The sequence below is a fragment of the Cynocephalus volans genome, chromosome 9 (assembly GCF_027409185.1).
Source record: "Cynocephalus volans isolate mCynVol1 chromosome 9, mCynVol1.pri, whole genome shotgun sequence".
Classification (NCBI taxonomy): Eukaryota; Metazoa; Chordata; class Mammalia; order Dermoptera; family Cynocephalidae; genus Cynocephalus; species Cynocephalus volans.
This window is the reverse complement of record NC_084468.1, coordinates 138,342,530-138,486,708: the sequence shown is the minus strand read 5'-3', so window position 1 is coordinate 138,486,708 and position 144,179 is coordinate 138,342,530. Positions and strand designations below refer to the sequence as shown.

At 35.1% G+C, this 144,179-nt stretch overlaps 1 pseudogene; it reads left to right on the top strand.

Moving 5' to 3' along the window:
* The first annotated feature begins 37,946 nt into the window (after positions 1-37,946).
* On the top strand, positions 37,947-38,056 carry LOC134386742 (U2 spliceosomal RNA; annotated as a pseudogene).
* Positions 38,057-144,179: the final 106,123 nt, after the last annotated feature.

Genomic DNA, 144,179 nt, shown 5'->3' with positions numbered 1-144,179 from the left:
TTTTATATATCTCTGCATTCTTCCCACTGTCATAAGGCTAAATTTTTTAATAAACATTTGTGTAATAAATGTATTAGTCATTTAACACAACCTATAGCTATAAATGTCAATTATGGTGACAAATCACATTGAGTAATTTTCTTTAATATTGATTTTATTATGAAAAGAATTAGAATATCTCTGCTTTACTAATGTTATTTACTTGGAAAGAATAAAATTAACTCTTTTAAGCCTCAGCTTCTGTAAAATAAGGAATGTTTGGAAAGATAAAATAAAATGAAAACTGTAAAATCACAGATAATATAATTTAATGACTTTTTTCTTCTTAGGTTTAGAATGATTTGAGAAATGTATGACTTTTATAAATGATCAATGATTGGAGAAATTAATTTCAGAACTTTTATTACATTGAGGTTTAAATGATTTAGTAAAGCTACAGTCAAATTAAAAAGAAGACAATTCTGTGAATGTTAGTATCTATTTTTACCTGAATTACATGCTTAGAATTACATGGAATTGGGGAAGCCATTTTTTCTAGCCCAGTGAGAATCAGATAATTCAGAGCTTCTTCACTGAGTCAGAATTCCCCTGAAATGAGTTGAAAAAGCACTTGGCCCAAGAATGAATGTTTGTCTCTTCAGTAGTTGAGCCATGGACTCCTAGTACAAATTTGCTTCCAACAATCCAGAAATAAAACATTCCACTCAATAATACCATTGAATGTGGGACATGATGCATCCTTCTAGCCTTGAGAGATCAGATGTGTGACTGAGCCTTATAATATTGTGTAACCTGTGCTAGAATGGAAAAATAACTGTTTTTACAGGTCAGTTAGAAATTCACTCAGTGTGGAGTGCTTTTTGTCAACATTTGAGTGCCTAATACACGTAGTGTTTGAGTTTCTGTGTGTAAAAAAGATGAAATAAAGTGCTATTTGGAATTAGTGACTGGCGAGAGTGCCCCTGAAAGCCAACTTAACCTATTTAAAAGTTTCAATTTGAATGAACATTTTTGTATATATTTCCTACTAATACATGCAGTTTCAATTTGATATTTAGTGAGAAGTTTGCTTTTGATCTTTATTAATTAGTTCTGAGAGTCACTTTAGAGATTTGTGGCCCCAATTCTGTAGATTTCTCAAAGGGAATCTGGACATATTTTTTACTAACTGGGAGAAAATTTCAATGCCTATAGGTAAATAATTTTTACTGAAGAGAGACATTCCTTAGTATGATTTACTTTAACTCTATTTAATTGTAACATTTAGAATACCATTCTTGGATTTTTGCTATACTGAATACTGTGATTCTATATTGCAGTGCCTCCATTGCCAGCAGTCTAATGGTTCCAAATGTAAATTTAATCATATAATCCTTTTTTTTCCCCCTTAAAATCTGGAAGAGTATCTCTCCTCTTAGAATATAAAATCTCAAACTTCCTAGGATATTGCATTAAAACCTTCTGTTGCTTTATGTTGCTTCACTCCCCTCTCCCCCTGGGTGATGGAGATGCAAAGGATTACTCAAAGCCCATCTCTTCTGAGCAGTGAGAGACCCCAAAGCGGTTAATCTTCTCGGTACCCTCCAGTGAGAAGCATCCCTTCCTTGGGAAAATTAACCCCGCATTGGGGTTCTCTTCCTGCATTTATTTTCCAGACCAGGAAGTTACAGGAAGAAAACATAGGTGGGATTATAGTTTAACAATAGAGGCTGGTAACTTTCAGTGAAACAAGCCAGATGACATTCTAGTACACAATTAAGTGATCTTACAGCAGTTTCTCAGTATCTTTACATAACAATCAGTAACCTGTCTGTCCTTGAGCCAGAAACCTTGCTGTGCCACAAATCTTTATCTTACACCAGAGACTTTATAGCCTGAGGAAAATTTCCAGTCCTCTGCAACGTCAATATTTGAAACTGCAAGACTTTGGAAAAACAGGCCCTGTGAAGTACATATGCTTTATAGTATATTCCACAACCTTCCTTATCTATCCCAATAACTTTGCATCTTGTTTTCTGCCATTATCCCAAGATGCAATCTTCACAGCCTTTCCAAGCTCCCTGCCAATCTCCAAAACCCTATTAAACATATTAGAACAGAAAAGCTTATGTGTTTATTACAAGCAAACACATAAATAAAATGTAATTTGTCCTTAAAATCTTCTCAATATAGTGAAATTGCTTTTTTCTATCTTTATTTTGTGAGAATTAAAAAAACAAAAAAAACAAAAAAACTGCAAATGTAACCACTACTTTGGTTGAATGCTTACTATTTTTCTGTACATACATTAACCCAATCCTTGTAATAACTCTGTGATGTTGGTAATTTCTAAATTATACCTATTTTGTAGATGAGGAAACAAGCTCAGAATCCTTAACTGACTTTTCCAAGGACATAGAATAAGAAACTAAGTTATAAGTCAAAACCAGAGAGTCTGATTTGAGAATCTATACATTTTTTCATTCCAAAAGAATATTGCAATATACTCCCTAGAAACATTTTGACTGGAAAACTATATTTTTAAAGAATAATATTAAAAAACTTACCTTTCAAAGATTATGCATTAAGTTAAAAAAATTAAAAGGTGAAATTTGATTAGTGAGATATCTTAATAACTAGGCTAATTTAATTTGATTTCAAATCCTACCACAGTACTGGATTCTAATAATGGACTTTTTAGGTGACTTATTCATTCTTTTAAAACTCCTTTATTTCCAAAATGATTAGAGAAAACTGACAGTAAAAAAGAGATGAAAATAATAGATATAGTACATTTTAATAGTAAAGAGAAAAGTAAGGAATTTGGACTAGTCTAACTCAAGATAAGGTAAACCACTAGGATGAGCAAGGTACTGCTTAGAATTTCCTAGAAAGCAAAGTAGAAGGAAGAAAATCCAATAAGCCTGTAAACAAGGGAGTCCCACTGCTCGCCACTGCCCCGGGAATCATCAATGAGCTCATTCATCCTTAGACACTGTTCTCATCAGTATGACTTTGGTGTTATGACCATGGAACCAACAATATGAGAAATGTGCAGAATCCAACCTGATGGCATTTAATGTCTATAAAAAGTGTGGCCTGACAGGGAAAATACGAAAAGAATACTGAATACAGAATTCTGCCCACCCAAACCAGGTAATAAATTTAACAGCCCATGAAAGAATGACATAAGTAAGTGTATGATAGATCCAGTGGAATGGCATTAAAACTGTTTTTAGAGCCAGACAGGAAAGCACTCAAATTTGCAGTATTCAAGCAAGCAGTAAAGCCCTTCGTTACCATCTCTGTGTGGCTACAGAATTCTTTAGTGGAAGAAAGAATGAGGCAGTCAGGTAAGAATAAGAATAATGTAAAGGTATTTCAAATCCTCTGAAGGTCACAGAGTTCCTCTTGTTATCGATTATGAACAGGGCCTCCATCTGTTGAGGCATGTTCCAAACTGAATCAAATCTGAGGTATTCAGTAAACATCTGCAGTAGCTGAGCAGCCTCAGAATAATTATTTTCTAGGTGAGTCTTCTAATACAATAAAAAGAAGTAAATCAGACTTTTAAAAAAAATTTCTGTGCTGATTTTGGAAATGATTTTTGCATAGTGCTATTTAATGTGATAAACTGTTTTAGAAAATTTGGCATATTTGAGTTGCTAACTCTAATTTCAATTTTAAGTAACATTCAGAATTTGAATAAAGACCCAAGTCAATATGTTAAAAGATTAAAAATAAATTTACTAATTTTATAAAAAACATTAAAATGTGTATATAACTTTATGTATATGTTTACTTTATTAGATTAATAGAAATAACTTGAATATTTGAAAAGGTTCTGTTTGGGAGTGAAATATAACTAAGCAGTAAATAGAATTATTAAGGGAGTTGGCCAATTATTAATTAAAGGCCCTGTTGAAAGTGATGATTTTATTTCTTAGATGTATAAAGTAGAAAAAACCCTCTATACTTGGATTTGACAATTTAGAATAACTATGTGTGAGGGGAACTGGATCTCCCCAAGCATCACACATCGCCCATTAAGAGATGTAAGGCTTCTGCCCAGTAATCAGGGTTGCCTATTAAATTGGTTGGTAAAAAGGAGAAAAACATTTTGGTTAACGACCTAGCTCTCAAGTTCTTGGAAAGAGATGGACTCCAGGATCATAGCAAATGGTCATTATAAGACCACTCTGAATTATTAAAAGGAGCATATAATTGTGGGGTAATACGCAGTATTTAAAATACTGTTTCATTTAAAACGTGTATTTCTCATCTACACTTACGTATATTTTACCTTTTTTCCTAATCAAAGTGAGGTATCCATCCACTTCACTGAGAGTTTTCATTGTTAAAACAGGAATGCAAAGAGAAAAAAAATAAGCTAATATTCAGCATCATCAAAACTGGATGAACATAGAAAAGATAAGCGTATCTTTTTTGGACATAATTTCAATACCAACTAACAAGTGCTCTAAGTTCCATGTGCTATGTCAAGAGGACATGCATCCTAATTATCTAAAAATCTTTATCTGATTATTCTAATAGGGAAGAGGAAGGAGAAGAGCAATGACATAGCCCTGTATTACACCACTTTGTACAGGAATTTGCTTTGCCAGAGGCTCAATTCCCAGCATTCTGATCCTAAAATAGTTCTGCGATAAGGTTGTGAATATGCATGAGAATTGATACCTCCATCAAGGTTACATTGCTTGTCCTGGACACAGCTATTGTCTAGGTGTAAATCCTTCAAGATGGATTGAAAAATGGTTGGCAAATCTTAAATCTTAAGCATTTTCTCAATTCAATGACGCATTATAGCAATGAGTAAGCATAGATCCATCATTTCTAATGTTGTTTTGCTCTTCAAAGCTGGTATTAGAATATTATTATTATTTAATTTATTAAAAAGTAAGCTAATAAAAAGCCATGAAAAACAATTACATTGTACAATGCTGAATATACTAATTATCCTGATTTGAGCAATACATATTGAGCACAGGTACTGATATCCAACACGGTACCCCACAAATAGGTACAATCAACCATGTTTCAATTTTTAAAAAATAATTAATTAAAATTTTAAAAAAAGAATAAGAAATACTTAAAGGAAATGGTTGTTCTGTCATTTGGGGTGTTGGGAGGTGCTTGCACAGAGGAATCCAAGACCAACGTTGGTATCACAGCTCTTTTTTGGTGTTACAGCTCTTTTTGGTGTTACAGCTCTTTTTGGTGTTATAGCGCTTTATTGCTTGTAAGCAAGGAGAACACGAGCATCAGGCTAGTGTCTCCCCAATGAAGGAAAGGGACAGCATTATATAGCCAAAACTTCCCACCCAAGTTCTCATTTAGGCCCTCTTATGCAAATGAGGGATGCAGGTTTGTTAATTCAGATTGGTTGGCTACAAGACAAAGCTCATTGGCCAGTTTTGGAGCCAAATTTGCATTCGGCCCTTAGGGTGGCACAAAACCGCTGTTACCTTTCCTTAGGGTGCAGGAAGCAAGCTAGGTTACAGAAGCCAAAGTTTGTGATTAAGACAGCCAAGCATAAAATTTGTAAAAAAGTTTCTCCAGCAGAAGGAGGCAGGTTTAACAATTAGAAAATGCTCAAGGTTCCCTGCTTCCGGGGAAGTGAAATGGATGCAGATACTTACTGAGGGAGCTACAGTTGATCCTTGAACAATGCAGGGGTTTTTAACTGCTTAACTATTACTCAAGTATTTTGCTGGCTTTTCCCATGGCCGTGCTTGGCAGGGGTGGGGTGGGAGTGGGGGTGGGGCTTATGACTTAAGTAGTAACTACTAGTAGGCCACTAATAGCCTACTGCATTTATAATATACCTAACCAAAAATTTTTGATCTATGTGTTGAAAAAAATCCACATATGAAGCTCAAATCCATGTTTGAGGATCAACTGTACATTGAAGCGCTAGAAAGCATACATGTCTGTGCCATGTCTGAGGTATCCCCCTACCCCAAACAGACATTAAGCAGTTTAGGTGACAGATCTTAACACATTCGTATTTTAAAAATTTCAGACTCTAAGAGATATGATTGCATTTCAGAAGGGCTCTTCTCGAAGTTGTCTAAAAAATAGTAAAAGAGTTTGGGGGAAAAAAAAGTCATCCCTATATCACTGAAAATTATATCTTTAAAATCCCTGTTACTTAGCCAGGACATAATTTTCAGTCTTGAATCTTAAGTAGTTAGTAAATGTTAAAAAAGAATTTATAATAACATAGGGCTTGCCTGTTAGCTCACTTGGCTGGAGTGTAGTGCAGATAACACCAGTCTTATGTTACAACATTAAAAGAAAACAATCCCAAGATTTATTAGTGAATATGTAGTATTACTGCAATGGTACAAAGCAGATAGACCAAAGAACTTTATAGTAATTTTTAAAAATCCCACGTAAACAATTAAGTGCTACCTTAATGTGTCTCATCTTCGTGGCACAGAAATATTCTTCATTTGATCTTTAGTTTTCTGTTTTCTGAAATTTTGGCAAATTTAAAGTTTTATAATTACCAAATAACTTCAGTCATTGAAATTAGAAATGAATATTTTGAAATGCAAATGTATCAGATTTTTTTCCTCCTGGTATGCTAAGCAATATTTAACAGCTGAGGGTGTTCTGGAGCAGAATGGTGAGCATTCTTCTGACACTGCCATCTCTCTTTTTTCTCACCTCTACCATTTCTTAAGTTTTATACTCAGTGTGATGCTCTGTCTCTTCAAATGGCCTCTAACTTGATTTGAATTCTCTACCATACGTCTCCCTTCACATCTGTCTGTCCTTGGTTGTGGTGCTTTATGCTTCAGAATAAATGCTTCTTTCCTCCTAAACATTAAAAGCCCTTCACTTTAAAAGTCTTCTCTTAGTTGTCTTGGTTATAGTGCTTAAGTTAAAGCACTGTAACTAAAAACATAAATATATTTTCTTAGGTGTAATTTTACATTGAAACATTATTTAGCATAGCCAATTCTGGGCTTTCGTAACTTTTTTTTTTTAAAGAGTATGTAAGAATGTGTGCATGTGTAAATTAGGACACTTCAAAAAGTTCACGGAAAGATTTGTATTATCTCTTAATTCTATTTTTCCATGAGCTTTTGAAGTACCCTTGCGTGTATGCATGTTTACATGTGTTGTGTGTTTAAGTTGAGTGTAGTTTATGCAGTTGGAAGAAATTCTGGACCTGAGAAGCCTCCTCCCTAACCTTCCCCCAGGCAGTTGCCCCTGCAGCCTATCAGCCCACTGATAGTGAAATTCATTGACCTAGTTGTTGGGCTAAAAAGAAAAGAATTTCCAAAAATGTGTGACATAGAAAATAATGTTTCCAAGGTTTGAAAGCAAATGATGGATATGTTGGAAGTAAAGAAAAAAAGACATTACATTCTACACACTAAGAACTTGAAGGACTCAAGAACTTGAAGGACTCAAGAACTTGAAGGACTCAAGTCTTAAATTTTCTATTGATATGAGAGAACACAGGAGATCCTTATCTGGGCAGCTGGGATAGAGAGATGATGGGAGAAGACATGACTGGATCCTGGTTACTAAGTGGTTCTGAGATGAGGTTTTAAGCCAAGTTCCAAAGTGGGAAATGATAGCAGTCCTCAGATGCAAGAGCTGAGACAGCTTGTGCCCCATTTCCTTTCTGAAACACTGGGATAAGCATTCTCATAGACCTACTGTGCCATAGTGTAGGAGCATCAAATTGTTAGTGGCAACATTGTCTGTTCATGAGAGAGCCTAGGAAAGCATCCTCCTTCCTGTGTCTGTGAGATTCCTTTGGTTATTGTTTCCACTACCTCACCCCTCACCCCTAATCATAGAAGTGGCCTTCAGTGGAAGGCCATGGAAGTGGTCTACGGGTCTCATGGAACTTGGCAGTCAGTACTAGTCAATCAAAGCCCCTGGCAGACCTCAGACATCAACAGAAACATCAGAGGAGAAAGAGGACAAAGAGACCTAATGGCAGGTGGAATCTTTCCATTTCAGTGGGTTCCAATGCTGAATTGTGGTTGACAAGGTGCCGGTTTTGAGACTGTGATGGCAGGTAAGCCCATCCTCTTTATGCATACCTAGAATTGAGATGCCATCCCGGGGAGAAGTGACAAATTATAGGAACTGATGATTTTGACTGAGTTTAAATCAGAAAGGACAGTTAAGGTACTAAATTAGCCTGCATTTACTTGGAAGTATTTAAATGATTTTTATTCTATCATTAAGCAGAAATAGGGGTCAAAATTATTTTATACATTAATTCACTCAATACTTTGAGCAAGTTCTATGAATCAGTGAATTTTCTAGGTACTGGGATCCAGTAGGAGAAAAAACACACATACAGTCATAGAACCAGTACACATAGATCTTTGAATCTAGGATAGGAAGAGATTCATTGAAAATACACAAAGAACATGTCAGGTGTTGTCACATGCTATGTGCAATATGAAATCAGGATAAGGAACAGACAGCAATGTAGGGCTATTTCAGACAGGCTAAAGAAGCAAGGCTTTTTATGGAGTTAGTATTTCAGCAGAGACCAGAAGGAAGTTAGGAGGAATGCCTTGTGGATATTTGAGAGGAGAACATTACCAATAATAGAACAATTAGTAAATAAGCCCAAATTAAGAGTTACATATTTGTTTATGACTTGAAAATCATAACACCTACATATATTTTAAGCATTTAAAAAAAAATAAGAATAATGATGAATCGAGTTTTGTTATATAATAAAATAAGGAATTTTAGAAAGGAGTTTGGTGATTACCTAAAGAATTTTGCTTAAGTATATATATATGGGCTAATTGCCAAATAAACAAACAAATAAACAAAAAACTCATGAATTCGGTGTGGACAAGTAACCAGAAAAGATTGGGGAAGAAGACAGAAGAACTCTGTACTCATATTGCTTAACAAGCAGCTGGTCATTCAATGAGAGGATATATACCCAAAAACACCTTGACAAATGGACAAGATTGTGAACTAATGAACATTTATGTATTAACTTAAAATATAATATTAAGGGCATGTATATTACATCTTTTATTATACTTTTATTAAGAGATTTAATTTTTTACAGATTGACAAAATACTGGTCATATACATAAAGAGAACTTAATCTAAGCAGGGAGAAGGCAAAGTTTTAATAATTCTTATTAGTTTTATACGTGCATACCTCAATAAAGAGTATAATATGCTTTCTCTCTAATTAGCCATTCTGCTTTGATGCAAAATTCCTCCGAGCTGATCCTAATGGTGAAAAAATGACTGGAGATAAGAAATAGTGACAAAACAGCAAATGCTACTTTATTTTTTCTTTTCTTTTTTTTTGAACTTCAAAATGAAATCTTTCAAGTACAAGAAAAAGAGAAAGAACCAAAACAACACGAAAAGAGAGTGAATGATATCCTAAATCTGTGGAAGTGTGAGAGTTAAAACTTTAAATTTCTAAATTCTTTTTGAGTCTGTTCAGCTATTATGTGTATGTTTGTGGGAGTAAGACAGACTTGTAACTATGAACAACACATTGTACAGACCATAGATTTTTCTGTTAAACTCACGTCTAAGAGAGAGAGAAAAAAAGAAGTTGTAGCAAAAGGAAATGAGATCAGCATTCTCAATGCTAATTATACAGGAATGAAGAATTATCACACTGGCTCAGACACAGTCTGTCAAGCCTACATTTTTTAGCCAAAAGCAACTTCATGGGACATGCTCTTGAAGTCCTGCTTATCCTGTCTGGAATTGGTTTTTAAGCTTAGACATATTCTAGTATATTTCAGAAGTTATTCAAGACTCTGTTATTCAAGAACCTGCTCAATCTTATTTTACATACTGTTATATTTTTTTACCAGTAGCAACCTCTTAGGTTTTCTTTTTATTGTTTATTTATCTCAAATATTTTGTTTAACCTAAGGGGCATTTTGTGATTTATGCAATGGATCTTTAGTTACTTCTGCCCACTATTTTTTTGCTCTTACAAATTTTTATCATTGTTTCTTGACCTTTACTTTTCAGCTGTAAAAGAAACTATTTTAAAATCTCTTTTTATATTTATCTCTCCTATCCCCCTTTCTTTTTATTTCCCTTTATGGGCTCTTATATAGTTTGTTTTAGGGGTGTGTGTGTATGTGTTTATGGTACAAAAAACACAATTTTACATAGAACACACTGGAATACTAAACAAATGGAGGAAAGTTGTCCTGGAGAATAATAAAAATCAAAATTAGATTGTTATAAATAAGCAATAAACAATCCCACTGCAATTTTTGGGAATGCTTTTTACACAGCATAACCTAGCATCTCCTGGCTCAGACATATTATTGTAAGGTAGATAATATCCTTCTCAGTCACAAGATTTGATAGCTTAAATACTATACATTACAATACATAATTATACTATACATAAATCAACTTAAGGACCATGGTTGAACTATACTCTCAAAAAGTGTAATTTAGACATTATTGAGATCTAAGATACAAATATATATTTGCTAAAATCACAGCCTTTGGAGAAAGTGAAATTATTTCAGACTCATTTTCCTTATGTGTACAATGAATATGTATTCCACAAGGTTGTTACAAGAATTACACAATATGTGTTGTCATAGTGTCTCTTCTATGTATATCAATGTATATCAATGTTAACAACAAAACAAACAAACAAACAAAAAAAAAAAAACTAAGTCATTAACCAAGTAAATATTTTAGGAGATTCCTCAGTTTTTATGATGGAAACATGTTCTTTAGTGGGTGAAAAAGAATCCATCCATACCATATATTCATTTCTTAAACTCTAGTAAAATAAATTATAATCAAATGAAACAGATTGCAATAAAGAAAATAGTTGTTTTTTTAAAAAAAATTCCAGAGTTCCAAAGTGTATAAAATTATAAACATGGCATTTCTTGGATCAAATATGGTACAGTTGGTAACCTAATGTGTTGTGTTTGAAAATATGTTCAACCTAACATTAAAGGCAAACTCAACAGCAGCTGGACCATTTTAAGTACTAATCCATGAGACCTTTTCAAATATATCTTCTGAAACTCCCTGTAGTTATGGCTTTGTAACATGTCATTTTTCTGTTTTATTAGGAACACAACAGTATAGTTAAGTTGCATATAATTTTTTTCTCTGAAACTGTTTTTAAAGTATGTTACTGTAAATGAATGCATGAAGAAGAAAAAATTCAACAATTTCCTGAAACAGAATAGTCAAGTGTATGTATGTGAGAATAGTCTTTATGTATGTGAGAAACAAAACATAGGACTTTCAAAATAGAGTATTTTAATATTTTTCCACCTTGACTTTCAAAAGTTTTTGTGTATATTCAAACTAACTAAACTTATACTGCATGCATCAATCTTCAGAATAATAATGGTTTTTGTTTTAGTCTTTCTTTCCTTATTTTTACATTTATGAAACATATCCTGGCAACATAACACAAAGTTCACAATACTTCAAAAATCTTTACTCTTGGGGAATACTTAATAATCAAAACCAAAAATGAAAAAGTGCATCTTTGTCGATATATAGTGCGAGAGCACAGAACATTGAGTTCTCTTGTAGCAAGCCTATTTTTATATATTTGTTACCTTTAAATTGGTAAAAAATAAAGGGGGGGTTGTTAAAATAATATAAGCAATAAAATGAATAATATAAGGATTTCATCCTATCTCACTTATGTTTATATTGAATGAAATGTATTGCTATTCATGAAAACATGAAAATATTCAGAACATTGTCATTGCATTAAGTTCCTATTGCTGCTGTACAAATGCATTGTCATTGCATTTGTTACAGCAGCAGCTGTAACAAATAACCATAGATCTAGTGACTTAATACAGCACATATTTATTTTTTATCTTATTGTTCTGGAGGTCAGAAGCCAAACAATGGATGTTATGGGCTAAAATCAAGGTGATGGCAGAGCTGCATTCTTCCCGGAGGGTCTAGGGGAGGTCATTTCCTTTCCTTTTCCAGCTTCTGGAGGCTGCCTGCATTCCTTAGCTTATGGCCCTATCCTTTGTCTTCAAAGCCAGCGGTGCAGAATCTTCCAGTTTCTTTCTCTGTAACTCTGCTTCCATCATCATATTACCTTTTCTGACTCTAACCCTACTGTCTTTCTCTTGTAAATACCCCTGTGAGTAGTACATGGAGTCCATTTCAGTAATTCAGGATTATCTCCCTACCTGAAGATGCTTCATTAAATCTCATTTATAAATTACCTGTAACATGTAAAGTAATACATTCACAGGTTCCAGGGGTAGGAGATTGAAATCTTTAGTAAGTTATTATTTCTTCTGCCATCTAGATGCTTGATTTTTCTGAAATACTTAGATATATGAAGAAGTAGGGCCTTTATCAAATAATTTTATTTTAAAACTAAAAAAAATCAAAATCAGTATGATTATACTTTAAAATTATTATTGCCGATTTATGAAAAAACTCCAAATAGGAAGGTGATATATATTTTTTTAGCTTAATAATTATGGAGTCTGCAACTTTTCCATTCTTTTCTGAGAAATTATACATTCTATTAATGGAAGTCCCTTTAGTCTCAGAGCTGTCCTGGTTAACTCACCCAAAAGTAATCAATCCATTAGAAGGTCAGCAGCTTGTACATTAACTTAAAAGGAAATTCTTTGTCCTAATTGAGAAAGTATAGGATAATATTATTCTTTTTCTTTAGACTATGCATGGACTAATATGGAGTGAATTAGGCAGCTTGTAATGACAAGAGAAATTAAAGCAAAGATAAGCTAGCCACAGAGAATGCAGAACAGCCAATTAAGTTTGAATTTCAGATAAAGAACACTAATTTCATAGTATATTATGCCCCAAATATCGCATGAGATGAAGTTATACTAAAAAATTATGTGTTATTTATCTGAACTTCAAATTTGATTGACTATCCTATGATTTTATTTGCTAAATTAAAAAACCCCATAGGAAAGTGAGAATGGGACTCAGTGGCCATGAACTGGCTGAAGTTACAAGAAAATTAAAAATTTCGAAAAAGCAGAAACTGTAAGATGGAGTACAGTTTGAGGGTAAACAGAGGTCCTTAACTCATTCTTATTAAACAAACAGGAAGATGATTTGCAAAATACATAAAGACTATTGCTCTTATAAAACTTTCAGAAAAAGTCAAACACTATAGTAACACTGGACAAATTATACAAATAGACAATTTATTAAAGAAGATATAAAGATAGCTAATAAACATGTGAAAATGTGTTCAATGCCTAATAATTGAAGAAATGTCAAAACAATGAGGTTTTTTTTATTAAGTTTTATAAGCCAAGATACAAAAAAGATTGGCAGTACTCAAAATTACCAAGAATGTGGGAAAATTGGAACTTCCATACATTTTTTGTGAAAGTCTAAATTGGCATAACAATTTTGGGGAGAATATGTGGTGATATATATATATATATATATATATAAACATATGCATGAGTAATTGAGAGACAGGATTAGATGTCAAGATATCTTTCACCCTCCTTGGGGTGATGATTGAAGGGATCAAAACCTTGAGCCAATTTATTTTATAGGACGGAGACTCACCAGCCATTATGGAGATGAAATCAAAGATCTATCCCCACATGAAATCTCCAGACAGAAATGAAATTTCTATATGCTTCAATCCATCTTCTTTTAACTTTTAACTCTTACTTCCTTAATCCAAGTTTCCATTTTCTATCTTATAACTAGTTTCTCTAGAACCATCTTTGTCTGCCAACATTTCTTTTGCATCCTAAACTCAGAATAATCTTCCTTAACGTGCAAATCTGACCCTGGAATAGTCACCTCTTTTCCTTCTCGCATCCTTGTTCTTGCTTAGAAACTTTCATCAGCTTCTTCTTTCTCTTAGGATAAAGATCAAAGATCAAAGACCAAAATTCATGACTTGGTTCACTGACGACTACCTCAGTCTTCTTGCAACACATTGTCTTCACTGTCTAAATACCGGTAACCTGAATTTCCTCAGTTCCTAGAGCTCACGATGCTGTCTTATCTACAGAGCTTCATACCTGATCTTTTTCTATTCCCTATCTGATCAATTAACTATTACTCATCAATCACACCCTAGCTCTTGCTCTGGCTTACTCAGAAAATCGTTCTGTGATCTCTATGACCAGGTAAAATTCCCGATTATATGAGCATTTGTAGCCATGTGGTATATTTCTCTTTATGTCTTTCGTGTGTGGTTTTTTGATTCATGTCTCTCACCCACCACAGACTAAGCTGCATGAGTCCAGAAGCGTGTCTAGTTTTCTCTCCATTGTGGTGACATAACTCAAAAAAGCTTGGTAATTGAATGAATAAAAGTTTGATCTGTTTTCTACACGTGATTGGCTGGGTATGTAATGTAAGTAGGCACGAGGTAGTGTCTGTCTCAAGTTTCTGATAGAGGCTTGTTTCCCCAAATTACTAGTGACTAAAGAAGGGAGATTCAAAGTGTCAGGCTAATGTTACCTCTTATTAACTCTAATCTGTCACTTTCTTTAATGATCACAGGGGTCATTCTAGTCCATTTTTACCTTATTTCCCCACAATGCTTAAAGCTACCCTTTTTTGGATGAATAAGTTGCACCTAATAAGAGAGAGGGCAAGTTGGGCTACTTGGTGCCAAGTTTAAATAGATTTGGGTATGACTGTAGGTTCAGAGTCGATATTAACTTTAGGCTTAAAAGGTTTGCAGATTCATCATAAATTAGCAATATCAGCCATGCATGGATTTTACTTGAGCCTTGAGTTGGTACAACAAAGTCTAATAGTTGGATCTAATAAATGGAAACAATTTTTAAAGGCAAAAATACTTTTGTAAATATACTAGCAGTCAACTTTCATGTTTTTTCTTATAACTCTCTCTGAATATAAGACAGCAGTACCTATTGTATATGGCTTTCACTATGTTCCAAAGGCAAGCAATGACTAATTCAATTCACTAAGGTTGGGATGACTCGAGAAATTTTAGTTTGGGTTCGTCATACTTTCATTTTAAACATAATTTAAAAGTTACGAAACATATGTAGGAAAATATCTAATGACATAGATTGCTGATCATAATAATTAAGTATTAAATTTTGCTAAGAGTTGGGAGCTTTTATTATATATTCAACATACTAAATATGATATGGTGCCTGGTATCTGCTGCCAGAGTATTGCTTCTAGCCAGACTAATCTGTACTCCTAGAATGACACCCTGTGGCTAGATATATCAATAGCAGAATGCTCGCTGGTCATTTTCCTCTGTCTTTTTGAAAAGATAGTCATTATAAAATGCAATTTATTTACAATTTACAGGCAAAATCATTTCAGTGTTTGAAATGGATGGATAGGGTTAGCTTGAATAAAGAAAATGTTTCAATATTTGAAGCTCAATCTATGAACTATGTCAATGTATATCATAACATACAGCAACAACTCACTACACAAGTAGGTAGAAATTTTACCCTTAAAAATAGTTCATAACACTTCATTGTATTTGCAACCTGAGACACAGATTCATCTTTATTGTCTTACCCTGGACAGCTAGAGCCTCAGGACACTACTGAGTAATCTCTAGTCATTGTGTTAGTATCTCTGTTACAATTATAGAAACTGAGGTTTAAAAAAATTTTCAAGTCCTTTGTCTAGTAAAAGGATTGCAATAAACTTTGCATTGAGGTTTTAGTGATTTAAAATCTATCGTTTTTTGGGGGGGACCCTGCTATAATAAAATAGACTAGAAATTACATATTCACGCATTGTAGATTTGGTTATTTAAAATATCTTCTCTGTTTTAAAACCTTTTTTTTTTGCTGCCAGAGATGGGACATTGCTTCCTAGCATTTTCTTCCCCTCCTGTCTCTACAAATCTTACCTCCCTTCAAAACTGGTAAACAGCTATCTCCTTTGTACCTTCATTCATTGCAAATGCCTGAGAGAATCTCTGACTCTCTGCATTAATTGAATTACTTTCTATGAGGTTTAGGTGTCAGTGAGTCATTGTGATGTCACACAATATTATGTTTTTCTTGAACCCACTTAAATATTTCTTGTCATTTAAATTTCCACCTGTTCATCTTCCCAGATGAACACTGAGAATGAGAATCATATTGTTTGCTTTTCCTGGTCTATACAGGGCTCAAAACAGGTTGTGAACAGTAGGTGTTTCTTTAATTTGGCCCTAAATTATCCAGAAAGGAGGACTGAAATAATTATAATACAGTTGTTTACACATGTTCTCACATTTAACATGTATATGTTTAACATACAAATTGTTTTTGATCCTGTGTATTTCCTTATAGTTTAAATGTATACTTACATTTCAATATTATAACAAGACAGAGTAAAATTTTTGTGTTATAAATGAATATAATGTATTTCACCCATGTTTTAAGCATGTTACAAAAAGAATGTACATGTAATTATACACATTTTAATATATTATACTAGAAAGAAGAAAATGTTTTAATTTAAAAGTCATTCTTTATGATCCCATTCTTTCTATCATGGCATTTAATTTGTTATAAGAAAACCCATATTTGCTTTTACTCCTCAAGGGTCCTGAGTGTTTACCTTGGGTCAGGGTGAAGCAGCATCTTGTACAAATAAGATATATATCTTTCTCTGCCCTGCTGTGCCTGTATCTGCTACTGTCAAGGAGGCATGAGAGAGCTGAGAGGAGCAGAGGACGTCAGACCACGAGGGAGTTGTATGCCTCCGAAACTTTATAAGAGAGCACTGTCTTCCTAATTAAGAGTTTCTTGTGCAATCAAAGCTGGAACTTCACCCTTTCTCCTATAAAACAAGCATTTTAAATCTAGCCCCTGGGTTATATTATCCAGATGTTAGAGACCTTGAAAAGTTATTCATATACTTGCTTTAAAATTAAACATATTTCGCTCTAATTACACTTTCAATGCAAACTAAGTGCCAGTCTAAAGGGCTTCCATAGATGGAGTGGGTTAAATGCTTAATTTTTACATCTGATATACTTTGTTCACAGTACCAATAAGGCTTTTGGAAAACAAAAGAAAACAAAACAAAACAAACAATAAAACTACCAAAAACTCAACAGCAACAAAAATCATTGTAAAGAAAGAGAGAAAGAAGATAATAGAATATGTGAGTTACGTGGCTACCCCAATTAGTGCTCATATTTCCACCAGGCATTTTGCTCTCTACTTTTAGTTCACAAAAGTAAAAAATGTAGTGAGATGGTCCATACTAAAACCATAAAAATAAATTCAGTCATGTTCAGTGATTCACAGAATTGTGGGTTTCAATCTGTACATCGAGGTCTTTAGTGTCAGTAAATTTACACAAATAATCTATCATCCAAGGTAGTCTCATAATCAATTAAAAAAATTTTCTAAATAAAAAGCCTAGCAACAGAAAACATGACCTTCTATAGTCTTCAATTTAAAACTGAAGGCTGCCAAGAGATGCACAAAGTAATGGGACTGGGAGTACGTACATGGCTGATCCCTGTGAGACAGGGGAGCCGGAACAAAGGTAGCAGCACCCACTGGAAGAGGGATTTTTAAAAACTTGATCATAGAAGCTGCTCACAGCCATTGGAGCTCAATTAGATTTGGAATTTCACTTTGAAATGGCTAGAGTTTAAATTGCCAGCCATTCCGGACTCAAGCTTTTACTCATTTTATAAATCTCAACTGTTGCCCAGTTGCTGTAGTGGGGAAAGCCATACATCTGATAGTAAAATAAAGTAAGAAATATGTTTCCTAACCATGGGGGGAAAAGTCTCATCAATCGCAAGATTTAATCACTGTAGCCTCATCATCTATAATATATGATGATATCCAGGCTCAGCTGCCAGCTACTGATATTAATTATTGAGACTTGATCGAGGTTAACTGCTTTTGCTTAAGATTTCAGAATTCTCTAATTTCAGCTGTCTAAATACTTATTAGAAATGATGGGATGTGCTAAATATGACACTGGAAGGACCCAAGGCATTTTGTTAGATAGGATCATCCTTTCCAGTTTATCTACATATGGAATTTCCTTAAATTGAAATTTGAAAAACTTTTTCTCATTTGTTTCCAATACATGTCTGTGCTTATGTAAAGGCAATAGGGTTTCTTTTCCTGTACTTTGGAAGCACGATATTATCTGAAATAGTCTAATAGCTTCCTATGCATTTTGATGGGTAGCCTAGATTTGATGACATTATTATTATTAAAAAGTCACTATGATGATAACATTTAATATAGTTCTTAAGTGTCATCACATAATAAATGTCTTAAATATTCATGAATGTAGTATAAATCAGTACATCTATTTTTTTCACAAACACTACACATCTGTACATATTTATGTACAGGAACAAATATGGTTCATAGTTTGTAATTAGTCAAATTGAGCTGGGTTCAGCGAATAGCAAAAATAAAAGATAAAAGTTATAAGCTACTTAATAAATATTACCCATTATGTAAAAAAGAATAGTATATTTTAAAGGTGTATTGTGTTGGTCTTTAAGTATGCATTTACATGCGTAACAAATCACACGTTAAAAACTAGAGGTGTTTCAATTTCATGACAAACTAATCTTATTTACAAGTAAATAGTCTTATTAAAGAGACATTAAAGACTGAGTTAATTCAAGTACAGTGTTTCCAATGAAAATCAAATTTTCAAAATGAATAGTACATTGACCCATTTTCACATTTCATAGACTTGTCTTCTAAATGTCTTTCAAAAATCTCAAAATGATGATAAAATGTATTTGACTTCAGTACATCAAACAAATAAAACAAATCCAGAGGGCATTAAGATAAACTATTCACACTATCATGGACATAAAGCATTTTTATGTCATAAAAAAAATTTTATTTATCAAAGATAACTAAATAACATATTTACTTTCTTTGAAAATAACATTGCTTTATTTAAAAATACTTAAGAGAAAGTTATTTTCCTTAGATGCTAAACTCCTTTAATTGATTTATATTTCTGTTCTCTATTGTTAAGTAAGCATGCTATGTGACATGTTTATTCCATAAATGGGTTAAAGATGGCCTATTATATATTGTCTTAAATTGTTTACTTCTTCACAACAAGCTGGAACCCATTAACTCAAAAGCCTGCTGGTGCCAAATTCAAATTTTATGCATGCAGTTGTTTTAAATGTAGCCTCACAAACATAATTTTAGCCATTTAGAGCCATTTAGATGCTTTGTGTACTCCATAAAACTGCCCCAGTATCTGCTAGCCACAGGTAAGATAAAGCCCAGCGCTATAAAACAACCTCTTAGAGCTCTCTAACTCCCAGAGTCTCCATTTTCCTTCTGAGCGACATCATCTAGACATCTAAACCCCATCTCTGATCCCCCCCTCTCTCCCAGGAGTCCTTTGCCCACTTCCCCTTCTGAGTGGTGACCTCTGAAGGGTCTCATGCTGTGAGGGACTTCTGCCACTTGCAAGCCTGTCAAAGCATGGTCCAAATAAAGGTTGTTGTGTGCTAGCGCCACCTGCTGGTCATATCTTTTTTCTTTGATCCGTCACAAAATCCCTCAAACTCACTGTGATACTTTCAGATGAGAAAGAGACCAACAGTTAATATTACTGAATATGAATTGAAAATCTCAGGACCTGTAAGATTTACTTGACTGTTCGTATTTCAATTATTTTCTTTTTGTTTTCCTGGTGTGTCCTGGAAGCAATAATTAGATAGGCCCCAGTGATCTGAAAATATATACTAGCATGTGTGTTTCCTCCATGGACCCAGGGATTTTTTTCCTAACCAATCTTTTCCTCAAAATTTTAAAGAGAAAGACAAGCATTTATTTTTCTCTGCATAATTCTTCCTTATTGGCTTTTAGTAATATCTCAGGAAATGTGTACTTGAATAGCAGGCAGAAGTAAAATAATTCAGGGAGCTATTTTGTTTCTTACTATAGCTAAAGGCATTTCATACAGAATTTCAAGTTTTATTCCAAAAGGCAAGTTTAGAAGTTCTTAAAATTATGGAAAAAAACATGAAATTTACCATCTTAATTTTTAAGTGTACAATAGTGTTAACTATATGAACACTCTTGTGTAACAGCTCTCTGGAATTTTCATCTTTTGTGACTGAAACTGCATGTATTGACCAAGTCCCCTTTTCCCCTTCCTCATGCCACTGGCAACCACCATTCTACTTTCTGTTTCTAAGAGTTTGACTACTTTAGATACCTCATAAGTGGCATCATGCAATATTTGTCTCTTTGTGATTGGCTTATTTCATTTAGCATAATGTCCATAAAGCTCATCAATGTTGTAGTGGATGACAGCGTTTCTTTTTTATTTAAGCTGAATAATATTCCATTGTGTGTACGGGTGCGTATACCACATTTTCTGTATCCATCCATCTGTTGATGCACATTTGGATTGCTTCTCCCTCACGGCAATTGTGAATAACGTTGTAATGAACATGGGCATGCAAATATCTCGCTGAGATTCTGATTCATTTCTTATGGATATATACGCAACAGTAGGACTGCTTGATCATACGGTGATTGCATATTAATATTTTGAGGAAACTTTGTACTGTTTTCAGTTGAGGCTGCACCATTTTACATTCCCATTAGCAGTGCACAAGGGTTTCAATTTCTCCACATTCTCGTCAATACTTGTTATTTTCTGTTCTTAAATTTTTTATAGTAACCATCATAATGGATGTAAGATAATATTGTGGTTTTAATTTTCAATTCCCTGATGAGTAATAATGTTGAGCATCTTTTCACAATGCTTGTGTATCTTCTTTATTCAAGCCCTTGGCCCATTTTTTAATCAGGGATTTTTTGGTCGTTAAGTTGAAGGAGGTTTTTTTATGTATAACGAATATTAATCTCTCATCAGGTATATGATTTACAAATATTTTCTCCCATTCTGTAAGTTACCTTTTCACTCTGTTGATTGTTTTCTTTGCTGTGCAGCAGTTTTTAAGTTTAATACTGTACCACTTAATTATTTTTGCTTTTGTTGTCTGTGATTGTGGTGTCATATTTAAGAAATCATGGCCAAATGTCATTGATGGAGTTTGGATGTGCTGTCCCCTCCAAAACTCATGTGGAAATTTGATCCCCAATGTGGCAGTGTTGGACACTGATTGAGTCATGGGGGCGGATCCCTCATGAATGGATTAATGCTCTCCCTGGGGGAGGGGGGAGTAATGAGTGAGTTCTCGCTCTATTAGTTCTCACGAGAGCTCGTTGCTTAAAAAGACCCAGGCACCTTCTCCCTCTCTCTTGCTTCCTCTCACCATGTGATCTGCTTGTACCCGCTGGCTCCCTGCCACTTTCCGCCATGAGTAGAAGCAGCCTAAGGCCCATGCCAGATGCAGCTGTCCCAGAAACGTAAGCCAAATAAACCTCTTTCTTTTATAAATTACCCAGTCGCAGGTTTTTCTGTTATAGCAACACAAAACAGGCTAAAACAGTCATGAAGCTTCCCCCCTGTTTTCTTCTAGGATTTTTATAGTCTCAGGTCCTACATTTAAGTCTTCAATCCATTTTGAGTTGATTTTGGTATACAGTGTAATGTAGGGTCCCACTTTATTCTTTTGTGTGTGGATATCCAGTGCTCTCAACACCACTTGAAGAGATCATACTGTCCCAACTGTGTAACCTTCACATCCTCATTGAAGATCATTTGACCATATACATGAAGTTTTATGTCTAGGCTTTCTATTTTGTTTCATTGGTCTATATATCTGTCTTTATGCTGGCACCATACTGTCTTAGTTACTGTAACTGTAATATTTTTTTGAAATCAGGGAGTATGAGGCCTTCATGTTTGTTTTTCTTTCTCAAGGTTATTTTGGCTAGTAGAGGTCCTTTGAGATTCCATATAAATTTTAGCACAATTTTTTTTTATTTATGCAAAAAATGCCTTGGGGATTTGATAGCAATTGCATTGACTTTGTAGATTGTTTTGGGTAGGATGGTCATTTTAATAATATTAAGTCTGCCAATCTATAAATTTTTCCTCCTTACCAGAGGTAAGAAAGGGGGTGAGAGGAGCAGGGTAAGGGAGGATTTGGTAAAGGGACCATGAAAATCGATTATATCCTATAATGTTGAAAATACTAATGACCCTGATTTGAGCATCACATATTGCTCACAGGTATTGATATTCAACATGATATCCCACAGATATGTGCAATCAGCAATGTTTCAATTTTTTTAAAAAAAGCAAAAAACTTTTGTCGCCTTGGTTGAGTTTATCTCTAAGTATTTTATTCTTTTTTCATACTATTCTAAATGGGATTCTTTTCTTCATTTCCTTTTTGTATTGTTCATTGTTAGTGTATAGAACACAACTGATTATTGTACATTGATCTTGCCTCCTGTAACTCTACTGAATTTGTTTGTAAGTTCTAACAGTTCTTTCATGGAATCTTTATGATTTTCTACATATAAGATCATGTCCTCTGTGAACAAGAATTTTACTTCTTCCTTTCTAATCTGGATGCCTTTTAATTCTTTTGCTTGTCTAATTGCTCTGGCTAGGACTTTTAGTTCAAGTTTAGAATTTTTAAGATTAGATAATTTTGTGGGGTTTTTTTTTGCTACAGAGTAATAAACTGCTTTAACATGTTGGTAGGTGTGAATTTTGAATTGCTTTTTCACTTTGAGGATTCATAGTCAATGATTAATGATAAACTAAACCTGATCCCTTTGGTGGTAATGATCATAATATTTATAATTTACTGGTTTTATTTTACAGACTACAACTACTTATGTAATTTCACTTTACTCTGTGACTTAACTTTTTAAAATAGAGGTATTATTATTGTCTGCATTCCTATAACGGACTGAAAATAATTGCCCCAAAGCAATTAATGAGGCTTTTGCTCTCATTAAAAATAAACAGTAAAATGTTGCAAAATATAAACCTTACTTATCTTTTGTGACAATAAAAAGAAAAAGCTATGAGATTCACTGCACTTGATCTCTGAGATTTGTTTATAAGAAATAGAATTTTGAAAAGATCATTTTTAGAGTCATACTTCAGTTTAACTATAAATACAAAATCCTTGACTATCCTACTACCCTCATATTTAATGTGCATTTGTCATTCAGTGATTAATCTTAGAATGACTTTGTTGAATGCTAGAATTAATTTTTTAGAAGGTCTAGAAAAGAGAAATTGAGTTTTTGTTCCTGGAAAGATGTCCCCTTTTTTATCATCATTCATCCGATCAGGCTTCACAGAAAATGGAATTTCTTGAAGGTCTGGACTTTTTTTCCATCATATAGACCTGTCTTCACTTAAGAAGGTTTAAAAATTGTCTACTTTGTGCATGATACCATACAAGACAAATCAAATTATTCCCGTTAATTATATTGGCATGTCTCATTTTTGACTATCTTTCAAGTGGTACTCTTGCTATTGATTTATTCATTCAAACTAGATTGAACACTTTGGATGGAGAGCATAGGAATAAGTACTGGGATGTAAAAAATGTGAATGCAAAGATCTCATAATCAAGTCAGGTAACAGACACATCAACCCTTGAGTAAAATACATTGTAAAGGTGTATGCAACGAGAGGCCTCAAGTCTTCATTTCCCATCACCGTCCTTGACTTCACACATCCTTTTTCAGCTCTCTGAAATGTTCTTTACCATTGTTTATCATTAGACTCATTCTAACTTATACTTTGCTGCTGCTAAGGCAGCTTTTATTCCTCTTTCCAAAGTCAGGATGGAAGACGGGGTGTGGGGAGAATACTCCTACCATTATTATGTGTTATCTTTCCACCTTTATTACATGTTAGTGATGGATTGTAACATTCCTCTGAGCATCCCCAACTGAGCACGACATAGAATGTGCTTAAAGATGATTAAGTGCCGAAATGAAGCATTAAGTCCAAGAGGGGGAGGAAATACGAAAGTGAAAACAGTTAATTCTGCTGCTGCTGGAGGTGGGGTAGGAAATAGTCAGGGAAGCTTCCTGGAAGTAATGACATTTGAGCTAGATCTTTCTGAAAAGGAAGTAAAAAGAAAAGGGGTATCTGGGAAAAAGAACATTTGGATTAATTACACAGATTGTAAACTAAAGAGTTTTAGAAATCTTTCTGCACTCTTTAGTAACAATGTTCTCTTATTTTAACTTCTGTCTGAAATCTTCTTTGCATTTTGGGCATATTTATTTATTGCATTTTCTAAATTCACTATGTAATTTGACTCATTTCTTTTCCTTTCTTTTCTCTCCCACTCACTGTATATTTTGCAGTGAGAGGAAGTTTGTAATAAGCTTGACAAGATAATTTGCTGCTATTTAAAATGGCCCAAATTGTTCAATGTTGGATATTAGGAGAATTTCATAGTGAAACACTTGGCATCCTCAGTGACTGAGCATGCATGTTAGTACCCTCTCTATGACCCCCCAAATTGGGCTATCATTGGCATAGACCTGCTACTTTAAAGAAAGACTACTTTGGCTTGGATTGTGCAGCATTCTACCAGTTGATACATGCATGGCATTCTTCAAAATTATTACCAAGCGTTATAACTATGAATACTTTCTCCCCTTTTTTTAGTGAAGTCTGTGTAGTTCCGGGAGAATATGGTCCTAGAATAGAATTGTTAGCGGGAATTTATTCAGAGATGTTTGCAAAGTGGAAGGAGTTTTGACGTGCTCAGTGCAGTTACAATGGTGGTGGGTCTCCGAGGAACCCTTTACTTTATATGGTATCTTGGCTACATAGATCTAGAATTTTTTCTAGTAGATTTTTGAACAGAAATATGGTCATGAATTGAGCTGCTACAGTTTGCACATATGTTTATTGTGTGGAACGTATAAAATAATAGGAAAAGAGTGATTGGAGAAACAAGTAAATTAGAAAAATATTAAAGTATGTCAGGAAATGTTTGTTTTCTTGGTGCTAAAGGGAAGTGCCGCCACTGACCCCAAAGGACTTGAGATGCTTTGCTCTCTGTATTTTTTCTCTTCTTTTATTTTACTAGTAAACTAAAGTACCACTTTTAATTTATTCATATTTTATGAGGTATTTAGTGAGAATACCTAAGTAAATGCTATTTACAAATTTTATATGATACTTCATTTAACATGTTAATGTTATAATTAATATTGACCAGCGTTGGAAGAGGGAAAATATTTGCATCTAGAATTTTTATGTGTATTAGAATAATAAGCTAGTGGTAAAGTAAATTACCTTGTAGTTTTTATATATTGAATGAAGTAATTTCCTTCTGGGTTAATTTTGCTGTTGTTTATTACTTATTATATGGGGATTACTGGAGGATTCTATTTAATAGGTGCTTTCCTTCATAATTTTGCTGAGGAGTAATTTTCCTATGTTTGGTATCACAGGATTTTGTGAGATAATAAATGTGATAAACACTTAATAAATTGTAAAGTGCTATAAAAATGTTATAATATCACATAAATTATAAGGCATGAATACTTTAAGAAAATGATTAATCAACTTTGTTTTGCTTTTGTTTTTAGCCTCACCAAAAAACTCATCCAAAAAACCTAAAGAAAAAGATACGTTATATAATGATATTGAGTTGACCTTCTGATTGGAATCGTGAGTACCCATATCTTATTTTGAGGAGTATTGATATCTTTGCAAAACAGATTTATCTCCAAAAACAAGATATATAATTGCAATTATTTATGTCTTATTTTATATTTTATGATAAAGTTCAAGGTAGTGTTTGTCATGTGAATTGGGTCCCCCCCAAATTATATGTTAAAGTGTCAACACATACTGTGACTGTATTTGGAAATAGGGCATTTAGGGAGGAAATTAAGATTAAATGAAGCCAGAGGGTGGGGCATTAATCTGATAGAACTGCTGTCCTTATAGGAAGAAGAAGAGAGACCAGAAATCTCTCTCTTTACTCTGTCTCTCCTTCCATGTGCACCCACCGACAGACTACAAGCCAGGAAGAGAGCCATCAGCAGAAACTGAACTGGCTAGAATCCTGATTTTGGACTTCTGGCTTCCAGAATTGTGAGAAGATAAATCTCTGTTGTTTAAGCCACACACTCTATGACATTTTGTTATGGTTGCTCAAGCCCACTAGTGTAGTGTTTTGAATTGGTTGTGTATTTCTTGTAAATTTCCTCTTCTTGTTTAATTCTCTCGGATATTTTTATTGTAAACAACTTACTGAACATTGTTAGAAAAGGGTGGTGATGATTCTTGTCCTAGGAATGTATTAAGTATTATTTCTGAAATAAGCTTAATATTGGCTATGATGATAGGAGGTGATTTTATTACTTCAGTGAAGTGATAAAGAATTTATCGAATGTATATGAGTCCTATTGCGTACATAGCCTGATGTAACAAGATCCATAATTTATAGCCCAATGAATCAAGATCTCAAACTTTACTCCTCTCCTTACTTTCAGATAACTTTAATAGAATTGACTTGCTATCTTCACTTGGATGTCTTATAAACAACTCAAATTCACTGTCTCTCAGGCATCTCAAAACCAACATGTCTACAACTTAGTGTGTCATCTTCCCCACTCCAACCCCTACTTTCAGCCTATATTACCTGTCTCAGCCAAATAACTTACCTAGTAGCCTAAATCTTCTGGAGATCATCTTTGACGACTCCTTCTCTTTCAAAACACATAATTTATTCCTACCTCCCCTAGATTCCCTCCCAAAAGTATCTGGAGGAGAGGCATAGAGCAGGGAGTGATTAGAGGTAACGTGAGTAACTGGCAAGCATTCCCTGGGAATTTTAGAAACATTAAGAGAAGAAAACCTAACAAAAGTCATGACTTTCTCATGGACAAAAAAGCAGGCTCAAGCTTAAGCTGGATATTAAAGACAGAGCTGAAGACTGAAGACCTTGTCCAGTACAGGTTACACATGCTTGTTGTCCCTGCGGCACGGTCCTCTTTCTGTTTCTCTCTCAACACTTCTCATTAAATCACCACAGTAGTGTAGTGGCCCACCGAGTCTAAAGTAGGCATAGGTGCGATGGTCATCAGTTACCTGTCTCAGTGTGAAACATCTTTCCTGCAGTCTCCTCTGAGGCACTAAATGATTTTGAATTGTGCTTCCGTCTGATTAACTAGATTCTTCTACTATGCGTTTGAAATCATTTGTAGGTTTCTGAGGATTTGGTTGGTTATCTTGACGTGTCAAACATATTTTATCATGTACATACATTTCTTCTTTAATCCTCTTTATATTTTCCTTGTTTCTATTAATTTTTGCCAAATATCACAAAAAATATTTTTTCTCTATTGTTCCTTTCATCTTTTTTCTCTTCCCTGACTGCCACTGTCTTTACTGTGTTCCCTCTTTTTATTCATATACTGTTTCATGCATGTGCTTATTTCATTTATTAACTAAAAAAATAGTATAATTAATAAGCATAAGAGTACTGATGGTTGATTATTTACTTGCATCAAAAATGGAAGCACGGGCCGGCCCCGTGGCGCAGTTGGGAGAGAGCGGCACTGGGAGTGCAGCAGTGCTCCCGCTGTGGGTTCGGATCCTATATAGGGATGGCCGGTGCGCTGAGTGGTTCGACCGTTCACAAAAAAGACAAAAAAATAATAATAATAAATAAATAAAATAAATAAATAGAATTAAAAAAAAAATGGAAGCACTACACTTTGAAAAGCAATTTGGATATTCACCTTAATGCACACACATACCGATTCATTAAGTTCTGATACTTTAGTGCTTACCCAGCTCTTTAACTAGATACTTCTTAAAAACAGTGAAGTGCTGGTTGACCAAAAGGATGCAGCTTCACGCGTAGTTGTTCTTGGTTGACTTCATCTCACTGCCACTGTATTCAAGCCCCTTGCTCTTCTTCTCTCATTCACATTTCCACAGATGACTTGATTTCTGCTCCGATCAGCCTAGCTACTCTTTGCTCATTATTGCTGTTCAGCCCTCACGTCATCTTCTCCACGAAGCCTTCTGCAAATTCTTTACTTCGTGTACTCCCCAGTTGAGTTAAATGCTCCTTTTCTGCACCCAGACACATTTATTTACCAAAGGATAAATTTATACATCTGTGTCCCACACTACACTATAAGAGACTTGAGGAGCCGGGGTTGTATCTTTCCTTGACATCGGTACTCTCAACACATTGAATAGACCCTGATATATAATATTAGTAATAGCTTATAATCATACAGTACTACCTCTGGGCCAGAACCTGTTCTAGTCACTTTATTTACTGACATGTTCAATTCTCATACAATTGTTATAAGATAGGTACTAATACTCATCTAACTTTACAAATGACCTGGGAAGTTTGCATAACCTACCCAAGGTCACATAGCTTGTAAGCAGCAGAACTAGGATTTCAGTCCTGGTGATCTGGCTCCAGAGCCTAGATCGTTATCCTCCGCTTTGCATTACCTCAGTATAGATGGATAGCGTGACTACCCTATGGATACCTTCGATGTTGTTAGACTTGAGGATACCAACCTGAGATAATAGTTATTTTTACTGACATAATAATATAGATGAATTATGACTACTTGAAGAATTTTTGCGGAGGTGTGGAAATCTAACCACCTTTTAAAATATTGTTATTATGAGAAACTGTTGAATTAACACAACAAATTTTTCTAATGGAGCTTATTTTATGCTGATGGCTCCAAAACCAGAAAATTAAAATGGCATGGTGTAATAATACTCTTGTACTGAATATAATTAAAAATAAATCCTGTAGTTTGGAATAAGCTGTCGTATAAGGATGTAAGGCCCATGGGTCAAGAGACTGGATACCAGTTAGCTAGGAATTCTATAGAAGGAATATTTTTGCTCAAGACAATACTTATTAATAATAGCAAGTAGAATTTATTGAATGCTTACTAAGTGCCATATTTGTTCTAAGCACTTTGTAATGGTATAATTTTGTCCATTTTACACTTAGGGAACTGAGGCTCAGGAGAATTTAAGGAACTTGCTCAAGATCACAGAACTTATTTCTTAAATAACGTTTCTTAAATGAATAAATGCCTTTGACAGTTGACAGACTACAAAACTTCGAAAATATTTACCAATTCTTAGATTCCACCTGTATTGATAATTATTATATTTGGTATAGCACATGATCTTTTGAGTAGCTTTTCTGTTATTAGGAAAGCTAATGCATAATGTAAATATGAGACTGATGCGCTACCTACTGCGCTAACGAGGCACCTGTGCATAATGTAAATAAAGACCCCTCAAATTAGAATGTACAACTCATTTTTTTATGTCTCATTCCAGTTAGTGGCATATTTTCCACTAATTTTGTACATATGAGATTCGGATTCTGAGATGAACAATGCAAGGGAAACAGTTTTGATGGCGCTTCCTTTTGGCTGGCACAGGGCAGCAGACATATTTGGATTCCAGGAGCAACAGGTCTAGCTTCTGATAAAGACGTGGTAATGGTTCTGGCAGTTGCAAAAAAGTCAAGGTCTTAGCATGGAGCACTCAGTGGCACCAGTGTCAGATCAGTCTTTGGCCTGGTTTGGGTATTGTTCCTGGAAGTAAACCTTAGTCCATCTCTGCACTCCTTCCCATGATTCTGTGAATTATTACATAATATGTTCCGCAAAATCCTTATTCTACTTAAAGGGGATTAGAAAGGCTTCTGTTGTTTCCAGCTGAGAATCTGCCCAGTACACATACATTTAAAAATAAACTCAATTCCTCTGAGCTAAGAGGGGTGTTAATATTTTTTTCATGTTGCAAGTGTTTTTTCCTAAGCAGATAAAATGGTTAGATTTTTCTTTACTTTTTTAGATTAAACTCACTATTATTTAAATCATTGTTGAGAAATAGCCCTGCCATTTCATTGATGATTCAACTTTTCCTTCTCTGGAAAAATTCTGATCTATATTCTCCATTTTGTAGATGCAGATGGACATGTCTAGTTCAGGGATATTAATGTCTGCTGGTACTTGCTTCTATTGCCAAATGCATTTTCAAGTGCATATTTGTTTATATACTTGTTTTTATAAAATAACTAAATATTTCTTCCAATTCCATGAAAAATAATAAACATTACTAACCCGAACACTCCAAAGAAAAGTTCTTAGGATGCAGAGTATAAAACCCTTAGAAGGAAATGTACTGACTGTCACTAAGCTGGTGACATAACTGGATAGCAACCCATCTTCTCCTACTTCCTTAAATATACTTTGGCAACATCACCAGTTGGGCAACTAGACTGGGCTCTACATTATGGAAGAAAGATGCCACAAAAATATGAAAATGAATTGAAGTGCTAGGACCTATTGGCAGATATAGATCTGTGATTTATTCTTTGGGTGCAAAAACAAACCATAGAGTCAAAAACTAAAATAATGGTAATAATAGTTATAATAAATTTTTCCAGGAAATTGTTCTTTTAACTTTGTTGGGAAGGCTTTTATAATGACAATAGCTTTCATATGTGATTTTTCAGTTAGTTTTATGAAAAATTAAAATTATTTTGTTCTGGGTAGGAAGAAATAGTAAAACATAGTGTCTTAGTCTATTATGTACTATAACAAAATACTTCAGATTGGGTAATTCATAAAGAATAGAGATTTATTTTTCATGGTTCTGGAGGCTGGGAAACTTAAGATTAAGGCACCAGAGTGGCTGCCCAAGCTGCACCCGGGCCCACTTGAACCACAGCTGGTGTCCAAGGAGCACTGCACCAGAATGCAGGGAGCTTAAGATGAGAATACAGAGACTTAAGATGGCAGTAGGTATCAAGCCCTGAAGTCCCACTGGTGCCCTGGTCCCCTCCCTTGAAACTGTTCCACCCTGAAGGCCCTGGCACTCTGGGCCTGTGATGAGACTGGCAACCTCGAGGATCTCAAAAATGCCTTCAAGGTCATTCTTCCGTTATGTTGATGAACAGCATCTGGCTTCCATCTATCCACACTAATCTCCCTATCAAATGGTTGCTCATCCATGCCCTTGATTTTCTCTCTTGAACATGTTTTTTATTTCTTAAATGGTCAGGCTGAGAATTTTCCAAATTTTTACATTCTGCTTCCCTTTAAATTATAAAGTCTGTTTTTAAATGATTTCTTTCTTACATTTTATGATAGGCAGTACAGAGAAGCCATGCAGCACCCTGAACACTTTGCTTAGAGATTTCTTCCATCAAATATCGTAATTCATTACTCAATTCTGTTTTTACAAAGCAGTAAGACATGGACACAATTTAGCCACGTTTTTCACCATTTTGTAACAAGAATGGCCTTTCCTCCAGTTTCCCATAAGATGTTCCTATTTCCATCTAAGACCTCACCAGAATGGTCTTACTCCCCATATTTCTATCAATGTCCTATTCACAACCACTTGGACAATCTCCAAGACTGAGGCTTTCTCTACAGCTCTTTTTTTCTTAGCCTTGACCAGAATTGCCCTTAACACTATGTTCATGGTGATACAGGCTTTTTTCAACAGTGTTCACTTCAAAAATGCTCCACCTATACCCCATTACCAAATTCCAAAGATGCCTCCATGTTTTTAGGTATTTGTTATAGCAAGACCCATTTCTCTGGTACCAATTTCTGTCTTAGTCCATTTGTGATGCTATAACAAAATACCACAGACTGGGTAATTTATAAATATAAACAATGGAGATTTATTTTTCATGTTTCTGGAGTTTGGGAAGTTGAAGATCAAGGTGCTGGCAGGAATGGTGTATGGTAAGGACCCAGTCCCAGCTTCCAAGATGGTACCTTGTTGCTCCATCTTCCAGAGGGGATGAGCACTGTGTCCTAACATAGTGGAAGGGACAAAAGGGCAAGACATTGGTTCCTTCAAACTCAAGACCTTTTATAAGTGTGCTAATCCCACTCTTGAGAGTGGAACCCTTATGATTTAATCACTTCCCAGTGACCACACCTCTTAATACTGTTGCACTGGGGATTAAGTTCAACATGAAATTTGGAGGAGATGCCATCTTTCAAACCATAGCACACAGCTAGTGAAGAAATAACTATTACAATTTCTTTTGCTTTTGGAAAAGTAAGTGGGTTTGATTAGAAAAAAGCTTACCTGATAAAATTTGTCACTTACCACCTTTTTCATGGTTCATTTGAAAGCTCTGGCAATGAGAAATAATTTTTTTGTTTTCCATAGGTCTATTGTAATGTCAGGAATAAAATAATTTTGTCTTTCTGATAGAGAACATTCTGTAAAAAATACATCTATAAATTATTTAAAAAACAAATACTAAAAATAAAGCAGTGAAGTAACTAGGGTGTCACTATTATATCTTAAACATAATAAAGAAAACAAAATATTGTGAGATGTATTTCTTACCTTAGTGAAAGAGTAAAATGAAATATATTAGGAATTATCACATAAATTGAAAATAATCATCCCAGAACAGATCTCTTGTTTTAAAATGTTTTTAAGAAACTACTAAGAGCAAATTATAAAACTCACTCATGAAAATGGAATATAGTGTACCTTGTCAAGTAGTTGCCAAAATTTTTGGTAAATAGCATTATAAGCTACTCTAATGCTTGAATGGATGGACTGAGGCTTTTTAATGGAAGGGACCAATATAGGTCTTCACATTTTTGAGACCCTGTATTAGTTTCCCAAGGCTGATGTAACAAAGTATCACAGACTGGGTAGCTTAAAATAGAAATTTTATTTTTTCATAGTTCCCAAGGCTAGAATTCCTCAGCCATGGTTCCAGCAGGGCCATGTTCCCTCTGAGACTCTGGGTAGCATCCTTCCTTAACTTTTCCCACCTTCTGGTGGTGACAGTGACTCCTTGGAATTCCTTGCCTTGTAGCAGCATCAACTCCAATCTCTACCTTTGTCTACAATGACTTTCTTACTGTGTACATTTGTCTTTACATGGTGCTTTCCTCTTCCTACAAGGACAGCAGTCATATTGAATTACATGGACACCCTGTCTTAACTTGATAAAATCTGCAAAGATCCTATTTCCACAGAAAGTCACATTCATAGGTACCAAGGGTTGGGACTTTAATATATTTTTGGTGGGGGGAACAATTCAGTCCATAAGAGACCCTAGAGCATCACAATATCACATCACACCACAAAATAGTCATTGGCTTACTGGAATATTAGCATATTAATGCTTGAAGAAACTTTATGAAATATCAATCCCAATTTCCACAATTTACAGAAGGAGAAATTCTGTGCCAGGGAGAAGAAATGACTGAGCCCATGTAACATGATGAATAAATGGCAGAGTGAGTCTCAATCTCATGTTTATGTTTATTTGGTCAGTTAATTCTACCTTGCAATGCAGATATTCTTAGGTTATTACACTCAGTGACTTATTTAAGGAGAAGGTAAATGCATACCAATGATAATTTAGAAATGTTTTCGTAAAAAGCAGTATTAAGTACATACTAGATGTGCTAAGTGTTTTAAATGTATTTTTCTCAAATCTTACAATGACCTGATAAAAGTAATTTTTATTCTATTTTAAAGGATAATAATGGAATTAAATGTCAAGATATTTAAGATACTTGCTTAAGGTCACATAGGTGGTGAATGACTAAATATCATAAGCCCCCTCTATATGCTGCTTAGAGCTCATGCTGTTTCAGTAAATGAGGCCACTTAATAAAATAAAAACTTAAAAAAGCATTTGGAACACTTAACACTATAAGCTTTAATTAGTGGACAATAAATTTAAATGGAGAATTTCTTTTCTCAGCAATGTTACTGTATTCTTTAAGTAGTTTCTTATTGCATCAATAAACTTATGTAGAAGAAACACAATTTCTGAAATATTTTTATTTATATAATACTAAAAATGTATTACTTATATTGTAATTCTCAAGGATATTTATTAATCTGGAATATCCCATTTCCTGCCTGTATTTATTTTTAAAAGTATTTTATTTTTAAGTCACTTCTTAAAATTATATAAAATATTACTATTCACATACCACATCCAGAAATTCCTTTAAAGGATAGTAGCCAATATCTAATCTGATGCACAAAACTTGTGTATGCACATGTGCATACAAACACACACACAAAAGAAACAATAAAAAGAAATCTTTAGTAAGTAAGTTAAAAATTATTACTGATTTTTCTCCTTATTTTTATGAGGTAGAAATTATCTACTAAGAAGTTTACAAAATATTTTCTCTACTTTTTTGATTGAATAATTAATCCAAATCTTGTTAGATATGCAGCCATTTACGTGTACAGAACTTTAGTATCTTAGGTTGGTCTGCATTATTAGTTCACTGAGTGAGAAGACTATTTTAATTATCTTTGAGTTCTTAAACTCCAATGGTGGTTTGGCACAAAAGCGGGTACTTGATATGTATTTGTTGAATGAATGAATGCATTAATGAATGAAAAGCATAAATTCTCCAAAGTTACAAGCCAGACATGCATATGAACAAAACATTTAAAAGACCAACATAAGGAACTCTCATACATTGTTGGTGGGACTGCAAAATGGTGCAGCCTCTATGGAAAATGGTATGGAGGTTCCTTAAACAATTGCAAATAGATCTACCATACGACCCAGCCATCCCACTGTTGGGAATATACCCAGAGGAATGGAAATCATCAAGTCGAAGGTATACCTGTTCCCCAATGTTCATCGCAGCACTCTTTACAATAGCCAAGAGTTGGAACCAGCCCAAATGCCCATCATCAGATGAGTGGATACGGAAAATGTGGTACATCTACACAATGGAATACTACTCAGCTATAAAAACGAATGAAATACTGCCATTTGCAACAACATGGATGGACCTTGAGAGAATTATATTAAGTGAAACAAGTCAGGCACAGAAAGAGAAATACCACATGTTCTCACTTATTGGAGGGAGCTAAACATTAATATATATAAATTCACACACACACATACACACACACACACACACAAATCGGCGGGGGGGAGGGAAGAAGATATAACAACCACAATTATTTGAAGTTGATACAACAAGCAAACAGAAAGGACATTGTTGGGGGGGAGGGGGGGAGGGAGAAGGGAGGGAGGTTTTGGTGATGGGGAGCATTAATCAGCTACAATGTATATCGACAAAATAAAATTTAAAAATAAATAAATAAATAAATAAAAATTAAAAAAAATAAAAAATAAAAGACCAACATAGTAATGTGAAGCACCAATATTTTGTTTTGGTTACTATTTATTTCCTTTTATTCATTTATGGCACTGGAAATTTGGGTGTGACAGTGATCTAGACAAATAAGATTCTTCACCTCATAAAGCTACATTTCCCTGGTAGAATCAAGCAATAAAAAAAAAAGCAAACAAACAAGCAAACAATAACACAAATAAAGAAGACATTACATGCATGCTAAGGACTACAGTGAAGAACATAGCCAGGGTAAAACGATAGAACGTTACTTGCAAATGGATCGGCAATGTTTGATAGGAAGACCCATGGAATATGTTGAAAAAGTGACAGCGAAGTTGAAAACCTGAATGACGAAAGGACCCAGCCATGTGAAAGTCAGAGTGCAGAGGAGAAAATGTGCAGGGTCGCTGAGGTGGGACCAAGCTCTTGAGGAAGCCAGGAAGCCAGCTTTAGCTAAAACAAGAGAGTTGAAGAAGAATCAAGTAAGACGAGACCAGTGTGGATATAACGTAAAGGCCATGTGAAGTGCTATAAGCTGAATGTTTGTGTCCCCCTCCTCCAATCACATGTTAAATCCTAGCCTCCAGTGTGATGGCATTTGAAGGTGGAGCCTTTGGGAGGTGATTGAGTCATGAGAGTGGAGCTTTCATGAGCGAGCTTAGTACCCCATAAAAGGAGCCACAGTGAACTCCTGTGCCCCTCACACCATGTGAGGACATGGTGAAGAAACAGATGCTTATGAACCAGGAAGCAGGCCCTCAGTAGACACCAAATATTCCAGAGCCTTGATCTTGGACTTCCCAGCTTCCAGAACTGTGGGAAATAAATCTTAGTGGTTTATAAACTATGTTGTTTATAGTATTTTGTTGTAGTAGCCTGAAGAGACTAAGATAGGAAAGCAGTATAATATAATATTAACTGTTAATTGGAAGTGATTGGTTGGCTTTAAATAATAGAGTGGACATACTTGAAATGTCTGTTAATTATCCAAGTATAGATGCCAAATAATCGTAATCATAATCATAGCCATAATGATTAACATTACTGATCACTACTACATGCCAGACAGTGTTCCAGGTTTTTCAAAGGTGAATTCTTTCCTTCACAATCATTCAGTGAGGTAAGTATGATTCATTAACTCTATAATACAGAAAAGCTAACAGGCATAGAGTTAAATCATTGGCTCAGGTTTACATTCTGAGAATATGCTAGAGACAGAATGAGTGCTCAGACACCTCCCAAGGCCTTATTACTGCAACACTAAGCGATCCTTCTCTGTTAAAGAAAAAAAAAAAAGTAAAATTTGATGTCTGAGTGGAATTCAGAAAAGAGACATGAAATGAATTTGAACTTATCAGAATATTGACAGAGTAAATAAAAAAGAGAAGATGTTCCATGACCGAATTCAGAACACCAAATACATAGAGGTCAATTAAAGGAGGAGAAACCAATAAAGAAGAGGCAGATGGAGCACGAGCAAGGTGGAGGGAAATGCGAGATTGTGATTCCAGAAGCTCCTGAGTCTACTTGATTGAATGCCATTGAGATGCTGAGACAGGTGGTAATAGACAGTGACCACTGGATTTGGCAGGATGAACGTTGCTGAAAACCTTTATAAGGGAAGTTTTAGTGCTGGGACCAAGAGCTTGATTGTAGCGAGATGAGAACAAAATGGGATGCGAGGATCTGGGGCAGTGGCAGCAGAAAAGTTTTGAAAAGTTTGTTTCTTTAGGGAAGTGGAGATGTGATGGTACCTGTTGGGAGTGGGGGACTGGGCATGTATGAGGCTTTTAGGTCTGCTGTAAGAAATTACCGCAAACTTTGCAGATTAAAATGAGAGAAAGTTATTTTCTCACACCTGGGATGCCAGAAATCTTAAGTTGTCTTCTGTGATCTTTCCAAGGGCAGAATCATAAAGGAGAATCCTTTCTTGCTTTTTCCAACTTCTGATGGCACCAGGCTTTCCTTGGCTTGTGGTTGCAGCACTCCAAAGTCTGCTTCCACCTCTACATGGACGCGTCTCTTCTACGTGGCTCTACGGCACAATAACCATATTTAATAATACTATCCTACATATCAGAAATTTGCTAAAAGAGTGGATTGCAAGTGCTCTCACCACACACAAAGATAAAGGTAATTATGTGAGGATTTGTTAGGGAAGTAAATATGATTATAAATTACAGCATGCATGATGTGTTGTAAAAATTCAACAGACATGGAGACTGTGCATGCACCCTACAGGGGCTCCAAACCTGAGATGAAATAGTAGCTGCAGGAATTAAAAATGGCAATTGGTTCAAGAAACAATTTGAGAAAAGAATCATCAAAATTTAGGTACAGGAATAGTGGCTTAAACGTTATGGTTTAAATTGGAAACAAAGACATTTGGTAAAGAATAAAGTTTACTCATAAGGAACATTTATAGGAGAGTCCAAGTGTTAACAGCACTAGTTTACCACATAAAAAATACAGCACACATATACTCACACACACAATGACCAAGGTTACTTATTATATTCTTGGTCAAAAAAAAGTGTTTTTTCAGATATCATATTCTCAAAGACGTTGACATATTTTTACATATCAACACTGTTGAAATCAGTGATAAAGTTATTTGTTGTGAGGGAGTCAATAACTTAAAGGAAATATTCAAGCTTTTATTTGTTTTAGGGACTAAAGCCAAACAGACTCTGTTTTTTGTTCTCTTGTTCATCTCATTTACACATGTGCATTATTTGTTGTGATAAGCGTGACTACCCAAAAGGCAAGCATAGCTGCATTTCCATAGATTTCAAACCAAATCCCGACAGTACAGGCTGTCAGCCCTTCTGAAATTTTTTCCATTGCCATAGTTTTTAAACGTAAGATTTGTTTGTGATCGCTTCTCAGCCTTTTGGCTAAGATCAAGTGTAGTATCTATTCTTATCAGTTTAGAAATAGAATTTGTTGCCGGCATTTAAATATAAGATTTAACAACAACAACTACAAATTGGCAGCTCTGGGCACACATACCCACATGGCAACAATAGGCTGATGCAGGCTCGGGAACAGTTACAGCCTTTAACGGGCTGTGTGCACCCAAACTGCCAGTCAATATTGCTTCTTGTGGTCTCCATCCAGTAGGCTTCCTGTTTCCTGCCTGGTGGTAGTAGGTATTTGAATTTGCAACTCTTGCTCCGACAGTCTCACACTAAGTGACCATTGATGACTAGCATAAATAAAGAAGTCAAGAGAGAAAGTCAGTTTGGATGCAATCATGAAATCCAATGAAATCCAATGAAAAATTTTCACTTTTCACTGCAAAGTGAAAGGAGAAAGGAAAGATGATGATATTTGTTCAAAGCCTGTTTATTTGAGGTCACAGTGTGTCAAGTATGAAGGAGAGAGAAGACAGCTGAAAATTGGGAAAAAGTTTAGGACTTGAGATATCATACCTGATTGGCATTCAAGTCGTGGGGGAAAAAAACTAATACAATTATCTGAGAAAGTTGTACAGAAAGAAGAGAAGAGGGTCTCAGATTAAACCTTGGAAATCATCATAGCTAGATATGGAGGGGGTGGCTAACTGGATATTATTGAGAGAAACAGGCAGAGAAAAAACGAGTGAATTTTCCATAAAAGGAAAGAAATGCATCATAAGTGTTCCATTTTTTCACTTTGCTGAAAGTATTCTCAAGTACTATTTGATGGTGAATTTTGAGAAAGCACTTTCACATATTTTAAATGATTTGCTGTTTTAAAAAGTCAAACTGGCTTTGTCTAAATGATAGATTATTTATAGATGTAAAATATTGCAGCTGCATGATTTGCTACTATAAGGTTGTGGTATAAGGTTGATCATTTTTTCACATATCTGTTGCCCACTTGTACGTATGTCTTCTTTTGAGAAATGTCTATTGAGATGATTGCTCATTTTTTAATCTGATTATTTATTTTTCTATTGTTCAGTTGTTTGACTTCTTTGTATATTACAGATATTAATCCCTTGTCAGACATAGAGCTTGAAAATATTTTCTCCCATTCCATGGGTTGTCTTTTCACTCTGTTGATTGTTTCCACTGCTGTGTAGAAACTTTGAAGTTTGATATAATCTCATGTTTATTTTTTTCTTTCATTGTGTGTTATTTTGAGATCTTAATCATAAAGTCTTTTCCAGTCCTACATCTTGAAGTGTTTCCCCTATGTTTACTTCTAGGATTTTATAGTTCCGGTCTTATATCTAATTTAATCCATTTTAAGTTGATTTTGGTATTGGCAAGAGGTACAGCTGTAGTTTCATTCTTCTGTGATGGATATCCAGTTTTCCCAACAACACTTATTGAAGAGTTTGTCCATTCCCCAATGTATGTTCTTGGTTCCTTTGTCAAAAAACAATTGGCTGTAAGAATGTGGATTGATTTCTGGGTTCTCTATTCTGAGCCATTGGTCTGTGTCTATATTTATGCTAGTACCATGCTGTTTTAGGTACTATTGTTTTGTAGTATAGTTTGAAGTCAGGTAGTGTAGTGCCTCCAGCTTTATTTTTTTAACTCAGGATTGCTCTGGCTATTGAAGGTCTTTCGCTGTTTTTCATGTGAATGTTAGAATTGTTTTTTTCTGTTTCTGTGAAGAATGTCATTGATATTTTGATGGGGATCAGATCGAATCTTTACATTGATTTGGGTAGTATAGACATTTTCTCAGTGTTCATTCTTCCAAACCATGAACATGGAAAGTCTTTCCATCTTTTTGTACCCTCTTTAATTTCTTTCAGCAGTGATTTGTAAGTGTCATTGTAGAGATCTTTCATCTCCTTGGTTAAACTGATTTCTAGGTATTTTATTCTTTTTTTGGTAGTTATTGCAAATGGGCTTGCTTTCTTTTTTCTGCTAGTTTGGTGTTGGAGCATAAAAATGCTACTAATTTTTGTATATTGATTTTGTATCTGGCAACTTTACTGAATTTATTTATCACCTCTAGGAGTTTTTTTGGTAATCTTTAAGTTTTTCTATATAGAGGATCATGTCATCTGCAAACAGGGACAGTTTGACTTCATCTTTTCCAATCTTGATACCCTTTATTTCTTTCTCTTGTCTGATTTCTCTGGCTAATACTTCCAATACTGTATTAAACAGGAATGGTAAAAGTGGGCATCCTTGTCTTGTTCCTGTTCTTAAAGGAAAATCTTTGAGCTTTTCCCCATTTAGACTGATACTTGTGGATTTGTCACAAAATGAATTCTTAATTTTATAGGAAATACATTATTCTCCATATTAAATAAATAAAACTTTACAAATAAGTATAAATGCCTCTTTGACCATAATCCTAATCCTGATTACCTCCCTTCTCCCAAGAGATAATCACTGTTATCAGTTTGTTGTATATCCTTCTAGAACCTTCTTTATTATATATCTATTTACTCATATTGAGGTCAATCTATATGTTCTAAAATGGAACAATATCCAAAACATATTATTGAGTAAAAAAAAAGATGCTTAGTATGACCTGTGTTGTAATATTATTTATATAAAAATAAACATACACATACCAAACAATACTACATATATTCTGCAAGTCCCTTTTGTCATTTCCTCTTCCTCTTTGCCGTCTCTTGTCCTCCTCCTCCTTCTTGCTTTCTTCTTAATTAACTTTGTAGTGCTAACCTCAGGTTTAGATCTTTCTTTTGCACTCCTGACCAACATTCCAGGTTATTTAATAGATATTTTAATCTAATGTTTCAAAGTATCTTAAATAAAATATAAAAGCTGAATTTATCATCTTTCATTTTTATCATCTACACCTTTTGCTTTGCCTATTGTGGTTAACATGCTCTTATTACCATCTGCATAGTCCTCCTAGATGACTCCCATTCTTGCAAGTATTTACTGTCTCATATCTCTACATCACTTACCCTTAATGTCTCTCATATCTACTTCTTTCTGTATATTCCTATTGCCAGTTGTCTTATTTCAAGCACTTGCAGTTTTCATTTGGATCATTGTAATATCTTTGTGTTACTCCTGCTGTTTCTATTCTAGTGGTTCATAACCTTTGTTGGGCACAAGAATTACCTGGGGAAAGTGTTCAAACTATAGATGCCCTCTCCATTTTTACGGCTGAGATAGCTAAGGTTTGGGAAGATAACTATCTTACTCAAAGTCACAATATGGAGTTAATTAAAAAGGTTTCATTCCGTCTATTCAAACCTCTCTCATATTAGAGCATATTAGTCCTGTGCATTTAGATCAGTTTAGTTTTTCTATTTTCTGAAATTAGAATTCTACCTGTGAGTTTTTAAACATTCCTTCCTTTGTGTTTCTCAAAAAGTCAGGTAATTTGCAGCCTGAGATTTCCATGAAAGCTAAATGTCTACATGCAATTTTCTCACTTAATGTGAAGCTTACTGTTATATTTTGTTTCTGATATATAAATCTTTTAATATTACATTATGACAAGGATAATTTCTTAATATTTAGCTTATCCATGGGGGAATTTATGATGAGGAATATGCCATTGCCAATATTGAAAGAAACTGATTATTGATGTGGAAAATTCATAAAAGATTTCAAGATTTATAACGATCTGTTAACGATTGTAATGATATGTGACTGTTCAGGAGCAAAGGCTTTTTCTAGAAGGCATACTTAAGCTAATTAAAGAGATGTATTTCTTAAATAAGATCACATTCAAAAAGGGTACTATCCCTGTTGAGAATTCTTGCTTAAAAAGTTCCTACTTTAAATATCTTCAGAGATTGTCCTTTAGTTGTAAATAAGATTGATCTGATTAGTTATACTAATAGCATACTTTCCTTGATCCTATTACTTTCTCCTGTTTTTTTTCCTACTCACATTTACTTGATTTGGTCCAGTTACTCAGCCTATACCATCCATTTCTTGGAATTTAATGGTATCTTAGGATCTTCGGAAATAACCTTTCTTGGTGGTGGGGGTTGAGTAGGCCCAGTAAAATGAAGAATTAAGAGGCCAATGCTGAGCTCAACAGGAGCAAACATTATTGGTTTAAGTCCCTGTAAGGGCTGCCTATGTGTTGTGGCTTTAGGGAGAATTTCTTTCTTCAGGAAACCTCAGTCTCTTCTTTGTCCTCTCCTCCCTTTTTCTCCCCCCTTTCTGATCTCCTTTTCTCTTTTCTTTCTCCCCTTATTCCTTCCTTCCCTTTTCCCTTCTCTTCCTTCCTTCCCTCCTTTCTCTGTTCATCATTTTCCTTCTTCTCTGATTTCTTTTTTAATTAATTCATTTGTCATTCATTTGCTCATTCGTTAACAAATGAATTGGGTACCTTCACTTCACACTATGGTTTATTTTCTTGAGCTAGCAAACCCAATGGTACAATTTTAAGTCATTAGAAAAAATCATTGTTGAGAGTGGTGGTTGAAAATTCTGAGTCTGAAATGTAGATTAAATCCACTGTTACCAACTAGTGGCCTAAAATTTTATTTTATTTATTTATTTATTTATTTTACTTTTTATTGAGTCATAATTGATTTTACATATTTTTGGAGTTCAACATTGACATATTTTGGTCAAATCAATATTACTAGCATATGTATTGATACAAATCATACTTATTCTTTATGCCCCTTGTCCAATCTCTCCCCATCCCCCTCTCCCTAGCCCTCCCCACCTAATTACCCCAGATTTCTTCTCTCCTTCTGAAAGAGTAATGATTACTCTGTTGATTTGTTGTCTAGATGATCTGTCCAATGCTGAGACGTATAATCAGGTCGCCCAATACTATCATAGAGCAGATGCTTCTTCTGTCACTCTGCAGTAGGCTTTGTGGAGAGAGACATCCTCTTCTTTTCTTTGGTCTTTGCTGGTGACTCTCCTTGTGTCGATGCACTCCAGTGGCTGGTGGACCATCTGAGTGGTGGTTGTGGCATCTAGCTGCTTTCATGACAGCTGTGGTTATTGTGGTAGCTGTGATGGGCCAACCACAAGGAGGTCATGTTTTTGGCATGCTCCTTGGCACTGGCAGAATGCCTGGCTGTGGGGGAGTGGGGGTGGTTCAGTCCCCAGCTCCATACCTCAGGTCCCCAGGTGGGCCCTAAGGTGTTGGCAGTGTGCCTGTTTGTGGGACAGGGGTCCAGTCCCTGGCTCCATGCCACTGGTCCTTGAGCAGGCCCCAAGGTGCTGGCAGTGTGCCCGGTTGAGTGGCCTAAAATTTTAAACAAGACAAGCTTAATATTAACATATTACAATGTGGTTAACTAAGATAGATAAGTAAAGTCATATTCCTTTATGGTCTTAAATCTACCATTTACAGAAAATTGGGAATACACAGAATGAATTATATTGAATATGAGTAGACAGATTTATTTTTTCTTGATGCAAAAGAAAGTGATTTACTACAAGGTACAGTAGTTTGTAGTTAATAGTGCTTTGACTTACAAATGAAAATGCACATTTCAGGAGTAAAAAGAAACAATAGTTTGGTCCTCTTTGAAAGGCTACTTTTTGAGTAGTTTAATATTTATGAGTTATAAACTGCAAAATTGCAAATTAGTTTAGAGATATGCTTTTTTAAAAAATAAACATTTTTTATTTATAATTTAGATTTATAATAATAATTTGTGTGTTTAATAACATGAATGTCAGAAATTGAAGGTAAGGTATAGGACTTGTGTGGAAGAAAATCTTGCATCAAAATTGTAATGATATAACATGATGAATAAAAGTAAGATGTATTGCCAAAAAACTACAAATAAAATGATGTGATTGATATATAATTATTATAATTGAAGAAAGAACAAAAGACCTCTGTATTACACAAACCGCTTAGTAAGAACTGAAGATTGAAAAATCAAATTGATTTATGATTTCTACAGTACCCCAGACTTTTTAAATTGCCTTCTTTTTAGATTGAAACATTTTCGTTTTTGAAAGATATATGTAAGGTAGTTTATATTGCCAAAGAAAAGATTTGTGAAATTTTACATATTTCCCAAACATTCTAATTGCCAGTGTTATCATACCATCTATCAAACAAATAACCTGCAACTGATAAGCATATATTCACTATTCTGAAGGCTTTAAAATTTACTCAAGAAAAATTAAAATTTTATTTATCAACATCTGGCCACATTTTCAATTTACTGCTTAATACTTGGCTGTAAAATTTTACAGCCCATCAGCAAGAGTACTTTTATCTCTTCACCAAACCCAGAACTTTATGCCTGGCAAGCTCATTATATTTTAATTCCTAAAAACCAGTAATGGTAAATCAGCATTTCTTGCTTGTTATGTATGTATGGTAACTTGAATACTGGTTATTCTACATATAGAAGAAAATAAAATTCTTATACTGCTGGGCAATGTATAACAAATCTGTTTCTCTAAGGCAATATTTGTTCTATACATTAAAATTTGATATTTCTGACACAAATCAAAATTTTCAGATAAAAAATTAATAGACTTCTACAAGTACACTTTCTTTAAAAAATAAGACAGAAAAAGAAAAATATTTCCCACATATTCTAAAAGGAGGAAGACTTTGTTATTTGGGCAGCTTTAGCAGTCTGGGTTTATTATGATGTTGATAGGGTGATGATTGAGGATGTTGGGGTGTGGGACGGAGAAAACATAAAATAGGTTTTTCTTTGTGAAAGGAAGATAGTTTTCACAAACTGAGATAGGAAGGAGGTTAGAGTATCAAGAACCTGATAGGACTCAGTTTAAAGAGTAATGGGAAGGATTGTTTGGAGAGAAAGAAACAATATTTTTTAAAAAGTTATGCTGTGTTTTATAGAATTTCTCTTTAGCTTTGTTAGAAGAGCTTTACTAAAGATTAAACTTACCTTTTTTACCTTATTTTGGTTGCAGTATTTTTTAATGCAACTATGTTGCTAAGACTGGTTTCCAGGCAAGAATAAGCTAATCCATTTTACACGGTTATGCATTAGATATGTATATAATATTATGCATTTTTCTAATAATCATTCAGTGTTTTCTCTAATGTTAAAAAATAAAATAAGAGCATGTATTAGTTCCCTATTGCTGCTGTAACAAACTACCACAAATTTAGTGGCTTAAATTACACAAATTTATTATCTTACAGTGCCAGAGATCAGAGGTCTGGAATAAATCTTACTGCCTAAAATCATTGAGTGGGCAGTACTGTGTTCCCTCTGGAGACTGCTGGGGAGAATCTGTTTCCCTGAATTTTCCAGATTCTTGAGGATGCCTGCATTCCTTGGCTTGTGGCTTCTTCCTCTGTCTTCAAAGACTGTCACTCCAACTTCTGCTTTCATCAGTCTCTCTCTGTCTGACTTTAACTCTCTTGCTTCCCTCTTAGAAGAACCTTTGTGATTACATTTGGACAACTTCGGTAGTCCAGAATAATCTCTCCATCTCAAGATCCATAATTTAATCACATCTGCAAAATCTGCTTTGCCATGTAACGTAACATATTCATAGGTACTGGGGATTAGGACATGAGCATTTTTGGGAGAGTGGTGAGAGCATTCTCCTGTCTACCACACAGTATAACACTTAATAGCATGTTTATTGATTTATATGCTACCATCAGTTCTTTTAAAAGGCCAATTCCCTATTCTTGAATTCTTTATTTTGTTTTACTTTTCAGTGAATCAGTGAACTTAGATATATTAAGTATACCTTTCTTAGCTACAAATCAGCTCTTCTGACCTAGGAAAGATTTCTATTTTCTTTTTTCCCCCCCTTCTACCATCTGTTTCATCTACTTCTTTTATAGCCTTGATTTCTCATCACTTTTAGATTGGATTATATCTGCTGTTTATGTTTCATGTAATATATCAATTTTTTTTTTTTTTTTTTTTTTTTAGTTTTCCTCTAGATTCTTAAAGAATTTCTTGATCTTATCTGTGGGCCGAATATTTTCCACGTGCCTCCTTGATCCCTATGGAGCCATCCCCTCTTTAACTGGTGAACTGGTGAGGATGAATAATGTACATCCATGGGTTCCTCACTTGCTGACCTCAGGAGGTCTGAGGCAGGGAGCAGGGCGAGAGTAGGGAGTCCACTGTATTACCCTTCCTCTGTCTCTGAAGGTTCCCCTGAGCTCATTGTGCAATTTCTCCCCTCCCAATTCAAATACCCAGTCCCTTCACTTGTCCCCTGCAATTTAGTGGGGGTGTGGCTGCTTCTGATCCTCAGGTGAATGTTCTGTCCTTTGGACTGCCACTGTACTCACACTTCTGTAAATAGTCCTTTGACAAATGTACAGTTCTTGAAGAGTACTGTTTCCTAGTGGAAACTTCTCGCGTTTTTCTAATTGTTAATATCTATTTCTATAGTATCTGGTTAGTTGTTCCACTGCAGATTTTATTCATTAATATTTTTTATCCTTTATGTAGTCTTAGCCTTCTCTAAATCTTGGATTTTTTTTTATCTTAAATAACAGTTTCAGACTACACTGATTTCTTAAATTGAGAAAATAAATTAAATTTTTTTCACACAGAATTTTTTTTGGCCATAGCTGTTATTCTAATGCGCCCCCCCCCCCAAATTATCCTCTAAAAACAATAACCTATCACCTATCTGATGATTTTCCTATATTCTTCTTTTCACAGTAAGAAGTGTATGCTTTCTTCATACTGAATGGTGACATGTTTTCTCAACAAAATTCCCTAGCTGTCAGGCCATGATAAAGGTTTACTAAATTTGTCATAAATTATCTTGACTATTTAATGGTTTCAAGGGGAATTCCTTTTGAGGAAAATGTCAACAGCAATACCTGTAGTTAGCAACTTCTTCTCTTTGCCAAAGGGAATAGTTAAAAATGTTTCATACGATAGCCAAAAGAGTCACAACGGTGTCCCCATTTTATACCTGGAAGTGGCCTTTATTACAACGGGTTGAAAGTAAGTATTCCCCTGCATTTTTCCCACCTGATACAGGTTTGGTCACAGGAACACTTTCCAGAGTTGTTGCCGGGACCTGCTGTTCCCTCCAAGTGTTTCAGGGACCATGCCAGCCTCCAGTCCCTGCTCCTCAGCCATAGGATTCTTCTGGACTCTGTTGGAGAATATTGTTAATTTCAACGTTTATGTTTGATTTATTTATTATTAATTCCTAGGGATGCTGCATTATATTTGTAAAATATGATTGTTTTGAAATTTACTATAGTGTTACACCGAACAGATGTCCTCTATGATGTAATCAGAAAATTTAATTTTTATCTCCTATTATCTGTTCAACCTCTTCTAGTTTTTCTTTCTCCTTAGATAAATTATAGGGTAAGTCCCATGAATTTTCTGGTCATTTTCAGAAAATAAAATTTTCTGTAATCTTTGGTCTTCCCCCAAATCTCGGTTCAGGATTTAATGTGTCAAGTCCCATGTACTAGTCAACACTTGCAAATTCATGTAAAGAAAAAGGTTTCTCCTTCCTAACCATGGAGATATCAAAACACATACATAAGACTGTCATTGCCCCTGTCTTGTCCTGTAGCATAATCACACTTGTTGAAGCAGCTTACTTAATACGCAGGGTATGTTAATTCAGGGTTGCAGGACTTTATTATTATCACCACCAATAATTATTTGAACACCTCTAAATATATTGCAAAAACTCCATGATTTCATATTTAAAATCTTTAAATTATTTTCTTTTAAACAAATCAGGTAGTATGAGCTTTATATTACATATTGCCAATGTTCCTTTGGATTTATTTGGAAAATCATTAATGTATAGTCAGGGACTATTTATTATTTTCCCGGTGAGCCCCAGCTTTTGTTTTTTTTTTTTTTTTTTTTGTCTTTTTTTTTTTTGTGACCGGTACTCAACCAGTGAGTGCACTGGCCATTCCTATATAGGATCCGAACCTGCGGCGGGAGCGCCACTGTGCTCCCAGCCCTGCACTCTCCCGAGTGCGCCACGGGCTCGGCTTGTTTTTTTTTTTTACATTTTACCACAGTTCATCCTCGTCTGGATATTTTCCTTAACTTTTCATCTTTAATTTAACTCCTCACATCTGCATTCAGTTTTTTCAATTCTCTCCATGTTTTTACTCTTTTTTTGAAGATTTTTAGAAAATAGAGTAGTGGAAAGGCAATTTAATTTTAATATATATTTTCATTTTACATAATTTATTTTAATATGCATAATTTTATTTTAAATCTCTCCTCATTTTTTTTAAACCTTTGCTATGAATCCTGTCCTTTGAGGCTCATTGAACTTATAAAAGAGAGACCTGAAAAACAGTCCAGAGGTAAACATTTTTACAAAAAGGAAGATTTAGGGTCTTCACATGAAACTTACACAGCTATAAGAAGCTTCTTCCAGCTACAGAATCACTTGTTGCTTTATAGAGTGTGATTCTATTTACTTTACTCAAGACTTCAAGATTGTTTTAAATTTGATTTGCCTATTGAGAGTAATGCAATATTTAATCGGCCTGTGTTTCCTGCTCTTTTCCCTCCCCTACTTCTGAAGCTTCCCAGATGTATGCAAGGCAGGCTCTCACATCCTGTTACAGATGTTAATATATTTCACCCTTGCAAGTTGTCCTTTATGACTGTTTCTCTATTCAGGTATTACAGAGTTCTGTATTATGCGGTAACCTTGGCTACTGTAAGCTTATGTTAGTTCAAACCATGTCTTTTTTAGACAAAGTGCATGCACCTTGTCTTCAACTTTCAAGGAGGCTGTCATATAACACCAGAGGAAGCGGCAACTTTATGTGAAACACATGGTGAGCCCCCAACCTTTATCCAGGAATGACTGGAATGAAAAGCAATTTAAACAAAGAGGAAAATATGCTCTAGTGTCTGAAGAAAAATAAAACAAAATAAAACAGTGAGAATAAAAGGATGAGAATTGAAGTCCAAAGGATAGTTCCACGAAGCTTAAAGAAATGATTGTAAAGAGTAATCCCAATTCCTGTGACAGTAAAATCTCTGAAAGCTGAGACCAAGAAATTTGGAAGTGGGTTGTGGACTGCAGGGGAAAAGATCACGCAACTGAGAGCATATATGACACCAAAATTTCCACTTCCCCACCTCCATAGCAATGATTTAGGAGAGATTACTTGTCCAAAGGTAAATTTGGGGGCAGATTATTATTTTTGGAGATAATACCTTTTAATCAGAATATATCATAGCTGAAAGAATGTAGAGGTCATTTCGATGGGTCAAATGTGTCCCCCAAAAGTTCGTGTACTGGAAGTTGATCTCCATTGTAACAGGGTTGAGAGGGTGGGAAATCCAATTATGGTAATTGAAAGGTGGGACCTTTTAGTGGTGATTAGATTGTGAGGATTATGCCCTTGTGAATGGATTGACAAGCTCATGGAGTAATGGATCGGTGGTTTAATAGGTGGTCATGGATGCTGTTCTGATGGCTGTACAAAGAGCATGAAGAGGTTAGCTCACTTTTGCTCAGCCCATTCTCGCCATGTAACACCCTGAGTTGCTGTAGAAGAAAGACCTCACCAGGTATGTTCCCTGGAATTTCCAGCCTCTGATACTGTAAGCAATAAATTTTATTCCTTCATAAATTACCCAGTTTTGGGTATTCTGTTATAAGCAACAGAAATGAACTAATACAGTCATTCAGTTAAAATCCAATAGAGAAACATAACCAAAGAGAAAATTGATATATTCATTATAGGTTTATATTAAAAGAATAATTGTCTTAGAGTATCCTTTAGCTCTACTTCTTTGTTCTTAACTTTTACTACTTGTCTCTGGTATAAAGTTTGACATACATTTTTTTTTTTTTTTATATTCTTGACATTAACTATACCTATAGAGGAAAGTTTCTATGGGGAACAGGAATGTTTTTCAAAAAGTTCTGCCTATGTCCCAAACTGATTTTCAATGTAAAATTTTCCCAAATTGAGGAAAATTTTAAAAATTTAGAAAAATATCTAACTAGTCATTTAATTAAGCTAAAGATCTGGCTTTTTCCAGACTATTTTATTTAAAATAACTTTAATTTTTTACTTTTTTCTGATTTAAAAATATTATATACCCATAAACTTTGGAAAAGACAGAAAACACATAAAGAAGAGTTAAAAAAATCATCCTTTGTTCAACGGTACATTATGATGTAGTTTCTCCCATTTACACTAATTGGACTCATTTGCTATAAACAGATTTGTAACCTATTCTGTCACTTTAAAAATGTTTTAGGGCACTTTTTCTATGCTTTTACATGTTCAGTTATCTTAGTAACTTCAGAAAATTTTATCATATGGATATATCATTGTGTGTGTGTGTGTGTGTGTGTGTGCACGTATCACCACTGTCATAATTTAATTCCAGGAATTTGTATAAGTTATATAAATAATTCATTTTAAACATTTTCATATAAAGGCTTTTCCTAAACTAAAAAGAAAAAAAAAATTCCTTAGGAGAGATTCCTAAAAGTGTCCAAAATGTACTAATGTTTTTAAAGGTCAATTCTTCTCCCATAAATCTTTGGCCAGTTTATTCTCTCACACTACTATATGAGACTGCCTGTGTCACTTCAGTTTTGCCATCTTATTAGACAAGATCAGGCCAGAAAAATCGTTGGTTAATTCAGAAAGCCAGCTAAGATGGACATCACAGGAAACATACACACATGTATTTGATAAACTTCATGTAAATTCCAAGTGTGCATCTGTAAATCGATTTCCCTCTCTTTTTATCTAGAACCAAGGACCTTTCTTTGACTTATCTGTTTGCTGTCACCTTTCTTGTATGTACCACAGCCACCTTGCATCACTATGATTTTCAGTTTTTGCTTTTTAAATGATGCAAGAATTAAGGATGGTTGTGAAGCAGTCTGAGGGCAGACTCTCTCTGACTTTTAAAGAAAATTTTTGCTCTCTCTCTTTTAGGTTACGTTAAGTATTATCCAAATCTAATATGACATAAATGTTTTTGGAAGTTTGCTTTTATTCTTTTCAAAGAATAAAAATATTATGCTTTATTATAATATGTATTTGAGTATATATATAAAATATATAATATATATTTGAGTACTATTTATCTAAAATACAAACATGAAAAGTAAAACAGGAAATAATATCACTGTTTTAGGAAAAATAAGGGAAAAAGCTGACAGAGCAAGGACTGCAATGTGCTGGGGACAGTTCGATATTCTTCATAAGCAATTATTATATTTTTATGTTCTAATACAATTTTGAAGGGAATATTAATCTCATTTTACAGAAATGAAATTTTAAATTCTGAGAGTTTACATAATTTTTCTAAGAGAAAAATACTAGAAAGTATCTGGATTGAAATTAAAACCTGGATGTGATTTATTCCAAAGTATAGGAAATGTATCTATGCTTTTCAATGACACCATCATGATAATACATTTAAATGTTTATCAGTGCATTCTGACTGACTTTACAAACTTTTCTTCAGTTATACACACAGCATTTTGAAGAGAATCTTTTAAATAAATAAAGATTATGAATTTTTTTGTTGTTTTAAGAAGTGCATTTTATAAAAGTTCTTTTGGAAATAACGTCAAACTTACAAATGTTGTAAAAATAACACCGTAGAAAGGACACCTGTATACCCTTTACACCAGTTCACCTGTTGTTCACATTTTACCCATTGTCTTTATCATTTGTGTTCTTTCTATCTATATCAATAGATACGTATTATAAGGATTTTTTCAAACTATTTGAGGTTAAGTTATATTGGGGCCTTTACCACCAAGTATTTCTGTGTGTGTAAGAATAGGCTTATATTTTTTCAAGGACATAGACTTTGTATAATTCTCTGAGTTAAAGAAGAAATAGTTATAGGCAATAATTAGAATGTTTACATTTGATCACAAATTAGGAATGAAAACACCTTGATAAAGACTACGTACACTCCATCAAGGCCTGGGCACAATTCCCTGGGGCACAAGTGTGTAGAGTCTTTTTTCTAGTAGCCAATTCTGACTATGATCAACACTGTATCTGCAATAAAAGAGGAGAAACGGGCACATAGGAAGATTGAATTATTGGTCCTAATCCTTTACTCTGCCCTGTATCTACACTCTTTTGCTATATAACTTTGCAGTTCTTCACCCAAATCATGGAGAAGATATCAGGCCCCCTTACATTGGGCTTATCTACATGATTTATTTTGGTAAGTAGGAATTTAGCAGGTGTGATAGACACAGACACTTGATACATGCTTGGGAGCTGGCAGTGTTTGCTAGGACTTCTGCCATCACCATGAAAAGAATGTTCTGCAGCTTGCCCACTGGTTGAGAGAACATAAAGTGCACATGGAGCAGAGCCGCCCTGGCCAACCTGCAGAGTGACGTACTGCAAAACCACCCCAGCCATCCTAGAGAGAAATCAACACTTATTTTTGCTTTTTACTGAGACTTACAGGTTATGAGCAATTGTCAACCAATAGCTAAAAAACAAATTTTTAAAAAATAATCATTTGTTGAATGCTTAAAATATGCTAGGTACTATTTTGGGCACTGGATAGCCAACAGTTAATAAAAATGTCACAAATTTTGTTCCTATTATGCATACATCAGAATTGGGGAGACCAACAACAGACAATTTTAAAAATGACAAATTTTTCTCTCTTCTAGTCTTATATCTACACTGTTTTTATAAAGGGACACTCTAGTATCTTATTTATTTTTGTGTGCTCTGTGGTTCCTATCATCTTTTTGTCCTGCTGTCTTGGTGTTAAATGCACATATCTTGGTAAAATGAGTAAAAGATCTTAGTGCTGAGCTGAAGCCAGGACATCTGAATGTTCTCCTGCAAGAAATTCTTATAGCCCGAGAAAGAGCATAGTGGGTAAAGGCCCTAGGAAGCAAAAGAGAAATATGACAACAGAAACAGAGATTGGAATGACATGCTTTGATGGAAGAAGGGGCCATGAGCCAAGTAATATAGGCAGCCCCTAGAAGCTGGAAAACACAAGGAAGTGGATTCTACTCTGAATCTTTCAGAAGAAACATAGAACTGCCAACACCTGTGCTGACTGATTTACATGCATTATCTTATTTAATCCCCCTGTAGATCTATAAGCTGTGTTCAAATACAAAATACAAAATTTGCCTTTCACTGATGAAGAATCTGAGACATAGACTTGCTCAAATTTATACAGCAGGTCGGTATAGAGTTGGGCCATCTCACTTTAGATACTACATATTATTGCAACTTTTTAGCATCATTAAATCTACATGTTCAAATGGAGAAACTGAGGCTTGGTATACTTTGTTAATGTGCCCAATGTTGTCTAGCTGTAAGCAGAAAGCTGAGCTTGTAGCCAAGACATTCCCATTCCAGAGCCAACTCTCTTAATCACTACTCCAAACCTCCTTTCCATTTGGGTATTTTTCTCTGGGAAGAGGAATTAGTGACAAAATTGACTCATAAGGCTAAGACACATTTTATATCTCCCAACTGGTTGAGACAGCTTTTTCTGAATAGGAAAATAAGCAAACATTTAAAGAGCTTCCTCCAGGATACTGAAATAGTCTACGGCCATACCACCCTGAACGCGCCCGATCTCGTCTGAAATAGGAGAACTTATTGAAATATATATTCTTATGAAAATGTTCTTAATTTTCTGTTTAATTATTTAGATTAACAAAGTTAATCACATCTTCAAATTTAAGCTATATTGTCATAGCGTCAAAATTCTTTTCCATGCATTATTTTAGCCAGATAATCATATGATGGGGCTGAGAAGGAGAATTCTCATTTGTGATTTTTTGTCAAAAATTAAAAATTGTCAACAACTACATCCTAATGGATGCATTTGCTAATGTCTTAACAGCATAATTTAAGTGTTTTTTTTTTTTTATGTTTGTTTGTTTTTTATTCCCTTATAGGATTATGGGGAAGGAGCAAGGGAGAACTATGAATTTAAAGAATCTGCTTTAGAATTGGGCATTTTTTAAAAATGGTGATCATTGTAGGCAATGTTCCTAGCCAGATAGCTCCATGTCATTAGCCACCGTTATAGTTCTGTGTTTTGGATCTGAAATGGAATACAAAGTGTGATTTGCCTTTGAATATACACAAGTTTCCTGAGATTTTACTCCACCTCGGTTATGAATGCAATCCAAAGGTTTACTGAAGATATAACAAATTTCTGGCACATATCCAGTCAATAGTGGTCCAAGTATATTATAAGCGACAACTGGTTTAAAGCGTGGTTTAAATCCTGTGTTTCTCTGTTGATTTGTTGACCAGGTGATCTGTACAATGTTGAGATAGGGATGTTCCAGTCCCCAACTATCATTGTGTTTGGGTCTATCTTTTTCCTTAGGTCTAATAGTGTTTGCTTTATATATCTGGATGCTCCAATGTTGGGTGCATGTGGGTTTATGATTGTTATGTCTTCTTGCTGGACAGATCCTTTTATCACTATGTAATGGCTTTCTTTGTCTCTTTTTATGGTTTTTGGTTTAAAGTTTATTTTATCCAATGTGAAAACAGCTACTCCTACTCAGTTTTGGTTTCCATTTGCATGGTATATGTTTTCCATCCATTCATTATTAGTCTTTGTGTCTTTACAGGTGAGGTGACTCTCTTGTAGACAGCATATAGTTGGGTCTAGCTTTTTATTCCAATCAGCCAGTCTGTCTTTTGTGTAGGGAATTTAATCCATTTACATTTACGGTTGTTATTGAAAGATATTTTCTTACTCCTAACATTTTATCAATTTTCATTTGTATATTTTAAATATTTCTTGTTTCTTTTCCCTTTATTGTTTGTTTTTTGGTGTTTGTTGGTTTTGGGAGGTGGTAAAATACAGTTTCTTTCTCTTTCTTGCTTGCATTTTTGATCTACCAATGGGCTTTCTTTTTTCTTGTGTATTCATGGTAGTGATGATCATTTTTTGAATTCTAGATGCAGGACTCCCTTGAGAGTTTCTGGTAGGGCTAGAGGTGTGGTGGTGAACTCCTGTAGTTATTATTTCTCTGGGAAATACATATTTCTCCTTCATATCTGAAGGATATCTTTAGTGGGTATAGTATTCTTGGCTGACAGGCAACACAACAAAAGCCACATACAACAAACCCACCACCAATATCATCCTGAATGAGGAAAAGCTGAAAGCTTTTCCCTTAAGAATGGGAACAAGACAAGGATACCTTCTCTCACCACTCCTATTTAACATAGTATTAGAAGTACTAGCCAGAGCAATCATGCAAGAGAAAGAAATAAAGGGCATACAAATTGGAAAAGACAAATTGTCCCTGTTTGCAGATGACAAGATCCTATATAAAGAAAGCCTAAAAACTCTAGAAAACTATTAGAGTTGAGAAACAAATTCAGTAAAGTTGCAGTACACAAAATTAATATGCAAAATTCAGTGTTTTTATACTCCAACAATGAACAAGCAGAAAAAGAAATCAAGAAAGCAAGCACATTTACAATATTCACAACACACACACAAAAACAAACAAAAAACCTAGGAATCAATTTAATCAAGGAGGTGGAAGATCTGTACAACGAGAACTACAAATCACTGTTGAAAGAAGTTAAAGAGGACACAAAAAGATGCAAAGACATTCCATGCCCTCGGATTGGAAGAATTACCTTTGTGAAAATATTCATACTACCCAAGTGATCTATATATTCAATGCAATCCCCATTAAAATACCAATGACATTCTTCCCAGAAATAGAAAAAACAATCCTAACAATCATATGGAACAAGAGAAGACCCCAAATAGCTGAAACAATCTCAAGCAAAATAAATAAATAAAGCCAGAGGCATAACTCTACCTGTCTTCAAATTATACTACAAAGCTATGCTAACAAAAACAGCATGGTACTGGCATAAAAGCAGACCCACAGACCAATGGAAAAGAATGCAGAACACAGAAATCAACCCACATACTTAAAGCCAACTGATCTTCGACACAGGCACCAAGAACATACATTGGAGAAGAGACTGCCTCTTCAGTAAATGGTGCTGGGAAAACTAGTTATCCATATGTAGAAGAATTAAACTAGACCTGTACCTCTCACCATATACCAAAATCAACTCAAAATGGATTAAAGACTTAAATATGAGATCTGAAACTATAAAACTCCTAAAAGGAAACATATGGGAAACATTTCAGAAAGTAGAACTTGGCAAAGACTTTGTGAATAAGTCCCCAAAAGCACAGTAAACAAAAGAAAAAATAAATAAATGGGATTATATCAAACTAATAAGCTTCTGCACAGTAAAAGAAACAACAGAGCAAAAAGACAACCTACAGAATGGGAGAGAATATTTACAATCAATGCACCTGACAAGGGATTAATAATCAGAATATACAAGGAATTCAAACAACTTAGTAAAAAAACTAAATAACCTGATTAAAAATCAGCAAAGGAGCTAAATAGGCATTTCTCAAAGGAAGATATACGATGGCCAACAGACACATGAAAAAATGCTCAACATCACTGAGCATCAGGAAAATGCAAATCAAAACCACACTGAGATATCATCTCTCCCCAGTTAGACTGGCCATTATCAAAAAGACAGAGAATAACAAATGCTGACAGGGATGCAGAGAAAAGGGAACCCTCTACACTGTTGGTGGGACTGTAAGTTGGTGCAGCCATTATGGCAAATGGTATGGAGGTTCCTCAAACAACTACAGAAAGAACTGCTTATACGGTCCAGCAATCCCAATTTTGGGTATATATCCAAAGGAATGGAAAGCATCACATTGAAGGGATACTTGCACTCCCATGCTTATTGCAGCTCTATTTACAATAGCTAAGAGTTGGAACCAACTTAAATGTCCATCATTGGATGACTGGATAAAGAAAATGTGGTCTATGTACACAATGGAATACTACTCTGCCATAAAAAATAATTAAATTCTGCCATTTGCAGTAACATGGATAAGCTTGGAGAAAATTATGTTAAGTGAAATAGGCCAGGCATATAAAGAGAAATACCACATGTCCTTACTAATAAGTGGGAGCTAAAAAAAAATACAAATACATAAAAATAAAGAAAGAAATATGCAACAATCACAGTGACACACTGAATTTTCAACAGGTGAGAACAGAACTGAGGTTACCAGGGGTGGGAAATGGAGAAGGGGTGGTGGGTAAGTGAGGAATTGGTAAAGGGCCACGACCAAAGATTATATTGTATAGTGTTGAATATACTAAGTACCCTTATTTGTGCATCACATATTGCACACAGGTATTGATATTCACTTCTCTGCCCCACAGATATGTACAATCAACTATGTTTCAATAAAATAAAAAGTAAGATAAAAAAATAAAAGTTAAAAAAAGAAATAAATAAAAAACTGCCATATCATAACTTGTGCACAAAAGTAATAAACAAATTTTATTTAATAAAAAACTATGACTTAATTTCACTTTTTCTTTCTCTCTCTCTCTTTTTCCTTTCCTTATTTTTAATAAAATTTCAGGTTGAAATATAGGGTTAATGATAGTATCTTTTTGAGGCATTTTTTATAAAAGAATAATTTGGAAGTTGGTATACATTATTAATGAGGCAGGTATTTCATTAAATTGTTAACTTTTAACTTGTGCTGTAATTTTCCACTTGTAATGAAAAAAATCACATCAGTGTGTCATGGTGAGTATTTCATTCCTTTCCACATGCAGCAAAAAGTGTCAAGTTGTCATTTATCAACATCTTATAAAGTGACATGATAATTACAGTGTAAGAGTTTTTGTTTTATTTTATTTTTCTGAACAGCTGGCCAAATAAGCTAACCAGCCAGCCCTAACGCTATAAGAGTTAAATTTTAAAAAAAGAGAAAGAAATTAGAGTTCTAAAAGGTAGGGAATACTGATGCTGATAAAAGAAAAGTATTAGAGGTTTGTGATTTGTAATTGCCCTTATAATTCCTATTTTTCTCAAAATTTTAGTTAATTATTACCACTAACATTAGGTAAAGGAAATGGTATTTATTGCTCTCAATTTTGATTATGTTATTCTTAATAGTGCTGAATAATGTCTCTAAGGATTATTAAAATTTATTAGTCTTTGAGAAATAAAATGACAGTTTTTGAAACATGGCCTTTTGGATGGTATTGTTCTAATTCCATAGCTTCGAGTCTAAGTTATCAGTTTCACACTCCCCCTTTTTTTTTTTTAAAGATGACTGGTAAGGGGATCTTAACCCTTGACTTGGTGTTGTCAGTACCACCCTCTTCCAAGTGAGCTAACCAGCCCACCCCTATATAGGGATCCGAACCCATGGCCTTGGTGTTATTAGAACCACATTCTCCCAGGGCCAACCCTGTGGCTCACTCGGGAGAGTGCGGTGCTGGGAGCGTAGAAGCACTGGGAGCTCTGAGGCTGCGGGTTCGGATCCTATATAGGGATGGCTAGTGCACTCACTGGCTAGGCGGGGTGCGGGCGACACCACACCAAGGGTTGCGATCCCCCTTACCGGTCACAAAAAAAAAAAAAAAAAAAAGAACCACATTCTCCCAAGTGAGCCATGGGCTGGCCCCACACTCCTCCTTCTTATGATCAAGTTTCTTTAAGTAGTTTTTTAAAATGTATGGTTCCTACTACTGATACTGATTTATTACTGAATGTCTAAGCCAGATTTATTGATGATTTAATTTGTATTTGTTTTTCTAGTTTCCTGAATGTAATGTCGCACACTATTAGAAACTCTTCATAGCTCGTATTTCTACAAACTGGAGGCATACCTTACATGCCATAGAGCCTATTAAACTGGAATAATGGTTTATTGTAAGATCCTATTTAATTCTTAGGGCTGTATATTAATTATACATAGGCATTTTAGTTGAATAAAAGAAAGTAGTTCTCAATTATTCTACTGACAGTTCAATTTAATTTTAGATTATTAAAGGTCATATATAGATCAAAATAATTTTTGAGAAAGGGCATAGGTATTTTTATTTTGAAAGGTCTTATGGAAAAATCTATAAGAAATTAAAATTAAATTCTGCAACTAAAGGCCAAATCTTGAAAAATAGCCTTGGGTGCTTCTTTTTGACCATGAAGATTGATTTATAAGAATTGATATTACTAAACATTTTAAACAAACAAACAAACAAAAAATTCCTAAAGCCAAAGGTATTACTTAGATCCAATCTATAATTTATTTCTACATTTAATTTTATATTTTGATAGAAAAACTAAGACAAATATTGAACTATTGAACACTGACATTTTCATCTTCTCACTTTATAATAACAAAATATATAGGAAATTATTTTGGAAAGTTTAAGAATATGAAGCAGCTGGAAAGTCCTTTAAAATCTCATATAAATTATATAACAGGTTATTTATCATGGATAAATTGCTCCTAAGCATTCATCATGAAGTCAGATATTATACCAGAAAAGTTTCCATAGCAACAGGAAGAATAAAAATAGAAGGTTTCTGCTCCACTGGTCCTGACTTTATCATAAAAAATCTTATTATGATTTGGGAAATACACATGTGCCTTAGAAAAGCAATTCCCATTTTAAAAAAACCTGGTGGATTTTTGTGCATTAAGGATGTGAGTAAAAACCATTTTATTCCCTTCACACTGCCCAAAGAGTACCCTTTTCTATCTATGAGACTTTTTCCTTTTCAAACTCTCCCCGAGTTTTCCTTCATAACTTGTCTTCTTACTAACCCTCATTCATTGCACTCTTCATCTTAGCTCAATACATTATCATATTATTATCTCCACAGATGCTTTTTTTGTAGACAACAAGTGTTGGTGAAGATACGGAGAAAAGGAAGTCCTTGTACAGTGTTGGTGGAATGTAAATTAGTACAGCCATAATGGAAAACAATAAAAAGTTCATAAAAAAAATAAAAATAAAAATAGAACTACCATGTGATCCACTAATTACACTTTGGGGTATATGTCCAAAGGAAATAAAATTTGTATGTCAAAGAGATGTCTGCACTCCCATGTTCATTGTAGCATTATTCCTAATAGCCAAGAAATAGAAACAACCTAAATACCCATAAAGATGTAATATATGCATACAATGGAATATTATTAATATTATTCAGCCATAAAAAGAAGAAAATCTTGCCATTGGAGTCATCATGAATGAATCTGGAGGAAATTATGCTAAGTGACATAAACCAGGCACAAAAAGACAAATATTGCATAATCACACTTATAAGCAGAATCTAAAAAATGTCGTAAAGCATGTAAAAGTGTACAATTCATAAAAGCAGAGAGTAGAATGGTATTTGCCAGGGGTTAGCGAGAGGAGAAGGGGATGGGGAGATGTTGGTTAAAGGGTACAAAGCTTCAGTTAGACAGGATGAGTAAGTTCTGAAGATCTATTGTACAGCAAGGTGACTATAGTTAATAAAAATGTATACTTGAAAATTACTAGGAGAGTAGATGTTAAATGTTCTTACCACACATAAAAAATAGTAACTGTGTAAGGTGACATATGCTAATAAGCTTGACTGTGGTAATCACTTCACAATGTATACATATATCAAAACATTGCATTGTACAGTGTAAAATATACAACTTTTATTTGTCATTTTTACCTCAATAAAGCTGGAGTGAAAAATAACCTATAAATTAATCTTGCTTTGCCTCACATGGATTTGTCACCTCTCTTCCCTTGGGTGACGGAGCCACAAAAAGGATTACTCAAAGCCCATCTCTTCTGAGCAGTGAGAGACCCCGAAGGGGTTAATTTCCTAGAACCCTCAAGAGAGAGGGTTCCTTCTTTTTGGAAATTAACCATGAACTGGGTTCTTGCCCCGCATTTATTCTCCAGACCAGGAAGTTACAGGAAAAGAACATAAGTGGGGTTATGGTCAATTATAATTTAACAATATAGGCTGGTAACATCACTGAGATAACAAAGTGACATTCCATAATGCAATTTGCAAAAGGTTAAGTCGATCCACCAACAAAGCTTGATCTTAGCAAGCACTGTTTTTCACTACAGCAATTTCCCAGTATCTTTACACATCAATTAGTAACTTGTCTGTCCTTGACCACGCAACCTTGCTGTGTTACAATTCTATATCTTAAAACGGAGACTTTAGCCTGGGGAAAGTTTCCTGTCTTTTGCAAGGTTAACATTTCTATGCGTATTTTTAAGAATTTAGGCTAAACCTGAAACTGCAGGGAACTAGGCTTTGTAAAATATATTTGTTTTATGAATGTAAATATACTCCACAAATTAGAGAGAATACTAAGCAAATAGGATAGTCAAGGGTAGTACTGTTCAACACAAATATAGTTTTGGTGATATCTGTATGTTTAAATTTCTAGTAGTCACATTAAAAAATAAATAAATAAATATGACCCAAAGCATCAGTCCAAAGCTAGGCCTCCTTGGGCCAGCCATAAAGCCACAACCAGTTCCACACTGGTGGCATTTGGAGTGAAAACAAAGAAGAATAGATTTGTGAAGCATTTCAGTGTTTAAAAAGAAGTCAAAGAATCTTTTCAGACTTTAGTACTACAAAGGCTCTTAGAGTTTGTCATATGTAGGCATTAGAAAAAAAAGAGATTTGTCAGGACTACCTTCATACATGCTATGTGTCTTATATCAGTTTTGGATCTTCTGTGCTTATCATCTCTTCACCAGTCTTTTTCCCCCCTTCTTTTTGTCATTTTAATTCCATATATGTGGAATATATGGAAGTCTGAGCAAAAGAAAGGTATAACAACTTTTATTAGTCTTAACTTGGCAAAGGAAGGGGCAAACTATTTGTATGTGAAAGAGTGTTTTCCACTTTATTCTCTTAGTATTACTGATTAATAATAATATTATGCCAATATTATAACATTGAATCACACTATCACATTTTGAACTGATTTTTATAGTATTTGACTACTTTTAATTGCTCTTTATATTTTCCAAGTCATGATGCAAAAAAAAAAAAAAAAAAAAAAAAAATCTGACATGTATATATCCTCCTCTCAATAACTATTTTTCTTTTTCAGGTAATTTCTACAACCACACATGTATCAACTTTTATGTTGCACAGCCCACAAACTAAGAGCTTTCTTTGCTTCTTTTGCTGTAGAGACCACTATCTCTACCTACATGAAGAAGCATTATTACTGCCTCAGTTCCTCTGCTGTCTCTTCAACACTTAAAGTGTTGAGCAGACATTAATTCCTTATTTTCCTCTAAAGTCCTATGGGAAATAAAGATGCAAGGATACAAGGAGTCTTTTTGTGTGTGTGTTTTGTTTCCTGCCATCGAAATTTGGCAGTATTCAAACAACACTTGTAGGAATAGAACTATACTTAGTTCTCAGAATGTATGTTTATTTTTTACATAGTTCTAGGGCTTACTCTCAGCCAACCAACTGCTTACTCACGGAATTTAGTAAGCTTTCCTTGGGACTTGCTACATTCATGTGTATTCATGTGATCCATGAAGCCTCAGGTCCAGGAAGAAAAGATCTCTCTAGCTGAATCCTCTGCTGATCTATAAACTGCTTATCTGGGGCATCTCTTCCAAATAACTACCAGATTTAGTGAAAGATTCTTGATTATCATCTTGAAGATTTTGCATAATTTTATACTTAGCTCACTCTGGCACATACTGACAAAAATTAAACAAAAATTTCTGTATATCTTCTGTGAAGCTATTTTTCTTTTTTTCTTTTTTTTTTTTTCAGAATCTTTAATTTTCAGCATGGTGCAATAATAAAATCTCAGCTATGTGTACTCCTGGACATCAGAGAACATAGTACCAGTAGCACAGTTCCCAAGATGAATGAGTATCACCTCTCATACTAACATTACATTCTGCTGTAGTAGAAATGTATGCTCCTTAACCAATTTTTCAGTGTATTGGTTAGCTTTTTCTAGGTTTTATACCACAGCAGTAAACAATCTCAAAATTTTAGTGCGATTAAAAAACATAGGCTTAATTCTCACAGTTTTATAATGACTGAAGGCTGCCTGTCACCTGACTTCACTTCTCTCCAACTAAGGACCCAAGATAGATGAGTAGCCACTATCTAGGACAGTCTTTTTCATGGTGCAACAAAAATAGCAATAAAAGAATCACTGGACATCTCATAAAACTTTTTCTCTGAAATAGCACACATCATTTCTAATATTTCTTGGCCAAAATCTCAATATAAGAGTGGATACTTTGACAATAATACAATCTACTGCAGTTGCTTTCTTTATACAAATATTTGCTTTTCTTCCTATGTGCATAAAATATATTCACTCCCTTCCTAATGGAGTTAATGCCAAAGCCCAGAATATTGTAATAATCTCAACACTGTTTTTATGCAGATCTTCTTGATCTGTAGACCTATGAAATATAAAGATAGGTTATCTGCTTCCTTTCACACACAAAAAAGCAAGCACTGAACAAACCCAGAAAATCACAATAAACACTCCTTTGCAGAAAGGAGAGCAATGAAGGTATAGGGCATGCCTAGTACATAGCACTTCTGTAATCTCACTGGAAAGATAAGAGAGCCCTACCCTGGGTGGCTAATGTGCCTTGATTAAGTTTCCTTTCAGCTCCCTGGGAGTAGCTTCCAAATCCATAGTGCTCTACGCTCTTCACTCCACCTGCTGCAAGATAATATTTTCCACGTGGGAGGGGGCATCCTAAAGTTCATTTAAATCTTGGACAGCTTTAATTAAGGCAAGTGATTCTTTTGACAGTGATGCCTTCTGAAAAACTTAGTTGAGTTTTTATTTATGTGATTCCAGTCACTTCTATATGCCCCAATAACCACACTCACAATTCTTTATGGGGTATGACTCAATTATAGGTCTATCAAATTTCTCAAAGAAAGATATACAAATGGCCAACAGACACATGAAAAAATGCTCAACATCACTCAGCATATGGGAAATGCAAATCAAAACCACTTTGAAATACCATCTCACTCCCGTTAGGATGGCTAATATACAAAAGACTGAGAATGATAAATGCTGACGAGGTTGCAGAGAAATAGGAACTCTCATACATTGTTGATGGGACTACGAAATGGTGCAGCCTTTATGGAAAATGGTATGGTGTTTCCTCAAACGATTACAGATAGATCTACCATATGACCCAGCTATCCCACTGCTGAGAATATACCCAGAGGAATAGAAATCATCGTGCCAAAGGGATGCCTGTACTCCCATGTTCATTGCAGCACTATTTACAATAGCAAAGAGTTGGAATCAGCCCAAATGTCCATCATCAGATGAGTGGATACAGAAACTGTGGTATATCTACACAATGGAATACTACTCTGTTATAAAAAAGAATGAAATACTAACATTTGCAACAACATGGATGGACTTACAGAAGATTATATTAAGTGAAAAAAGTCAGGCACAGAAAGAGAAATATCACATGTTCTCACTTATTTATGGGAGCTAAAAATAAACAAATAAATAAATATACAAACAAAGGATGGGGGGAAGAAGACACAACAATCACAACAATTCCTTGAACTTGTTAAGACAAGTGAACAGATGTGATGCAGTGGGGGGGAGAAGGAGGGGAAAAGAGGAACAGGTGAAGGGACATGAAAATACACTACAATGTATATTGAGAAGTTAAAAATAAAAAATACAAAAATAAAAATTTGGAAACTAAATTAAAAAAAAAGAAAAAGTTTTTTTCCAAGTTATAGATAGTCCCATGCATTGCTTTTCCAGTGCTGGGTGATGATGTTTCATTTCTTTTCAGTCACAATCTCCCATTGATATGCTATAACTAATGCTAATCACTCATCTTGTATTAAAGTATGTAGAAATGGCAAGGGCAGGGAAAAAAGGTAAATTGATATACATAAGTACACATCAAGAAAAGGGGGAGGACAAGGGCAAGTATCTTCCTTAGTTCTCATTTCTTCAACTGGGCATGAGTTCATAGTATTTATAACATCTGTCCTCCACTACCCATATCGTGCATGCTATAACCTCAGCCAGGGTCTTAGCTGGTGGAATGATCTAAACCTCTTTACCTAGTCAGGTGGCCCAAACTTTCTAAAGTGCTACATCATTCTTGGTCTTGCTTCTTCAGCTTTCTGTACTTTATCATTAACTTTTACCACTGGGTTTGCAAGTATTATTTGGTGCCTGGGGAATTCCCTGAGTTTCAGATACCATTCAGAATAACACTGTCTCTGTAGATTTGCCTGTTGGCAAACCATTAACAGAGGTTAACTGTATGTGATGACGTGATGATTGAAATACCTTGTGGGTGTGTATGTGTGGTTCCACCTATCTAATTTTTTTTTTCATTGAGCATATAGTAGCAATATAATAAAGAAAAAAATGTTTTAAAATAATACACTACTACGGAATGAGTGTCAAAGGTGAAGAAAACACAGCATTACAGGTTTTCAGTTTGGCTCACTGTCATTGTCATTGTCCCCTGCTCCAACCATGTCTTACCCCCACACCTGTGCTCCCTCCGTGGACAGCAGTGCACCACCAGCTACTGCTGCCTCCCTCTCTCCCACTCACCCCAGACTGCTCCCAGATTTTCTTGAGCTATTTATTAAATGCATTTTTCTATTTTTACTCAAAAACAATGTTAGGCTGATTTTACCAAGGTACTCTACTATGAATACAAGTTTGAACAAGAGCAAATGGAAAATTTTTTAAAGAAATTTTGCTTAAGTGAACACATGCATTTGTCTTTCCATAAATGATGCTCATAAATGGTAGAGAAAAATATCTATTTTGTAAATTAAAAAGTATATCAACAGAAAATTGGCAGTAATCTAACTGGGTTAATGGTCACCTATGTTCTACTGGATTCGCATCCTAGCTTTCCTTTTAATCAACTATGGAGCAAATTGCTTAACATTTGTGCTTCATGTTTATTTTCCATGAAAATGGAATAACAATAACTACTTCATGGTGTTTTTAAAAATGAATACATGAGATAATTCACACGCACACAAAAGTGCTCAGAAAAATGACTGCACATAGAGAGCATTTATAAATGTTAGCCATAGTTATGTTTGATGGTCAAAGTCAAAACTGAGTCTTTTGAGGGACGAATGTTGGTTTGCTCAGGGCTTATTAATACTCTCTTAATCACAAAATTCTACCTTTTGGATAAAACATCTCAACGTGTTCAAGGAATAACAATGTGAGAATTATTGCTAAACTACTGTATGATGAAATATTTAAGAAGTAGGATAAAGTGCTCTCGAAAATTGATTTAGAATATACAATGGCTTAAGAGCATGGAACACAGCCTCCTTTTCTTCCCCCTAATGCTTGCTCGTCTCTTTTGGGCTCAGGAAAATTTGAGCAGCAGATGACATCCCCTGTGTGCCATCACATCTAGGATTGGAATGAAGCTTTATCCTGGGAGACTAGAATACCATGTCAACATGGACTGGTTAATGTGCAAGTCATCTGCTGTTCAGATGGTGCAGATGAAGGACTGGAGGTATGTAAAGGTTAAGGACTGGGTCAAAGTTTAGTGTTGACTCAGTTTATTGGGCTATTTACTTTATCAGAGAGATTACAGAATAAATTTTTCCTACCATTTATCCATGGTAAAATGATGACACAGAATGACTACTTTTAAAAGTGTTTTGTTTTCTCCCTTGAGATGAGCCTTGACTCTTGCAATTCTATCATGTGATACACATCCTTAACTCTTGCTCAAACTAAAATAAACTTAATTTACAGGTCGTTTTTTGTTTGGTTTTTAAATTGAAATAGTTTTTCAACTATTCCTTTCTTTTGATCCTCAGTAATCATCCAGCCATTAATCTTTATGACCTTCCCAGCCTCAGTTTGCTCTTGTTTGTGGAATTCCAAAGTGACAAATCCCAGTCTCCCCAGAACATTCGATCTATGGCCAGAGGGCTGCTTCTGCCTTTGTTAAATAATGTCAGAAACATTTATTTCAAGATCCAGTTAAAATTTTTCTCTTGTAAAAATTCTTTAGGGAACAGTTACTTTCTGTTCAGAACTTGTTTATATAATTCCTTTTCTACCAGTTCCTTGGTTTGTTTGCCCTTTGTTTCCAACCTGTCTTTCTAGGGGCTGGAGATAGCAAAGAAAACTACATCACTGATAGTTCTTACCATGCCAAGCAGCCTTTACTCACATTCTTAATTTTTTAATTTTCTAGATTAGGGAAAGTAAACAAAAATGCAGCACTATTTTTCCACCTCCGCTAATTAGTTTACATTTCTTTAAGTGACATCATATCCAAAGCCCTGTATATTATGGTTAATGTCTTCAGCAGGAGGAAGATGCTAGAGGAAGGGAAAAGAAAGGGGAAATAAGGGGGAAGTATGTTTAAAAAAATAAAAGGCTTCAGAGGATAAGAAGGAAAGAGAGGTGAGAAGAAAGTGAAATATTCTTAATGTATTCCTACAAAGTGGCCTTAGTAACAAATGAATTATAGTGATGCTAATAGTAGCTACTCCAAAGCAGAGTTTAAACAACACCTAAAACTCAGGATTATTTTCAAAGTAATGTTAATAATTGCTATCACAAAGGCACAGTAGAGTGGAAAATAATACCCAAAATTATTTTCATTACTTAGTAGTATCTTCAATTAATACATGAAGTAAGGACAGTGGGAATAAAAGAAATTCATTTTGGGGATATAGCCCAGTAAGAATTTTTTCAGGAAAGAACCATCAATGGATGCCAAAATTTGCAGGCAAAAAATATAATGAAAAACAGGATAGTTCCACAGTATCAAAGTGTCTTCTGAAAAAATATTATTATAAAAAGAAAAAATTGTAACTTACAGTGGAGAAACCTGGCAGATATCACCTTAATCAAGTTTTTAGTTAACATTTACCAGGAATGAGACATATAAAATATCATGTACCTCCTAATATGATGCACTGAGAAGAACACAGAACCACTTCTGTGGTATTTTTGCCAAAAATGTAGAACTTAAACATGAGGAAATATCAGACAAATCTAAATTGAGCAACAATATACAAAATTACTGGCCAATACTCTTCCGAAGTGTCAAGGTAATGAAAGACAAGAAGGTTAAGATACTATGACAGATTTGAAGGACACTAAGGAGACTTGATAACTAAAGACAATGTGTGATCCTGGATTGAATCTCGGAACAGAAAAAGCACATTAGTGAGACAAGTGGTAAAATTTAAATAAGGTATGTAGATAATAATATCAGATAACTGTTAATTTTCTGGGTCTCCATCACTATACAATGGATTTATAAGATATTAATATTTGGGGAAGCAGGATAAATGATACATGGGAATAATCTGTAATATTTTTGAAACTTTTTGTAAGTCTGACATTATTTCAAAATAATTTTTTTTAAAAAACTGGAATAATGGAGAAACAGCCTTTATAAGCATGCATGATCTCTACTTAAGAATTTGAAGATTCAAAGTAAATTCAGGATCTCCAAGTAAAACTTCCAGAAATGACCCCTTTTGTATTTTATTACTTACAGAGTAAATAGATATCCAGTCAGCAAATAATGAACTATTTGGGTGTGTATTTACGAAAGAAGAGTTTAGAGTCTGTGGAGCATTCTGTGTTTATTTTGAGGTTATTTTGTTTTCTGCATTTAACAACAAATTAGACATTTAAAATTTTATTTTCATCCCAGAAGAAAACATTTAATTCCTTATAATTAACAGCAAGCCAATTTGGGAACATTCACCTTTCCCTTTACCCTAATCTGTTCCTAGAATAGACAACAAACACACACGAATACCCCGAACATACAGTTGCATAGTATTCAGACTACATTATAAAAGCAGTGGCACTAGGAATGTTTACTCAGACTAACTCAAAAGGAAGATACCACAGTCTTTTTACTTACTATAATACTATAAATAGTTTTAAAAGCTGGTATTTACTGCCGGAACATAAAATTTAAATTGTAAAAAATCCTACAGTGACCATAACTTAGTTCTTTATAAGTAATCTGTTTCTAGAAAAACTCTCTGGGGTATTTCTTCAACCTGTTTCTGTAGTTTGGGCAAAGAGATTCTGACTTTACAAGAGTAAGTAAAATAACCCTAAAATGTTTGTTATCTGGAGAGGCAGATTTAAGACAGCCGTTCATTCTTTGACATTTCTTTCATCATGAGCTGGCATCTCTATCCCTTCTCTGACATCTGAAGAGACATAGGGACAATTTCAAGTCCTGAGCCACAAGATCCTGGCAGCTTCCACTTTATTTCACATAGAACACTCACTCTTGAAGCCTAAGGCACCCTATAAGAGAGTAACTACCGACCAGGAAGATAACTGTGGAGAAACCATGTGAATATATGGAGAGGAAGGACCAACTCAGCACAGCCTTCAAGCCATGTCCAGCAAAGTGGCAGGTGTGAATATACTCACAGTCTTTTTGAATCCTCCAGACGATCCAGCTGCCAGCTGAATAGCACCAAGTGACCCCAGTCAATGCCTGGAACAGAAGAAACACTAAGTGGAGCCCTAGCCAAATCCCGACCCATAGATCTTGAGCAGAAAGGATTGTTGCTTTGATCCATTAATTTTGGGGTGTTCTTTAATGCTGAAAAAGGAATGCTATTTGGTAGGTGTGAGCGAGGCTGCAGCTATAGCCCATTCTCCCCTCACCCTTAAAATCTGAATCTCAAATGCATTGTGGCAATATGCCCAGTTTGATGACTGTAATTCTTCCCAGGGCCCCTTGAAGGTCTGTGTGACAAAAATCTGCCCAGGGATATAAGTGGAAATACTGCTTGCATACTCTGGTAAATGTCCTTAAACCATCTTGTCCTTCTTCCTCTCTGGACCAGAATGTGGATATGATTATTTATGCTAACACCATCATCTTGGACCCTGAGGAGTAGGACTTCACCCTCAAGATGTTGGGGCTTAGTGCTGTAAGGATCATGAAACTTTGTGACTTCAAGAAGTTATGAACTTATTTTTCATGTACGAAAAACACATATTATATCATATCATTTATGATTACTTTAAAATTTTTGATATGTCATGCCTAGATTAACTAATGTAGTGGGTAATTAAACAAAGTAGGATAATAGGGAAGGCAATAATTTACTTAAAGGAATTTTAACAAGGTAGAAATATCACATTGGCTGGGCCTTGTGATCTTAATATTATTCAATTATCACACAGGGAAATTCTTCATTTGTCCATCTCCACCATTAGACAAGGTCCAGAATTTATATTACATATGCTTTATATATTTGCCAGTTCTTAACCATTTAATTTATTTAACTGTGGTTGTATTATCAATGTTTTTAAAATTAAATATTTTTTATGTAAAAATGTAGAGAGAAATATAACAAATAATATATCCAACCCAACCATAGAAATAAAAATTGCAAATACAGCTGAGATATTATGGCTACTCCTCTCCAATAACATTACATTTCTTCACTGTAACCAGTATTCTGATTTTGGTGTTTATCATTTCTATTTACATAAGTATAACAAACTCTACATGCATCATTCTTAATCAGCATCTGGTTTTCATTGCTATGGTTTTAAATTTTATAGATATATTATCATGCTTTATGTATCATTTTGCAACTTCTTTCTGTACTACACTATGTTCATTTACTACTAAATCAATCCTGTCACTTCTCCAGCTCTAAAGATTCTATTTCCTACATTTTCCTCTAGGTCTTGAAAGCAGGCTTAGAGGATGGCAGAAATGAATGAGAAAGATAATTTTAGGATTTCTGTCTTCCACTGCTGAATTTGGCAGAAATGAAAAATCCAATTCCTGACAAAGCCTAGGAAATATGATACCTGAAATAAAAGTCTTAAACCTGGATCTTCATGGAGAATTCAAAATATCATTTTACCTTATCTTGGATTCTTTAATTATGCAAAATCTAAGAATGAGGAAAAGGTAAGAGCAGCAGGCAGTGGATTACCATAATAATGGAGAACTACTGGTTCAGAAAGTCATGTCTTCTGATTGCCCAATTATGTGAAATCAATTTAATTTTCCCGGGTCATTTTTATGAAATGGGCTTTTTCTCTCTTACTGTTAGTATTTTTGAAAAACTGAATAATAATAATAAGGGAATTTCAATGGAATATTTAGGAAGCTTTGAAGACAGAAAGACGTTTCTTCTATTTTCAACATCACCTGACTAAAAATATAGACCTTCAGAGTATGTGGAATGCTGATGGGGGTCAAAATGATATAAATATATATTTAAATGAGCTGGTAAAATCCCAGTAGCTCCATGCTTACGCCTGTTTACTTATCCATCATCATCATTTTAGAAAATACGATTGCTTTGTGTCTGCTCAAACTGAACTACAGTCTTACACCAGGTATTTGTTCCTCTGTGCCAGGTTTACTCGGATGATGTAAACAAGGGGAAACGTTGTGACTAGGCTCTGTTAAGATTTAGTGCCATTTACGGAATATAAGATCTTAATTAATTTTCAAAAATAAAATTTTGTCAACACCTGAAGGTATGAGATAAGAATGCCCTCTGAAGAAGGAGAGAATTAGATAGATCTGAGACCTCTCAGAGATACAGAAGAAAGAAGCAAGCTTTTGACATCCAATTCCCTTCATTTCTAGTTTAGAATTCCTGAGATTCTTTGAATACTGGAGTTGTGCTTTTTATTTATTCCTTAAGTTTGGTGCTGGCTGTAGAACAGGTGGTGAACAGAGAAGACATTTTCTCAAGTCTGATTCGTAGTTCCCTCAGCTATACCAACCCATTCGAGATTGATCCACTCCTCTTCCATGGTAGGTTTAGCTTCTTTATAAAGTCAATAAATGTCCTGCTTTTTAGAACACTGTAATAATAAAATCCTAAGGTAAAAGAACACACCAAGTAAGAAAAATGTTTTGCATATTTGTGAGGTCTTTTGAAATACCTTATTTTTAAGAGGAGGTTTGGCTTGTAAGTAGGGGAAAAAATAAAAAAATAAAAAAAGATTTAGCAAAAGCCTTCATACAAAAAGCCCTAGGAGAGTACAGAGTGCCCCAGAGCTAAAGGTGCAAACATGCAAACACACGTGCTTGCAACCTTGACTTCTACTCTGATAGAAGAGTGACCAAAAACGAGAGAGCATTTTTAATATAACCGTGATTCTTATTTTGTTCTTGAACTCTTTTCTTGCTGTATCTCCTGCATATTCTGAACATCCAAGCTGTTCCTGTTGATCATTAATTCAAGTAAAAATAAGCGTATTGAATATAACTTTCAAAGTACACGTGTTCCTCTTGTGTCGAATCATGCTGTCTGGAATTGAGAGTAGAGTTTGATATATATATAATTGTCTTCATCAATCTCAGTGTCAATTTTCAGAATGTAAGAACACTCCATGTCTCTGATGCTTGTGTTTTGTAGTAGTGAATAGGGACTGGGAGATGTGAATGAAGCCAGTAGGACACAGGTCTGAGGAGACCTCCAGGACAGCTGATTTTGTAATGCACAGAGACACCTTCAGAAGTCCAAATGGGAACACATGTCTCTCAACCTCCTACAGTACTATTTTCCCTACATTATTCGGTGCAATGAATAATAAAAAAAAACATTTGCTATAATTCAAATTAATAATTAATGGATATTGGGTCAAATCCATGTAAACATTTGTAAGGAGCTTAAGTCAGTGCCCTGTAAATAGTAAACTGTATATAAGTTCTTAAAAATAATATAATAAAATTAGATCCAGAGAGGAAGCTATTTAGCTTCATCTGATGGCCTGAAGCAGTTTTATTGACAGAGGCTCTTTCTTTCAGCTAATATATATATCAAAATGCTTAAAACAGTGTTTGGCCTTTAAGGCATACTCACATAATGGGATACTATGCATTATAAAATATTTCATGAAGGCCATTATTACCAGTACTTGGTAAATAATTCTTACGGTTTCCTGGAATTTGTACAGATTTTTCTATTTGTTCCTTTAGGACAGGGGTTATTGCTTATCTCTGTTTATTTCTAGATCCTGGTAGAAGTCAGGTATTCCTTACTAGGAATACCTAGTCAGTGCTCAATAATAGTATTCTTGTATGTTAAAAATGCTAAAGCAGATTTGGGAGCAGAGTTGATTGCAATTTCCCTTCTTAATTTTTTAAAAGTCTCACTTTGCAAAGTTTTTATTTTTAAGATTTACTTATTTATTTTAATAGACAAATAAAAATTGTATGTTTACCACATAATAACGTTTTGAAATATGTATACATTGTGGAATGGATAAATCGAGCTAATCAACATGTGCATTACCTCAAATACTTATCATTTTTTTGTTGGTCAAAAGATACAGAATTTCAGTTAGACTGGAAGAATAAGTTCAAGCAATCTATTGTACAACATGGTGACTATAGTTAATAACAATGTATCGTTCTCTGGAAAATTGAGAGAGTAGACTTTAAGTGTTCTCACAAGGTGTTTTTGTTCTTGTTGTGGGGCTGCCCTGTGCACTGTAGGATTTCAACAGCCTCTCCAGTCTCTTACATTAGCATTTCCTCTTAGTTGTGAAAGCCAAAAATATTTCCAGGCATTGCCCAACTTTATCCAGTTCCCCTAATGGGAACACCTTACAAAACCATTGAATATTTGTCTAAACAAAGAAATGAACATTGGCCTAATGCTATGAACCAAAATGTCGACTTTATTCAGATTTCACTAGTTTTTCCACTGATGTTCTTTTTCTGTTCCAGGATCCGATCCAGGATCTCATGGTGCATTTACTTAGTTTTCATATATTAGTCTCCTCCAACCTGAAAAAGTTTCCTTGTCTTTTTGTTGCTGTTGTTGTTATCATGACTGACAATTTTGAAGAGTGGTAGACATGTATGTGTATTTTTAGAATGGCCCTCAACTTGGGCATTTTCTCAGGATCAGAGTGGGGTTATAGATTTGGGGGAAGAAACCCCAAGAGGTGAAGTGCCCTTTCCATTGCATCATGTCGGAAGGTATATGAGATCAATATAAGTTATTAATATTGTGTTAATTTTGATTAACTGGGTAAGGTAGTGTCTGCCAGTTTTCTCCACTGGCAGACAGTTACCATATATACATATTTTTAAACCATACTTTATTCTTTAGAAGCAAGTGCCTCAGGGGAGACAATATAAGTTCCACTTCTTGGAGGCATGATTATAAAATAATTTGTGGATTTGTGTTAAAAACTACTGAAAGAACCAACAAAAATTTGGGGGGAGGTACTTTTAAGCTAAGGAAATACTCTCTCAACATTTTTCCTGCTATTTTTAACACTCATAAGTTGATCTTGCTGGTAAGAACTATTACCATGATGTTTTAATGGTAATTATCTATTTTCTTCATTCCTGTTACATTTATTATTTGGATTTCTTTTGTAAAGTCTTTTCTCTATTATTATACATTCAATCATTTATTTAGACCATATGGATTCATGGATATTTATGTCATACTTTGGGTTATAATCCAATACTCTGTTTACGGAACAAACCTAAATTTCCATTGATGGATGACTGGATAAGGAAGATGTGGTTTACATACATAATGGAATACTACTCAGTCATAAAAATGAATGAAATTCTGCTGTTCACAGCAACTTGATGAGCTTAGAGAAAATTATGTTAAGTGAAATAAGCCAGGCACAGCTGCATGTTCTCACTCATAAGAAGGAGTGAGGGAAGGAAGGAAGGAAGAACAGTCACAATAATAGGTTGAATTTCTGGAGAGAACATAACTGTGGTTACTAGAAGTGAGAAAGGGGGGAAGGAGAAGGATTGTCAAGAAACTGGTTAATGGACACAAAGAATGTTTACATTTTGTAATGATGAATATGCTAATTATCCTGGTTTGATCATCATATATTGTACACAGGTATTGATATTCAACTCTGCATCCCACAAACATGTATGATCAATAAGTTTCAAAAAAAAAAAAAAAAAAAAAAAAAGCTATGCACCTAAAAATTAATGAATAAATAAGCAAAAATTAAGAATGAAAAAAAAGTATTTTCAACTCTGGTCTTTTGGAGCTCTTTCTGGTTGGATCCAGTGCTCTTTTTTTAAAATTGTTTTTATTTGATTTACTTTTTATTTTGGTAGATATTTATGAAGTACAGAATTATATTTCAACATATGAATGCAATGTGTGATCAAATCAGGGAAACTAGCATATTCATCATTGCAAAAATTTGTGATTTCCTTGTGATGAGAGCATTTGAGCTCCTCTCTTCTAGCCATTTGAGAGCATACAATAAATTATTATTAATTATAGATCCCTAGCAATATGTAGACTACTAGAATTTATTTTTTCTATCTAGCTGTAATTCTGTATCCATTAACCAACTTCTCCCTGTCCCACCCATTGGTGTGTGTGGAGGGTGGGCATTTCCTTACTTTCTGGTACTACAAGGTGATCCAAACTCATTTAATTTAATAATTTCATTGGCCCTGGATGTATATAAAGTAGTTTCAGAATTGTTAACTCATACTCCTTTGAGAAATAAATTTACCAGCTATAACTACTGTTTATGTGCTGTTCATTTTGTCTTTAGTTTTACAGTATTCATCAAAGCACTCTTTACCCAAGGTGAGCTCCTTTTTGCCCAACTCCCTTTACTGAGATTATGCCAAACAGCAGTAATATAGACATATTAATTTGTCAAAATCTCTGCCCCATCCAGGGATACCCCAACATTCTAGCTTATTATTGTTTAATTTGTGTAAAATTCAATCTTTTTGTCAGATAATCCTGTGGCTTTTGACAAAGCCATACATTCATCATCAATAATACTGTGCAGAGCAGTTTATAACCAGAAAAAATTGCTTGTGTGACCTTTTTTGTAGTCAATCCCTACTCCAATGTCCAGCTAACAATCTTTTCTCTTTTCTCATAGTTTTTGTTTTACATAACGTCATATAAATGGAATCATACCACACGAAGCCTTTTATGTATGACTACTTTCATTTAGCAAAATGCATTTATTAATCAATATTAATGTGTGCATCATTAGTTTGTTTCTTTTTATTTCTGGATATGGATATACCACAGTTTTTAATTGTTTTTAATTTTATTTTTTAGTTGACAAAGTGGGATACCAGATAATATTTCAACACATGAAGGCACTGTGCAATGACCAGATCAGGCTAATTAGCATGTTCATCACCACAAACATTCATTTCTTTGTGATGAGAACATTTGAACCCCTCTCTTCTAGCCATCTGAAAATATACAATAAATTTTTTTAGTTATAGACACCTAGCACTGCTATAGAAAATTAGACCTGATTCTTCCTGTATTCTGTATCCCTTGACCATCCCCTCCCTATCTGTCCCACCTCTTACCCTTCTCAGCTCTAGTAAACTCAATTCTACTCTCTACTTCTATGAGCTCACTTTCTCGGCTCCTGCATGAGTGAGAACATGTGGTATTTATGTATCTGTGCCTGATTTATTTCACTTAACATAATGTATTTCAGGCTTATCTATGTTGGTACAAATGACATGATTTTATTCTTTATGGTCGAGTAGTATTCCATTACCACAGTTTGTTTATCCATTTAGTTGCTAATGTATCTCTAACCTGCTTCAATTTTTTGGTAATTATAAATAAAAGTTCTATAAGAATATATGTACATGTTTTGCATAGACATATTTTTGGTTCACTTGATAAGTACTTGGTGTGGGATTGCTGGGCTGTATGTACTTGTTTGTCTTATTTTATAAAAAACTGCAGTGGCTGTGTCATTTTGCACTCCTAGCAGCCGCAAAATTTCCTTTTGCTCTTCATATTCCCTAGCATTTGGTCTTGTGCATTCATTTGTCTTTTTTGTTGTTGTTGTTGTTGTTGTTGATGTTTTTTGTTTGTTTTGGCCATTCTAAGATTTAGGAAGTGTTATATCACTGTGGTTTTAGATTGCATTTTCAAAATGCCTAATGATGCTATTATTTTTCTATGCTCTTTGCCTTCCATATATTATCTTTGAGAAAGTGTCTGCTCATATCTTTTTCTCACTTTTTAAGTAGGTTCTTTATGTTTTAAGAATTATTTTAATATATTCTGGATATATGTTCTTTATCTGACATGTGGTTTGCAAATATTTTACACCATTCTGTGCCTTTCTTTTGATTTTATTAATAGTGCATTTTACATTGAGTAAACTTTTTTATATTTATGAAATCCAGTTTGTCAATTTTTAAATATATTATGCTTTTGGTACTGTATTTAAAAACTCATCACCAAAGTAAGGCCATCCAGATTTTCTGCTGTGTTTTCTTATAGAAGCTGTATTATTTTATAATTAGATCTCTGATCACTCGAGTTAATTTTTTAACTAGGTATGAGGTGTATGTCAAGGCCACAGTGCATGCAGGAAAGAGAACCCAGGCAGAGGCAGATGATTTCCTTGGGTTGAGGACACAGAGCTAGATGTCTGGGAGGCCGGGGAGGTTAGAGTTCACAGAAAAGAACACTAGAGAGAAGAGAACTACACAGAGAGCAAACTCCCAAGACTCTTAGGGGCTCCTCCCTTTGGTTTCTCAGTTGATTATGATTATTTATACATAGATTTGTGATGCCTACCTGAGCCTTGAGAAGGAACCACCTGAAGGCAGCAGAAAGAATAATTCCTGGAGCTCGCATTGTATCAATCATAGTTTATAATTGTAGTGGCATCAGGTAGAATATAGTTGTCCTCAGGTATCTGCAAAGTATTGGTTTCAGGACCCTCTTCCAAAATCTGTGGATGCTCAAGTCCCTGATATAAAACGGTGTAGTATTTGCATATAACCTACACACACCCTCCCATAAACTTTAAATCATCTCCAGATTACTTATAATACCTAATACAATGTACATGCTATGTAAATAGTTGCTATACTGTGTTGGCTTTTTATTTACATTATTGTTGTTGTTGTTGTACTGTTATTTTTTTATTTTTATTTTTTTCAATTATTTTTGATCTGGGGCTGTCTGAATCCATGAATGCAGGACCCATGAATACAGAGTGCTAACTGTACTCAGAAGCCTATTATATTACTTCAGTAGTGGAAAAAATTTAGTTGTTCTGTTCCCACCTAATAAAGCTTAAAACTAAGCCTTGAAATGATCACATGGTTTCCATGCAACTTAACAATGTGCCAGAACAAAGCTCAAGAATACTTAAAAGAGTAGAAAAACATATAGCATTCAACAAGGCAAAATCATAATGTCTGGCATCCAGTAAAACATTAGAAGCATGCACACAAGTAGAAAAATATAATCAGTATTGATGAGAATAATCAATCAATTGAAAATGACTCAGAATTAAAACATGAATGAATCCCCAAAATATAAGAATGCATACTTTATGATTTCATTTATAGAATATTTAAAAATACACCCTACTAAAACTGTAATGTTTATAGATGTATGGTTAGTTGGTAAAAATATATATAAATATAAGGAAGTGATTACTGTCTATTTGGGGCAAGAAAAAAGGGGACTAGAACAGAGCAAGAGAAGCTTCCTTTAAAAATAAAAAACTCTTCATTGAGGTATGACTGACATACAAAAACCTTCACATATTTAATATATACAACTAATGAGTTTGAAGACGAGTATGCACCTGTGAAATTATCACTGCAATCTATGCCATAAACCCATCCGTCACCTCCAAAAGTTTTCTCCTGCCCTCTTTATTTACTATCATTATTTGTGATGAGAACACAACATAAGATCTACCATCTAAGCGAATGTTTAAGTATAAAATATAGTATTGTTAACTATAGGCACTATTTAGTATAGTATCTCTCAAGGACTTATTCACCTTGTCTAATTGCAACTTTGGATCCTTGATTAATACCTCCCTGCTTCCCCACTCCTCCAGCCCCTGGCAACTACCACTACATACCTATTAGAATGGCCAAAATTCAGAGCACTGCCACCATATGCTGGCAAGGATGCGGACTGACAAGAACTCTCGTTCATTGCTGGTGAGAATGCAAGATATTACAGCCACTTTATAAGACAGTTTGACAGTTTCTTACAAAATTAAACATTCTTACCATATGATTCAGGAACGGAGTTTTTTTTTTGAGGCGGGGGGCTAAGGCCCACTGCCAAAGGCAAACAATATTGTACCCAACTCAAGCACTCTGATGATCAAGAGTGTAACAGTTTGCTATCAATTAATATTCTGGAAATATTATTTTCATACATAGGCAAAATTGCTTGTACTAAGAGAGAGAGGAAAAGCAAAATTTTAGGGACTGCTATTTCCCTATTATCATTTGGCCAACTTGTTTTCTTGTATTACAGATTATATAATCTCTAATCACTGAGACAAACATATTATTCTCATGTTGTTTTGATTATTATTTAATTAAAATAATTTAAACTTGGGAAAATTAGAAGTGGTCTGTCTTTATAAAAAATTGGCATTTGTATATTGAAGCAAGTTGAAACTTACTATGCTTAATTTTATGACACAGAGTTAAAAATAAAATCAGGATTTATCATGAAAACTTAAAATATATCACAAGTCAAAGTATTTTGGCCTGAATTATCAAAAAAATCTGTCTGTTCTCTATTGTACTTTAAAAAAAAAAAAAAGCACAAACAATATAACTTTTGTAACCATGGTGAAATCTCAAAAAGTATTTCTCAAAATGCCTCTTTTGATTTTTTATCATACCTTTTGGTTTCATTTTAAAGCCTGAATGCTTTAATTGTCATCTCTTAGTAGTCAAGGGACTAAATTAAAGGAACTTTAGGTGAAAGAGTGATAGTTTTTCCATGCTATTGGATAGACATCAAAGGAAGAGAGCTGTATTTTATTCCCTGTGATTTTCTTTAGGCTTTGGAAGCCAGCAAGTATCATCAGAGAACAAATATCCAGTTCAAAACTGAGGAGAGGAAAAAAAATATTTCACTACCACACAATCAGTTTGGAAGTTGTCCTTGAGGGATGAGGTAAATTTTGAAAGGGCTATTAAAAAATCACTGTTTACTAAAAAAACTGCCTATGAAACAAAATGCTTTAATTTCATAGAATTGTTTAAGATCATAAGAATGCAATGTCTGCAGACATAGCCTAAGAAAAAAAATCATTTTATTTTATGTACTTGTCAATTGAACAATTGCACAAACGAGAAACAGCACCTAACTGCAAGGAGCTCACAAACGAGTAGCTGAGTGAAGACTAACACGGTTGACTCCAATTGTAGGGATTCTTTTCTTTGTTTTCTCTGCTCTCTGATGACTAATGGGAGGTAAATTAAGGAATTTTCAGTCTCACCTATGTGAGGCCTCTTCTCAACCACTGCCAGCCTGGCATTCTCATTGATGCTACCAATAAATAGATGTGGTTGTTTTTAGTAATTCAAGGACATCCATCTCTTCAAGGATTTAGGTAGGATAATTGAGGATAATTACTGGCTATTCTCCCAATGTTTCCTGCCCCTCCAGTAGGACTCAAACCAAATATACAGCTGACAATAATGGAAGTATACAAAGTTCTTAAAAAATGGTCATGTAGCTCTAAAAATACCCATATGTAATTGAAGATATGAATTGTAATTATTAACAGTCACTCACATGGGGCCATATTCACTTGTACTGTTGCATTATTTTATTTTTATATACAAATGATATTGAATAAGTTTCTTCTCAGATGAATGCTCTCTGGAAGTCCAATTTCTGACCACTTACAGTTAATCTGTATATCAGTTAGAAACACTCTGCCATTCAAAATAGTTCTATCCCACCTGCTAAGGAAATCTAATGGCCTAATCATAAAGTGATATTCAACATATTCAAAAACTAGTATAACAAAAGTGCTGAAAAATCAGAATGAAGTGCAGCCAATCATAGTGGTCACTGGCCACAACCCGCCAGCAGGGCCAGAGAATATCAGTGGCCTGTCAGACCTGGCCCTCCTGAAACACCTATTGGTTCCCAAAGGCTCAAATTTCAATAGTCAGAATGTGCTCCAGTTTTCTGCTTCTGCACAATTACTGTTTTCTATACGATCTTGTGGCTTTTCATTTATTTCTACCAAAGCTGTCTTATTCGAATAACCAAAGCAGAAAATGAATTTATTTGATGGATATCAGTTTACAGAATATCTGGGTAGCCTTAAATCCGGGAACCAAGAGAGAAAGTAGCAGACGCCAGAGCCTCTGGTTAGTAATGGCCTTGCCACCATGCAACCGTGAAGGAGTTCTAACCAGTCTGTGTGTTTTCTCATTGCTTGTTGAGGACTCAGTGCCCTAGGTTGGAGCATTTTCTTTGCAGAAACTTGGTCGCTTTTTGGTATCTGAAAATATGCGGAGTGCGAGTTCCTCTTTGCTTTCCTAGATGTTCCAAAGCCTTATCTTTCAAAGATTCATAGGGTGGTGAATTTCTCAAATAAGAAAGGAAACAGATATTTGAAAAAACAGGAAGTCAAAATGTGTAATTTAATGTTTTTATATCTCAGTTTCCTCATCTGTAAAACAGGGATAATAATTCCATCTACCTCAAGAGCTATAAGAGAATTGAATGATATAATGCAAGTAAAACATTGAAAACAATGCCTGGCATATAGTAAGTACTTAATAAATGCTAGGCACTACTATTAGTATATAACATTAATATTATCATGACATATCAACATAAATGTTATCATGATCATCACCACCGTCATGGATATTCCCACAAATACACTTCAACAAGTTCTGTCTGTAAAATAGTCATTGCCAGAGTTTGAGGTAATGACATGGGGTTTAGGTTGTAACATGAGAAAACAATTCATTTAAAATTTAATATTACACTATCCTGCTGTTAAAAGGCTTCAGTCAATTTTGTCATCTGTGGCTATATAAAGACACCAAGTTATTAAATTCTCATCTCTGGTCCAGTCTCTCTACCAAGAATCCCTGACCCTTTAAAAATTTTGAACCTTCTTACAGCTCTCTCCTTTAAGACTTTTCACTTATCACCTTATGAATTTTCAAATTATTTTTCTAAAATTGCATACATACATCATACATACAAAGGTACATAAAGGAATTTTTTTTAAATGAAATGTGTTCCCCATTAGACTGTACTATTTTCCTTGTTGAACAGTAGGATGCTCTACTTAGTTATAGCTTAGGGTTGTCATATTTCCACATTTTGGAACTGTGCATATCCTCAAAATATGTTACTTTCAGTGGGAAACAGTATAACTTCAGAGGCATTGTTTTGTTGATTTTTCATAGTGATGATTATTTATACCTACTTTTTCATAAAACTTGCAGTAAGCTTTATTAAACTGTTCATGTCCAGGAGTTGCCAAATAATGAAAATGTCTATATTTAAATATTTAAATAATTTTCGGACTGTTAACATCTGGAAAATTTGAAACATATAAGTTTGGGAACAACAAAAATTTCAAATATTTATTATTAAATATTCCTTTTAAATACTGAATGATAGGAAAACATTTATTTATTGCTTATCCATATATGCTGTGAAGCTAAGAGAAACTGAAAAGCAAGTTAGCAAATATGGTGTGTGCCCAATTAGTCCATGAATGATTAACTTACTTGCTTTGAGCATGGTGCTAATGAGGCCCAGATCACAAGTTTGATCTATTTGCAGGCTTGTTGCTTGGCTCTTTGCCATTGCTGCATATTTCACTTCTAACTTTCGTGGTCACGGGAGAATTAAAACACAGAGTACAGATGTACATTTACAAATTCATCACCTCAACTGAAAAATAAGGCAAGCCTCTTTCTGAGGAAAGTCAATAGTTTTCATATAATAACAATATTTCCATTTCTAATAGTAATGCTATTGTTAAAAATGAGCACAGTATTTGTAGAATGCTCAACAGGGTATAAACAGTGCCTTTACATATGCTATGTTATTTTATACAAGCATGAAAAGATACTTAAACTCTGTGCATGTATCCATCTCATTTTCACAATGAGTAGAGTGCTGAAAAGTAGAAGGTAGTGGTAGGTTTCAGAGGATTGAGGAAGAGGTCTATCGTATTGACATTAATATGAAAATCAAATATTTTTCTGGAAAAAGTGAATGCATAAGTTGTTTGCTGGTAAAATTTTTAAAAAATCACCAGCAATGGCTTCTGAGCCAATTGATATTTTGCTAATATTATTCGCTATCATATTTACCTCACTATTGAAAAACAATTTTTGCATATGAATCTTACTCATGCTTAGTGATGCTTCGATTTCAATCCTTCTTTAATTTTTGTGGCAATGTCAAAAATTCTCTGACTGAGCTTGTATTAAGGCAAAGCATTTTACAAACTGGTTTTGTTCACTTTAAACAATGAATCAATAAATTAATAAGTGAATTAACAGCAGAAGGAATATTTCAAAAGATGAGAACTAGTTCTCTTGAAATTTCTACCTGTGTCGAATAATTATTTGTTGTATAAATGTGGAAAGCATTCCTAAATTCTCTTTATTTTTTAATATCTTGCCTGAGCAAATTATGTGAGTCTTTAAGAAACGCATTACAAAAATGAAAATGTTATTGCCTAAAAAAGTATTTTGGACACTACACATTCTATAACTAATGGGGAGCTGAAACATTTAGTCAAATAACTCAGTTTTTAATAAAATACAGTTTTAAACTAAAAATGTTCCCAGGGTTTTGAGACATTATATTGCAAAAAGAATTTTTCTGAGCCTCAAAATATTGCTTATTTCCTCAAACTTTAGTTTTATACTGGATACGTTTTGACAACTAAAGGGAAGCTGTAAAATTTTTTGATTCCCTGGAAATTACTTACAAAAGTGACCTCTCTATATAGTTCTGGTCAATAGAAGTCCATATTTAAAAGATTTGTAAAGCATGACTAAGTAGTTAATATTTTGCTTGCTGGAAAGTGATTCAAAACTGTTCTACATGAATTAGGCTGTTTTTAATGATTTCTTTCTAAATGCAATTTCCATCAAAAAATGAGGTCTAACTCCTAAAACAATTACCCAGTTTAAAAGAAAATGTAATGGCAATATAACTATAAGAAAGAAAAATGAACAATCTAAGGAATAAATACAGGATATATAGGATTTGGATGTCTAAGAATTTCTGATTTCTACGTGTTTATGTTTTTCTGGGTTTTTTTAATCATGGGGGGAAATCCATATTGGGGATGTTGGGGGGAGGGGTTGTAGAGCAAAGCAGGCGCCTGTGTGCGTCACTCTGGCTATAAGATATTGAAAAATGGGCCAAGCCCGTGGCGCACTCGGGAGGGTGCGGCGACACTCCCGCCGTGGGTTCGGATCCTATATAGGAATGGCCGGTGCACTCACTGGTTGAGTGCCGGTCACGAAAAAGACAAAGAAAAAAAAAAAAAGATATTGAAAAAAGAGTGAAGTTATGGAAAATTAAGAGGTTACTTACACTATACCTATGATTTCAATTTTCATTTTGAAAACACTACAGTTTACAGTAACAGCAATGAGAATTATGCAAGGCCCCGGCAGCAGCACTTATTAGGCAATCTAAAGTGGGAAGCGTCATCGAGTTTCCTAAGACTTTAACTTTCTGTTTGTCTGAATGAGTGTTTTGATGCACTTTTTAAGATTATAGTGTTTGCAGTGCTCACTTACTTTCTTCCTTCTTTCGCTTCGAGACTTTTCAGTATTCCTGGGCATGTATCTTGGAAGATTTTTATTTTCTTCTCTTTCTTGCTTTAGTTTTTAAAGAAAAATTTTAAAAGTTAGGGCCCCAAACACAACACCATTTGAAGGAAACATCTGGTTGGTGTGTCATTTACCTCTCCCTTGTATCTTGAGGATGAGAACGTATGAGAGTCACCAGGAGGCTGGAGTGAGTCTCAGGGGTCTTATTTTGTTTGGGAGGTGTCTGATGTTTCTCCCTGTGTCACCATCTTACGTTCATTCGACTGGGTCCACTAGGTCCAGTCCAGGAGAATAAGCATTTCCACAATAATGAGCTCAAAAAGCAAAACTGCAAGTATAAGAACAATTTATGTGCTGGATTTGCAGTTCTCAAGGAAGATGAGGATGAATATATAACCTGCAAAAATATTTGTTGATATTTAACATCCTTCATCATGGTCAGGTCAGTAGCCACAATAAAAACCAAAGACGAAAATCTGCTGAAAAAATATCAGCATTTACTTTAAAATTTAGTAGTTATATTAATACCATGAGGGAAGGTGATATATCTATCTTCTGTATTTGCATCTTATTCTGTGATATATGATGTCTCACTTGATGGATTTCCTATTTGTATTGGTTAAGTTTATATTCTACATTTTATATTCCAAGTTTTCTTATGCATGTATAAAAAGTGAAGCCATAGTGGGAAATGAAGAATTTCAAAAATTTTTAAAATACCAGTTTTATATCACTATTACCAGATGTTTTAAGTAGAGAAAACCAATTAATTCTAATAATTGTTTGATGCTTTAATCCAAGTTACTATATAAAACTTTGAAAATTTGAATGGTATAATGAGTTAGGAATTCAACATTGAATATTAAATTTTTATTTGCAGTAAGAATAAGAATACAAATTTCCTGGGTGTACAGCATCATGACTCCATATTCTTGATGACTTAAGATAGCATTGGAATAGAAGTGCCCTTGGAATTGGTGGTGATGCACACACAACTCATAATTTTGTCAATACAAACAGCACTATGCTACCAATCTGAATATTTGTTAGCTATTAAAATGTAAAAATATTTGCATATTTTCACAACTATAGTAAATAAATTATAGAAGTTATGTAATGAAGTTTCTATTAATACAAAAATACCTGTGCCACACCAGTAAATGTCTTCTCTTTGCTGCTTGTTACCAATCAAATTTTGGAAGTGATTTTACCTTGCAATTATTGAAAATAATTGGAAAGGCAAGTCATTACAATGTATTCCTACAGAATTTAAGAATTCTACAGAATTTAAGAATATACTTGAATAAATCAACCTATGAGACATCGAACAGTATACAAGTTTTATTTTAACATGTTGTTATTGTATCTTGGAGTATCTCACACTGTGGGAAGAATCTTTTGATGGATTTCCTATTTGTATTGGTAAAATTTATATTCTACACTGGAATAGAATGCAATTGAATAGGGTTCTGATTTTTGATACCTATGTTTGACAAAACATTTAAGATAATTATAAATAAATAAAACTTATTTAATAAATTGTGCCCCAAAAATATTCATTGAAGAGCTATATAGTCAGAATGGAGGCAAAAAATAAAAAAGATGAGGGGAAATATTTACATATTTTAATATAGAAATTCGGAATTAATAATATTCTCCATTTAGTATTATTTGTTCTGAGTTCATCATTTGTTGAGAAATTGTACTTAATTTACAATATTATGAAATACAGAAGAGTCAACTGAAGGCAATGATTCCAAATTTATTAGTCATAAAATGTTACTTTGAGGACGATCCAATGGGGGGGATAGGGAGAGGCTGGTTAATGGATACAAAATTATAGCTGCATAGGATAAATAAATTCTAATGGTCTATAGTAGTGCCAGGAATAATTAATCCATAATTAATTAATGATAATTATTAATATTAATCTATAATAATTAATCTATAATTAACAATAATTTATTGTACTCAAATGACTAGATGAAAGTCAAATGATATTATCACAAAGAAATGATAATTTATTGTGATGATTAATATACTAATTACCCTGATTTGATCATCACACATTGTATATGTGTATTGAAACATGACTCTGTACCTCACAAATATGTACAATCAATACATGTCAATTTAAAATAAGTAAATTAAAAATAGGCATGAAAATAATTAGAACCTAGTTAAAGAAATATATTCTCAAATAAATACCAGTTCCATAGTATCAAAGACAGTTATACGTGTGCATGTGCGTATGGGCATGCGTGTGCCCATAATGATTCTCCCTGTGTTATTTTTATTTATTTTTTTTTAATTTATTTATTTATTTTTTTTTTAAATTTTATTTTGTCGATATACATTGTGGCTGATTATTGCTCCCCATCACCAAAACCTCCCTCCCTTCTCCCTCCCCCCTCCCCCCCAACAATGTCCTTTCTGTTTGCTTGTCATATCAACTTCAAATAATTGTGGTTGTTATATCTTCTTCCCCCCCCCCCCGGTTTATGTGCGTGTGTGTGTGTGTGTGTGTGTCTGTGTGTGTGTGTGTGTGTGTGTGTGAATTTATATATTAATTTTTAGCTCCCACCAATAAGTGAGAACATGTGGTATTTCTCTTTCTGTGCCTGACTTGTTTCACTTAATATAATTCTCTCAAGGTCCATCCATGTTGTTGCAAATGGCAGTATTTCATTCGTTTTTATAGCTGAGTAGTATTCCATTGTGTAGATGTACCACATTTTCCGTATCCACTCATCCGATGATGGGCATTTGGGCTGGTTCCAACTCTTGGCTATTGTAAAGAGGGCTGCGATGAACATTGGGAAACAGGTATACCTTCGACTTGATGATTTCCATTCTTCTGGGTATATTCCCAACAGTGGGATAGCTGGGTCGTATGGTAGATCTATCTGCAATTGTTTGAGGAACCTCCATACCATTTTCCATAGAGGCTGCACCATTTTGCAGTCCCACCAACAATGTATGAGAGTTCCTTTTTCTCCGCAGCCTCGCCAGCATTTATCGTTCATAGTCTTTTGGATTTTAGCCATCCTAACTGGGGTTAGATGGTATCTCAATGTGGTTTTGATTTGCATTTCCCGGATGCTGAGTGATGTTGAGCATTTTTTCATATGTCTGTTGGCCATTTGTATATCTTCCTTAGAGAAATGCCTACTTAGCTCTTTTGCCCATTTTTTAATTGGGTTGCTTGTTTTCTTCTTGTACAGTTGTTTGAGTTCCTTATATATTCTGGATATTAATCCTTTGTCAGATGTATATTTAGCAAATATTTTCTCCCACTCTGTTGGTTGTCTTTTAACTCTTTTAATTGTTTCTTTTGCTGTGCAGAAGCTTTTTAGTTTGATATAATCCCATTTGTTTATTTTTCCTTTGGTTGCCCGTGCTTTTGGGGTCGTATTCATGAAGTCTGTGCCCAGTCCTATTTCCTGCAGTGTTTCTCCTATGTTTTCTTTAAGAAGTTTTATTGTTTCAGGGTGTATATTTAAATCCTTAATCCATTTTGAGTTGATTTTAGTATACGGCGAGAGGTATGGATCAAGTTTCATTCTCCTGCATATGGATATCCAGTTGTCCCAGCACCATTTGCTGAAGAGGCAGTCCCTTCGCCACTGAATAGGCTTGATGCCTTTGTCAAAGATCAGCTGACAGTAAGTGTGTGGGTTGATTTCTGGATTCTCTATTCTATTCCATTGGTCAGTGTGTCTGTTTTTATGCCAGTACCATACTGTTTTCGTTATTATAGCTTTGTAGTATAGCTTAAAGTCAGGTAGTGTTATGCCTCCAGCTTTATTTTTTTTGCTCAGCATTGCTTTGGCTATGCGTGGTCTTTTATTGTTCCATATAAATGTCTGGATAGTTTTTTCCATTTCTGAGAAAAATGTCTTTGGGATTTTGATGGGGATTGCATTGAATTTGTATATCACTTTGGGTAGTATGGACATTTTCACTATGTTGATTCTTCCAATCCAAGAGCATGGGATATCTTTCCATCTTCTTGTATCCTCTCTAATTTCTCTCAGCAGTGTTTTGTAGTTCTCATTATAGAGATTTTTCACCTCCTTGGTTAACTCAGTTCCTAAGTATTTTATTTTTTTGGTGGCTATTGTAAATGGGCAGGCTTTCTTGATTTCTCTTTCTGCATGTTCACTATTGGAGAAAAGAAATGCTACTGATTTTTGAGTGTTGATTTTGTATCCTGCTACTGTGCTGAAATCATTTATCAATTCCAAGAGTTTTTTTGTAGAGGTTTTAGGCTGTTCGATATATAGGATCATGTCATCTGCAAACAGGGACAGTTTGACTTCATCTTTTCCAATCTGGATGCCCTTTATTTCCTTCTCTTCTCTGATTGCTCTGGCTAGTACTTCCAACACTATGTTGAATAGGAGTGGTGAGAGTGGGCATCCTTGTCTAGTTCCTGTTCTTAAAGGAAAAGCTTTCAGCTTTTCCCCATTCAGGATGATATTGGCTGTGGGTTTGGCATATATGGCTTTAATTATGTTGAGATACTTTCCCTCTATACCTAACTTATAGAGAGTCTTTGTCATGAATGAGTGCTGAACTTTATCAAATGCTTTTTCAGCATCTATAGAGATGATCATATGGTCCTTGTGTTTGAGTTTATTAATATGGTGTATCACATTTATTGATTTGCGTATGTTGAACCAACCTTGCATCCCTGGGATGAATCCCACTTGATCGTGATGAATAATTTTTCGTATGTGTTGCTGTATTCTGTTTGCTAGTAATTTAGTGAGGATTTTTGCATCTATATTCATCAGGGATATTGGCCTGTAGTTTTCTTTTTTGGTTATATCTTTACCTGGTTTTGGTATCAGGATGATGTTTGCTTCATAGAATGAGTTTGGGAGATTTGTGTCCGTTTCAATCTTTTGGAATAGTTTGTAAAGAATCGATGTCAATTCCTCTTTGAATGTTTGGTAAAATTCTGCTGTGAATCCATCTGGTCCTGGGCTTTTCTTTGTTGGGAGCCTTCTGATAACAGCTTCAATCTCCTTTATTGTTATTGGTCTGTTCAAATTTTCTACGTCTTCACGGTTCAGTTTTGGGAGCTTGTGTGTGTCCAGAAATTTATCCATTTCCTCCAGATTTTCAAATTTGTTGGCGTATAGTTGTTTATAGTAGTCTCGAATGATTCCTTGTATTTCAGATGAATCAGTTGTAATATCGCCTTTTTCATTTCTAATTTTTGTTATTTGAGTCTTCTCTCTTCTTTTTTTTGTTAGCCATGCTAATGGTTTGTCAATTTTATTTATCTTTTCAAAAAACCAACTTTTTGATTCGTTGATCTTTTGAATTGTATTTTGGTTTTCAATTTCATTCAGTTCTGCTCTGATCTTAATGATTTCTTTCCATCTGCTAACTTTAGGTTTGGATTGTTCTTGTTTTTCTAGTTCTTTAAGGTGAAGTGTTAGGTTGTTCACTTGCCATCTTTCTATTCTTCTGAAGTGAGCGTTTAATGCAATAAATTTTCCCCTCAGTACTGCTTTTGCAGTATCCCACAGGTTTTTGTATGATGTATCATTGTTTTCATTAGTTTCAATAAATTTTTTGATTTCCTGCTTGATTTCTTCTTGGACCCATATGTCATTAAGTAGAATGCTGTTTAATTTCCATGTGTTTGTATAGTTTCCAGAGGTTCGTTTGTTATTAATTTCTAGTTTTAATCCATTGTGGTCTGAGAAGATACATGGGATAATTCCAATTTTTTTGAATTTATTGAGACTTGATTTGTGACCTAATATGTGATCTATCCTGGAGAATGATCCATGTGCTGATGAGAAGAATGAATATTCTGAGGTTGTTGGGTGGAATGTTCTGTAGATATCTGCCAATTCCAATTGGTCTAGAGTCTTGTTTAGATCTTGTGTTTCTCTACTGATTCTTTGCCTAGATGATCTGTCTAATATTGACAGTGGAGTGTTCAGGTCCCCTCCTATTATGGTATTAGTGTCTATTTCCTTCTTTAGGTCTAATAGAGTTTGTTTTATAAATCTGGCTGCTCCAACATTGGGTGCATACATATTTATGATTGTTATGTCTTCTTGATGGATCAGTCCTTTTATCATTAAGTAGTGTCCCTCATTGTCTCTTTTTATGGTTTTTAGTTTAAAGTCTATTTTGTCAGATATAAGAATAGCTACTCCAGCTCGTTTTTCTTTTCTGTTTGCATGGTAAATCTTTTTCCATCCTTTCACTCTTAGTCTGTGTGAATCTTTATGTGTGAGGTGGGTCTCTTGTAGACAGCATATAGTTGGGTCCTGCTTTTTGATCCAGTCAGCCAGTCTGTGTCTTTTAATTGGGGAATTTAAGCCTTTTACATTAAGAGTTGTTATTGTAAGGTGTTGATTTATTCCTAGCATTTTATTGGTTGTTTGGTTGTCTTAAGTGTCTTTTGTTCCTTGCTTTCTGATTTACTGTTTGTTTTCTGTGTTTGTTGGTTCCTCAGGTTGTAGATAGTGTTTTTGTTGGCTTGTTTTCTCTTCATGAATGCCATTTTTATTATACTAGCGGGTTTAGATTTTTCTTGGGTTTTTATGGCAGTGGTAGTTATTTTTCAGTAACCAAATCCAGTACTCCCTTGAGGATTTCTTGTAAGGGTGGTCTTGTGGTAGTGAACTCCCGCAGTTTTTGTTTGTCTGAGAAATATACTATTTGCCCCTCATTTCGGAAGGAGAGCCTTGCAGGGTAGAGTATTCTTGGCTGGCAATCTTTGTCTTTTAGTATTTTGAAAATATCATCCCATTCCTTTCTAGCTTTTAGGGTTTGTGATGAAAAGTCTGATGTTAACCTGATTGGGGCTCCCTTATAGGTGATTTGACGCTTCTCTCTTGCAGCTTTTAAGATTCTCTCTTTTTCTCTGAGTTTTGCCAATTTGACTATGACATGTCTTGGAGAAGGCCTTTTTGGGTTGAATACGTTTGGAGATCGTTGAGCTTCCTGGATCTGAAAATCTGTGATTTTTCCTATACCTGGGAAGTTTTCTGCCACTATTTTGTTGAATATGTTTTCAATGGAATCTCCTTTTTCCTCCCCTTCTGGAATACCCATGACTCGGATATTTGATCGCTTATGGTTGTCTGATATCTCTCTCAGATTTTCTTCAATGTCCTTGATTCTTTTTTCTTTCTTTTTGTCTGCTTGTGTTATTTCAAACAGCCCATCTTCAAGTTCAGAGGTTCTCTCTTCAACTTCGACAAGCCTGCTGGTTAAACTCTCCGTTGTGTTTTTTATTTCGTTGAATAACTTCTTCAGTTCAGCAAGTTCTGCTACATTTTTTTTCAGGACATTGATTTCCTTGTACATTTCCTCTTTCAGATCCTGTATACTTTTCCTCATTTCATCATGATGTCTAGCTGAGTTTTCTTGTATCTCATTCAGTTTCTTTAGAATTATCACTCGAAATTCCTTGTCAGTCATTTCAAGGGCTTCTTGTTCTATAGGATCTAGAGTTTGAGATTTATTAACTTTTGGTGGTGTACTTTCTTGATTTTTTGTATTTCTGGTATCTTTTTTTTGGTGTTTATTCATTGTGGCCGGGGGTTTCACAGTCCACCGGTTTGAGACTAATGACTAACTAGGATGTTGCTGTGGTTGCCAATTTCGTATGGCTCCCTCCGTGACTGCTCAGTTGGCCTCTAGTGCCTTGTGTGTGTGGTTGCCTCGGGTCTTGGGCTTCTCCGGGGAGCCACCTTTCTGGTCAGCTTGGACTCTGCTGGGCTGGTGGGTCACGTACCACAGGGTGTGTGATCTCTGTTGAGCTTTCACTTCCTGTGCAGGACTTCTCCCTGTTCCGTGTGCTCTGGCCCAGGCTGTTAGATCGTGCAGTAGCGACCCCACCGGGTGTGTGGTTTTTGTCGAGTCTCCGCCTCCCTGGCCGCACGTCTCCCCACTCTGTGCGCACTGTGCTGGGCTGGGGCTTGTCTTCTGCACCCCTCGTCTAACAGCTGGGCCTTCAAGACCCTGCTCGGTACCGCCTCACCCAGGAAGTCTACCAGGTTTCTGCTGGGCACAGACGACCGGTCTCTCTGGGTGCCTTTGTGGCACTATGTAGATCTTTCTCGGGTCTTGTTCACCTTTGTATCCCCCCAGTATAAACCGAGTCTAGCGCCCACCTGCAGCCTGGTCTCCGGCAGGTTCAAGCGGACCTGGGAACTCTCCTACCACACTATTCCCAACCAGAAATTTGTTAGGCTTTTTTCCAAACTGGTGGCTGCACAGATGGTATCTGCCTCCCAGTAACAGGGAGTTTACCTGGGGCCGGAGTCCAGGGTATGTTGGAGTGACAGTCGGCCCGCCCGTACTTCCTTGCCCTCCCGAAACTGGCCCGGGACGCCCTCCGCCACCAACCCCGCCAGAGAACCGTGGAGGGAGTGGGAGCCAAGGCCGGTCCGCAGGCTCCGGAAAGCCTGGCGCCAGGCCAGCAAGTGGGAGGGCTCAGTGATTGCCGAGCAGGGCGGAGCTGCCCGCACCTGGGAAAATGGAGGCAGCACCGGCGGTGAGTGGGCTGGTGGTGCAGGCAGGAGCCGCGTGGGCATCCACCCCCGGAACAGAGCTGTGCCAGGGATCACTCACAGTGCTGTGCCAGGTCGGGTGCTCACTCTCTGTCTCTGGTTTGCCGCCTTTCCCAGTTCTCGGCCGCTGCCGCCTCAGGCTGTTCAGTCGCGGCGCGGCTCGGGCGCTCCCAGGAATCTTCTTTAATGCCGGCCTGAAACCTCGAATCCTGAATAGGGCAGCTGGCCGCCTTCAGCGCGGCCCCGGCCTCCGGGATCCTGGCTGCATCCACAGCAGCCCTGGCGCCGTGTTCCCTGTTTCGAGACTCACTTTTGCAGCTAAGAAACAGTTCTTTTCCTGCTCCACACTTTAAAGCTGTTGTCTGTAAATGAGGCAGCCTCTCCTGCTGGGGGCAAAGTGGCGGTCACCCCCCACGACCGGTCAGCAGCAGCAGTCCTCCCTTAAGAGATGGCGAGAGGAAGGACCACAAGTTTTCCGGCTGCCTGAGTCCCAGTGGCCGCCTTTTCCACCTCAGCTACTCCGCGCCAGCCGCCGCAGCCGCCGCCATCTTGAAAAAGCCTCCCTGTGTTATTTTTAGATTAAAGTTTAGCTAAGCATTAAGAAAAGCTTTTTTTCAAATTTTACTTTAACAAACATATTTTATTTTTATTTTTGAAAGAGTTTTCTCTTTTGAAAATAGTTGGTGAAAAGCCATATTTGATAGATCCATGTCGGACCTTAAAAACTAACGCCACCTTTAGTGACATTATAAGTGGCGCCATTATGGGCCCACAAGGGCATATTAACGTGGCAGCCTAAGATAGCGCCGGGAGAAAGTAGGGTGGGGGTGTCTGTGGGAGCCTTGCCTTAGCCCTTATTGGCCAAATACACACTTCCACGCTCGTGAACACTGCGTGATTGCAATAGCTAGGCATTGAGACAGGATGCATGCTCTCTAACCTTTAAGCTGATTGGAGGATGTAAAAACCTCCCTTCCCCATTTGCCTTTAAAAGCAAGTGCTTGTGTGATAATAAACGGAACTGCTGGATAGAACCCCCGCCGCGTCTGAGTGTCCTTTAACGGGCTGGTTGAGGCCGGTGGCTGTGTTCACCTCTCTTCACGGCTTCTTCCCCTGTCTCCTTCCAACGGGGACTGGAGGGAAAGAGGAATCCGGGCCATCCGCTCGCCCGCCAGAAGGGACACCAAGGGAGAGACTGATAGCGAGGCTAGGGCTGTACGGGTCAGCCAGCGGTGGACCCGACAGATCCACAGTAAGTTGGATAAATATTTTGTAAAATTATACTGTTTTAGTTTTAGCAGATATTTTTTAATTCAGAAATATCCTAGCTTTGATGATTAATCATGTAATCATAATATTCTTAGCCATCTCTTCCTATACCAGCATTTAAACTAAGAGTCAAGGTAACTGATGGAGTATTAGAGGGAATATTTGCTCAGAAGGCGTAAGAATCAGCGAGTACTGCTGTAGAGAAGGAAAAACTGAGTAGACTGTACCCGATGAAACAGAGTTAATGGCACAGGGAGACCAAAAATCTAGAATTCGCCTAGGAGATATTGTCAAAGAGATGAGAAAGCATGTGGGTAACATTAAGAAGGAACAAATGGTCATAAAGAAGAGCTAACTGTAAATAAAGCCTATGGAAAATACCACAGATGAAATATAAATTCAGTGGATGAGTTGAAGCGTAATCTACATACAGCCCAAAATAAATTAATGAATTAAATACTAGGTCAAAATCTCTGAGGCCATCGGAAACCAACAAAAAGAAATACTAAAAATGTCAAAGAATGTAGGAGATGGGATAAAATAAAAGTGTCATGATCTATAAAATAGGATAGAAGAAAGAAAAGTAAAAAGAGTGGCAGAAAAGAAAAAAGAAATCAAGGAAATATTAACTGATGATTTCTCCTAATTAAAAAAAGATTACTTCAGTTTGAAAGACTGCCCAAACTGTCACACAAAATAATTTTTTAAAATTCCTACATATATATAGACACAATATATTGAAATGAAGATTCTAAAGACAATATAAAATTCTAAAATATCCCTGAAAGGCAAAGCCAGCCATACATAAAGAAACAAGATTCAGTTTTACTTCAGTTTTCTCAATAGCAACAATTAAGTAAATAGGAGAATAGGGAATAATTTCAAAGTGCTAAAGGAAAAGAATCTCAAGTCAAGATTTTTTAAAAATCTCACCCAATTGTCATCTAAAAGATATGAAAAAGTAGGCGTTTCTTAGGCATACAGAGTTTCAGAAGGTTTACCATACAAAGACTTTCTTGTAAAATAATCTTGAATGACATATTTCAACAATAAAAATAATTACAGAATTCTTTGAGATATACGGATACAGAAGATGTGAAAACTGTTTGGTTCTGAGCACCATTCTGTCTTAAAATACATCAAATACAATGGGTTTCTTTACTGAACGCTTACTGAAACACAGGTTAAGAAAAAGGAAAAAAAAGCAATAGCTTTTTTTTCAAAAGCTATAATGATTATTTAAAAAATAATCAAAGCTATAATGATCATTTAAAAAATATTAACCTTGCAGTGTTTATTTAAAATTATTAAACAAAATCTTACAGAACTAGGGTGAAAAAAATGATATATGTAGACTTGAAGAGATTTTTCTCAAATAATGACAGATCAAATGAGTAAGAACTAAGTAAAAATATTTAAAGGTTAATAATAAAGGATAGCACTAAAGATGTCTTATGTGTGTACAATAAATAACCAAATACTAAATGTGATTTGTGTAAAAAAAAAAAATTATAAAAAATTTGTGAAATGCTTTAGACTTGAATGAAAGTAAAAGTACTATATTTTGAAATCTGAGGCGCAACTGAAGTAGTACTCAGAAGAGAATTTATATTTTGAAATACATGTATTAAAAAACAGCAACTGGCACTGAGTGATCCTATTGGAATAAAATAAAACAAGCAAAAATAAAGATATACATAAATGAACACATAAGTAAATAAAAATAGAGAAACTACATTATAGCTTAAAAATCTGATATTAACAAGAAATGAAATAGGGGAGAAGAAAGCTAAATTATTTATAATTAAAATATAAATTTATCCTGTTTATATTTGCTCCTGTCTCTAACATGTATTTTAGTATGTATAATGTATATACTGCAAATACAGCTGAAATTAAAGTAAAAATAATAAAAAGAGATTTATTACCTTTGCAGTTAGAAACAAAGACTAAATATATAAATTTCAGAAAAATATAAAAGTAAATACTGGTATGAGAATAAATAGGACACTAAACAGACATTAAAATAATTGAAATAGAAATAGAATATTGGGATATACTGTCAGGTGCACCGCTGGCCACCCCGAACAGCCCTAGCCTCGTTCCTTTTGGTGGGTGAGCGAATGGCCTGGATTCCTCTTTCCCTCCGGTCGCCTTTGGAAGGAGATGGAGGAAGAGAACCGTGAAGAGAGGTGAGCACAGCCACCGGCCCCAACCAGCCCATTAAAGTACACTCAGATGCCATGGGGGTTCTGTCGAGCAGTTCTGTTTATTATCACACAAGCACTTGCTTTTAAAGGCAAATGGGGAAGGGAGGTTTTTTACATCCTCCAATCAGCTTAAAGGTTACAAGAGCATGCATCCTGTCTCAATGCCTAGCTATTGCAATCACACAGTGTTCACGAGCGTGGATGCGCGTATTTGGCCTATAAGGGCTAAGGCAAGGTTCCTGCAGACACTCCACCCTACTTCTTCCCAGCACCATCTTAGGCTGCCACGTTAATACACCCTTGAGGGCCCATAATGGCGCCGCTTGTAATATCACTTAGGTTGGCATTAGCTTTTAAGGCCCGACAATATACATTTATTAATCTCAAATTAAGTATAAAGATTTTTTAATTACAAAAAATATACATAATAATGGAGATCTTTATCTTATTTTATTTTTAAATGCAATGAGTCTTTTAGTCTCAAACTTAAATATGATGTTTCCTGTAGTTTTTGGCATAAAGTCTGCATCTGTTAAATATAGTGATAGAGATCTAGGGCAAAAATTATAAGAAAAAAGAAATAAGAAATATGAATTAAAAGAAATACATTTATTTGCAAATGATGTATCATCCACAGAATCAATAAACAAACTAACAGAACAATGACACTTTATTCAAATTTCTAAGTACAAGAAGAAATTATACAAATCAACAGTATTTTCTCCTCAAATCAACAATTATAAAGAAAAAATAGAAATAAGATATTGTTTACATAACACCAAGACTTATATAGAACATAATGTATAAGATGTTGCTGGAGGAAAAAAAAATAGACTCTATTAGCGAATAAAAAAATAAGTTCAGAATAAATGAAAGGAAAATATGCAGTAGCATTCTGAAGGAGGCAGGCATTTGCTTATTGTTATTATTATTATTGTTTATGTTTACCTAATATTTTATTCTTATTTTGATTCAAACTAGATTTTTCTCCTTAAAGTCCTGCTCTATATTTCATTAAATTTCAATTTATAGGCATAAACCCATTTCAGCAATAAAGACAAATATTTTGCATATCGATTTTAGATGATTTAAGTATAATTTTTATTTTTATCCGTTTCTATATTTCTTACTTGTAGAAACACAGATTAACATTCACAACTTTCTAGAAAACAGAAGTTGATCTTGGCATTAAAAAATGATGATAATATTGAATTTCCTTTTCAAAACATGTCAATTTATTACTCCTGATGTGGGATGGAATAATCCAAAAGGGTAGAGGTCAGTTTTTTTCACTGCTGACATGTCATAGCATCATATTTCCTTTTATTAGTTGTAGCCCCACTGTGCTCATTGCTGATTCACATTTACCCTGTGGTAAAGTGTGATCATTCTAAATTTGTCTTAAAATACTTACACAATAGCAAACTTGTCCCAGCTAGTATAAGTGGTTTATATTTTTCTTCCATGTGATTTTCTTGAACTTAATTCTATTTATATTTACTTCCAGCTCTAACATGTATTCATGTAGTAATGTTGAACTTAAGCAACTATAATCCCTATGGTCTAACCACAGAAATGGTGAGGTCAAACAGCTATTTAAAAACAGCTCAATTATTTGCCAGACATATTTGGAAACATTGAATATTGTGCAAGACATTAACTGGTTAATGGCATTTTTGTCAAATGTAAAAATCCTAAGAGAAATAGATTTTATTTTTAAGTGACACAAGTATAAAATTATATGATAGAGTTTTAAATATGATAAATGTTTCCATATAAGCATGGTTGTTCTAATAATTATAGGTCAGTGATTACAGTAAATAAGTGTATGATATTCTCTTTTCAACATTAATCACTAAATACATATGAAATTTGGAGGTATCATGAACAAATAAGTTGAGGAGGCAGAGAAGCCAGAAGTGTAAAAGACAAATACTAGAAAATAGAAAAAGAATCAGTTGTTCGATGACATGCATTAATTTCCTAAATTGCTAATGCTTCCCATGAAATACTCGTACAGCAGACGGAAGTTGAATAATTTCATCCAGCATCAAGCTGATCTTATTACTTGATCAGTGATAAGAGGCCTCAACTGTCTCATTTTTTCCCCCTGAAGTTTGTTCCCATAATATCAACTTGAAATTCTCATCATTGTGATTTTTTTTTCTAGTGTGGCTATTGAGAGAAGATCTCCAGAATTTTACTGTTCTAATGCCCACATGTCTTTTCTGATAGCATGTTTTTCGTGGGCCAGTCTTATAGGAGTCTTGACAGATCTAGAATAGTGACAATTAAAGAAGGCAAAAGGTTGGATGGGAAGGCCCTGCAGGAAAGACCAACCTCGTCACCTTTGGTTATCCCATGTCAGCTCTGTCAGTGGATATCTTGTTAGTGAACCCATTTTGAACCATAAAATGCACAAATTTTAATTTAATTTGTTTTGAGTCTCTATACAGAGTATTTCACAGAGTGAAATTAGACACTCCATGTACTATTTTTAAACACGACATAAGTAGAATTGTTATCAGACACATCAGGCCCTGCTGCTACAAATAGCTTAGTTACCTAAAAATAAATCAATACATAAAACATGAACGTAGGACACCTTCATCTTTCTGCACATTTACATGCTTAGAATGGCAAGTGTGAATGTGCACTCCAAAGGGAAATACTGTTATATATTTTTTCAGAGAATCAAAATCTGCTTTTCTCATTCCTACTGTGAGTTGCTTTGAACATCATTCCCAATAAATGTGCCAATTTGGCAAATAGTGTGAGCCAAGCCTTCCTGATTTCAAAGCCAGCTTGCATCACTGTGAATATTTCATTTCAATTTTTTTGCATGCAGGATCAAAATGATGAAAGTTGACTTGTTCTTTCATGATCTAGAGAGGACTTAGTTTTTGGTCAAGAATCACTGACAACTTTATCATATATTTTCTTTACTGGTGTGTATTCACTCATTCACTCAATTGGGGAGTTTGAATTTATAATTACTATCAATCATTGCATTTACCTAGCTCTGCTCTGCTGGAGGCTTTGGAGACCAGAGGCTGTGGTATAGGGATTAGGGGACTGGCAAGGGCTATTTTAGGCTGGAGTTCAGGGCAGGTCTCCAGCCTCAGCAGAGTTCAAAACAGAAAACCAAGGCAAAAGCCCAGTCATGAGAATTGGGCAATTATTATGTACAAATGAAGATATTTAAGAAAAAACTCTATCTTAAGTATATGGGAGACATAGATTTGGACCAATTAAAATTCATCCCCTGGTGGGGTCTGAGCCTACTGAAATCTGAGAGTCTGAAAATCACAGTGCTAGTCTTAGCCTTACACTGTACTGCCCAAATATTGGCCCTCATGAAAGCTCTAGGCATCCTGAATTACCTAGAGTTTCTGATTAATAAATTTGAACATCAAATCTAACAGTTCCTTTCACTAAAGGAGACTTATGTCATATTACCTTAAACAAGCAACAGATCTCTGAGGTTTTAGGAATGCAACTGTAGTACAACACAGATAAAGTAAATACCCAAATAATTTAGTCCACTCTTTTATCTCCCTACAGAGTATCTCTGATTAGGGGGTAATATACTGGTTTGAATTCTGCTAATTAGCTAAAACATCATATAACTATACAACTTTTGATTTGTATTTTGCCCTGTATATACAGTCTTGATCTTCTGTTTTTTAATGTAAAAATTGTTCCTTTTCTAAAGTTCTGTTCTCAACCTTTCTGCTCTTTCTTATACTGTCTTTATTAGAGAAATTCAGAGGCCACAATTGTTTCCCATCAGGCAAACCACTCCTAAATTTCCCTAACCCTGCTCTCTTGCCCAAGCTGCAATTATTTAATCTCCCACTAGTTTCTGTCATGTCATATTTTAAGCTGCCTCACAATGGCAGTTTTTAATTAATCTTTTTTTGACAAGTTTATTATGTGAAAAAATAATAGCACTATTTTTTCCCCTAATTATATGACTTTTTATTGCAGTGCTGAAATGGGCCGTCCTATTTATTCTTTCCTTGGCCACCTATACAAAATTATGGTTAGGATACATAGGGCAGGTGATCACTGCACTGTATGAATTAAGCTATCTCTATTATGGTTGATTGATTTCTTTCTGTAATTATAGTTATTAATAATTATAACTAACAATCCAATTGTTCTGGCAACATATAGATAAGAGTTAAATATGCAAAAACAATGAATCAGTCACTTAACTAATTAATTGCCTGTACCTTTTATTCTATTTTCAGACTGGAAGAAAGGAAGATAAACAACCTTAGAAACAGCAAACTAATGGTAAAAGGAAAGGAAAATGATTCTTTATTCCTATTGTTCTTTAGAGTCTTTAGAATTGGAAGAGAAATGGTAGGTACCTTAAAAACAAGACAGGTACATAGATATGGTCTTTAGTCTCCCAGGATATGAGTCATTGCTGAATTGAGGATTTCTTGACCTTGGTACTGTTGACATTTTAGTCTGAATAATTCCTTGTTGTGGTGAGTTGTGCTTTGTAGAATGTTTGGCAATACCTTCGGCACTACCCACTAGCTTCCAGCAATATCCCCAAATTGTGACAACCAAAAATGTCTCCAGACCTTGCCAAATGTCCCCTGAGGGGCAAAATTATTCCCAGTAGAAAATTACTGTTCTAATCCCTTGAACTTGTTAAGACAAGTGAACAGATATGATGTTGATGGGGGGGAGGGGGAAAAGAGGAATCGGTAAAGGGACATGAAAATCAACTACAATGTATATTGATAAATTAAATTAAAAAATAAATAACTTTAAAAAGAAAAAAAAAAAGAAAATCACTGTTCTGTGTGAAGGCAGACAATAGAGAATATTGGGACTTGAGCCCATTGTGCTGGTGAATGCTTTTCCACCTTGGCTGCTTATTAGAATCACCTGAGGTTCTTACACTAAAAACTACTTCTTAGGATATACCTCCATAGATGTTTTATGTAATTGCTCTGCATTGGTACCTGGGAGTAGATATTAGGGATTTAAAAATGCTCCCTGAGTCTAGGTTGTAGCCTGTGTTGAAAACCCTGCCTCAGAAAAAAATTTACTAGTCCTAACATAAGACCTAAGGCTAATTAAGATTATTAGTTCTATTCTCTGCAATCACTGACATTTTGAGCATTATATTCACAGCATATATTTCATTCTCATGAATTGATGCATGGAGTATCTTATGTCAGCACAAAATAAATCACTGAAATCTGGAAGTCTCCAAAACATCAGACATTTCGAATATTTTGCATGAAATAATATCTTGAAAACCACATTTTTCTTATCCAGTCTTCCGCTGATGGACATTTAGGTTGGTTCCATATCTTGGCCATTGTAAATAGAGCTGCAATAAACACAGGAGTTCAGGTATGCCTTCAACATGATGATTTCCATTCCCACACACTGGAATACTACTCAGCCATTAAAAAAATGAAATTCTGACTTTTGAAACAGCATGGGTGAGCTTGGAGAAAGTTAAGTGAAACAAGCCAGGCATGCAAGAGAAATACCACATGTGCTTACTAATAAGTGAGACCTAAAAAATAAAAGAATGAAGGAAACAAAAAATAATCATAATAATATGTTGAATTTTCAGAAGGAAAGAACAGAACTACAGTTACTAGGGGTGGGAAAGGGGGAGGGATTAGTGAGGAATCAGTTAGTGGACACAAGGACTGATTACGTATTGTAATGATGGGCACGCTAAATGTCCTGCTTTGATCATCACACATTGGACACAGGTATTAATATTCAGATCTGTATCTCACAAATCAATTATGCTTTAAACAAGTAAATAAATAAATAAATAAACTTAGTGATGCACTAAGTATAAAAATTGTCTATGTTGAATAAATCTCTTTACCACTTGTTCAGGGACTCATTTTTATCTGGTATTGAGACAGATGTTAAGTCAGCTGTTTACCTGTATTAGTCTGTTTCTGCGGCTTATAACAAAATCCACGGAACTGGGTATTATATAAAGAAGACAAAATCTACTGCTTATAGTTTCTGAGGCTAGGAAATCCAAAGTCCAGGGAACACATTTGGTGAAGGCCTTGGTGGTGGTGACAGTGACTCAGGCAGGGTGTCATACTGCAAATGGCAGAGCAGAGAGAGAGAGAGAGAGACTAACCTCCTCATTCACTCTCCTTTTAAAGCCCTCCAAACCATGCCCATGACCATCACTTTTAATCCATTCACTACAGCATGGTGCTATAATCTAATCACCTCTTCAAGGCCCTGCCTTTCAATTACCGTAATAGGATTTCCCACCCTCAACAGTTACAGTGGGAAATAAGCCTCAATGAGGGTGGCAGGGCATCCACTCTACAGCATTCCACCCCTGAGCTCCTAAACTCAAGTCCTTTTCACCCACAAATACATTCATTTCATCCCCCAAAGTCTTAACTTATTTCAACTCAAAAGTCAATCATTCACCACTGCCTGGTCCTGCAATCCAATCACCTCTTCGAGGCTCCACCTTTCAGTTACTATAATAGGATTTCCCACACTCTTAACAGTCACAGTGGGGGCTAAGTTTCTAATACCCAAAACTTGGGGGACACAATTAAAGCTTCAGAGAGCTTTGGGGGGACATAATTCAATCCAATACACTCCACCCCTGCCCCCCCCAAGCTCATGTCCTTTTCACATGCACATGCATTCATTTCATCCCCCAAGTCTTGTTTCATCTCAAGAGTTCAAAGTTCAAAGTACCATCTGTAAAATCAATACAAGTTATCTATTTCCAAGATACAATGTTGGGAGAAACATAAGGTACATATTCCCATTCCAAAAGAGAGAAATAGGCCAAAAGAAACAGGTCCCAAACAAGTCCGACACTTAGCAGGGCAGGTATTAAATCTCAAGGCTGCTGAATCAGGTACCTTGATTCCATGTTCAACCTCCTCTGCACACTGGTGTGGGCGTTGGGTCCCCAAGTCCTCAGGCAGCTCTGCTCTTGGGGCTTTCCTGGTCTCACATGATGCTTTAGTTCGCACAGGCTGGCATTGCACACTGGTAGTTCCACAGCTCTGGGGTCTCCATGGCGGTCCCACTCTCATGGCTCCATTAGACATGGTGCTAATGGGGTTTCTCTGCTTCAACTCTAACCCCACATTTTCACTCGGTATTGCTCTAGTAAAGGTTGTCTGTGGCAGACTCTGCCCTGTGACAGATCTCTTCCTGGGCCCCCAGACTTTTCCACACATCCTTTGAAATCGGGGTGGAAGCTCCCAAGCCTCCACAGCTCTGGCATTCAGTGAGCCTAAAGACTTAACACCATGTGGATCTGCCAAGGCTTCTGGCGTTTATCTTCCAAAGCTGCAGGTCCAGCCACACCTGGGACTAATTTAGCCATGGCTGGAGCAGCCAAAGCAGCTGCGGTGCAGGTGCTGGAAGCAGCTTCCCAAGGCTGTCCTGAGTATTGAGCCTGTGGAGGGTGCCTCAGGCCTGTTCCCCAAGACCATTTTGTCTACTTAGATCTTTGGGCCTGAAATGGAAGAATTGGACCCAGAGGCTTCTGTAATGCCTTTAGGGCCCTTTTCCCCTTCTCTTGATAATCCTCTTTCTTTGTACTAATTTTCTTAGCTAACGGTCACTGGTCTGTACCATTGCATGCTCTCTGCTTTTCTATCACATGGCCAGGCTGAAAATTTTCTAAATTTTTACAATCTGTTTCCCTTTTAAATTCTGGCTTTATGTCATGCCTTTACCGCCATAACTCAGCATAGGCTGTTACAAGTAGCCATGCAGAATCCTTAATGCTTTGCTGCTTAGAAATTTCTTTGGCCAAATGCTCTGGTTCACAACTCCTAATTTCCAACTTCCACAAAGTCCTAGGGCATGTACGTAACACAGCCAAATTCCTTACCAGTTCACAGCAAGGTGATCTTTGCCCCGGTTTCTGATAAACTCCTTTTGATTTCTATCTGAGACCTCCTTAGAATGGTCTTTACAGTCCATATTTCTATCAGCATTCTGCTCGCCACCAAGTAACCAGTCTCTAAGACATTCCAAACTTTCCCTCATCTTTTTGTCTTTTTCTGAGTCCTTCAAGCTTCTCAACCTTTGCCTAACACCCAGTTCCAAAGCTGCTTCCACATTTTCAAGTATTTGTTATAAGCAAACACTTCTCTGCTATGAATTTTCTGTATTAATCTGTTCTGTGTTGCTATAACAGAATACCTGAGACTGGGTGATTTATAAAGAAAAAATTATTGCTTACAGTTTCTGAGGCTGGGAAGTGCAGAGTCCATTTGGTGGTGGCGACAGTGACCCAGGGGTCTCACACTGGAAGAAGGTGGAAGCAGAGAGAACAGAGAGAGAGACAAACTCTCTCTTCTTTTAAAGCCCTCAGAACCTCATCCCTAGCCATCATTTTTAATCCATTCACTATGGCATGGTCTTACAATCCAATCACCTCTTTGAAGCTCCACCTTTCAATTATCATAATAGGATTTACCTCAGTTTTAGGGGGGATATAATTCAATCCACTATATAAGCCAAAAGAAAGGGGTAATAGGTTCTAAACAAGTCCAAAACCCAGCAGGGCAGGCAGGAAATCTCAAAGCTGGTGAATCATGTACCTTGACTCCATGCTTGGGGCCAATTTAGCCAAGGCTCGAGCAGCAAGGGTGTGGGAAACAGCGTTCCGAGGTGGTCCTGGGCAGCAAGCCCATGGAGGATGCCTCAGGCCTGTTCCCCAAGACCATTTTGTCTCCCTAGGCCTTTGGGCCTGAAATGGAAGACTCAGCCTCCAAGATCTCTGGAATGCCTTCTAGGTCTTTTTTGCCTTCTCTTGATAATCCCTTTCTTCTGTATTCATCTTCACAGCACCATTGCATTTTTCTTCTGAAAGTGCTCTCTGCTTCTCTACTACATGGCCAGGCTACAAATTTTCCAAATCTTTATGCTCTGTTTCCCTTTGAATTCTGGCTTTACACCATGCCTTTTCTGCCATAACTCAGTATAGTTGTTGCAAGTAGCCATGCAGCTTCCCGAATGCTTTGCTGCTTAGAAATTCCTTCTGCCAAACACTCTGGTTCATTCCTCACAACTCTTTAAGTTCCAACTTCCACAAATTCCTCAAGTGTGGACACAATGCAGCCAAGTTTCTTGCCACTTTATAGTAAGGTTGATCTTTGCCCCAGTATCCAAAAAGCTCCTTCTCATTTTTATCGGAGACCTTCTCACAATGGCCTTTACAGTCCATGTTTCCATAAGCATTCTGGTCAAAACCATCTAACCAGTCTCTAAAACAATCCAAACTTTCCCTGGTTTTCTTGTTTTCTAAACTTTCACCAGCATCTAGGCTTTTCCTAGCCTTTTCTTCCAAATTCCTCCAGACTCTCTTCAACAACCAATTCCAAAGCTACTCTTACATTTTCAAGTATTTGTTATAAGCAATGCCCTACTTCTGGTACCAATTTTCTGTATTAGTCTGTTTCTGTTGCTTATAACAAAATACATGGAACTGAGTATTGTATAAAGAAAAAATTTATTGCTTACAGTTTCTGAGGCTGAGAAGTCCAAAGTCCAGGGAACACATTTGGTGAAGTCCTGGGTGGTGGCAACAATGATGTCAGGGTGTCACATTGCAAAATGGCAGAGCAGAGAGAGAGAGAGAAAGACTAACCTCTTAATTCACTCTCCTTTTAAAGCCCTTCAAACCATGCCCATGACCACCATTTTTAATCCATTCACAACTGCATGATCCTACAATCTAATGACCTCTTTGAGGCCCCACTTCTCAATTTCCATAATAGGATTTCCTGCCCTCAACAGTTACAGTGGGGATTAAGCCTCAGTGAGGATTGGGGGAGGTATCCAATCTACAGCACTAACACTTGTTTAAAGAGGGCTGGGTGGATGAACAACACATTTGAATACAACAAAATTTGCAGGTTATTTTTGTCAAACTGCTGTTTGTTCTAAAGAAGCACAATTGAATCTACCTGACACTGACAGATACTCAAACTATTATTTGAAAAGGAGCCAAAAAAAAAAAAAATTCCCCCACAAATAGCAGGGTCTAGTTATTTATTTTATATGTAGATATTTTTAAAAATAATACTTTGAAATCAATGTGGTTTGAGAATTTAGAAAATTCACTTGTAGAATGCATTTATCTATTTCACTGAATAAAAATTTGATCCTCTCCCCTCCCTAAGCTTTTACCAAATGGCTTTAAATTTGGAACCTACATGTATAAGGGGTCTTTAAAAAGTTCTTGAAAAATGTGTGTTATGAAAAAACTATGCAGAATTTTAATTTTATTTTTTTGGCACCCAAATAAACTTGTACTATCTTGTTATAACATATCTGATCAGTACCTAGTTTGAGGCACAAAAAAGAATAAGATATCAATTTGAAAAGAGCCCCTATCAGCGCAACATGAATTCTCTTAAAATTGAAACAAGAACAAACATCAAATTTATGCTGAAGCTTGGGTGGAAGAATGGTGAAATCATTGGTGCTTTAAGAAAAGTTTATGGGGTCAATGCTCCAAAGAAATCAGCAGTTTACAAATGAAGAACTTGTTTTAAGAAGGGATGAGACGATGTTGATGATGGAGCCCGTAGTGGCAGACTATCCACATCAGTTTGTGAGTAAAAAATCAATCTTAATCCTAATTGAAGAGGATTGATGATTAAGAGCAGAAACAATAGCCAATATCACAGACATCTCAATTGGTTAACACAATTCTGACTGAAAAATTAAAGTTGAGCAAACTTTCTGCCTGATGAGACCCAAAACTATTGAGCCCATATCAGCTGCAGGCAAGAACAGAGCTTACAGTAGAAATTTTAAACAAGTGAGTTCGAAATCCTGAGGTATTTTTTTGAAGAATTTTCACAGAAGATGGAACATGGCTTTACTAGTACAATCCTGAAGACAAAGCACGATCAGAGCCATGGTTACCAAGAAGTGGAAGTCGTCCAGCCAAAGCGAAACAGACCAGTCAAGAGCAAAGGTCATGGCAGCAATTTTTTTGAGATGTTCAAGGCATTTTGCTTGCTGACTTTTTAGAGGGTCAAGAATGATAACATCTGCTTATTATGAGAGTGTTTGGGGGAAGTCAGCCAAAATTCTAGCATAAAAACACCAAGTCAGTCTTCACCAGAGAGTTCTTCTCCATCACAGCAGTGCTGCTGCTCATTCCTCTCATCAAGCAAGGGCAATTTTGTGAAAGTTTCAACTGGAAATCATTAGGCATCCACCTGATGGTTCTGATTTGGCTCTAACTTCTTTTTATTTTCTAATCATAAAAATATCTTTAAAGGGCACACATTTTTCTTAACTTAAATGTAAAGAAGACTGCATTGACATGGTTAAATTCCCAGGACCCTCAGTTGTTTCGGAATGAAGTAAATGGCTGGTATCATTGCTTACAATAATTCAATTTAATCTAATAAAACTGTCTTTGTGGGTTCCATGTGAAAAGTACAGAAAAGGATTAAGGGAAAGATCAGCTGTGGCCCTATCCTACACTCTGGTCTTGAACTTGATGGAGCTTATAGAGAGAAACAAAGTTTATATATTTTATTTTTGTCTTTTAATTTCATTTTTTCATGAAGTTTTTGAAGTTCCCTTGTATTTGTTGACATTTTGTTTCCTAATATGTTTTAAGTTTCTGCTCTAAATTTTCCCTGAAGTTTTCTTCCTTTTATTTCTTTTTACAAACAGGTAAAAAATTTACAAAAACTTACGAATTTACAAAAATTTACAAACAGGTAAAAGCTTCAAAGCACTATGAATATCAATAATTTAAAGAGAGATGTTTTAAAAAGATGGTGATATTTAAGTGTAATTTCAATTTTCTGGAATAATTGATTATTTAATAAAGATTTTCTTAGCTGTAATAGATTTTTAGGATTATTTAATAAAAATAAGTATATGTAAAGTAAAATATATACTTAAAAAACTTTTAGTTTTCCATTTATGTAAAACGTATTTCTGAAAATGAATGAAGTACCCAGCCCAGTCTTAAAACACAAATGTGTTATGTTCTAGACAATGTTACTGAAATCATGCTTATACTACTGCATAAAGTATTAAATTAGTGGAGTTGAATTAATAATTGATTATAAAGCACATATACATTCTTAATAATTGTATATTTGCAAGTCCATATTTCTATAAGATGTTAAATATTCCATCAGATCTTTAAAGAATTATGATTATTATTAGTTTCAATAAGGTTTATTTTCAAAAAAACACATGTTTAAAGTCCACATTTGGTTGATAGAGATTAAATATAAGGTTTTAAATATAAATCAAAGTATATCATTACCATAAAATATTAAGCACCAAATAAATGGATTTATTTCTATTTGTCAGTTATTACTACTAATAAAAATCTATAAAACTTTATTAATAATGCTTGTCCAGTTTGGCCTTTTAGTTTATCCACTCCAGTAATATTATTAACCTGCACTGTATAACATAAATCTTCATTATAATGTTCATTAGGTAATGTAGCCTAATGTTTACTATTTACAATTTCAGCTTAAAGCCCAACAGGAGGGGAGAACCATCCTGACTTTGTGATCTTCAGAAACTTGAAATAATATGAAATTGTACCCAGGAAAAAGAAAAGTAAAAGAAATTCTGATCTTAAAAATCTACTAAATAGTAATAAATAGTTATAGTGAGTCTTACGTTTGCTGCTTATATAATGTCATAAACATTGTCTTTTTGTGAATATTTATTTTCTCATGTAAACAAAACAAGAATTATTTAGTTCCAATAATTTCAATTAATTTTATACAGTTCATTGTCATGTAAATTTCATAGTAATTAGATATTAATTAATACAAAGCAAATAATTCTCTTTAACATTTTGTTTTGTCACTTCCCATGTATAGGGGAAAGAAGCATTTCACAGATGGAAACCTAATATAGCAGGAGCATAGTACTGATTTGGGGTAGTAAATTCCCTGGCTAAAATATAATACCAATGTACATAGGCTGATGTGGTAACAATAAGCTGAGCTTTTACTGCAGGTCTGGGAAATCCAAGGGAAATTCAAAAACTGTTTCTTTCACAAAATCTTTGCCTTTTCTCCAGATCCCTTTGTCTCAGGCAGAAAATATTCTTTCCACAATGTCAGAACAGTACCACCAATGATATATTCTTGAGAATTTTAATTCTGGTGAATTGACTCTGGAATTGTGGAGAACGGCTCACGCCTATCCTTTTATACCCTAAGAAACAATGAACTGTGGCCTGTAGAAGTGATTCTTTCCCACACTACTTTAGTCAAGGTGACTATGCTACAGTGGGATGAAGTTCTTCCTTGTGAATAGCTGCTCTAAGAATGAAAATGAGTAGTATTCCATGGTGTATATATACCACATTTTCCTTATTTGGTCACCCATTGACGGACACTTAAGTTGGTTCCATATTTTGGCTATTGTAAATACAGCTGCGGTGAACATGGGAGTGCAGGTGTCCAATCCCTTCAACATGATGATTTCCATTCCTTTGGATATATGCTCAGCAGTGGGATTGCTGGATTGTATAGCAGTTCTATCTGTAGTTGTTTGAGGAATCTCCATACTGTTTTCCATCATGGTTGTAGTAATTTACGGTCCCACCAAAATTATGTTAAATGAAATAAACCAGATGAGGAAAGAGAAATACCACATTATCACTTATAACTGGGTGCTAAGAAAGAAAGAAGGAAAGAAAGAAAGAAAGATAGAAAAGACCAGAACAATATGTTGACCTTTCAGAAAGGGAAAACAAACCTAAAGATGCTAGAGATGGGAGGTGGGGTTGGGGGTGGGGGGTGGGGACAGATAGGGTGGGTAAAGGACATAAAGAAAAATCATGCTTTGTAATAATAATATGCTTATAATAAATAAATTTTTAAAAAACAATGAAAGCAAAAGCAGAATCATTCTTTACCTGTTTAGACACTTATCAGTTCAGACGTGCATGAAATAGGTGCTTAGTCTGGACTAATGGTACACAGATCTAGGCTTTATATCAGTAAACTTAAGCCATACTTTTTGCCCTCATGGAACTTACTGGAAAGTCTACCCTTTGTAAGTACCTCTACTGTTTCAGACTATCAATTTCAGAATCAGTGGTTACTGGTAGTAGCCCAGATTCAACTCTCTGTGATTTCCTATGTGATTGTTCTTTATTTTTTCTTATGAAAATGGAGTTTTAAAAAAAAAAAAACAAAAAACAAATCATAGTTTAGATAGAGTTTGCCACCTGAATGTGATCCTGAAAATGCACGAATCATCATTGTGTGGTTGGAATCATTTTTCACACCTAAAAGTTTTGAGGATCACTATATGTTTGGAGAGAATTAAAAACTTATTATTTTTGGTCCTGTTATTATTATCATTCCTGAAAAACCCATCATTCCTCAAAATTAAAGCTTTGAAATTTTAGGCTACTTTAAAAATGGTAATATCAAATATTTTTTGTTTATTAAGTAGAGGTTTACATATTTAAAAGTCAGTTAAAATAATTAGATAATCAAAAGGGTTGCCAAAGTGAATATTAATTGCTAAGTAGATCCACAGGGGAAAAAAATCTATGAAAATTAGCTCACATGTATTAGTTTCCTTTAGTTTATCACTTAATTATATCACTTCCCTTCAGATTAAAATAATTTTCATGCAAATATCAATCACAAAGCATTTTTATAAGCTCCTTTTGTGATTTTTAACAATTATAGAATATTAAGAAATCTTAATTATTGACTTTTTCCACCTTAAAGTAAATATAAAGATGTCTTTATAAATCTCAAAAATTTCCACTTGATACTTAAAATATATCTATAATCATTTGTATGAAATCAAGCTCTATGTAGTTATTCTTTCTTTCACCATAAGTCTATTAAATAAAGATGGTGCAATGACCCTCATTTACAGGTTGAATTTTTTTTTCTTTCTCCCTTAGCATTCATTATTTTGTTACTAGATACTTCTTTATTGTGTATATTTTTAAATTTTCTGTCTACGTGGCTAGAAAGAGTGCTCCAGAATGGCAGTGAATTTTGTCTGCTTTTTTCTCAGTCGCCTTAGGCCACTGCATGTAGTAGGGTCTCAGTGTTTGTTTTTGGAATGGAGAATTAGAGAAGAGAGGAAAGGAAGAAAGGAAGAAAGTAAACTCAGTCTTGACCAGCACCATACATGTATTTATTCAGTGCTACGAATTGGTAGAATTTAATTAGATGGTCTGAACTGACATAATGAGACATTTCAAGTGATCACCTTTTGAAGCTCAGTTATCCATCATTACCAGATAGTCAATTATTATCTGCCTTCATTTCTAGAGAGAAAAGTAATGTCCCACAAATCAGCAATTCTCACGCTAGTCACTATGAGTTATAGTCATGTCACGATAAATTTCCTTTCAGTAATAATTAAAATACCTAAGTATGTGAATAATTTACCTTAAAAGAAATAACAGGATAAAGAATATATCTTTAATGTACATTATTCTCATTCACACACTGATACATTTTCAAGAGAAAGGAGATCAAAGAACTGTACGTAACACTGGGTGCATCCATGTGAGACCATTGCACATATGAACTTCCTTCAAATGTGTTCTTCTGGAAACAGAAAGATGCCAGCCGATCTTGAGAGGGGCCTGACAGTTCTAGTTCTGTTTCTTTAATGTAACTCATACTAGGAAAAGACATTTTTCCCTCCTAAACTGACAGGAGACACACACTCCCTGGTACATAGATCCTCACCCCCTGTCCACCCACATGTATACGTGAGCAGGTGCATCATTCTAATTCTCATTGAGACAAATATTTTTATTTTTATGCTGGAAAACCTAAATGTATATGTAAGCAAAAAAATCTTATACATGTATCAAAAATAATAAATCTCTAAAATCTTTTAATGTAATTTTTATTTGGAATTTTAGATTTTAAAAAGCATTTCAAAGATAGTATTCCTCCCTTCGTTTCCCCTAATGTTATCAACTTCCATTACCATGGCACATATGTCACAACTGAAAACTGACATTGATACTTTAACTAATTGCACACTTTATGAGGATTTCACTAGTTTTCCCATTACTGTTATTTTTCTATTTCAGGTCTATTCCAGAATTGGAATATTCTAGACTGTGACATATTGCATTTAAGTATTGCATTTCCTTATTCTCTTCTGGTTCTTATTCTCAGACTTTCCTTGTTTTTCATAACCTTGATAGTTTAAGGAGTACTTGTCAGGTGTTTTATAGGATGAACCTCAATTTGGGTTTGCCTGATGATTAGCCTGGGCTATGGATTTGGGGGAAGAATAGAAGTGACTTCCTCATCACATCATATTGGAAAGCACATGCCCTAAAATATTTAAATAATCAAAATAGTGAAAATTAAAAAAAAAAAAAATTACCTCATTGGATATATCTCTTGTTCAGCTTAATAAAATATCTAATTATAGAAAGTTTTTTAGAGCATAATGCAAAATTCAATTTTAATCTTACTACACAATCCTGATATCTAGCAAAGTATTGCCTAATCAAATTTTTTAGGGATTTTTTAATATGACAAAAGAGACCATATATTAAAGTATATAATATTATCTAGAATAATATAATACTAAAGTGGTTTAAAGAGCTCATTATCATAAACAGCTTAGATATTTTTCTTGTAATCTTTATTTCTCATAACTTGCTTAGAAAAGAAGCTTTTCAGAAATAGCTAAATGCAGTGTACTTAGTCAAAGTCTGCTCAAATTATGATGTGTTCTATATTAAAGTGCTCAAATTATCTACAATATCCTTCTCCTCTTTATTATCCTTAAAACTGTAATCCTTATAATATAACTGTAATTCTCCTAGTCTTGCCTCCATAAGAGAAGAGTTATCAGTTGGTAACTAGAGATTCAGGTAAACAGTGCTTTGTCCAATTGCTTTTTTGTTGGATTGTTCAAGTCTCTGCTTGTACTACATTGTTCCTGTCCTATTGGCGAAAGCAAGTCATGTGGCTGAGCCCAGATTCAAGGGGGAAAGAGATAACTTTATCTCTTGATGTGAGAAAGAGTAAAGTCACATTGCAAAGTGACCTTCGTATAAGGATTGGAACAATTTGAGGTCATTTTTGCAATCCACCTCATATACCAGCTTTTATCCCAGTAGGTCTTAATGCAAGCTGTAATATAAATGTACCTTACTACAGGGTGGGCTATGATCATTGCATTTGCTGCAAACTATCATTTAAGCTAGGCTCTGGATTAAATATGAGGTATGCCTGGGGAAATTTCTTGGCCTATACTCCTTGAGGAATACATGTTCCCTGGTGTACAGAGGAAGTGTATCTCCTAATATTCATGTTCCCAATTAAATCTGTAAGGAGATGAAATACCAATCAGTAATCCATTTCTGCCCTTACATATAGTATAAAATCGAACATCATTTATTTATTCCACTAGGTTCTAAGGGCTTGTAGTTACCACTTCTTTTAAATGGCAGAGGCATATTTTGAAACTTAGGCTTTGATAAAGACAAGAATCTTGCTTAGCACAACTAGACTAAAATATCCTACCCATATTTTCCAAAATTAGAAGGACTTCAGAGTTTCCGTAACTGCGGATGCCAATGGCTAACCATGAGAACCACAGGAATTTTTGCAGTAATGACAACATGCTTGATCCAGAGTTTCAGATTTAGTAGCTCAAAATTTTATTTTGTAAGATGTTTTGAAAATACACTTTCTGTAGGAATGCAAATATCAAATATATCTTTCTACTAAATAAATATGTGGTCCTCAGAGAATAATTATGTTTTAAGAAATGTGGCTTTTTTCCTTAAGACTATAAAACTTTCAAAAATAATGTGCCTTTTTTTCCTTTTAGACTGTCTTTGAAAAATATATTATGCTAGACATTACTCTCAAAAAAAAAAAAAAAAGGAAAAAGAGTCAACATGTTTAAGCTCAAATAAGGCTTACATGCACGTGGCGTGGTGGTAAAAATACTGAAGTTCCTATGATTGCTTTCTCTCCAGAAGTAGACCACTAAAATGGATTGTGGACAGGGTGAGCAAGGATAAATAAGTACCAAAGCTGCAGATATATTAGAGGGTACTTTAAAAAGTCTGTGGGAAAATAAAATTATAAGATGATATGAGTCTTTCCATGAACTTTTTGAAGACCTCTCATATGATTAAAGAGATTCCATGGTAAGTTCAATTTCTGTTCTACAAGTCTTTAGGAGTCCATAAGCGTGCTTACTTGATATAAAAATAGATGGATAGGTCTCTAGCAGCCATATTACTTTAATGTAGACTTAACTGCTGGAGTATGATTCCTTCTGTTGCAAACAACCAAACCAATTAAACAAAATCAAACCACATCAATAAAAACAGGTAGAAAGGACACCGATTACATACCAGGCACAGGAAGATAGGTATTAACTCTTTGGAGGGAGGGATGAGGGACCAGATTAATGAAAATCTGGGGCTTTGGAGTCAGAGAGATTGTGTATAAATTTTAAGCTACTTGCCATCTGTAGGAAAAATGTACTCACTGCTAGCCTAAAATATCTCCATTTATTGATTTACTTAGTAGCACCTCCACGAGAATGAAAAATTCAGCAAACTTTGTCTTTTTCCTTACCTAACCTATATTTCATTAGAATTTCTACCGAAAATAAAATGCTTTTATGGATTACATTTAATATTTATTAAAACATTTAAACAATAAAAAAGTTATATGATGGAGGAAGATAGATGCCGCAGTTATCTGTGATGGGTTCATCATGGAAGTTATAAAATTTATCTGCGAGCTTCTGGGAGGTCAAGGAAAACAAAATGAATTATAAAGAATTCACTAGGCCATGTAAAGAACTGAATATTTCAAATGATCAAAATTAACATCATTCTTCTGTTATTCCAAATTAAGCAATGTGTCATACTCACAAAGAAAGGATCTCAATGGAAGGGCTTTTCATGTGGCTTCCCGTTCTCCACTCACATAGCACATGATCTTCTCTTCAAATGTTAGTTGGGTTGATATTGGAGAGGGAGTTTGAGATATAGAAGGAGGGTAAGATGACATGGAAGGGAAAAGAGATGTGCAGAAGGGGTAGAGCTTGAGATAAAGTAGTGGTAGAAGTAAAGATAGAGACAGGGCAGGGCCAATGGAGATAGAGACAGAGACTGGCATGAGCACTGTTGCAGACGTGTGTGTGTGTGTGTGTGTGTGTGTGTGTGTGTGTTACAACAAATATGTACATATGTTACAACAAATATTCATATATATATATATATATATATATATATATACATATATATATGTTACAAACTACGATTAACAGTGTAAGAGAACATGAAGAACTGAAAATTTTCTTCTGTGGCCCTCATATAATCTTACCTCCCTCAAGTGCTCTTCCCATCCCTTCTTGCTAAACCTAAATTGTCAACCAATGGCTGTTAAGCCTTAAGAACATCTTCAAAGACAATCTTCGATCAGTAACTGAAGTTTGGGTAATTCATTCTGCTAATACTCTATAAGATCCCTGACTTCTTTTTCCCAAGTTAGAACACTTTTTCAGGATTATCCTTATGCTCCAATTTTCTGAATAAAGCCTTGTGTTTAATAGTGCTCTGGTTGATTTTAGTCTGTAGTATCCAGACTTAACTATGCCTTATTATTATGTTTATTTTTATATTATTCTTTTATTTATTTATTTAACTTTATTTTGTTTTTAACTGACAAATAATAGTTGTATATATTTATGGGGTAAATGTGATGTTTTGATATATGTGTATGTTGAGGAATTATTAAATTAAACTAAATAACATATCTATCACCTCACCTACTTTATTATTTTTTTTGGTGAAAACATTTCATATCTACTTTCTAAGTAATTTTTAAATATATGATTTGGTTATTATTAACTATAGTCATCCTATAATACTATTCAGCCTTGAAAAAGAAGGAAATTCTGTCTGTCACTTGCAACAACATGGTTGAACCTGGAGTACATTATGCTAAGTGAAATAAACCAAGCATAGAAAGACAGATACTGCGTGATCTCACTCATATGTAGAATCTAAAAAAGTTAAACTCAGAGAAGCAGAAAGGTGCTTATATAATCATTATTAATATTTCTTATCAATATAATAAGAACATTTTCTGCTTTTTGTCTCAACGATAAATCTTTCAATCCTGATTTTCTTTAGATAACCTGTATCATCAATTTTTACATGTGATCTCCTTTACCCGCCTAGTCCACAGTACAAATCATTCCATGACAAACAGTCCACTTATATCAGTGTTGATAAAAAAATTACAGAGAATTCTTGGTTCAAGTACAGGAAGTCTCCATAAATATTTGTGGAGTGGATAAATGATTTGATTCACTAAAACACAAATGCATAAACTGTTTCAATTCCAAGTAGCTATGTAATATATCAATACAGCATGTGGACATAAGAAAATACATGTGTGTTCTGCCAAAATACCTGCAGTTGTCCATGAGTTGCTGGGAATGTCCTAGTTTCTGCTGCAAGAGAACAGATCGACTACATTTAACATGAAAAAATTACTTCTGGGATAATTAGATTGTCAAAGAGCCTCTGTTACAGAAGAAAACCACACTTTATGATTTATTCTTGTGTTGCATTATCAAACATCCTTTGTAAAAGCCAGAGCCTGGATTTTTATTGTCTAATATTTTCATGCTCTTGTGTGTGGGTTATATATCTTTCTGTTGGAAGGGAAAGAAAATCCTCGTCTATCTCAGCCTCCTAGCACATGTTCATTCGCTCCTGGAAGTTCGTGCATGGAAAATGCACATTGTAAATCCTCAAGTATTCAAAGCACTCAAAGAACAAAGGCAACAACTGAGGGCATGACCTGGCTGCCCTGCGCATCCCTTCCTGCTCCCAGTGTCTCACTGCTTGCCCCACCCAACAAAACTAACAGAAACGTTTGTTCTTCTTGTAAAAATAATCGAGTCACTTTTTAAAATTCAACTTCAAAGCTGTTCCTCCTTGTTTTAATTTAATTCATCACTTCTTTGTTCTAGTTATCGGTAAATCACATCATAATCCGCTAAAAGCTTCTAAGCTACTAAATGCTTTAGGTTTACTTTTCAGTGAACGTCCATGTTTTATTCAGATTCAAAGAGAAAAAGCTTTGTATGTATTTGCTTCATCAATGGATAAACCGTTCCTCTTTACTCACAAAATATTTCATTTAAACCGAAGTAAAAAATTTTCTACGTATGGAGAGAGAAGCCAAACACAGGGCTATGTTTATATATCTGCCAAAGATTGCTCTCAAAAGCTTTGCTCCCTTTTGTCCCAAAGAAAAAGAACCAAAATTATCTAGACTTTCATAAGAATGAGGCATTTCTCCACAATAAACTAGGAGGTAGAAAAGAAGCAAATTATTATAAAGGGAAACAGGGATGTGACCTCCCAAAAGTGATAGTATAACAAATTTTAGGTGGCAAGCTGTTCAAACAAACAGATATCTTACATGGTTTTGTTTTGTTTATTTTCAAGTATGCTCAAAGTCACTTCATCTCTACAGGCTGCTCATAATACCGTTTAAAGCCTGCTTCAAAAAGTTTTTTTCCAGAATAGGGCTTGTGCCTGGCAAAACATTCTGGAGAAAGTTAACTAAAATGGAAAAACATCGATTTTATAAGGTATTGCAACGTTATTTTAAATCCTCATGAAATCAGTTTTGCTTAGACTTGTCAGTTTCAAAATAGGTTGATTGTTTCTTAGACATAAAATTAGACTCTTAAAAGACATTAGAAAAGAGAACGAGGATATATTTTAAATTAGTAGGTCAAATTTCTTATTATTTTTCAGAATTACAGTGTTCCACATGGATTAATTGATGAAAAGTTTTGAAATTTAAAAATTATTTACTATATCAGGGAAATAAATAAAAACAGATGTATTTGTGCAGTTCTAAGCAGAGCTCAGTTTCTCTGAGGATATACTCATGGTTTGGGATCTCAAATTCATTGTGAGAGGCAATAATTAATGCACTGATATGTCTGAGAAGGCACGGAGAGATGAGTTTTAGAATATAATTGACAGATTTAGCTTTAGAAAAATGGAGAGCTAGCATTTAATTGTAGCCATGAGGAATGAAAGAATAAATGCAGGTAAACGTATACCTACTTTTAAAAGTTTTGAGGAAAAGAGAGGAAACATACCTGTTGCTGTAGAGAGTAAGAGAGAGAGGGCTGACCAGGGCAATAGAAATATTAGCAAACTTTGCTATCAAAAGCCAGTTGGAGACCATGAAGTTATGGCAGCACTAACAAAAGTAGATGTAGAGAAATCAGATAATTGGAGTCATCCAATATTGGAATTTTTTGAGGCAGTTCAGTGATAAGTTAGAGGAAATATGTGTTTGAGAATATTACCAAAAGAAGTTTTATACAATGAAATCAAAGCTGAATGAGAAAGAAGTGAATGCAAAAGGAAAGAGAGAGATAAATAAAAAAGCAGGAAGATCACAAACATGAGGTTCTTATGAGGTCAGATCTTAGACATTGTCAGGGCAACTGAGTGACAGACATATGTGGTGAGAGTGTAATAGCTTTGAAGTTACTATTTCAGAAGGCTAAAAGTTTTGGGTGGGGACAAGTTATACAGAGTAGATAACTCAGGTAGAGGGAAAGTAAAGGTCACTAGAGAAAAGGATGCCAGGAAGTAGGGAGCAGCCTGACTATTGCATAGATTTACCAAGTGGAAGTTGAAGTTGCCGAAGACGATGATTCAATTGGTGGTAAGACCACAAAATGTTTAGTGACACGGAAAGAGGAATGAGTAGAGCTCATAGGAATGACGAAGTGGACAGGGACTATTGCTAATGCAGAAAAGAGGAGATAAACAAACAAAAAAACCAAACAAGTGAAACTTTTGAAGGTAAAAATCATGTCATGTTTTTACATATCTCAAGACAAGATGCCTTCCTCATGGTACCAACTCCACTATATGCTGACAAATATGAAGTTTATTCAGAATTAGAAAAGATGCAAAAAGAGGGAACCACCGTTGGATGGACAGAACACATACACATGAAGAGAAACTAACACATGATGGAGAAAAGATCAAGATGTTCTAGGAAGCACTTTGCACTTGGATGAAGAAACTGGATTTATCTTGGATAAAAGTGGATACTTCTGGACAAATGGAGTTTTATTTTGATGAATGGAAGACTTAATAGGACTTCCTGCAGGAATTTCTCGCTGCTCCACACTTAATTAGATAACTACATAAAGCCATTTGTTGGAGGACTCACAAGGACTGTATATAACCAATCAGCTGACCATTTTGATGTTCAGAGGATATATGATATTTTTGGTGGAAAGAGCATAGTGGCAACTTCTGGAAATGAGAACACTAATGCATATTTTTTGAAGGTCCTACACATGATAACTAAGCAGGAAATCATTATTTTAGCATGTCTTTTATGTTACAGACTTGAGCTTGGTTGTCTTTCTTTTTCAAGATTGTACGGTTTGCTTTTTTCTTTCTGTGAAAATTTTAAGAAAACTGATTTTCATGTGAGATTAGCTGTGAACGTATAATCAAACCATATCTACAAACATTTTTGAGACTCAGTTTATTTAACGTAAGCCAGAGGAATGATGCAGAAGTATATTTTTAAAACTAACTTCAATGCAAGTATTACCTTCAAAAGCATAACCATCTACAAAAACATCTAAATAAAACACACTTAGCCTTTGAGACAGAAATCCTTGTCAATCCTAATGCCTTACCAGCAGCAAAAAAAGGATCAACAGTAACTATATATATGACATGGTTTCCCCTGGGAAGGAAAAAAAAAAAAGACATTTTGTTTTTGTATCTCTCATATTATGGTACATTCTCTCAGCTATTTTATTTTGAATAACAGGGACCTAAGCAACTGACTTAATTTTATTTAAATAGATATTCTTAGACTGGGGTTGCTTATCCTGGGTGGTTATTTTTTTGCCAGGTTCTTTTCATTATTATTGTTAACATACTTTGTATGGTAGATATTATACAAACTGATTATATAGCATTTCAGTCTTTTTTTCTGTATGAGATTTCTAGGTTTAATTTGTCTGATACTAATCTCTTTTTAAAAAATAAATAAATAAGTGTTAAACTTTGTTTAATATTTAAAAGAATTGGGAGAAATCTCACTGAGGCCATTTTTCACCTGGAGGTGTGATTCATATCCTTCTGCCTCCTCATTACCCGTTTGCAAACTTCATGGTGTTCTTTTAAAACACTAATTAATAATCAATATTTAGATATCAGTTAATAATTAAATATTATTGGTATTTATCAGTTTTAGGTCAATATTTCTTATGATTTTAAAATTTTGGTAAGTTATTCCTTGAGCCAATATCACAAAGATATTTTCCTATATACACATCGTCATTACATTTCCTTAGATTTAGAATTTTCTGTCTCATTTAGATCTTTCAACCTTCTGTAGTTCATCCTTATGTAGGAAGAAAAATAAAGATAAAATTTAATTTTCTCCATGTAGCAACATAATTTTCTAAACCATCTATTAAAATTTTATCTCTTTTTCTTCCGCAGAGATTTTTGGTACCAGCCTGATCATACATCAAGCTTCCATTAGTACACCAATGTGTTTCTGACTCCTCTACCATGTTATGTTAATCTAACTGTCTGGTCCTACATCAGAACCATACTACTTGTTTCTTTGTTTTAAATTTTTGTTACTATGGCTCTGTAGCAAGTTGTGTTCTCTGTCACAGCAAGTGCCCTCTCTTTGGTCTTCCTTCAAAAACTGACCTAGTTAATCAGGGGCATTTATTATTCCATATTACTTTTAGAATATTTTTATTGTGTTCCACAAACATGTCCTGCCAAAAGTGAAATTTTTGGGATGAGATTGAACTTTGGTTTAGAGCCTTCTCCACTTCCCCGTGTGTCTTAATACCTCTAGCACTGGACTGTTTTTAGGACCGTCCTCTGCTTTAAAAAATACCATCTGCGTTAGAACAGTGGAATTCCAAAGTTCCTGGTATTATAGCCACACTCAGAAGAATTTCAAGTCAACATTAAGGGAAAAATACGGGAGGTGATGAGTCCTTTCATTACTGCTTAAGTAATTGGATCAAAGATACTGCTGGTTGTCGATTGCTCAATTTGTATTTGATAAATAGGACAGGAAGCACTTGATATTTTGGGAATAAACATGAAATATTGGCTATTTTCTAGATTTTTCTTTACATTGCTGGCTTTTCTGCTGCTTTGATTTTTAAAGTACACTCTCCATTCAAATGTCAGTGTTGAAAAAAGGATATACAATATGTTTAACCGTTATCTTTGATTTTTTCAAATTTTTACTACAATTATAATTAAAATGGATACCACTCAATCTGACATAAAAACACCTTGCATATTTGAAACTATATCATGAAATTTTGTTCTGAGGCCATTTTTATTTCTGTAAGGTCCATTCCTTGTATTATCTTCACATTTTATCAAAATTATCCCTTAGCATGTTTGATTAAATATTTGAGTACACTTAAATCCTAGCACAGCTGTTTCTGAGGGATAGACTATAGGAGTTACATCTCTTGTATCGTTCTTTTCTGCATAGATCAAAGTTAGAGATGGGAGAAAATATAAACAGGATGAGGTTTGGGAGAAACAAGTTGATGGAAATTCATGTGAAAAAAAACATCCAAATATGAGAATAGCCAAAATTACATTTGTGCAAGCATTTTATAAAATGAGGAAAATGCTCACATTTACCCCAGGGAAAAGTGAATCAGAACTTTGCTGTTTTAGCTAACAAAATCATTAGAATGTAGTGACATATTTATGGTGAAAAATTGATCTGTTTGCCTGTTTTTATTAACCATCTCCTCATGGGAAATGATCAATTCAATTGTTTTGAAAAGGAAGGTTTCCATAATTAGTATGTTTTTACTGTCAGTGACAACTTTTAGTCTCCATTTTTTGTTTTCTAGGAAGTTCTTAACTTTAACCTTTGTGTCTCTATATAAGAAATATAAAATTATATGCATGACAAAAGAAAATTAACATTAAATCATCTTAAATTCTATATAAGAAATACTTGCCTTATTTTATTATGCCAACAGGTGTTTGTCTCCATATTAAAAACAGAAAAAAAGAGAGCAAATAATTGATTTTTAAAAAAAGCTTCATTTTGAATTTGAAGAAAAATAGAATAGGAGGTCAGGCAAAACTTACTATATAAACATTGGCTTCTTTATGCTATGTGAATAAATAGCTCAGATATGAGACAGCTAAAATCTGATTTTTGCCTCTAGAGTAAGATAGAATGTAACTTTCAATAAAAGAAAAATGTGAAATTGATGTATTTTGCATTTTTTTTCTTTATAGCTACATAAAATGTAAAGACTGGAAAAAAGTGTTTAAAAATGGAAAATGTTGCAATGTTTTAAATGAAATATTAGCTTACTGGGGCCAATAATTCTACCATTTTTAAAGTTTGGTCAAGTACTTAACTTTACAGTTTCAAAACCACTTTGGACTCGTATCTCAATTCAATTCTGTCTCTCTGTAAATAGCACTTTAACAAGTACCTACATGAACATAGAAAATTTATTGTTACAAAATTATTATATGAGGCAGGGCAAGATGGCGGACTAGAGGTGTCCAATGCACAATCCTCCTGGATAAAGGGAACAGAGAAAGGAATGGACAACTAAATACAGGGGAAAGCATTGCTTGGAGAGCATGAGAGGGCACTAGGAACCTGGTGAGAACCCTGTGGAGAACAAAAACCAAGCAGGGTTGTGTAGATAAGAAAGAGGCACATGGCTTCAGCTACCACCATGTCTCTGATACCAGGATCATCCAGGAGGAATTCTCCCTTGTGGAGGGAATAATCTGCTCAGCCATGAGCACTTCCCAGGAGTAACTCACCTCATGCTCCTGCCCAGCCTTCCTATATCACTGCAGGGGCTGCCTGTACAATTGTCTAGTCCCAGATCCATGGCCCTTCTCCCTGCACAGGAGTTCATCCTGCTCAATGCACATACTGCATGGCCCAGGCAGCCCAACTCAGCTGCCCATGTGGTGCCACCACCTATGTGGCTCTGGTTTTCCAGCCGCCTGCACAGTCCCACCCACTGCTTGGGCCCAGCCATCTAGCCACCTATGTTGCCCCAGCCACCCAAACTCACCTGCAAAGGCCCAGCTGCCCTGCCACCCATATGGCCCCACCTACCTGTGTGGGCCCAACCATCCAGCCACCTATGCAGCCCCAGACATCCAGCTGCCTGCACAACCCCATGCACACACAGGAGCCCAGCTGTCCAGCTGCCTGCATGACTCCAGCTGCCTTGGCTGCCAACATGGATCCCACATGCCTGTGAAGGCCCAGCAGTGCATGCAGCCCCAGCAACATACACAGTTGTTGGCACCCCCCAAAACTATTGAATCTACCCAGAACTACTGAGTCTACCTGGAGCAACTGGGTCTACATGGAACTACTGAAACTATGGAGTCTATCAGGAACCCAAACAAAAACACCCCACCCAGTGGGCAATATATAACAAATCTACAGAAGGGAGTCTCTCTCCTCAAAAGCCACAACATAATAATAGAAGAACTAAATGCTCCACCAGAAGACAAGAAATCAATGTAGGAATACTATAAATAAAAAAAAAATGACATCACCAAAGGAATATTATAACTCTCAAATACCAGAGCCCAAACAGAAAACCTTTGAAGTGTCTGAAAAGGAATTCTGAGTAACAGCATTAAAGAAACTCAGTGAGATACAAGAAGACTGAGCTAGACAACATAATGAAATGAGAAAAACAATCCAGGAGATGAAGGAAGAAATTTACAAAGAGATAAATACCATGAAAATAATGTAGCAGAACTGCTGGAACTGAAAGACTCATTCAACAAAATAAAAAATGCAATTGAGAACACGGCATCAGGCTAAAGCAAGTGAAAGAAAGAATTTCTAATATCAAAGGCAGTCTTTTTGAAATAACCCAAGGGGATGAAAAAAGAATTTTTAAAAATGAAGAAAATCTAAGAGCACTAGCAGACAACCTTAAATGCACTAACATCCAAATCATGTGTGAGCCAGAGGACGAGGAAGAGGAAAAGTCATTGAAACATATTCAATGAAATAATAGCAGAACACTTTCCTTGTATTGGTAGAGATACAGACTTCCAGAGATACAGACTGTTGTAGTGAAACTATCTAAAGTCAAAGAAAAAGAAAGAATCCTAAAAACAGCAAGAGAAAAGTGTCAAGTCACCTATAAGGGAGTCCTCATCAGACTAACAGCAGACTTCTCAGTAAACCCGACAAGCCAGAAGAGAATGGGAATGTATATTCAAAATACTAAAAAAATAAAATAAAATATATAAATATAAATGCCAGCCATGTATACTATACCGGGCAAAGCTATCCTTCAGAAAGGAAATAGTGTTTTTCCCAGACAAACAAAAGCTGAAGGGGTTCACCACCACACCACAAGCTCTACAAGAAATTCTTAAAGGAATTGTGCATCTGGAACCCAAGAAACAAAAATCCCCACCATGAGTACATGAGAAAAAACAAACACCACTTGTAGAGTAAATATGTAAATGCAAAAAAGAAATGAACTATACCAAACCACCTCAAAAAACCAAATAACACTGAAGACAAACAATAAAAGGGGAAGAAAGGTACAAAAGGTATTTAAATCAAACATTTAAAAATCAATTAAATATCAGGAGTAAGACAATACCTTTGAATAACAGCAATAAATGTAAATAGCACAAATTCTTCATTCAAAAGACACAGGCTGACTGATGGGATTAAAATGTTCAACACAACTATATGCTGTCTACAAGAGACTCAACTCATACACACAGATTAACAGAGAAGGGAAGGAAAAAGATATACCATGCAAATGGAAACCAAAACCCAGCATGAGCAGCTATTCTTATATCAGATAAGATAAACTTTAAACCAAAAACTACAAAAAGAGACAAAGAAGGCCATTATACAATGACAAAGGGGTCTATTCAGTAAGAAGACATAACAAATCATAAATATATATGCACCAAACACTGGAGCACGCAAATACATAAAGCAAACACTATTAGATAACCTAGAGAAAGAGATCAACCCCAGTACAATAATAGTTGAGGACCTAAACACTCCTCTCTCAGCACTGGACAGAACATCTAGGCAACAAATCAGCAGGAAACAAAGGATTTAAACTATACTTTAGACAAACTGGACTTGGCAGATAATTACAGAACATTTCATCCAACAATTATTGAATATACTTTCTTCTCATCAGCACATGGAACTTTCTCTAGAGTAGACCACGTGTTAGGTCTCAACAAATTTTTAAACATTGAAATCATTTCAAGCATCTTTTTAGAATACAACTGATTAAAACTAGAAATCAATAACAAGCCAAACTCTTGAAACTATACAAACACATGGAAATTAAACAACATGCTCCTGAGTGACATAGGGGTATAAGAAGAAATTAAACAGGAAATAAAAAATTATTGAAATTAAGGAAAATAAAGCCACATCATACCAAAACCTGTGGGATACAGCAAAAGCAGTACTGAGAGAGTTTATTACAATAAATGCTTACATTAAAAGAATAGAAAGATTTCAAATAAACAACCTGATACTATACCTCGAAGAACTAGAAAAACAAGAGCAACCCAATCCCAAAGTTGGTAGGTGGAAATAAATAATTAAAATCAGAGCAGAACCAAATGAAATGAAGACCCCCAAAATGATAGAAAACATCAATTGTATTAGTCCATTTTTTGTTGCTATAACAGAAATACCTGAAACTGGGTAATTTATAAACAATAGAGGTTTATTTGGCTTATGATACTGGGACAGCTGGCATGGGCCTCAGGATGCTTCTATTCATAGCAGAAAGTGGCAGGCAGCTAGTGGGTACAAGCAGATCACATGGTGAGAAGAAGCAAGGAAGGGAGAGAGAGAGAGAGAGAGAGAGGAGGTGCCAAGGTCCTTTAAACAATCAGCTCTCATGAGGACTAATACAGTGAGAACTCACTCACTACCCCTCCTCCTCCAGGGAGAGTATTAATCCATTCATGATGGATCTGCCTTGTAGAGCTAGAGCTGGGGTCTGGAGCTCACAGATCCCTCAAGCCCATTCACAAACCCTTCACACACAGACCTATGATCTAGGTAACTAGACAAAACAGTCCTTGGGGCCCTGGTTGAAGAAGGAATAGTACTTATAGTGTGTATATTCCTATTATTCACCACACACAACACTACAAGCTAAGCAGTCCACAGAGAAACTCAGAAACTCAACTGCTACTGGCAAGGTCCAAAGAAAAACTGAAACTGAGCAGCTGCCAGCAGAGTAAACATGCTCTATTGTTAGAAGGGAGCTCTCTGCCCCCAGCCTGCTTCACAAAACTGCAGAACACACAATAGTAATTAACTAGAAAGATACATGGGTACACATGCGCACTAACTCCAGCCACACACAACTTGTTTACAAGAAATGTGTTACAGCCCCCTGGCAGCAGTGCTCACCAAATCTCAGAGCAGAGGGAGCCTGACTAAATTATCCTATTTCCCCCACACGCCCCCATGACTCAATCATTTTCCAACACTGCCACATTGGGGATCAAATTTCCACATGAGTTTTGGTGAGGAAAATACATCCAAACTCTATCATTCCACCCCTGGCCCCCCAAAATCATGTCATTTTCACATACAAAATACAATCATTCCATCCCAACAGTCCCAAAAGTCTCAGCTTGCTCCAGCACCAACTTAAAAGCCTAAAGTCTCATTTGAGACCTAAACAAAATTCCTTCCAGCTGTGAATCTGTAAAAATCAAAAACAAATTTATCTACAAGATACAATGGTGGATCAGACATTGGGTACACATTCCCATTCCAAAAGGGAGGAATAGTCCAGAGGAAAGGAGAAACAGGTCCCAAACAAGTCTGAAAACCAGCTGGGCAGAAATTATGTCTTAAAGCTCTGAAATAATCTTCTTTGACTCCAACTCCTGCATCCTGGGCACACTGGGGCATCTGGGCCCTGAAAGCATCTGGCAGCCTAACCCCCACTGCTCTGCCAGGCACAGCTCTGGTACCTGCAGCTTTTCCAGGCCAGTATTGGATGTTGCCAGTGGCCCTACAGCTCTGAGGTCCTGTCAGCAGCCCCTCTGCCTTGGATGTACTAGATGTTTCCCCACTGGGGGCTTTCTTGGGGGCTCTGACCCCATATTCCTTCTTGGCACTGCTCTAGTAAATGACCTCTCCAGCAGCTCCACCCCTGTGGCAGGTCTCTTCCTGGGCTTCCAGGCTTTTCCATATGTCCTCTGAAATGTGGGTGGAGGCTGCCAAGCCTCCACTGCTCTCACATCCTGCCAGTCTGCAGACTTAACGCAATGTGGACGCCATTGAGGTTTCAGGCTTCTACTCTCCAAAGCTGCTGCACGAACCACACTTGGGGCAATCTGTGGCAGGGCTGCTCCAGCTGGAGCAGCTGGAATGCAGGGAGCAGGTTCCCAAGGGTACCTGTGCCCCAGGTCTGTCCTCCAGGACAACTGAGTCCTTTTAGGCCTCAGGGTCTGTGATGGGTGGGGCTCCCTTCCAGACTTCTCAAATGTCTTTAGCACATTTTCCACAAGTCCTGGTTATTAGCATCTGGCTGCCTCACCAGCAAGATAATGTCTTTAGCAACCAGTTTATCTGCTTCATCCTTTCATTTTCTCCTGCTCTGTGCTTTTCTACCACATGGCCAGGCTGCAAATGTTGCAAATCTTTATGTTCTACTTTTCTTTTAAATCCTGGCTTTTACATCATGTCTTTGCCACCATAACTCAAAGTAGGCTGTTAAAAGTATCCATGAATATTCCTTGATGCTTTGCTGCTAAGAAATTTCTTCTGCCAGATACTCTGGTTCACAACTCTTAAGTCCCGCCTTCCACAAAGTTCAAGGTCATTGATACAGTGCAGCCAAGTTCCTTGCTGTGGTGTAGCAAGGATGATCTTTTGTCCAATTCCCAATAAGTTCCTCACTTCTATCTGAGACCTCATCATCAGCATGGCCTTTACTATCCACGTTTCTATCAACATTCTGGTCACAACCATTTAACCAAGCTCTAAAATGTTCCAAACTTTCCTTCATCTTTTTGTCTTCTTCTAAGTCCTCCAAACTCCTCCAACCTTTGTCTATTACTCAGTTCAAAAGCTGCATCCACATTTTCTGGTATCTGTATAGCAACACCCCACTCTCAGTACTAATTTCCTGTATTAGCCTGTTTTGTATTGCTATAATGGAAATACCTAGGGCCAGCCCATGGCTCACTCGGGAGAGTTTGGTGCTGACAACACCAAGGACATGGGTTCGGATCCCTATATAGGGATGGCTAGTTAGCTCATTGGGTGAGCGTGGTGCTGAAAACACCAAGTCAAGGGTTAAGATCCCCTTACCAGTCATCTTAAAAAAAAAAAAAAAAAAAAACAGAAATATCTGAGACTGGGTAATTTAGAAACAACAGAGTTTCATTTGGCTTACAATTCTGGGACATCTGCATCCTGCATGGGCCTCAGGCTGCTTCTACTCATGGTGGAAAGCAGCAAGCAGCTGGTGGATACAAGCAGATCACATGACAAGAGGAAGCAAGAGAGAGAGAGGAGGTTCTAGGGTCTTTTAAACAACCAGCTCTCATGGGAACTAATAGAGTGAGAACTCACTCATTAATACCCCCACCTAGGGAGAGCATTAATCCATTCATGAGGGATCTAACCCCATGACCCAAACAGCCACATTTGAGATCAGATTTCTATAAGAGTTTTGGTGCAGACAACACATCCAAACTCCATCATCAATGAAACAAAAAGTTGTTTTTTTGAGAAGATAAACAAAATAGACAAACCATTAGCTAACCTAACTAAACAAAGAAAAGAGAAGATCCAAATAACAAAATCAGAAATGAGAGAGGAGACATTACAACTGATACCATAGAAATACAAAGAATCATTAGAGACTATTATAAACTACTACATGAAAGTAGATTTGAAAACCTGGAAGAAATGGATTAATTTCTGAACATATACAAACTACCAAGACTGAACCAAGAAAACACAGAAAGCCTGAACACAACAATAATGAGCAATGAGTTTGAAGCATTAATCAGCAGTCTCCTGACAAAGAAAAGCCCAGGACCAGATGGCTTTATTGCTGAACACTACAAAATCTCTAAAGAGGAATTAATACCAATTCTCCTCAAACTATTCCAAAATAATGAAATAATGGCCATTCTCCCAAACTCATTCTATGAGGCCAGTAACGCTGTGATACCAAAACTAAAGATACAACAAAAAATGAAAAGTACAGGCCAATATCATTGGTGAACTAGACACAAAAAACTTCAACAAAATCTTAGCAAACAGAATACAGCAGCACATCTAAAAAATTATGCACCATGATCAAGTGGGATTCATCCCAGAGATACAAAGATGGTTCAACACATGCAAATCAATAAATGTGATACACCACATCAACAAAATCAAAGAAACCATATGATTATCTCAATAGTCACAGAAAAAGCATTTGAAAAAATTCAACATTGCTTCATGACAAAGACTCTCAGCAAATTAGCTGTAGAAGGAAAGTATCTCAACTAAAAAAAGCCATATACAACAAACCTAGTGCCAATATCATCCCCAGTGCTACATAGGAACAAGACAAGGATGGCCATCCTTGCCACTCCTATTCAACATAGTTTTAGAAGTACTAGCTAGGGAAATTAGGGAAGATAAAAAACTAAAGAGCATCCAGATTGGAAAAGAAAAAGTCAAACTATTCCTGTTTGCAGATGTCATAAACCTATACATAGAAAAACCTAAAGATTCTACAAAAAATTCTTAGATCTGATAAATTATTTCAATGAAGTTGTAGAAAACAAAATCAACATGTAAAAATCAATAGCATTTTTATACTCCAATAACAAAATAGCAGAAAATGAAATCAAGAAAGCAAGCCCATTTACAATAGTCACACACACACACAAAAAAATTCTAGGAATTAATTTAACCAAGGAGGTGAAAGATCTCTACAATAAGAACTACAAATCCCTGATGAAAGAAATTAAAGAAGTCACAAAAAGATGAAAAGACATTACATGCTCTTGGATTGGAAGAATTAACATTGTGAAAATGTCCACACTACCCAAAGCAATCTACCGATTCAATGCAATCCCCATCAAAATACCAATGACATTATTCATAGAAATAGAAAATGCAATACTAACAGTCATATGGAATAGCAAAAGACCCCAAATAGCCAAAGCAATCCTGAGGGGAAAAAAAAGCCACAGGCATTACAGTACCTAACTTCAAATAATATCTCAAAACTATAGTAACCAAAACAGCATGGTACTGGCATAAAAATGGATGTTTGGACCAATGGAACAGGTAGAGAACTCAGGAATCAGCCCACATACTTAAAGCCAACTGATCTTTGACAAAGGCACCAAAACATACACTGGGGGAAAGACTGCCTCTTCAATAAATGATGCTGGGAAAACTAGACATCCATATGTAAAAGAATGAAACTAGACCATACCTCTTGCCGTGTATCAAAACAAATCAAAATGGATTAAAGGCTTAAATATAAGACCTGAAACTATAAAATTTCTAAAAGAAAACACAGAGGAAACACTTCACTAAGTAGAATTGGGCAAAGACTTTACGAAGAAGACCCCAAAAGCATAGACAACAAAAGAAAAAATAAATAAGTGGGATTATATCAAACTAAAAAGCTTCTGCACAGTAAAAGAAAAAATGAACAGAGTGAAAAGACAGCCTACAGAATGGGAGAAAATATGTGCAAACCATACATCTGACAAGAGTATATCCAGAATATATAAGGAACTCAAACAGCTTAACAGTAAAAAAACCGAATAACCCAATTAAAACACTGGCAAAGGAGCCAAATAGGCATTTCTCAAAAGAAGTTATTCAAATGGCCAAGAGACATGTAAAGAAAATGCTGAGCATCACTAAGCATCAGAGAAATGCAAATTAAAACTGCACTGAGATATCATCTCACCTCAGTTAGACTGGCTATTACCGAAAAGACAGAGAATAAAAACTGCTGGTGAAGATGCTTGTAGGCAGCACTGTAAATTAGTGCAGCCAATACAGAAAACAGTATCCTCAAACAACTACAGATAGAACTGCTATATGTATGATTCAGCAGTCCTACTGCAGGGTATATGTATATATACCCAAAGGAATAGAAATCATCATGTCAAAGGGATACCTGCACTCCCATGTTTATCACAGCTCTATTTATAATAGCTGAAAGTTAGAACTAACCTATATGTCCATTGATGTATCACTGGATGAGGAAAATGTGGTATATTTATTCAATATAATACTACTCTGCCATAAACAAGAATGAAATTCTGCCATTTGCAGCAACATGGACAAACTTAAAGAAAATTATTTTAAGTGAAATAAGCCAGGTACAGAAAGAGAAATACTACATGTCCTCACTCATAAGTGAGATCCAAAAAAAATAAGTAAATACATTTTAAAAAAGAAGATACAACAATCCCAATAATACATTGAACTTTCAAAAGGAGGACAGAACTGAGGTTATCAGAAGTGGAAAAGGAGAGGGAAAGGGGTTAGCAAGAAATTGGTAAAGGGCCATAAAAATGACAATATTGTGTAATGTTAAATATAATAATTATCCAGATATGAGCATCATGTATTTCACACATTTGTTAATATTCATTGTGGTACACCACAGATATGTAAAATCAATTATGCTTCAATTTAAAAAATAAAATTATAATTAAAAATTATTACAGTAAATAATAATACTTATTTACTACTGACTGCTTATTTAGAGTATATTCAGAAATAGGGTTAAGAGTAATTTTGCTCTTCCCCAAACTCAACTACAAATCCAAATTCTGACTTGCTGTCTTTTGGCTCTCAATTTAAGATTAATCTATCTGAACATTGCTAGAAAAAGGGGGGGGGAATAAACAATGAGACTATATTATTTGTGCAGCATTTCCTGTTGATATTAAAAGATCATGTGTTAGAGAATTGTAATTGAATACAAAATGGTAGAGATCATGGCTTTGCATATTTGTTTTTCATTGTAATTATCCTCTTCCTACTCACTCCCAATAACAGAATAGCAGGCACATGCCTGAATGGCTCTAGGAAACAAGGTAGAGTTATCCCCCTTACTGAAAAGTCTATAAAATTGGTAAAATATAGAGATAATCTGAAAGACAAAACCAAAACAGAAAGCAAACATTGGTTCTTCTCATATGTTTTAAAGTTATTGTCAGAGAATCGTAACAATATTAGCTTTTAATCTATTAGGAATTCATGATAATCAATACTTATAGAACTACGCAAAATGAGGAACTGAGTATCCCATAGCGCAATGAAATCACCCCTCTTTCTTCCCTTTCCTTCGGATTTGACTTCTATTCTCACCTTTTTATATTCAATTATTTATAAAGAATATTATTACTCATTTCAATAGTAATAATACTAGCTTCTTCTCAGCATTTTGCTCTTCAATTCTGACTGTACTTCAAACTGTTTTTACATCAGGCAGTAGTGATTTAGAATCACCAGATTCAATGACCTATTTTGTCTCTGCACACCAATCAATCTCTAGAGACATTTGACACTGTTTAAACTGGGAATCAGTCCATCACCTAAGACCCATTACTCACATAAAAGTACTGAACAAGCTCCATCAATTCTGTCTTTGCAATATTTCTCCTCACATCCCTTCCAAACAAAGTAGAAATAGCTTAATCCTTAAATTCACCTGAGTTCTTAAAAAATCTCCTGACTCAGATTTCTGATTTCCATCAGCTTCTCTTTATTTTTCAAACAGTTCATGAATACTTTTTGAATATAATGACAAACCATCTTTTCCAACATTTCTCATCCATGGAATTAGCTCATCCATGAGCTAATTAACTCAATAAATCCAATAATTTCTATAAAGAAAATTCTTGATTCAATCTATATAACCATTATCTAGCCCAATTTATTACTAATATAGCTTAGTTGTATACATTAACATATTTAAATGTGTGCATTCTAGATAGATACAGGCTGCCTCTTGCCCTAGTAAGGTGGTTTTTATTAGCAAGGGTATTAACTCTGGCTCATAGCACATCTGTTTTCAGGTGTATAAAGTGCTAAAGGGGATATATGTATTGGGTGCAGAAAGGGGTAAAGTCCCTAAAGCAGTCTTATTTGTAGAACAGAATTGTTCGAGTAGAAATCTGTTGTTACACCTTTGTTTTTTTTTTTCCACGAATTTGGAAATTCAAGTTGATAAGTCATGGCAATTACATGAAATATGCACAAAGAACAGACTAGAGAGAACAGTATCAATATTTGAGAGCTGGAAAATAATTTTAATATTCCTTTTTAAATTTTTTAAAAGTTTTATTAACTGTTTACATAGAAGCTGATTATTGACTGGGTTATTCGAACTTAACTCCTCAACTTTTTCTTCTGTTGCGCTTGTAAAAGTAACAGTAAACCATCTTTGGGCAAGCCTGGATATATTGTTTTACATATCATTTGTGTGCCGTGCATACATGAAAATCAAAAAGAATAATATTGTGTTTTCCCTATGTGACCAATTTCACCAATAACCAGAGGTCAAGTATGTATATGCTTTCTGCCTCTTTATGTTAAAACAATACACCCAAAATATTGCCTAAAAATGGCATATTCGAATACACATAAAACATTGAATTGTGTACTTTAAATGGCTAAACAGTATGCATAGTATGTGAATTATACCTCTATAATGCTGCTAAAAACTGTACCAAGCAGGATTGGCATGGACAAGCAAAACTAACAACTAGACAGTAGAAGTAAAGTTCCATTCCTGTCAGCCCTGATGCCTCTTGGACTTTGTTTGCAATACTGGAAGCTGATGGGGGTTTCCACTATGGTGAAGTTGTAATCATATATTATGGAGTTCTAAGTCATTAATAAGTGTACTCTGATGATGGCATGCACCATTTATTTTTCCATTTGACCCTATATAATTTATAATTTCTTAGGAAAAGATACCAAAAGATAAAGCACACATGTGTGTGCATATGTACACATACACACTTTTGCATTTTTGCACACCTAGGATAAAATTTTGCTCTTTTCTTCCAGGTCTTATGGAGCCCCATGGAGCAAATGTTTAAACAAATACCTATTTTGTGCATGCTCATTTTGACATTCTCTGTTGTACTTATGGATTTCCAGTAAATATGATGTTTCCCTGAGAAAGTATTTTCACGGTCAGATACATTCATTGGTCATAAAACAGAGCTCTGCCAACCAACTCTATTTATTACATATATCAGACTAGGAATTTGAGATAATATTAAAGTGGAGCTTCATCCGGTACATAAAGTTAATTTTCAATGCTAGGGACTTCTGATTTATCTTTACATATCATTAGAGCTACAATTTGTTGTATGCCTGCTGTGAACCAGGTACAGAAGGTTATCAAATCCCATCCTCACAGGAGAGGTGTTATTTCTACTTCTCTGTTGACGTTATAGGATAAATAGCTCATCCAAAACTACACACCCAATGTCTGATTGACTTGATTCAAACATCCTAACTTCTACCCGTATGCCTTGGTTTGTGTCTTTTGTCAAACTGCATTTCAGAATATGTTTTACCTTAACTCTGAAATGGCTCTTATTTTTTCTGTTGTGGCCTCGGAGGATCTTCAGAGAAAAATACTCCCTCATATAAAAAGATACTTCAAAAAGTTTGCAGAAAAATGGAATTAAAAGACAAAACAAATCTTTCCTTTCAAGTATCCCCATATATTGAAAGGCCATATCTAAAAATTAATGCAGGTATTACTTTTGTTTTTTTATAATAGCCTGATAGGAAAACATAATTCAGAGTAAAAATCAAAGGGACCTGCTACCAAAACTAACACATTTGTCAAAACTGGCCATTCACTAATCAATAACAAGAGATCCCACAAGGAGGGACCTGACAAGACAGACTTAGAGTATGAAAAAGCAGAATATACAAATATTTGGTGTTCTAAGCCAAAATTATTCCCCAAAGAAGGGCAAAGCAATGCTATAAATGCTGATCCTTGCCCCACCTCTTCAGAGGAAAAGTGAACCAACAGGAAGAATCTGACCAAGAGAATATCTAGAAAAGTTCCCAGTCCAAGAAACCAGAAGACTAAAGACAAGCTATTCCCTTTAAAAATATACTTTTTTATAGTAAATATTAAAAATAGCATTATAGTTTAGTAATTAAATTAATGAATTCAGTTAATTATCTAATCACTTCTTAAACATTTCTTTAATTCCATAAAAATTAATTTAAACTTAAATAAAATAAGTTTTAGTCTTACTATGAAGTTATTTTCAACATTCACTTTAAATAAAATTGTGTCCAGGAAAAGGAGGGAATGGGAATTTTTAAAAATATATCACATGAACTGGCAAAGTTGCTAGCTTAGACATTGATTCAAAAATTACTTCTATATCAAAAATAGTAGGCTACACAATTCAGGTAAAAAATGTTTATAAAATTCATTAAATTGTTCTCCTTTGACAAGTCACTGCTGTCTCTCTAGAACTCTGATTCTTCCCTATCATTTTATAAGGCACTGGACTAGGTTTTCTAGAATAGTCATCGTGTGTGTGTGTGTGTGTGTGTGTGTGTGTGTGTGCGCGCGCGCGTGTGTGTGTGTGCGCGCGTGCGTGCGTGCGTGTGTGTGTGCGCGCGCGCGCGTGTCTGTTAATGAGGGGGTAGTGGCAAAGAAGCTGTGGAGTGCGCATCCCTTGACTCTCCTACCAAAAACATATCAGAGTCTCCTAGGTAGCTTTTTCATACTATAGACATGCTTTTTCCTCCTTAAAGGCTCTGACACAGCCTCCCAGGTGCACACCTTCCCAGTGAGAGAAGCAGGAGTGATCCCTCAGGTTCTCATATAATTTTCTCTCAAATAATTTGCTTCTGGAGGTCCTAAACACACATGTACTTGAAACACTGTTGAGAGTCTAAGAAACACTCATGAGGATACCAGAAGTTATTGCTCAAATGGCAGAATGATTTACCTGAATTTATGGAAAGCCATAAAATCACAAGTTTATTTTTCATGTAGAAATATTTTTAAATTAAGCCCAGATTTATTGTGCCTAATGATTTTGTTTCAGACAGATGCTCTGCTAATTTTTCCAAAGACAGATTTTTTTAAAAAATGTACCAACATGTAACAAATGTACAAAAAATAAAATTAATTGCTTTATTTTATACTTTTAACATAACTGCATTATCTTAAAGATATTTCAGATATTACTAATATTAGCAAGAAATTATCAGGTCTCAGAATAAAATGTCCAGCACTGTAGGAATGGAACAGGATGAAATTGAAGTTGAGAATAAGGAAATGCCGTCCTCTCCCACCTGAGTGCAGGCAGAACAGCTGTCAAAGACATTTTCCTTGCCTTCCTTCCTATGGGCAAACGTTTTAATCTTTAGAGACATTTTGTTTGTCCATATGTTGTATAATTTCATTAATATATTAGCACATAAACCTAGAAAATAAAATAGTTTGTTCATGTAAAAAATAATAAAATATAAAATTTAAAAAAAGAAGAAAAAAGAAGGGAAGGATCAAGGCACAGTGACGTTTAGATTTTCAGCAAACAAGACATTTTTATCCTATAAAATTTAGTTGGTTATCTCATAAGAATAACGTAATTATAAGTAGGCAGAATACAAGTGAGATATTGATTTTACAAAAAAATTTTGATTATATATTGAAATATGTCAATGATGAACAAATATAGAGAATTTCCCTGTAGCTACTTCTCTTTAGTAATATTTAATTGTGCAGCATACATGCAAGACATGTTATAAAGATGAAGAATAAAAGGAACACCTGATTTCTGAATAAAGAACCACTGGTTAAAGTGAATCTGTATGCCATTTTTAATCATTTTTATTTATGATAAAAAAATTAGTATTTAGTTTTCATAGGGAATTTTTTATCCCATTTCTATTCAAACAGCCTGTACACTTTTCCCTTGAACCTAATTGGCAACTTCCTAAATAAGTATTGTACAAATAATGTCATTAATATTGCAAAAATAAGACATAACAATGGTTGCACAAAGTCGGAAAGGATTTTCCTATGTGTTTTTTTCTGTGCAGCCATTACTGCTTTGACAAAGCTAAGGGATAAAAGAAAAATTATGGAATGATAGTTTCTAATTCTAACATAATTTTTAGAGCAAACAATGTTGTTGGAGAATTCAAATGCTTATTAATAAAATAAGGTGTAACTGAAATCAAAGATGACATACTGTATTCTTACAAATATGTACAAGTACATGTTAAAATATTTTGAATAAAATGCATATATATATGACAGAACTAGAAACATCATCCAAATGTACAATAAATATTTCTTTTTTCTTTTTGTCAGAAATAAAATCAGGATAACTTTTCAGTGGCAGCCAAACCAATGTGATTATGCAGCATTGACAGATGACAGCTTTGCACTAACTCAATGACCCCGTGAGATTCTTATGCCAAGTTCTTCTGTCCTGAGAAAAAATTGGATGACATAAATATCTGCCTTATTTGTCTACACAGTGGAACTTCTCTATATATTTTGCAAGTCTGTTTTTTACTCTGTTGAGGGAGTTTTCATCACCACTTGAGGTTTTTCTATAGAGAATTTAATTCTTCTGCAGTAAGCCTCTGGAAGAAGACTTTTCCACCCCATGTGCCTTTTCTCACGGTATAAGAAAATTGTACAGTGATTTAGACATGATCATCTTTAGGAACAGATATCCAAAACACTGCTTTTTTAAAAATCAAAATTATGTTTATATTTAAGTTATTAAATCAAATATTTATTTAATAACCAATCAAGAAGTTAGTTCATTTCGTTCTAAATATCAATAGGAAGAAAAAAAGTACCAAGCAAAAAAAAAGAACAAAACATCAAAAACAAAAAACCTATCATACATCCATTGAAATATTTCCAATATCATTTTTGACCCTTTTTCTCTAAGCTTATCCTCAGCAGTAAAATTTCCGATATTTGGCTAATGCCCCATGTAAACCTGTTTTCATTTTCACTGAGTTGAGGAAAACCAGAGTGTTTTATACATTCTTTGTTTACATTTCTTTGTAAAGATGTAAAGATTTAATAAAGCATGAAACAGTGAGACAGTGGTATTCCTAATTAGAAAGGTGGATTCATTCAAGAGAACTCATAAAGAGAAGAAAGTCAATGAGAGGATACCTCCACGTCTCATTGTTAAACATTTCAAATCAGGCCTACAAGCAGATGCATTCAACAAAACTGTAGTTCTTTGTTTTAATTAACTAAATTACTGTCCTAGATTTTATCTCATATGACCAAAGAAAGGCAATGATGCCTAAAAGAGATATCACCTATACTGGATTCACAACTGCAGCCTAAGTAAAAAACTGTAGTTTTGGATTCCATTTCTAAAATTTTTCCAATAGCAATTTAATCTCAAGTTTATTGTTCTTCTCAAAGAATCTGATAGAATTTGATTTCTCCTGTGCAGAAACATAATCAATCTCTTGTGTGATGAATGAGAACTACAGACATTTATATGATAGAAATAGCCATGGCTTGAATTTCATTTTGATTAAATTGCTTCTTAGATGAAAAGTCATTCAGTAAAATACAGTATGAAAAGAATAAACATTCCAGTCGCTATTTTGGAAAATATAACTGAATTTCTTAAAATCGAAGTATAACATCTAAAATTTAGAAACATTCTAGGTTAATTTAATTTCTTTTCATAGGCCATAGAAACTACCTGACTTCATTAACAATTACAAATTAATGATAGGTTTTAAAAAATATGAATACACACAAAACAAGAGGAACAAGGTCTCAGATTAGCTTTCATTTACACTTATTTTTGATATTACATAAAACCACTTATCCTTAAAAAAAATCACATGCTTTTAATTGCCTTATTGAGAACAGCCACAATAGGCTTAGCATACTTGATTGATATTAAAAAGACATGCTTATGGAGCAATTTTGTACATGTTGAATTCTATTATTTAGTCACCATAAATTTCATTATTATTAAAGGAAAAAAGAAAACATTCATGTAATTATTACTTTATGCCAGTGACTGTTTTCCATATATTAATTCACAATTATCCTTATTTTATCAATAGAGTAACAGATACAGAGAGAGGTCAACTAACTTGCTATTAAGGGCCAGATTTTGGATTCAAAAATACAGAGACTTGATTCAACACTTCCGTTTTTATCCTCCATACTATACATCCTGTAACTTTATTTTTTTTCTTCATTTTGACAGTTTCTTTTGAGAGTATATTAACAAGAAACAATTGATTTGCTAAAGATCATTTATATGCTATTTTAAGGAAACATTGCATATGCTTAGATAGATTCAGATGTATTAAATCAAACAAACACATTTTGGCCTCAGAAAGACTTTGTGCTTTCATTCTTGAGCTCTTATGTACAAAAAACAACCTAACTTAGTATGGAAGTACACAAGCAAATTGAAAACCTAACTTATGTATGTGCTTCTGTGACATAACTGAATCTCAGCCAGTTGCAGGTAGTCAAATATTCTGTACCTCACTTCTTTTTCTGTCTATAAATCTAACTGACCATGCAGTTTGGGTATGGTTCCTTTGAATCTGACTCAGGGCTTCCCAATTTGTGACTGTTTTTTCTCTCTTTTCTTGCTCAAATTAAACTTTGTTAAATTTAATTTACCTAAGTTTATTCTTTTAACAGATTGCTGTCAGATGTGGGATCCAAAGTAAAACTCCAGTCACCTCCAGTAACATCAGGTAATCAGACAAGTATGCACGGAGCAGTTTATGCTCACTTCTCTCTTGTTTGCTACTGGAGGTCTTGGGTGACTTTCCTCCTGGATTTGGAGCTCCACTAATATTGTGTTCTGAGCTATCCAAGTTTACTTGAGCAATATTTAGACTTGGCTGGGTCCAGGGTGAGATTGGATTCAATTTAACCAGATTGAATTCAGTTAGAGGTTTTGGACCTTGAGTATGTGCCTTTCAATCCAAGGAGTCTAGGACTCCACCTTCAGGGACTCCAGCTAACTTTATGTATAAAAATTATGGGCCTCACACTTTTGTATTTTTAGAAAAATGGGTTAATCTTATTAGAGATAGCTTGGAATTAAGATGGCCACAATAGGAAATAAAATTGTTTATTTGTGAGGTATATTAGAAAAAAAGAAATCAAAAATCCCACAAAAGCAATAGAATATATTCTTTAATTGGTATGTAGATGCATGTAATAGACTAAATGAACTGACAACTGCCTCCTTACAGATTATTTGCAAAATGCAAACAAAACGCTAAGCAACACACTAAAAACAAGATGGAAGAGTACTATATTTTGACTGAACTAACCCTGACTGTTCCTTCTCTTTATCTATCTCTACCTAAATACTCTGAATCCACTAGCCTTTTGCTAAATTACCCTTTTACCCTAAGGATGATGAAACAGAAGAGGTCAAATGGGTGCTGTATAAAATAAGACCTTCTGATCAGCCAGGCCCTCATTCTATAACCACATTTACTCATGGTCTAAAACTGAGCTTAAAGCCATTGAAAAGGACTTCTCTAACCCAAGGGAAAAATTCTAAAAAATTTACAGAGGAATTTTGAATCCTGATAGGAGCTTATGATCCAGGTTTCCCTGACCTTTATAAATTTATTCACATAATATCGGTGCCTGGTGAAGCTAAAAATTGGATGGTGGTGTTGGGTTGAGACAAACCTGAGGAGGATATTAAAGACCCCTCCAAAGACTCCTCAAGAGAAGGGCAAAAAAGCTAAGAAAATTGCTAAAAATCTTTTAGATTCAATTTTTAAGATTTTTCAACAAAAAAAAGTTGATTGGTCCATCATACAATCTTACAAATGAAAAAAAGATGAAACAGTTTCAGATTACAGAACTTCTTTAAAAACACTGCTGTGAAACATTCTGGCCTCAAAATAGACCGAGGAGTCTTTCCTGGAGGGACTGAAACAGCATTAACTGTGCTATTTATAAATAGACTTTGTCCTGATCTTAGCAGTTTGATTAAAAAGCATAAACTTGGATGAGAAGTTACAGATAAGACTTCATTGGTGGCCTTAGCTAACATTTTGAGAGGGTTCTAGAACAAGAAAAAACCCAAGACGTTAACAAGATTTTGTCTCTCCAATTATAACAGTTACTGGGGCCAAGACCAAAGGAACCCTCTCATGTTTATTTAAAATCATAAGCAAGAGGTCTTAGGACAACAACAACTTTACCCCGAGATGTCTGCCTTTTTTTGTAAATGATCATGACACTAGAAATGTAATTGTTTCCTTTTATGTCAGTCTGCAGTAAGTCTCCTTCGTTTGTGCTGAACTATTTCTCCACTTGAGGAAGCCAAAAAGACTTTAGCCTTCCTGATATTAATCAGTATTGATGAGAATCCAAGGTATTGCTCTCCATAATACACTTAAATAAACATAGAGAAACGAGTTAAAATAAATGGTGAAACTTGTACTATACTGCTGAACACCAGAGCCATCTTATCTATCATAAACTCCACTTTAATAAACCAACAAATCCCTCAGAGTAAAAAAAAAAAAAAAAAAAATCATTTATGTGGTAGGTGTTTCAAATCAAGTTCAAGAGGTTCTTATGTCTGAACTTGTCCAATTGTCTTTGGGAACATTTTCAGAAAAAAAAAAAAAAAAAAAAAGTCTCCTTCCTTTGTGCTGAACTATTTCTCCACTTGAGGAAGCCAAAAAGACTTTAGCCTTCCTGATATTAATCAGTATTGATGAGAATCCAAGGTATTGCTCTCCATAATACACTTAAATAAACATAGAGAAACGAGTTAAAATAAATGGTGAAACTTGTACTATACTGCTGAACACCAGAGCCATCTTATCTATCATAAACTCCACTTTAATAAACCAACAAATCCCTCAGAGTAAAAAAAAAAAAAAAAAAATCATTTCTGTGGTAGGTGTTTCAAATCAAGTTCAAGAGATTCTTATGTCTGAACTTGTCCAATTGTCTTTGGGAACATTTTCAGAAAAAAAAAAAAGATAGCTTTTTACTGTGATACTGCTCCAGCAAACTTACTAGGGCAAGACTTACTTTCAAAGTTAAAAGAGAAAATAAAATTCTCCTCAGAGGGATAAATAATCTTAGAGGTTCCTGACTCTCCTAAACCAGAACTGTTATGCTCTCTACAGGCAGAAACTGATAAGATTGAAACTCAGACCTGTAATTCCTCTGAACTTTCTAAAATACCTGAATGCTTATAGCCTTCATCCTCAATTGACATAGAAATGATTAAAAGCATGGAACGTATAAAGGTACAAATAGAACATTCCAAAACTTTGCCTAAATTACCCTAATATCCACTAAAACCTGAAGCAATTCAAGGATTCTTGCCAATTATAAAAGACTTAAATAACAAGGACTCATAACTCTGTGTACCAGTCCTTGTAACACCCCAGTGCTACCAGTTAAAAAACCAAATGTACAGGGTTGGAGATTTGTTCTAGATTTATGAGCAATTAATAAAATTGTGATATAAAGGTTTCTTGTGGTCTCAAACCCTAATACCTTGTTATCTAATGTGTCTGCTGACTCAAAATGGTTCATGGTAACAGACCTCTGCACAACTTTTTTTAGCACTCCAGTTCATAAAGAGAGTCAATAATTATTTGTCTTTACTTGGAAAAGTCAACAGCATTACCTGGAAAGTAATGCCACAAGGGTTTACTGAAGTCCCTTCATATTTTCCCAGTCATTGCATCAGGACTTAGTAACTCTACAGTTTCCTTGAAATTCCACTCTTATTCAGTATATAGATGACTTGTTGCTATGCACTCTCACTAAAGAGTGCTCTGAAATTGACTCAATTTACCTTTTACAGTAACTCGCACATAAAGGTCATAAGCTTTCAATGGGAAAAATGCCAGTTCCCAAGAGAAAAAGTCCACTATTTGGGACATAACTTGACTGCTGAAAGGATTTCCCTCTCATCTGAAAGAATAAAAACTATTTGTAGATTTCCTAGGCAATCAACCAAAAAGACAATTAAGAGCTTTTCTCAGATTTACAAGATATTGCAGATCCTGGATCCCAAATTTTTCTTTAATGGCCTCATCATTATATGAGCTCACTAGAAATGTTATACCAGAGACTTTACATTGGGAGGATAGTCATGAACAGGCTTTTAAACAAATGAAATTGGCCTTGCAACCACCCACAGCTTAAGGACTTCCAAATTTACACCAAGACTTTTACTTCATTCACTCATGAACATAAAAATCAGGCATTACAAGTTCTTACCAAAGAACATGGGGGAAAGCACAGGCCCATTGCACATTACAGCCTATATTTAGACCCAGTAGCTAGGACATGTCCTAATTGCTTAAAAGAAGTAGCAGCAGTAGCCAAGTTGGTTGACGCTTCATCTGAGCTGGTTTTGGAAAATGAACTTCATTTAGAAATTCTATTAAATTCCATCTAAACTCAGTATTTTTCACCAAGGAGACTAACCTCTTATAAAAT